General features: G+C 32.9%; 1 protein-coding gene across 1 annotated transcript; it reads left to right on the forward strand.

Annotated features, from left to right (window-relative positions):
* The first annotated feature begins 23,708 nt into the window (after window positions 1–23,708).
* On the forward strand, window positions 23,709–103,937 carry LOC123654167 (netrin receptor UNC5C-like). The gene is made up of 13 exons (XM_045590089.1): window positions 23,709–23,840; window positions 39,471–39,555; window positions 49,187–49,759; window positions 59,679–59,878; window positions 64,068–64,146; window positions 75,746–75,916; window positions 77,384–77,437; window positions 89,028–89,180; window positions 99,249–99,386; window positions 100,747–100,894; window positions 101,687–101,808; window positions 102,181–102,414; window positions 102,766–103,937. The coding sequence occupies exons 2-13, from the start codon at window positions 39,495–39,497 to the stop codon at window positions 103,935–103,937; spliced, it is 3,105 nt and encodes a 1,034-aa protein (XP_045446045.1). The 5' UTR covers window positions 23,709–23,840; window positions 39,471–39,494.
* The last annotated feature ends 40,242 nt before the right edge of the window (window positions 103,938–144,179 follow it).

Consider the following 144,179-nt stretch of genomic DNA (forward strand, 5'->3'; position numbering starts at 1 on the left):
AAGTTATGAGGTTAGTATATAAACAAGAATAAACAAACTTTAAAACCAATATATGTAATTACTTCTTAATTACCATGCAGATCGGAGTACCTCGATCAATCAATAAAATTCTCGAGTCACGATTAAAAAGTAAGAAAGGTGGTTTTTGTGTGTATAATTTACCTTTAATTTTACTTGCAACAATTAGTAAAAGTGAGGATATTTTTTGTCTGTAAGAAGATATAAAAAATGGAATGGTATTATTATTATTATTTCACTGAATGTCACTCCGCCTGCCCAATACATAATAGATACATATATTATAATAACTACTTATATAGATAATATAGTAAATTTACTTATACTTACATATATAAATATAAGCGGGTGGAGGAATACGCCCCGGCAGGGAGATTAAACGGCCGGGGGTTATTATTTTTATGTTATATTTTTTTAATTATCAAATACAAAACTTCTCACAGTTCAAGCACAATATCTGTATTAAGGCTCTGTTTTAATCTTTAATAGAGCGAAAGCGTTTTTTTTTTCAATGATCAAGTGATTCTGTAACTGAAGTGAAAAGGGTGAAAAAAAGTTAAAATGAGTATTTTTTACTTAGTTTCATCATTAATTACTCATAATTTCATAATCCTTTTTTTTTATATCAATTTAATATCTTAAAGACACGTACATACAGATATACATTTTTAAACGGTTTTATTTAGCTCACCCCGTTTGTTTTATTTTTTATTCTTGGGTCAAATTTTGTAATTCAAATTTCACCCTCTTCCTGTCAACCGATTAATCTGAAATTTTGTATACACTTTGGATTTTGGTGACAATACAATTATGTTTATTCGTTATCATTATAAATTCAAGATGGCCGCCGCTACAAAATGGCGGATAATTTATGTTTTATTAATCCCATCAATATGGGTATCAAATGAAAGGGCTCAACAAGCAGAATACAATATACTATAAAAAATTGAAGTCCAAGATGGCGGCCGCTACAAAATGGCGGATAACGTAGGTTTTATCAATCCCATCAATATGGGTATCAAATGAAAGGGCTCAACAAGCAGAATACAATATACTATAAAAAATTGAAATACAAGATGGCGGCCGCTACAAAATGGCGGATAACGTAGGTTTTATCGATCCCATCAATATGGGTATCAAATGAAAGTGCTCAACCAGTATAATCAATGTACTATATAAAATTAAAATCCAAGATGGCGGCCTCTACAAAATGGCGGATAACTTAGGTTTTATCAATCCCATCAACATGGGTATCAAATGAAAGGTCTCAATAAGTAGAATACAATTTACTATGCAAAATTGAAATCTAAGCTGGCCGCCGCTACCAAATGTCTGATAACAATTTTTTATCAATCCCACCAATATGGGTCGATGCTTCGTCGAGTCTTCACTTCGAAGATTCCGCAATGCTTGAAAACAAAAGTCTTCGAACAATGCGTCCTGCCTGTGTTAACATACGCAGCCGAGACGTGGACACTGACGAAGGGACTGGTCCACAAGTTTAGGGTCGCTCAACGTGCAATGGAACGGGCTATGCTTGGGGTTTCTCTTAAAGATAGGATTAGAAATGAGACTATCCGCAAGAGAACGAAAGTAACCGACGTAGCCTACAGAATTAGCAAGTTGAAGTGGCAGTGGGCTGGTCACTTGTGTCCCAGGACCGATGGCCGTTGGAGTAGACGGGTCCTAGAGTGGAGACCGCGTCTTGGCAAACGCAGTGTGGGACGTCCTCCGGCCCGTTGGACCGACGATATACGTAAGATTGCCGGTGTCGGCTGGATGAGGATTGCGGAAGACCGGGATGTCTGGCGCGAACTTGGGGAGGCCTATGTCCAGCAGTGGACTGCGATAGGCTGAAGTGATGATGATGATGAGTGATGACCAATATGGGTATCAAATAAAAGGGCTTGACAAGAAGAATACAGTGCACTATACAACCTCAATATTTAAGATGGGCCTTGCAATAATGAAGCACTAAATGAATTAAACAGAATGCGAAATAAAAACTAAAAACTAGAAAATAAAAATAGGTAAAAAAACTTTTTAAGTTAAACGGTTTTATGTTAAACATACATTGCAATGTTTAAGATAAATGTACTAAAAACCAAAAAATAATAAAATAGATACAGTCGTGGGAATTATAAACATATGCATAGACTAGACTAAAATAAAACCGTGGGGCACGTCAATTGTCTACAAATTATCGACTTAATGTGCGATAGAAGAATCGTTTAATTCGTCGTTAAAATAGGCAGTTGGCCCGCAGACGGTGAGGAAATTACTTACTATTTTCTTGCTCATGGAAATTCTAATAGTTATACACTCCATGTAAATAAAAGAGATGTTTCAACTAGTTTATCGTTGGACATTCACACTGCTGGCTGGCGAGGAATCGTTTCACTGCTCGTAGTTTGTCTTTAATCGACAAAACATATGATAAAAGTACTACTCGCTCACCACTATGAAACCCTAAAACTCGCTTATAATCGAGCTTGCTAGCTTGTTTCCACATTCTACCCCTACTTATCACACGTCCATCGTTGTCGGTTGAACAACTGCCTAATTATAGTGTAACATTACAAAACAAACATTTTAATCAACGATTGTAGACAATTGACGTGCCCCACGGTTTTATTTTAGTCTAGTCTATGCATATGTTTATAATTCCCACGACTGTATCTATTTTATTATTTTTTGGTTTTTAGTACATTTATCTTAAACATTGCAATGTATGTTTAACATAAAACCGTTTAACTTAAAAAGTTTTTTTACCTATTTTTATTATAGTACAACATTTCAATAACGAACGTTCAGTAGTTTATTTCACCAACAAGATGTGGGACCTCTAACCTAGAGATACATTAGACACTGATTGATGCGTCAATACGTCATCTTGATACGTGAGCCGCTAACAACGCTTGAGTTCTGAATACTGATTTAAACTGATTTTACTGTACGATCTTTAGCAGTACTTTCTCTGTTGTAGTGACTTTGTGCCTACATATATAAAAGAAATTTCTCTTAGAAAATTTCTATTGTATAATAAAACCAATAAAAGTGGATAGCTTACATTTTGCATGTCGTCCTGGATCCAGAAATATACACGTCTGTCCAATAACAAAATGCAGAAGGCCATTACATTTTTATTTTTTTATTTTTAAATGTCTATTGATTATATAAGTTAACAATTTGTTTATTAATAGCTCACTTATTGTCAACATCATATTTTTAATACATATTTAGGCTAACTAACCTTTACAAACATATAAATACGTTCCAGTAACAAAAAATGATTTTATATTGAATTTTTTTTCGATTTTACTATGTGCAAATTCGCAAATTACTACTTTTCCGCAATTAAATTAAATATTTACAATGTTAATATTATTAATAATTTTAATAAATAATTTATTAAAAATGTGGGTATGTGGAAATAATTACTGACTTAGGATTAGCATACGCAACGCAAGCTTAACTATTCATTTGGTTATGATTCATCGATCATCGAGAAAATAGTGATGTGGTAGTCTATACCTATTGTACTTATATATAGATAAATAACAGTGCTCGAAATCTGCTACTGCAAATCACTGAGACCAGAATATTTGATTGCCATTTTATTTACATAAAAATTGTGAGATAATTTAATTGTAATTTATTTTTAGGTTTGGATAATTAATCTGTTTATGTAGTTTTTTAAAGATTAGTTTGAAAAGATTAGTTCGTGCCACTTAGCTGTGATCTTCTATAAGGTTGAGGTACTGCCTTAGTCGGTTGGCTCCAAATTTTGAGCAGGATATTTCCTGCTGTACCCTGTCTCAATTAAATAGTATTATGGATATTATCCGCCAATTATAAATGGAGCAAAAGGGGCAAAAATATTGAATATATAATATTTTTAATAATTCAGATAAAGACTTAATTAGAGAAAGACTTTAGACAGATAATTATATATAACATTTATGATAACAACCGAGACCGATAGCTTAACGTACCCTCCGAGGCACGGTGGGAAGATTTTTTTTTGTAGAAATACAACTATCCATCCCGAGCGGGAATCGAACCCGCAAACCGTCGGCGTTTTAAGGCGACTACTCGGACCACTACACCAGAGCGATATTCATATTTAATAGATACTTTCTCCACATTATTTTAAATATATTTGCAAATTCAACGTTTCGAAGGGAAAAAAATCTAAAATATCGTCGAGTAAATAAATAGCATATTATTAATCAACCAAGGTAACAGAAAAGGCCATTTTCACCGGACGGTATTACTGACACCGGAGCCTTCGACGAGGGTGACGAGCACCTGGGTACGGATATCCTATTTAGTTTCTGACGTTGATACAGTTTCGTGAGCGTCGTGAGTTACGAAAAAAGAAAAATAAATATTTGTAGTTTTATGCCACAGCAAAATTACCTCTTATACTTATTAAAAAACTAGCTGCCCGGATAGACTTCATTTTGTCAAAGGTAGATTTTTATTCATATATTTTTTTTTGTATCGAAACATTCCATGAGCCTTAAGGAATATACAAAAAAAAACCGAATCGGCCATTCTCGTGTTATGCGCTTGTCAACATTCATTTTTATTTATACAGATTATATATGTATTTAATTATTTATATAAAAAATTCCCTAAAATCAAAATTTCAACGACAATATACTGAAAATATATTAGGTTTTTTTTACATATAAGTATTAACAAATAAACTGCACAAAAATAAAAATAAATCATATCGCCACGCCTTAAATGTTTCGAACAAAATTATATCCACGATAAACATTGTAATAAAAATTAAAATTACGTCCAAATAAAAACAAAGCTACCATCCAGATAGAATAGCATACGAAAATAAATAATAACAACGTCGTGAAGAGCAGAGGTGAATAAAAACTTACGATGTTCAGAAATAGATGGAGCGATAACACAAATTATATGAGTCGAAATGAACCTTGGACGAAACTTACAACCGATGTTAATAAAACTAATATTTTTTTATAGCCATTTATATATTGTGAAACCATTACAATAACTGCTATAGCAAATATATTGAAACCCATTATTTACGCAACTTATTTTAAACAAAGTTTAATTATTTTGTAATCCATATTTATATTACAAAGCTGCGGTTTTGAATGTTATAAAAATGCTAATGAAATTCACTCTAACAAATTGTTTCTTTGTAATTTGATTTCTGTCATTTTAAACGACCGTGATCTGTCAGAAAATTAATGACCTTGATTCTAGAATCAAGGTCATCATCAAAAATCAACAAAATCATCAAAAATGAGAGTGAAATAATATAAAAGTTTAAGGTATTCGACAAGTTATCGTCCATTTTTTTTTTTAATTTAGACTAATTTTTAAATAAAACACGTGACTTAAAACTTTGTACACATATTTTTTAGGTATTAGAGGTAACATAGGATATTTTTTTATTAAAAAAAAAATACAATATGAACGAAGCCGCGGGTAAGAGCTTGCACAATCATTTAATTTTTCATTCAACATTCGATACCTAATCGTGGAATTATCCAATTTAAAATATATAAAAACAATATTAAATCGAATATATTTCGAAAGCAAAACCACACAAATAAGGAATACAATAATCAGAACCTAAAAACTGCCCCCTACAAAGAATTCAGCGATTTAAAATTATAATCAAGCAGTACTTCCAAACCTCGTAGGTCTATATATGGTCGGGATGGACTCACGAATTCTTATGTATCTAACGAAACTAACATTATATGAGTTTTTGTCTTAAAAGCTGAACTCAGCAGGTATAAAGCGTCAGTGGATAGCGATAAAAATGTACCCCTTTATATGAATATTCATCCGTTCCAAGGATCGCAGCAAAGCGTAATAAGTGCTAGATGTATGGAGCTTGTCAAAGGGGAAAGTAATCATAATTTTTATTTGGGATCTCGTGTGAGTACGTATCAAAGACATTTACATGGTCTTGATGAGACTGTGAGGATAAATGAGAACGTCTTCTTAATGGCGTGGTATGAGATTTCGTAATATAAGCTCGCTAATGCATGAATATATAACAGAATTCTTTATTACGTTCGAGAAATGTCGCCGAGTATGATGTGTTCGTGATGAGAAAATAATACAGATTCATTCAGTTTTAAAATTGTAACAAACAATCGTCAAAATGAATTTTGTGTACACTATTATGTGTATTTAAATAGACTTATTCCATTTGGTATTGAGTTTTTAAAATAGGATGTAAATTGTATTTTTAATTTTCATAAAATTAGCTTCTACATTTTTTTTAGTTCAAACTGTTACAATGTCATTTAATATAAACCTAAAATTTTACATTACATTTAAAACAAAGTAAAAGCTGATAATTTTTTACTTATATTTACATCAAACTTAGAAACTAAAACCCTTAAAAAAACTTATACCCGAAACACATTAACATACTCGTATCTCCAAAGGCTTCACAAAATTACCATTACAGAACAAACTAATTTCCCAATCGATTCAATGACTATATTTACTTATTTAAACACGAATCAACTAAAACATCATCATCATTACAATACCATTCATTACCCCATTAAGACATATTCGAAATTGTTATATTTCAAAACTTAAAATTTCAAATAACTGATTTAAAACGGTCCTAAGTAGAAGTCGAAAAAGAATCGTTAATAGGCATTCGGAACGAATCACTGGTACAAAAAATATACAAACTTTTTTTTTGTTATACCCCAAGTTTACCTCGGTCGTGTTATGTGCCCACCTTTTTATTTTTAGGGACATTGATTGATTGAACCTTATGGCACGTCTATGGGAAACCTAGCATGGTATTGTTTTTTCTGTGAGTCTGTTTTTTTATTATTGTTTTTCAATCTTTAAATTTATTGTATCTTCATAGGGATAGCGTTTTAGATTTTCATCATCGCGGCGGGGTTTTAATTTGTTTTTTCTATTTCTTTAAGCAATATTTATTGGACAAAACATAAACACGTAAATGAAGATAAATCCACATGTGTCTTACTGTTTTTATTTTATTTTTATAAATAAGAGAATAAATACAAGTTAAATATAATCTTACAAAAACTATAATGTAACAATGTAAAAAATAAACGTCCAATATTAGTGATAAGCGAAAGTAAAGTAAAAAATGAATAAGATTCTCTCATTCAAAAGTTCTCAGTAGGACAAAATGTTGGGTCAGCTAGCTGCTGTAGTACTGCAACTTTCATCAAATTACAGTAGAAAACAACACGGCTTACTCCATACATACATGTTACAAATATTTCAATTAAACCTAATAAAACAAAAATACTTTATTTTAAGACTAGGCGTCCTTCACAAGCATATATTTGATATTTTTGTCAAAATGATTAATGTTTCTGTCCCATGACTAGCTCACTTTTTTCTATAAACAGGCTTTCTTAAGCAAACATAGTACTTGGACTAATAACTGACAATGATAGTAAGCAATTGACATTGATGATAACAATAAAGAAAAATCTTTTTTATGCGACCATTTTCTCGGTAGGAGCATTTTCAAATCTAATAAAAAGATTATATAAAAAATATATGTACCCCAAACACCAAACATAATAATATTACGAAGAACATGTGTTGAATGAAGAAACCACAACAAGGGCACTGCCGAGGGCGAAAAATTAACATAAGGATCCTTACCAGTTTTTGTACGGCTATAAAACTGTGGAAGTATAACTGTTGGTATGTTTTTGTATAAACACGAATTATAACCAGCATTTTATAGAATTTAGATCATTTCAAATTATATCAAAACTACTAAATATTAAATTTTACGGTTTTGCAATAGCTTGAAATCATCTTGGCCCTTGTTATATAATTGTTAATATTAAATAGTAACTGTGTGTAAATAACAATATGTATGTATCTTATCTCAGAACGTTCGACTGGGTGGCCCACTTTCGATCATTTTTTTTAATCGAAAGGTGGCGCGTGTCATGAGATTCCATTTAAATTTAATTGAGATCTGACAAGAACTTTTCGAATTACATCTTTATTAGATGTAGTAGGAAAAATAAGTTTCTTTTTTGCAATCTTTACTCCCATCGACAAAACTTTCACAAAAGACCAATCGGACTTCAGTGGAAAAGAAAGACAATTTCAGGGCACTATTAGCTCTAAGGGTCGGATATAAATCTACAACAATGAAAAATTGGTACATAACAGACGCCAAAGAATACGTGACGGTCGCCATTTACGGTGTGTCATACATTTCCGTAAGTTGGACAGACTTTTGTCCCAAGATATACGTTCATATTTAGTAATGTATCATTAACTTTGGTTAGGTTAGATTAATAAAATTATACCCCTATTTATGGCAGATTTGCTTATTTCGAAAGTAGGGAAACCTTAGATATAAACATTCTTGGAATTAAACCAATAAGAAATATCCATCTATGTTGACAGCTCTGTAACTCAACGCCAGAGTCAACGCGCAAGATATCATGTCAAATAAATAATTAATCATGGGCTAAAAAAGTCGGTTAGTAACATCTATACATCTATACAAATAAATAAAATTGGAGTGTCTGTTTGTAATATTAATAAACGCTTTTTACTAAATGCATATAGATGTATACACGGTACATTCTAAAATAACTTTTTAAAAATTTTGACTGTCTGTCTGTTTGTTTGTTCCGAATAATCTCTTAAGCGGCTGGACCGATTTTGAAGGGAATTTCACTAGCAGATAGCTGATGTAATAAGGAGTATTTTAGGCTATTTTTATTTTAGAAATTTATTTATTTTATAACTCTGCGAACTGAACAGTAACTTTTTTCTTAAATTCCACGCGAACGAAGACGCGGGCACAGCTAGTATTCTAATAAAATTATTGATGATTCGGTTGAGTACTATTTTATTAGTATTATTAATGCGACACAATGGCATTACGATTGATGAATTAATTTCCCGTGAGTTAAAATGATGTCACAAAAAAAAACATAAGCGTCAAAATTTTATTGAATATGAAAACACAAAAATCACTTTAAAAAAAATCCGAAAAACATACTACATACAGGACATAAATACTAAAGAAATTTCTGTACACATTTTTCCGCATCTTTTCCGTATATTTCACAAGTTGTAAGCATTTGTTTCCTTAGTTAAATAAATCATAATATTTCAAGTCGAGGCTTGTCCCTCGGGATTAACTCTTGATGTTTTATTTGACGTCCGAGCTATTTTTTTATTTCGTCCACAACAGGCTAAATATAAGATTGTTTATTAACCTTTCCTTTATTTTTATATCCGTTGCTTATGTCTTTTGTACTTTATAAATGTCAAAGTTTTGTAATTTTAACATGACGTCTTAGTTGGAAATGAACTTAGGAAGTTTGAAATGGAATTGGGATTTTTTTTTATTCGTTCGTTTCTCGTTAGTTTTTAATCGTATTAGTCTATTTTTATGTTTTCTGTTCTCTTTTTTTTAAGATTGTTCTAGTGGCGATGAAGAATTTTTTTTTTTTCGATATTATATATTTTTTGTGTTACAACAAATAGTCAGAAACTAATGTAGAGTACTAATATAACTATTAAATCCACAATATATTCAAAATTGATATGTATTAATACTTTTACAGTATTAAAACGTGTTTGTGTGTGTGTATGTGTGTGTATGTGTGGGTTATTTAATTTAAATTATTTTACTGTTATTTACGGCTAACCGTAATGACGTACCTTAAATTAAAATCTGTCAGATTATAAGTATTTGACAATTTGTCCATAATAACGTGACACGAAATAAGTAATATATGAATATGTTTTAGGCAAAAGTAGGTTATAATCGCGTTATAATCTACCATAATTACTATAAGCGCATTACAACACTCGGCAACGTTTCACATGTTTAAAACTGCCGCAGTAGAATATATATTTTATAAATAAAATGTAACGACCGTTATGTTATTAGTAAGTAGCGTAATATCTATTAACAATGGTTATTTTCTCGGGTCCCACTCGGTTTTTATACATTTTGTTTCAAACTTAATACTTCTAGCATTTGTACCAGCCAACCTTGGGTTGTGCAAGAAAATGATATAAAGATTTACACAAGGATATATGTACGTATTTGTGCAAATATTTCGTTCTGATCTGGATATTTGCTCTTGTGAGACTCCGGGCTATATACCTCGGTCAGTACGTAAAACCGATCTTAATACGTACCTATACATATAGGTACAAAACTTCCATTTTGTTGGAGACGTAGTCTTTGATCTGCAATGAGGCTGGCTGATGAATGAACTGGCTTTTATTTCTTTCTGATTTAGGTAGTAATTTTTATTTTATTTTCCAATTTAAAGTTAATTTTGCTACCCGTATAATTCAGTGATCGAATCAAGGAATATAGTTGATTACTGCGATCAATATTTTTAACTTCTATATTTAAAATATGTATAGATTTTAATTTATATTATAGCATCCAGAATGAAGGCTCCTCAGAATCAAGTTTCAACATTTAACCTGTAATTAATAAGTACGGTGGAATAAGCTTTTAAGTTGACTTTGATGTTAAATGAGAGCTTTGCAAACCAGTTCTTATAACACTTTATTATTTACTTCTTTTGATTTTTTTATTCGGATCGTAGTTTGTGAAATTAGTAATTCAGATAAGAGTGGTCACAGACATTATTGGTCAAGTTTTATGAACTTAAATTGAATCACACAATAATACACAATAATATCAACAACCTGCTGGAAGATTTTCATTCAACTCAGATGAGTTGATGCTCACTCATTCGTGTTGCCTATGTTTCTACCTATTCGTGTTACCATGCATAATTTTACATATTCCGCACATAAACTTGAAATTGTAAACATTAAAGGCAATACTAATTAGTAAAATGAGGATAAAATGAGGAGAAAAGTGAAAAAAAAGTTTCAATTTAATTCGATTCGTGAAATCGGACCCTGTAAGCGTATCACTGCCAGACGTAAACTTCTCATGCAGAACTACTTGAAGACACTACTTGATAATACGCATGTTTCGACACAAATTGTCACGTTCGTCTTAACAAAAAAACATAATAAGGAAAAACTTTGAAATAATTTTTTTTTCATAAAATATGAACCAAATGATCGATTCGTATTCATATTATTATGATAAAGAAAAATACTTATTATATTTGAATAATATCAAAATTTAAAAAAAAGTTGTTATCTGAATAATTTTGTAACCTGACATAATTAGTTCTAATGTCTGTTCTCATGTAAATATTTCGCCCTTATTCCCTATTCGATGTTAACAAAACCGTAAGAAACCTTGAACCCAGTAAAATATTAATATCATTAATCTCGACTCTCCATGGGCCTGTAGCTGTCCCGCCAAATGATCGTTTTACGAGTAGGTACAACATAGAAATGTACAAGGCGAAAACATATTATCACATATCCTTCGACACAGGCAAGCGATTAGCGCTTTTATTGCTTTATACATTAGAATCAAAATTGTAGCCACTATTGTTTATGAAGTGATGGTTTTATTGTTGTGCTTGTTTCCATACTCTAGGTCGAGTCTTGCACGTACCTTATAATTAGCACTTGATAACTTTGTGCACTTTGATTCTGGTATATTTTATAATAATGAAAGAGTCTGCTCCAGAATGGAGGATGGTTATTACCATGTCACTGGCACGTTATTGAAGTTTATATCAGTTTTGCCATTGAAATACCATGTCCTTAGGAAATTTATGCTGTCAATGAAAATGTTAAAATAAATACAGCTATTTTTGAAAGTTGTTTTTTTGAAGCTAAATTTCTTTTGGCGCGTTAGGGAAAAAGGATGAGAGTAAATTTTTTCAATGCGCGCGCGCACACTGTCACCAAAAACCAACACCCAGAAGTTAGCTTACAACGAATAAAAAGTTAGCTAGCCAATGAAGTGTCTTCTACGTGCGTTCACACACACTTTTTTTTCTTTTAATTAATATGGAATTTTGACAAAATAATTCTGGGTATGGGATCTGGGATCTGTTTGGGTGATTTCCTAATTCTAAATATATTATTGTGTATAAATCCAAAGTTATAATTCGTAAAATTTAAATTAAGAATTGAAAGATAAAAAATACAATTGTGATGCTTACCTTAATATACTACCATGTTGAAGTAGGCTACAATTTGTCACGCTATTGCTCAAAGCAATAGCTATAAATTTTGCTCAAGCTGACATTTTGTCTGTTAACAATAAAAAGTCTGCCTTAGAAATTACAGTGTGCCGTACATTGCATAAAAATAAACATTATTATGATAGGTAGCATATTGACGTAACCTGCAATACGTCATGTATCTACAAAATTTCACTCAATCCGACCACTATCGGAACGATTCCCATATCAAATATTTAGCTAATTATCTAAAGTAACTAAGAAACATAACTGAAGACGCTACTTTATATTTTAAATTACAAATTTAAAAAAATATAATAATAAAAATAATACTTTTAAAAAGATATACGTCTTACTAAATTATATTTGTAATTGTTTGGATCGGAGTGCTACAAATTTTTTAGTTTCAAACGGTTCGCAAATTCGACGCCTAAAGGTAGACTTGCGTGACTTACAAATATGTACAATCTGATCGTAATATAGGTCAAACAGAACGCAAAACGAATACGATAACAGCGTTGTAAACTGAAGGATAATCGCATTGTATAAGATAATCTAATTTTCCAGCTAACAAAGCTTTCAGATGATATGCAAATAGCGCGTTTCATAAACAATATTCTGGCACGTTTTTATTTTCATGACGGAAATATTATTTCGTTTTTTATCAAGGCCGTTTTTGCTATCATAAATATTTGTAAAATCTTAGGACTTTGTTTATGCTAACTTTTGTGAAGATAGCTTTACTTTTTACTTTTTTAAGATCAATTTCAATTATGAACGAAATTAGTACCAATATATTTGAGAGATTAAATACAAAAAAAAAAAATTATGTACTTATATACGCACGTAAGAAGTTATACTTCATTGGCTAGCTAACTTCACGTTGCTAACTTCTTCTTCTTTGACTAGCTAACTACAGGGTGTCGTTTCGGTGTGCGCGCGCATTCATTGGTTAGCTAACTTGACGTGGCTAACTTCTTCGTTGACTAGCTAACTTTGGGATGTCGCTTTTTTGTGATGGTGTGTTTATCGTAAAATTTAATCTCATTATTTTCCTTACGCGCCAAAAAAAGTATAATTTCAAAAATGTATTTTTTCACTAGAAGAAACAGAGAGAACCGTTATTCAAAATGACATTTTACCAAAGTATATATTTTTAGTATAGATACTATAGCTAAGAAAATTAAAAGATTTTTGGAATAAATAACGTAGGTAGGTTCTCATACTTTTAATAAAAATTGAAAAAAAACAAATAACCAGCAATAATAATTCATTTACAGAAGTTACTATTCGGCCGTCAGTAGCCGTCAGGAGAGAGCATGCAAACGTCAGTACGCTGTCGCTGGCGGAAAAATCCCGTGCTAAGGATCATTCGTTCGAAACGGTGTAATGTGGTGTAGGAGCTAGTAGGCGTGGTGGATGCAAAATTGCACGGCCCCAGGCGCTAGACAAATGGTGTTCGTGAGTCGACCGCACCGGTAGCACACGACGTGTGCCGCGGGCTCGTGTTTATTATTCAAACCTCCGACGAAATATGTCGCCCTAGTACTTTTGAAAGTTTAAAAGGAGACAACATTTGTCTTTCACGTTGTATTCTTGACTAGAGGACCCCGCTTGACTTCACTCGCTTATGTAATGAGTTGCAACGTGATTCTTTATACTATAGTTTTTATTAAAACTTTTTTGCGTCACATAAATCTGTCTAGTTCATATTTGTTCTACAATTTTCTAAATTAGCGTATTCAAATAAAAACACTTTTTGTTGTACAATGGATTGTTACCTATTCAATATTAATTGGCACCAATGAAATAATAAATTAAATGACAGTTTAATTTTTATTTTTCATACAGTTAAACCATACAATAACGTAAGAGAACAGAAATAATACTGTTGTTTTATGCTTTAAGAGCTATCAAAATATACATATCAATATAGACGCAATGTCCTTGTAGATATATAGGTCCATACATTGACTTATCGTAAAACATTCACAAACAAACGCCCGGCTACAGTTTCACCCACACAACGATATTTCGTACGTCTCAGCCATTTATTGGTTCATAAATTCTTCACAGTAACTACCATCGAGTTATTTGTAAAGTATCAATTACTAATAAAACCGGCGTCGATAATAACGTCGTCAAAAGACAGTAATCCATTTTATTAGTAACGTAAAACCACAGTACGTTCGTGTTAATTTGATTCACCCCACCCCATAGACATTGCGAATTCGATACTGTAACTAAATTGCAATGAAAATTGGTTAACGCGGTAAATTATTTCAGATATATTGCGAATCAAAACTTAATTTTACTATATCACAGTAAATACAAACTTATGATTACAAAGTTCGGTAAAGAGTGTAATATTCAATATATATATAATTAGAATTATTTTATCCACCGTCCCATATTCTAACCACAGTCCTCAAATGTTTGTCCAAAAAACGAAAGTAGTCATTCGAAAGGTGCTCATTTTTTGCTAAACTCCGACGAAGAGAAAAAAGCGTAATAAATAAACACAAAACATGACCGCTCTAAAAGATATATTTTTTTACGAATTCCACTTAGAATTCTATAATCTATTTTTAGCTTTAACATTTTTTTGCGGATATCTAAAATTTGAGTGTAAACGGAAAGCATAACCGTTACGAAAGAGTACTTTTTAACAAAGGGACGCAGAAAAAAAAACCCTTGAAGGGCCTAATGGAATCTTTAGGCGCGATATCATCAACGAAGTCACGTAAAATATTAGTTATTCCGAAATACGAAATTTTCGCTGAAATTCTAAGAGAAAGTGGGGATATTATTCGAGTTGCAAGTAATTAAGGCGAAATCGGCTGTTGACCGAGAAACTTCCACAGCCTAAACGATTTCGGATTGCTCATCTGTTTCATCAATATTACAATTTGCAGTTCAACTTGGCTGCGGGGTACAACTTACTCCGATTGACAAATTCAGTAGACAAATCAAAATATATGCAAATATTTAAACTGTAATAACTTAGTCGACGACAAATTGCGCAGTAGCCTTAGCAACTGGCTGCCAGAAAGCAATCAGTTTTCTTCGCTTTTTACAAGATTTTAGGCCAACGAGATACTTTTGTGATTGAGCGTTAACTTGTGTTCTGTCAGAATGATAAAGGTGTCGATTTTTTTTTTGTTTATACCCAATCACACATTAAAATGATCTTTGTATATTTTGACACTTAATTGATTGATTTTTATCGTGACAAATATCAAAAATAAAGCATACTTTTATTTATAAGGCTTTGTCAAGACTTATGTAAGTATTTTATGATATGGTGTATGTATAATTCTTTTCCTACAAACATAGAGATAGAGACTATAACCAGTACTGGGATTTACGGTCTAAAGTCAGAAGAGGAGGCATGTATATCTGTATCTATGTGTAAGTGCGTGCGCATGTTTGTGTGTGTGAGTGTATGAGCATGTGTGTGTGTGTGTGTGTGTGTGTCTGTGTGTGTGTGTGTGTGTGTGTGTCTGTGTGTGTGTGTGTGTGTGTGTTGAGTGTTTTCTGCGAAAAAAGTATATATGTTTTTAAGATCTAAAAATTATCATCATATAAATAATAATAAACAAAAGCCTGTAGAAGACCTATTGGCCTGAAGGAGAGTCGACGCAATTTTATAATGTCGGTGTTATTATATGCATGAATGTTGAAAGTGATGGGTGAGATTTAAGGCTGGAAATAATGAGATTCAACATAAATGATGCCATCATTATTTTTTAACGTTGTAACAGTATTAATCATGTAAACACAGTGGGGCCTGATTACTGTATTTTTATATTCGTTACGGTAAACTTGAGAGAAGTAAACGTTGGTCTTTTACAATAGTTATTTCATATTCGTTTAAATTAACCTTTTCTACAATGAACAGATTAAAAATGTTAATTATTGATATATCAGTAATAATCGTTAATAAACATTTATTAATAAAATGCAAAAACACACATACACACAGATACACACAAACACACACACGCACGAACACAGTCATACACACACAAACACACACACACACGCACGCTCGCACGCACACACACAAAAGCGACGAAATTAATAATTATCATAAAGCGACGTTTATCAAAACCTTTTTTTACATGTTTTACAGTGTTCGTATGTGTATTGTGTTTATGGACCCTAAATATCATTAATAGAAGGGTCGTTGAATGTGATTCATACATTAGTATGTATTACTAACTAAACGCCCCTACTTCGCATCTATACAGTAAATGTTTTTGTACCGATATTCTTATACAATATAAAGTACTCAATCATGTATGATAATACTTTTTATAAATATTTTTTATCATCAAATATAGATAAATGACTATGAAGAATTAACTTGTCAATTTCTTTTCAAATTTATGATTCTGACTATAATTAAACTATAAACGATGCAATATTTTTCCATCTTAAGATTAGTTTAGGTAATTTCTATCAAAACTTGATTAATAGAGGACCACCCTAAAGGTACCTGTAAAATAAAAGATTAAAATTGGTTCGAAATTGGCTTGCATCGCATAAAATACCTACGAAATCACTGAACTTGAATTTAAACACTCAAATTAAAGCAGACGGGAAACTACAAAAAAAAAATTAAAACTATAAATTAAATCCTGATTCTTTTCATTTTTTCTTGGTGTATCGGTTACACAGACTTACCTATATATTCTGAAACTGATCAGTCTGTAACGTCCCATAGCTGGGAAGAGCTTCTTCGTATGAGCGTAGGGTTATATTTATTTTTAATGTGCTTATTATAAAGGCTCTTTTGTCTTACCACAATTGTAACCATATTTCAGCGACGCTGTAGACGCCATAATCGATAGGTGACTGAAGTCTTAAGTAGGCATCAGAAGTTTCAAATCATAACTACTATGATTGTTTAAGAACTCATTTAATTATTCCATTAAAATCAATCGTCAGTATAACTAAATTAAATTACTATAAAATAATATAACATTATAAATAGGATCAATTTATAAGCAATAGGAATTCAAAGTTCAGACGCTTAATATAGAAATTACGATGTATATTAATACATTCGTGAGTCCTCCATTAAACAAACAGTATCAATTGGTTAAAGGCCTACTTACGATACGATTTTGTACGCTTTCTCGGCCCCCTAAGTTATATTTTAATTTACTATACATTCAATGGCGTTGCATCACATCCAGTCACGACTTGCTGCTTCTTGACCGTTAACTGTTTATGATTCCGCCAGATAGCTTTCAAATGAAATCATTCGCGTCCGTGTTGAAGAAAAAGTTAAAACCATTTTTTAGAGCAGCATTAGATTCAATGGTAAAAAAAAAATCGGATTATAGACGTATTTTTATTACGGTGTCTTTTAACTCGGTAGCTTAAAATATTTAAATGTGATGGATATCTTTCTAAATATTTTATGTTTCTCAAATTAAACGATTATTTAAACCATAAAATATAAACATTTTAATATTGTAATTGAAGTAATTTAAATGTTTTAATTAAAATATCAATATATTCAATATTTTAAATATGCAATAATTGATTTTAATTTGACTGAGATAAATAACAAAATTAAGTATAATAATCAGTAATAACATTAAGTTGCTTACCGTAGAAATAGACGACCTTGGGTTTTAAGATATTTATTATTTATTATAACTAATCAAATTACAAATGAATTTAAAAAAAGGTACTAACCAACAAATTGTAATAACGATTTCTTCGACAGCCAATAATTTAGTGTATGAATGAAAAGCTTTCAATGCCACTACTGCCAATAAAATTCAGCGGAACATGTCCGCAATTCTTTCAGCATGGCAAATTGGTCATAGCGCGGCACAATGCACAGAGCGTGAAGAAATTCCTGATAGCAGTGCGCCGACACGAGACGGCGGATGGGTAAAGGTAGAACACATCTTGCATAACAATAGGATAGAATCCGGCAATGACTTCATCCTGAGAACTTAAATACAATTCAGTTTTAAAATCGATTTAAACAACAATTTGTTGTGTACTAAAAATATCTCTAGACCAAAACTATTCTACAAATTTGTTACTAAATGTAATAAAGACAAAATAAATTAAAATTAGTTTAAGATCAACAGAACCAATTAGCTACGTAAAATATTTTCTCTGACTACCAAAAATACCAAAATAGATATAAAAAACCACTTCATGGAATTTCAAATCAAGTAGTGAAACATAAATGTTTTCATCAAACAAGTATTCCTATCCATAAATTATAAAGAAATAATCTATCTAATTTGTCACATCAAAATAAGCATTCGAAATCGCTGACATATTTTAAAGATAAATGCTCATTACTATATTTTTTATTACATCTTTTATCAATGACAAATGTGAAGTTGAAATATAAAGTCTTGATATGCAACTAAAGTTGTTTGTTTATAACTTTAATTTACATAGACTTGTCTCGTTAAAACGAGTAAAAGCAATCCATAGATACCATCTACCGAGCGTGGTCAGGAGTAATCAGAAGGGTGGTTAGAGCCTACAATTTGTATAGATTAATTAGCATGCCCGCTTTAAGAAAAGGAAAGCAATCACTGGAGATCCTTTTTAATTATCTCCGAATATTTTGCGGTTTTTAAAAAGAAAAACGTTCGAATGTCCAATTTAGCTTCGAAATTAGTAATTTTGATTAATTCTAATAGATAAGTCTGTAATCATGTTGTCCAGTCGTGATTGATATTTACATAATTGAGATCTGATCTAACTACTGTTTATATTGGATACATGAAAAAGGTTAGTAATAAATTTTGTTTGGGCACTTTGATTTATATATATAGAGGAATATTAATATGTCATTTGGTAGACATTTTGGGTTCCAGATATTTCGATACTAGTCGTCTTGATCAAATGTCCACTCAGTTTTGTCTCCTTGGATTAATTGGGGATGGAGTCAGCAACGCGCTTGCGATTCTTCTGATGTTGTAGACTGCAAGCTACGGTAAACGCTCACCATCAGGTGCTGAACACTTGTTTGCCGATCTAGTTATATTTAATAAATATGTTAAAAAATACAAATAAAAAATGTCTTAACTTATTAGTATTACACAAATATCAATGGCACAAAACAAAAATAACTAAGTCTTTGTCTTTTAATTATTACGTTTATCTTACAATTATATCGAAAAAAGAGAGCCTTAAAAAATGAAAACATAAATTTCGTCACATCATAACATAATGTGAACGCCATATTAAACCGACTATATGTGGACGCCATGTTAAATACAACGCCATTACAAGAAATAAGAATTTTAATTGATCAAAATATGACATATCGATTACATCAGAGATATTTGTTATCGGTCCGTGGCATCGATGACAGACGGACATCCTTTACGTTTATGGTGAATGAAACTGATGATAATTTATCTGTATAATAAAAAAGATTACATTTGACGACTTTGAAACTTGTTTTATGATATAGTAGATACAATTCAATTTTGTTTCAGTCGACTAAATTTATAACATAATTGTTTTTTTATTTATCCTATACATTGTTTTTAGTCAAGGTATGCTACGTTTTGAAGCAAAACTTCTTTACGCACACCTGACTTCCGGAGTAAGCTGGTGAATGCGTGACGAGAGCGTTACGAAATGTGTGATCAGGTGAGGCGAACAGAAGTTGAGGGTGAGATATAAGTTAGATGAAGCTAAGAAAGTTTTACTTCAGTCGTGTGGTCTAAAGCACACTCTTTTTTTTTATCCTTTGGTACCTATCGATGTACGTAGTCGTAGTAGGTATATCATAAACAATTGATACCGAATTAAGTTCTAATCTTTCCTACGAAGGCACTTTTGCCCTCCAGTAGAACGGGCTGCCTCAAATTACAGTACAAAAATACAGTTCAGACTAAAATTAAATTGATGACAAGATGTTTGACGTAAGGATTATTACCCTACTGGGGGCCGTCAACTGTAAGACAATGAAAAATCAAAAGTTTCCTATACCTATAGTACCACAGTTACGTTAGGTATAATATAATATTTATTAAATGTTGTTGAAGTAACATCCGATTTTAAACTTATTCAGTATGTGAAAGTAAAGTAATGACATTACACAATTTTTTTAATTAAATAATTACAAAATTATTAAGTTAAATATAATATGGTGACTACGGGCAAAACACATGAGTTCACGTTATTTTTGGCGTAAACTTGTGGAGGCCTATGTCCAGCAGTGGACTGTATAGGCTGGAATGATGATGAAGTTAAATATATGTGCAAAAGTATAAAAACACAATTATTTACAGATAATTGCGCTGTAAATCATGTCTGCATGGAATGGTGGAATGCCGGCAGCTCTCCTCCTTTGAATCACAACTCTGGACAAATTGTTTTGACTTACAAAATGCTTAGGCTAAGCTGTCATCGTAATTAAAGATGAACATTTTATAATTTATGTATGTAAAATATAAACAATATTAAACCAATAAGACAGAGCGGCATATACCTACCAAAAAAAAAGGAAAAAAAGAAAAAAAAAAAGTAAAAAAAAAAAGGAAAAGTAAGGAAAAAAATTACATTGCCCATATCAGTAGAGATCTTTAAGACCGAATAAAGTAAAACACACCGAGATATTTCCAAAAAAAAAAAACTGAAACTTGTAAAATCCTTATCGGTCGTAATGATGAAATTTAAATACACGAATAAAGGTGATAAATCCCTCGCGGCTACAGATTGCGATCTCGGCGGCTGCACGCATATGGCCAGCAGTTGAGAGAGAGCTGTAAAATCATAAGTAGTTAAGATTGACAAAAAAATAACACCACCCGGGGTTTATAAAAAGCGTGTCAAAGGGGTTGAGCAGTTAACATAAAATTCGCTTTCTGGTTGACGTTATTTTTTATTTTTAACTGAAATACCACATGCCATTGACATAAAAACGAGTTTAACTCTAAAAAAAGGTTTTTCGAAAATAATATTCTAGTAGAATTTAGTCATGAAGACCAATGTTGGACCCAATTGAAATCACCAATTTCAACTATCTATTTGTACCTACATCTTCTGTCTTAAGCACGTGTATAAATTACCGTGTTCATTTTTTCCTGTTTGTACCTACATTAACTACATTAAAATTTTTAGTTTTCTTTGTAATAAAAACTTCGAATTTAATTTAACGGATAAAATTTGTAAACGTCCTACTGGACGATTGTTTTATCTTCTTAACTATTTATGAAATTTTCAACTGAACATTAAATAATTACTCCAGCAATTTAGTTGGATCTAATTATCATCACTTGTGCTATAAAACATCATGATGAGACCCATGTAAGCATAACTATAATAATCTTCACCATAATTTCACGCAGGTATGTACGTAGGTAGGTAAGTTAGTTATATTATTACACTTTATTCGTTCGCAGCAAAAGTTCCAATCAATACATTCTAACAATCCGCCATCAACGTCATCGTCTTGAATATTCATACAACACTTAATAGTGACGCACACACTTTTGCGGTACCCTTTAAACATGAGTTCGTTTGTACAAGCGTACAAACAAATACCGACCGTTATCTAAATTTTAGCATTTCACACTCGAATGTCTAGATAAGTGAGCATAGGGCCATTATAGACAACGCCGCTGAGACAGCGATGACAGATGACGGGTAAACTGCGGGGCGTCGTTGAGTAATGAACGGTCGAACATTACTCATTACTAGACTACGGAGCTTTTATTTCAACTACTGTTTAATTGCGTGGTCGCTTGCTGTTCTAAATTCGAATTCAGTTTTCTTTTTAATTTTTTTTTTGGTGATCAAAGTTAGGAAACTAAGATGTAGAAAAATGAATAAAATATTTCCATATCTAAAGTCACACTAATTTATGTTCTAATTTTAAATTTTTATTCTCAATGTTTTTTTTTTTTTTTTCATTATTATTTGACGATATTAGCTTATAGAGATAATGATATCATGTTACTACTATATCGACAAAATTGTTACTACTAGGTATATCGACAAGCTTCAAGCTTGTCGATATAGTAGTAACAATTTTTTTTCTGTACCTACTGATATAATGATAGCTAATTATGTGGTTTCCTTTACGTTTTAAATTTGAATGTATGTAAGTAGTAATATTTTTTTATTAATTTTGTTTAAGTTTTTTAAGTCTAACGACAATATTGATACTAATACAATAGTTATAGTTTTATAGTTTTATATGTATGAATTTTTATATCAAGATAAAAGGCAAACATTTTTTATTTAACTCTCAGACGTCTGTTCCATATTTAAATTAGGCCAAAATTGTTTTCTAATTGATTGTATTTTTTTTTTTGATGATGAAGATAAAGAGACAAAGGTACACCGCAGACAGCGACGATGACAGATGACGGTTGAACTCCAGAGTGCCGTTGAGTAATGAACTCTTAAAAAATCGTACGCCAGCAGCTTGAGAAAATTTTCTTGTATTTTTATTAAGACTATGAAGATTATTACTAAATATGTAATCGAAATATACATATATATATAATAAATAAACTTTAATGATACTTCTTTGTTGTACACTTAGCGAGACATTCTTTTCGCGGCGTGCATTAAATAAATAAATATTAGTGTCCAGTTTTCAAATACCGCATTAGAAATTGTTACAAATATCATGAGGAAGATGTGATTGTAAGCTAGTTAACGGTCCGCCCTCAAAACATCTGTACAAAATACTTATAAAGAAATCTAAAAATATAATACATCTCGTATTACTCAAAGTGAGAGAATCAGGGAACCGATAAACGATACGTTAATAACAGAAGCCGATCCGATCTATTGTGCCCTATTGTTGAAAATAAAACACAATGCAGTTGTAAATTTTTGGGTTCTTAACTTCACAATGTTCCCGTCATTAATCTATGAATCCGTTGTAACTCGACGCGGGGTCGGGATTCCTCGTACCTGCTCGTATGCGTATGTTCCTTAGCCTTTTGTGTTACCCCTGACATGTGCGGGGCTACGACAAAAACCGTCTTGTGCAATATCTGCCCCAAGACAGCGATGATGTGAAAATAATACGAAAGAATACGACGCAATATCCCATCTCAGGCATCCAATATTCGTATGAAGAGATTTTAATCTTGGCTAAAACCTTTTTTTTGTTTCTAATATTGCCACACTTAACCAATCGATCTATATTGTTAGTTCATCTTCAACTTAATTTAAGCTATTTTTAAACATGTCATCCGCAACCTTCGCTTTACTTTTTCTAACACATCGTTTCCACTAAGCCCTTGACATGCATTAACACTTAGGGCTGACGTGCACTTTTTCTGTCGAATATCCAGATGTGAGTGTGTCATTAAAAATCTTCGGTACCAAAAAGATCAAAAGTTATCTCCTCGAGTTTTAAGTCTCCCTTTTCCCGCGTCCCTACCCCCACCGTTCCGAATTCCCCTCTGTTTGGAGCAGTTAAGTCAGTCGAAACGCGACATCGGCGAGGGTCGGACGTGCGACTTGCCGATCTGTTACGTTCTCGTAAGCGCGAATTTGTGGAAACTGTTTTCATTTGTGTGATTTGCATAGGTGAAGTGAAACTTGATTTGTTACCGGTGTGATGTGTATAGAACTGTTTACCATAACTTACTGAATACGTAGGATTCTGTGGATTATTAATTCGAAGTGCTCGCACGATTCGGATTTTTTATTTATGTTGTGAGTTATTATTTTGTTTTATTTCTATAGAAATCGATGTTGGTATTATGACTGACGTTTACTATAAAAAAACGACGACTGGCTTTTTAATTCGTCAAAGCTCGAACACGAATACATAATCTAAAATATACAGATCGTATACCAACTTAGATAAGTTTGTTCAAACAAAAAATAAAGTTGACTTACAAAGATTCATAGTCAAAACAAAAAAGCTTAATTACAAAGTAAAACTAAGTTTGTCTTTCAAAAAATGTTTTAATTAATATTAATGAGACGTCGTTTATTCAGATTCATAACAATCATATTTTTTGCTTGTACTTATTGTTTGTACGTACACCTGTTTCATTAATTACACTTTATAATTCAGTGAGCGGCTTTTGTAACAAATAACTATGTCAATTTACATTTTTAAGATTTATAGAATAGATAATATTCAAAACTTAACAATATAAAGTACAATATCACATATCGTTTTTAGATCAGGTAGGCACAGCAGGTAATATCCTGCTCAAAAACCAGAGCAGCCCGAATGAGAATGTACCTCGATTCTTCTGATCACAGCTAAATAATACAGCTTTCAACTATGGTTATCTCCCTGTGGTGAGTAAGGTGACCAGAGCTGGGGGATTGGGGGTACGGTCGGCAACGCGCTTGCAAAGCTTCTAGTGTTGCAGGCATCTATAAGCCACGGTAAGCGCTTAACATCAGGTGAACCGTACGCTTGTTTGCCGACCTAGTTGTATAATAAAAAGCTTAAAAGTTCTGGTTTCAGGGTTATAAAAATGAATATGTATCTACCTAGTTTCCAATGAAAAAAATCTACGTGAAAAATAATTTGTTTCCATGTTACGTTCTTTTGATATATGAGGCAGTTATTCGCTTTATCGACGTTTTATAGGGATAAAAATGTAGTAATAATAGTTATCTGTTAATACAAAGTAAAATTTAAGAAAGGACTAGGATTTTTTTACGGGGAACATGATCTATTACATCCCATTTGATGGAACGCACTTAGGAGTCGAACACCTTTATACGTTTGAATTCCATCTTTATGTGACATGTAAAGTAAAAATAAATAATATAAAATTCTTAAAATTCTTATATATATAAGTTTGATATGGGCTATTTGGTCATTATATAAAGCAAAAGTAATAAGTTTTACTAAATATATATGAATTTGTTAAGTATACGTAACTCAGTTCAGCATTATCACGTAACTGTGGAGTTTCTTGCCGATTCTTCTCTCACAGTAGAACCTGTACTCCGAATCGGTGATAGATTCACTTTTACTAAAATTAATGAATTTTGTACTAACACATACTTGTTGGAACGAAGTTCCTTACGGCAGGCTTGACATTTGGCTGGGCGATCGAACTGAAAAAAATGTGATACTAAAGCCGTAAGAAAAATATATAACGGAAGTGACGTAATATCAGTCACAGGACTGTATAATATGACGTTTGTAAAACTAAAATATTACTAGTAAACTTTTTTTAAATTATTTATGTAAATTTATGTAATTTTATACTGTCGACAAAAATAAATAAAGACATGTTTTATTATTTCACTTAATAGTTTGAATTATTATTATTATTATTTTGTTTGATTTATTTTATTTTAAGGTATTTGTTATTTTCTAAAATACTAAATTTCCTAAATACTTTTATGTACTTAATTAAAAACCAATCAACAAAATTAAAAAAAAAAAATCGAGAATTAGAAAATATATATAAAATTCAACATTTTTTGTTTCAAATTGTGTTGCTTCTATACTATCCAAAGTAACTTCGTTCCTACCTGGTGTCCCATAACACCACATAATTTTCAGTTTTAAGTGAAAAGGGCTTTATTGATAGATTTGGTGATTGAATTTTTTATATTTTATTATAGTAATTATACGTTTCTGACTTATCAATAGTGTTCCTCGCTTCTACATAATATACATGACGGTTTTTCTCTTATTATTAAAAGAAATTAAAATAGAAACTGTTGGAAATAAAAGAGATATATTTTAAATAAATTCGATCGAATATTTATGAAGATTTTTTATTCTAGTAAGGCGAAGCTCTGAAAGAATTTGCATTCGGAATTTTCTGTTTACTTGTCTTTTTTTTTTAAATTTCTCCCTAGCAGTCATTCTTTAGTCGTTTATTAACAAGGAATCTTCGTTACTCTTACTTTTTTTTTCGTCTGATTAAGTCCGCTTAGAGACAAATTAACATCTAAGAAGCTTATGTCTAGCGATTCGACGTTGTTAATCTGTGGTTTGATGAAATTTTAAAATTGCCATTACTGGTTGAATCTTCGTTACTAAGTTTTTTTTTTTTTTAATTTTCTATTGTTTTTTTTTTTATTATGATAAAAGTGTCCTGACAATAACAAAAAAATGTCCAATTTGGTTTTGAAGTTTTGCGAAGTAGGTATTATGACTAGTATTTATTTTTATATAAGAAGACCAGTCTACAACTATGTATATAGGTAGATATTATTTATATGTATATTAGGTGTTATTTATTTGAGATAAGACTTATAAATGTACTAACACTAAGTTTATTTTACGACTTTATTACTTGTCTACTACTATCCTACTGTAAATTTTATTAAAATTGCTTTTAGTAATGAAGCACGTCAAAGTCGACTTGAAAGATATTTGTGGATGATCTTCTATATATATATCTCAATATCGTATTCTTAGTAAGTGTTGATATATTATGAGATTTTTAGACAGTAGAATCTACAAATCCGTGTTAGCAACCCTGTCTTGTAAAGTACCTACTTTATGTTTAATATTTGTCTTGCAAGCGCAAGAAATCGTTGTAAGAAACCCGCATATTTAAAGTAACTCTGAGAAATGTATCATATCCGCCATCGCATAGTGGTGCGTCGCGACAAATAAAATTATTATTATTTTTTATTATTTTTTTTTTAGAGAAGATATATTACTCTATAGCATAGCTTTAAGGCGGATTTTATCACAAGCTCGTAGTAGGGAAACTATATAGGGATACTGATAGTAGGGGAACCTGCAGTTGGACAGCCTCATAGACCAACCTTAGATAATATTTATCTTAGAGAATGAAGATATAGATAGATAGAGAAAAGGCCTATTCCCAGCTGAGGGATGGTTAGAGATGCCTCTGTTTGGCTTTTATTGATTACATAAACTTATAAAATACTAATTACTGTTTTGAGCCTACGATTGTTAACCTGCCTGGCTTTGCGCGATTAAAAATTGTATTACAGAGATTTTTTTTTGGATATTAACCTAATGTTGAATTTATGATATAATCTAAATGGTTAATTTATCAAGTGAAACAAAAAAATAACTGGCCATGTGCGAGTCGGACTCACGTACCGAGGGTTCCGTACAAATAAAAATATTAATAATATTTTTACTACATGATGTAACTAACGATTTGTGCTTTTCGAAATTTTTCCTTTATCTGTGCTATAAATCGTTGCTTCGTACCAAATTTCAAGATGCCGTGTTTACGGGAAGTACCCTGTAGGTTTTGATTCCCTTGTAAGTGTCAAAAATTTGCAGCATAAATGGCTGTATTTTTGGATTGGATTAGTTTATAAGTTTGATTTTTTCACGGCTCCAATGGAAAGTAGAGCTGAGTATTTGATATGAATTTCAGCTTGATACCTCCTCCACGCGTTCTTGAGAAAAAGAGTCTTGACAGACAGACGGACAACAAAGTGATCATATAAGAGTTCAGTTTTACCTTGTGACGTAAGGAACCCTAAAAAAGAATTTGAGATGTTTACAGATTGATTTAGTTCAGTTTGGATTAATCATTCAAGACCACAGGACTGAAGTAAAACTTACGAAACGCAACTCTCTCTCTCTTTCTATATTCACTAACTTATATATCTGTCTCAACTTCCGTTCGCCTCGCCCGATCACACTTTTCATAACGCTCTCGTCACGCATTCACCAACTTACTCCCCAAGTCAAGTGCTACACACGCAAGCTTTTGTTAGAAGTTTTAGTTCGATAATTGTTTGCTTTTAGTGGGTAGTTGTTTTGTATTTGTTTTATATTAATTATAAAATGAATCACAAGTTATTACTCTCAATAACTCGATAACAATAAGATTTATGAACTGTCCGTGATAAGGAATTCGGTCAGAAAGTTATCACCGAGTTTGAGTACATTTTTGTGTCGGCCGTTTAGCGATAAGCCTTTCCTTACGTAATGTTTATGTTGACGTTAAAAACTGTTTGGAAGATGTTTTAAAATTAGACAACTATCTCGTATAGCGGATCTCATCTGTGTATATTTTTGTTATTTATTTTGTTGTTTTAAGTTTTGCGAAATTGCCACTCATTGAATGGTACTGGTATATTGCTTCGCTATCTCTAATATTCATATTTAGAATATGGATTATAGCAAAATGCGTCAAATGCTCCATTGTAGTAACTATGTCTCTCTCAATATATCCAATGCTCCTAGATAATTTTACTATCAGGAGAAACTATCCATGTTTGAGGTACTATCGGGATACCCAGAAGACTAGGTCTACTACAAATTTGTGCTGAAATAGCTTGTTTTAAGACTTGATGCCGCGTTGGCGCAACGGTTACAGCGCTGGTTTGTGGCTGTTGCGCTGGCGGTTGCGGGTTCGATCCCCGAACATGACAAACATTATTTGTATAGGACATATCAATTTTTGCCGTCGTCATCACTTCTACTACTGTGATTATCTAGGTTTAAAATAAAGAGCAGTTATTTGTAACTCAGTCTTGTCTAAACTATGAAAAATGATTCCAAGTCTTAGCCAGTCAGTACATAAGATTTAAAAGTATTTTTATAAATCTAAGCTAAACTAGTAGGTTGGTTTGTTGCCTTAGTCTGTCAGTCACAGCATGTTACCAAACCCTTATAATATAGATATAAATATTCATATCTTTACAACGACTTCTAGAAAACCTTTAAAATTCTTGTATAATTTCAAGAAAGCATTCATTCGGTCATTATAAATTTAACTTCGAGTCGGTTTTGTGAAGACGTAACCTCATAACGGGTTATGACGAAAGTTTCTCGAATCTGATAAAAGACATCATTACGCTTTTCGTGAAATAGGTTACGCGCCTATTATCATGCCTAGTCACGTGGTGATGGGTGCAGATAAAAAAAAACTAATAAGGTGCCTGAGATGTGTAGCGTCTACTGAGAGCGATGTAGTATTACCGTTACGTCGAAAGCTTGTTAGTCTTGTCGTTTTCGAGGGCTATCTCTTTAACGTTATCTTACACTAGCGATTACCCGTGACTTCATTCGCATTAAATAAATAAAAATATACATCTTGTGGCCATAATATGCATCATCTTCAGTAAATTAAAAGCATGTGTAGAATTCGAATACACATAACTCGAACACAACGCAACACACTTTTATAGTATATATTTATTTATATATGTATTATTTGTATGTATGTTTATAAAAAAGCAGTTATATCAGTCTGCTGTTACGTAACAAAAACAGTAAGTTGCTTACCTTAGGAACAGACGACCGTGTGTGTGTGTGTGTGTATGTTATATGATTAGATATTTATTTTATTTATTAATATCCCAGACGATTTACATGGCTGTGTAACTTATACTTGTCATGAACACATAATTATGTAACACATTCGGCAAAAATTGAACTTCTGAAAAGTAGCTTTTTTTTCACTGAGAATATAAAATACAAACTAATGTATTCGTACGGAACTGTTTGTACACGTACGATATTATAAGAGGAGTTAAGGTGCGAAATGACTTTACTTCACGAGTGCTGTTTTTAACCGACTTCCAAAAAAGGAGGAGGTTCTCAATTCGACTGTATTTTTTTTTTTTATGTATGTTACATCAGAACTTTTGACCGGGTAGACCGATTTCGACGAATTTTGTTTTAATCGAAAGGTGGTGTGTGCCAATTGGTCCCATTTAAATTTATTTGCGATCTAACAACTACTTTTCGAGTTATATCTAATAATGCGTTTTTACTTGACGCTTTTTTCGTCGACCTACGTTGTATTATACCGCATAACTTTCTACTCGATGTACCGATTTTGATAATTCTTTTTTTGTTAGAAAGGGGATATCCCTAGTTTGGTACCGTGATAAGGAAACCAGGATCTGATGATGGGATCCCAGAGAAATCGAGGGAAAATCTCGAAAATCCGTAATAACTTTTTACTGGGTGTACTTATTTTGACAATTTTTAATTAAATCGAAAGCTGATGTTTATCATGTGGTCACATATAAATTTTATCGAGATCTGATAACTACTTTTTGAGTAATCTTTGATAACGCGTAGTTGCTTGACTATTTTTTCGTCGATCTACGTTGTATTACTTGTCGATGTAATTGAAGTCGGTTTTTTTTTCGTTTGCGAGCAGACACAATTATTAACCTTCAAAAAAAGGATGAGGTTACTTAATTCGACCGTATACTTATATTTTTTTTATGTATGTTCGGGGACAACTCCGTCGTTTATGAACCGTTTTGATAATTCTTTTTTTGTTGGAAAGGAGATATCCCTAGTTTGGTACCATTATAAGGAACACAGGATCTGATGATGGGATCCTAGAGAAATCGAGGGAAACTCCCGAAAATCCGCATAACTTTTTACTGGGTGTACCGATTTTGATGATTTTTAATTTAATCGAAATCCGATGTTAATCATGTGGTCACATTTAAATTTTATCGAGATCTGATTACAACTTTTGGGTTAATCTTTGATAATGCTTATTTACTTGACTGTTTTTTTGTCTACCTACGTTGTATTACTTGTCGATGTAATTGAAGTCGGTTTTTCTTCGTTTGCCTGCAAACACAATTATTACACTGATTTATTTATGTTAATACACGTTAAATACACGCTTCAGCCCGTAATATCCCACTTCTGGGCATAGGCCTCTTTCCCCGTGTAGGGGAAGGATCAGAGCTTAATCCACCACGCTGCTCCAATGCGGGTTGGCGGATATATTCCCTACTATGAGTAACGATCGCTATCAGATGTACATGATAACGATCGGGACCGACGGCTTAATGTGCTCTCCGAGGCACGGTGGCGACCCACAAGGACTGCACAAACACCCAGACCACGGCAAATGCCTGTATGGCCACTACAAATGTTTGTCATGTGCGGGGATCGAACCCGCAACCGCCAGCGCAACAGGTACAATCCATGGCTGTAACCGTTGCGCTAATGCGGCGTCAAATACACGATGTATATGAAACGCTTAGTAGACTAAATAACATAAAAATATGTATTGAAACAAATTGAATGTACAGAGTATGTATGTATATACTCTGTACTCGTTCTCTCGTCTAAATCAACACATGTGTTTGTTTTCAGTAACGCATTTTCAAATTAATAAAATAAAATAAATAATTAAAATAAATTTATCTATCTATGTATATATTACGCGTCACGTTGTTTGTCCCCAATAGACTCTTAAACTACTTACCCGTTTTTATCAAATTTGCACACCGTTTTCGTTCACGTTCACGTCCGTATTTTTTTTTTTTTTTGTTATCGCAGGGGAACCCATTTACGGGTGATATCCAGGATGCCCGGGTAGGCAGTCCTAGACCGTATGTCGGCTTCAGCACTTGGGGGTGCAATACCGGCCAAACCCCTGCGGGAGCCTTTAGCCGCTTTATTTAGAGGGTGCCGGATCTGTAGGCAACAGGATCCCTCGAGCGACAGGCTGGCCTCGGCGAAAAGACCAGATTTCTCCTCCATGGGGACTGTCCGGCTCAACTCTGAACAATCCCGACGACGTCGTGTCTAGCAGGACCGGGTTCCCATCCCGGCCTGAGACGGGCACAGGGGTGTTACTGAAAGCGCATTAAGTAGCGCCTCCTACACACCCCCGTTCGTCGCCTGCAGACGGAGGCCTCGTCGGCAGCCCTCTCTCTCATCCGCTCGTCGTTCTCCTTCTGGGACATTACTGTCTCGCAAAAGGAGACCATCGCCTTCCAGGACTCGTCATCGCCGAGAATCGCGATGATAACGCTTGGCAGTGACAAATCCCCAAATTTGCACACCGTGTGCAGTTTGATCCAACTTGAAAGATATGCTACGAGTATATTTTATTTTGATATATGTAATTATTATTTTTAAGAAAAAATAAATAAGGCGGTAAGAAATTCACCAGGTTAGGTAGTATCTTATAAAATTTTATAATCGGAGGAAGGTAAGTCAAAAGTAAAAAGAACGTAAGTGCCTTACAAAACGCGCTTTTTTTAAGTGATCACGCAGTTTCTTAAAATTGTTTAAAAATATCGTTGTCCAAGTAAATATATAATTACTGTGACCGTTTAAGTTTAATGATGACTCAAATTTATCTCAAGTTAAATTTTAGTCATCATCAAATGGTCACAATATATATAATTTTTACTATTTCGTACTAACGAAAAGATAATTCACACGATGCTGTAATCTGCTTGTAATCGAATAAAAAAAATTGCAAAGATAGCTGGATGAGTCATTAAAAATTAAATTTAATAAAAATATTTTAACACATTGTAACTTCATATATTCATAAATTTTTTTTCCCAAACCGTTTCTTTTGAATTTTTTTATTAAAGTAAAGATGAATCTTTGAGATTACAAATGCCTATTAGTTACAGACGCTGTACCATTGTTCCAAGTCTTGTTAATAGTTGCCGAAGACTTTTGGAGCTTATGTAAGTTCTTATTTGTCATGAGCAGAGATTAATATCTCGTTATATTATTTTTATACGTTACGATTACGACACGACTGCGATACGACTTTTAATAACATCATCTTAAAGTTTTGTTACGAAAAGTTACTGTTATTAGATTTTTCAACTAATTGTACGATGCTTTAGCATAGTGGTCACTTAAGAAGCTTTTGCGCTGGGCACAGGTTCAATTACTAAGTATTTTTGCCAAACGCTATAAAGATAAAGGTCCTGACCAATGATCCAGATTATTCTGGACGACTGCTTGTGTTTCTTGACGCATGAGTAATTCATTTTCTCCGTTAAATGAATTTATCTATTCATTTGTTTCAACTATCACTTAATTTTTTATTATTCAATGAGAAATGCCTATAAACTTTAAATAAGATAAAAAAATGATTTTTAATTTATTAACTGCGGTACAAAATGATTTAAGAATGACAAAAACTCTTCATTAAATAATCTTTTACACGTATCATATAACATACCAACTAACATGAGACTATCCGCGAGAGAACGAAAGTAACTGACATAGCCCACAGAATTAGCAAGTAGAAGTGGCAGTGGGCTGGTCATCTGTGTCGCAGGACCGATGGCCGTTAGAGTAGACGGGTCCTAGAGTGGAGACCGCATCTTGGCAAACGCAGTGTGGGACGTCCTCCGGCCCGTTGGACCGACGATCTACGTAAGATTGCCGGTGTAGGCTGGATGAGGATTGCGGAAGACCGGGATGTGTGGCGCGAACTTGGGGAGGCCTATGTCCAGCAGTGGACTGCGATAGGCTAAGTGTATAACATACCAACTAGAAAAACGTCACAAAAGTCATATAAAAAAAAAACAGTTTTTATTACTCAATTAAAATGCATTGAAGGTACCTTATGAATTCTTTATAGATGACAAGCCAAAGACATTAATCCGACTTCATACTATTCATCGAAGAAATATTACTTATTAAAAATCGCATCGTATAAAACTCCTCACGCGCCAATCGTAAAACTTTTTGTTCGTATCAAATCAAACGCTTATAATAAACTACTAATTACGATTTTATGCTCAATACGAGGTTTTGCGCCGTCACGCAACTATTTCTTAACAAGCTGGATTTAAAACGGATTTCTATTGGTAATTAGTCACGGGTATAATAAGTTTATATTGTAATTTTATTAAAAGCTATCGCTATGATGGAACGCTTATTACCATTTAATGTTATTGAGAATAAAATAGGTTTTTTAAGTAAAACTTCTTCACCTACGCTTGACTTGGAGAGTAAGCTTGTGAATGCGTACTACGTAATACGAAAGTGTGATCGTACGATGCGAACGGAAGTTGAGAGGGAAATATAAGCTAGTGAAGATAGAAAGAGAGAGAATTGCGTTTTGAGATGTGATTCAAAATGAAATACTGTCGTTATTCTTGCGATAATTCCACAAGGAGATGATATACGTATATCAAAATTAACTTCAACTAATTTTATTTCATATGTTATTATAGAACATATAATGACTTTTATTTACACCGATAAGTAATAATTAGAGAAGTAATATAATTAATTGTCTAAGTATATAAGTGTTAATAAAAATTATCAACAAATCAGTACACCTAGTAAAAAATTACACAAACATTAAAAATCGGTACATCCAGTAGAAAGTTATGCGGTATAATACAACGTAGGTCGACGAAAAAAGCGTCAAGTAAAAACACATTATTAGATATAACTCGAAAAGTAGTTGTTAGATCTCAAATAAATTTAAATGGGACCAATTGGCACACACCACCTTTCGAATTAAACAAAATTTGTCGAAATCGGTCCACACGGGCAAAAGTTCTGATGTAACATACATAAAAAAAAAAAAAAAATATACAGTCGAATTGAGAACCTCCTCCTTTTTTGGAAGTCGGTTAAAAAAATGTAATCATATCGAGAACCTTCTTCTTTTTTTTTTGAATACGTTCAAAACAATTTTATTTAAAGTTTCAAATATGAAATTCTCGCCCCATCTGTTGTGTAGTAGTTATATAATGTTACAAGCAGTTTGAAGTTTTGCAGTTACAAGGTTATTATTTTACTTGTACGTCCCAGCGGCATCGAGGCATCATTAATGTCTTTTACAAACTTCACACTAATGAAGGTTCTCTTACATTGACAAAGTGTTATAATAACGCATTCTCTTAGATTGTTAGCGGATGTATTTTGAGAATAGACTGGAGTTATTTATTTTATTTATTTATTAAAGGATAACGAACAAAAAATGCATTAATGATAGTGATCACACACACACATGATCTTACAATATAATGTCAGTGTTCTTTTAATTACAAGTTATCACAACATACATTATCACCTCAAGTAATACAAAGAATTAATGAGTAAATTTATCAATAAGCAATCACTCATAAATATTTAAATTGACAATATTGTTAATGTGTATCAAGTTCGATGTGCTAATAACAATTCAGAAATACCTTATAAAATACAATGTCAAAAGCATACAAATTTAGGATGATGAAATTAAAAAAAAAATTGAAAATGAAAAACAACACGATGGAGTCAAATACAATTAACAAATTACCACGTCAGGCCAAAGCACAATGTCAAAATTATAATCGCTCGCAGTTCGCCCGCGCTGCTTACACGATTTTCGCTGTTACGTTTTCTTTTCTTAAACTATAGCTTATGCGCTCAGTGATAACTATTATGTTATAATACCTAATATTATTTTTCTATTTTGAAAACACTTCTTTATATGATCTTATAATTAGCTCAACATCTCAAAGGGACTACTAATTGACAGCCGCACTCCACATTCGATTTGTCACAGCTGTTGAGTTTTTCCATTATAATAAAATGTATCAAATACTAAAACATTCCTCTCAATAAAGATAGAAATATTGTAATCAATATTAAATCTGTATTTACATCAGTAACGACTAGAAAAATAATATATAATGTTATTGGACGTTTTTTTTTTTGTGTGTTTACAAAATAAATTGTAATTGAATACTAAAAATGTTTACAAGGGAAACATTTTGAATACGTACAAATTTACCACAGATATAGAATTTCCTAGGGGATAAACATTCGTCGTGAATTGTAAACTCAGCCTACAAAACCCCATGTAATATATTCCAAACCCATCATTTCAGAAACATAAAAACTGCATATTTAAAATTATTTTGTTGAACTTTAAATGTAATTTAGATTTTTTTTAATAACTACAATGGATTTCTAAACTAAACAGGAATCTGAATGGATTATATTGCATGATATAGCTGTAAATATTGTGGGTACGTTTGAACTAAATTAAACAAGACACTAAAATGTCATGTTTTGCACAGGGAATAGTTTCGTATATTAGAAGAATTAGAATGTAATTAATGACTCTGCTACACTCATATATCAGTGAATAATTGCATCTTCAATTATCACTATCAGATAAATATGATAATAACCGATAGTTACCCTGCTTATATCTAAGGCACAAAGGGAAGATTCATATTTAAATCTCACTTCAGCCTATCGTAGTCCACTGCTGAACATAGGTCTCCCCAAGTTCACGCCAAAAACGACGTGAACTCATGTGTTTTGCCCATAATCGCCACGCTGGGTAGGCGGGTTAGTGACCTCAGGGCTGGCTTTGTCGCACCGAAGACGCTGCTGCCCGTCTTCGGCCTGTGTATTCCAAAGCCAGCAGTTGGATGGTTATCCTGCCATCGGTCGGCTTTTTAAGTTCCAAGGTGGTAGTGGAACTGTGTTATCCCTCAGTCACCTCTTACGACACCCACCTTATTTAAACACCAGGAAAAGATAACCTATATAATATAAATAAATTAAGAGTTGAACCCGTAACTATTGGCGTTAATCGATACATCCTCCACAGCGGAAAGTTAGTGTATGTACATTTGCCGTACCATTATATCAGGCAGAGGATTCCCAAGAGACGTCTCATGTTAACACAAACAAAATTGATTCCGTCGTTTGTCGAATAACATGAAACATTAATGATGCAAAAGTAAGTAGGTTAGTTAAGAGGCTGATAAGAAGACGGAAGTGCGTTATCTTAAATAAAACAACGTTCCTCCGGGAGATGCTGATCTAATATTGAAGAATAGGCGCTAATGTACCACTTTTTAACCGTCTTCCAAAAGGAGGATGTTTCTCAATTCGACCGTATATATTTTTTTTCTAAGTGCCTTCGCGGATAACTTCGTTGCTTATGAAGCAATTTTGATTTTTTTTTTTGTTGGAAAGGAGATATCCCCAGGGTGGGACCATGATAAAGAGATCAGGATCTGATGATGGCATCCCAGAGAAATCGAAGTTAACCTTCGAAAATCGTAGTGGCAACTAGTGCGTTTCTTAATTTTGTTCGTCAACTTACGTTGTATTACTTGTCAATATAATTGAGGTCGATTTTTTTCGTTTGCTTGTAAACACAATTATTAAGATTACTGGTAATTTTACGATATAAATATGAGTTTTTTTTAATTGACAATATATTTTTTGTGTTTTGAAACACAATATAAAGCTCTTAATATATAATGAGTACAATCAAAATCTTGTTTATTATGTAGGTCTTATTTGAACTGAGCTAGATCAATAATGTGTCTCAATATCTCACGGCCGTATATAATATTTAGATTTGAATACCGAGTCCAGAAGCAAATATTCATGTCAATATCAATATCAAAAAGGAATCGAACCTCCGATTTTCATCACTACGAACTACGAATGGCCTAAGACTTAGTTATGTTGCCGTTTAGAGTAGTTCGTCGAAGTTTTTTTTTTCTTTTTTACATCTCACACGCAACGGCTTCCGCTAGGATGTGAGGCCTATATCGAGTATAACCCATGACAAATAAATGTGTAGCCTGTACAAATATTTGTCGTTAAATCGAACGCGTAAAAGCTAACGCAGCCCATTGCTCAACTGCACAAAAGCGTCGTCAAATTTATATAATTATGTTTGCAGGCAAACGAAAAAAAACTGACTTAAATATATCAACAAGTAATACAACGTAGGTAGACGAAAAATTAATCAAGTAAATACGCATTATCAAAGATTACTGCAAAAGTTGTAATCAGATCTCGATGAAATTTAAATGTGACCACATGATAAACATCGGCTTTCGATTAAATTAAAAATCATCAAAATCGGTATATCCAGTAAAAAGTTATGCGGATTTTTGAGTTTCCCTCGATTTCTCTAGGATCTAATCATCAGATCTTGGTTTCCTTATTATGGTACCACACCAGAGATATCTCCTTTCGAACAAAAAAAGAATTATCAAAATCGGTTCATAAAAGACGAAGTTATCCCCGAACATACATATAAAAAAATATATACGGTCGAATTGAGTAACCTCCTCCTTTTTTGAAGTTTATTAAAAAATTAAATTTTAGTAAAATAACGAAACAGCCCAATTAAAATTTAAATAATCCAATGACTCTCATATGATATATTAATGATGTTTACACCAGCATTAATCAGTTTAATCTCCCCCGACAGTGTTATCAAAGTCGTTATCAGCGCAGTAATTATGAAAGCCTTAACTAGGTGCTACCGTTTTATCCGATTTATCTGATGCCAGCGACACGACCGCCCACGTTTATATGCGTCACTATTTGTATAGAGATTATTTTTTAAAGGATATTGCGAAAGGATTCGTTGTAACTATATTTTATGTAATAAGTCCTCTCTTGCTAAAACAATTTTAAAATATTTACATCATATATTCTTTTACTCATAAAATAAACTAACAGTCCATTCTTACAATAATAATTGTTTAATATAAATAATAGTTGTTTCGTAATTTATCGCGTTTAATGACACATTACGAAATATTCAGTATGAATATTTCTTTGTTCAATAAGTTGTTGTTATCTTCGAATATCTTGCTCAATTTCCTCACAACATTGTCTTTAATGGCGCGAGATTAATTTTAAATCAAAAGATCACATAAACTTTCGAAAATCCATATAAAACACACTACACTTACATACATTTCAGTCTATCGCAGTCCACTTACTTAAAATTAAAGCTAAAACGTTAAAATTATAATCGCAATCATCATGTAACAATATCAAAAATCATCCACCGGCAAACAACTCAAAATGACACGCTATCTGATCAACGCCCAGACCATTCCCGTGCATTAGTTCCCGACTATATTATTTCACAATTGGGCCGATTCAAAAGCGGTTTTACCACATTTCGTGTACGAACCCACACAGTCGTTTATTTTTTACCCCAAAAGCCCCTACAGGGACCAATTAGTTACGCTTCGGTTTAGAAAAAATCTCTGTGATATTCTACTGCATTATAATAAGTACATAATCTTAACATGGAGTATATGAAGTTATTATCTAAAATTGTTTTCAAGAGGGTAAAATATTCTTGTAATCAAAATCTTTGAATCGTGTAACTTTTATCAAAAAATCTTTTTTTAAAATAAATGTAGGCTGATTTAAAATAATTCTCTTAATATGCTATTACTATCGGAATTAAGATGACGTAAAAATAATACTTTTAAACTTTTTATAGGTAATTGTTAAATTCCATTTTTCTTTTTCTGTAATATTTAGATATAACAAAGGAAAATATATATCTATATGTTTGTAAATATGTAGACTGTTCAAAATAAAATCTTAAACTGCGAAATTACACTGCTTTTATGTAGAAATAAATTTAATGATTCAATATCCGTATGCATGTATTGATTGAACACTATTTAAAAATACAAAAAAAAAAAACATATTAATATATATTATTTAAGCACTTCAAAGAATCATGTTCAAAAAATACAATGCTCCCAATATTTTACATGACATTGTAAATTCTTTATTCCAACGCTGGGTCAAAAGTAAATATATTTGATCAAATATTGGTCAGCTTTCACGTACTCAAACAAAGGTTATTGTTTTAGGTGATGAGCGCCCGTTTGTAAGTGATGGCGCGCAGGAGCGTGCTCCTCGTGCTATGTGTGGTCGCCGTCGCCGCGGATAAACATGGTGAGATTTTTACTTTTTTCTCTATTATTCAAAATCATTCGAACAACATGACATAAGATTGCTACGAGTGATTCTTACTTATAACTTTTGTATTTATTTTCATTTACTTGTTTGGCTTGACACTTACGCAATATTATCAATGTTTTAGCAAGCTTAACTTACAGAAACACTTACATGTACAAAACAGAAGAATTTGTTTGTTTAAGCTAATCTCATATCTGCTTGTCCAGTTGGATCTTTATAAGTGGGTGTTATTATGTCAGTGACCTCATTAGAGAGTCATAATTATCGTAAGAGTTGATCCGTGTGGTTTTAATTTGCTGAGTTTTAGTAATGTTTTATAAGTTATAGCATTATTTACTAACGAAGCTCTCTAATGAAATATCTTATTTAATCAAGCCAACCTCTGCATACTGTGGCCAACACATTCAAACCGATAAACATACTTTTCATACTTTTATTATGTTTCTTTTTTCACTTTGTGTATTAAAATTAATAAACATAATGAAGAAAAATCCTCTTTTTTATATTAACAATGTACCTACATTTAGTTTTAGTCGGTCAAGTAAATAAGAGGCAGGCAATTTTGTATCAGATTTTGTTAAATAATAATTCTTACATAGCGTTAAAAGGTTTTATCTTAAATGTGAAAGCGATTTTAACCAAGCGAAGACTGCTAAAATATCGACGTCTTACCCTAATTTATTAGATTACTTTTCAACGTTTAAAACGCGTAGTCTGGAGAAAAAAAATTAAATATGCCGAAATTTCACTTAAGGACTTAACACCTTATCTTAGGGAAGATAAGAGGTAGCCGGCAAAAAGTACCCACGACTTAGACGCGAGAACTTTAAAACTGAACTTTGGAGGGTTCTTTAGACTACGTAAACTTAGATTTGTATCATCATTCTTAGCAGTCGTCGTGTGAAAAAAAGTTGAATTGTCTGCCTTTGTAATATTTTACAGCGATAAAAGTGAAGTATACGCAAGGATATATAATTATCTTATATAGAAATTATAAATATTTCTAGATTTATCCAGTATAAACTAGTTTCAACTCAATTTAGTCTTTCAAAATTAATTTAAACAGACGGACATTTGAAACGCATTGTTTATGGCAATTGTTTATAACAGAAGACAGTTACTTGAAATAGCCTTATACGAAATTACAATGAAAATTCTTTGACCTTTCATTACGTTCACGGAACCGTTACCAAAAGGCAGTTCTTAGAAAGTCAAGGAAGAAGCTCTCGCAAAAAAGTCACTTAATCGTGACGACCTGCGGGCGACTTCCGAACACGACTATCGCATTAGTACCGTCTATAGAAACAAAATCTAAGAAATTCATTTTATCAAGAATAAATGGGTAATGTATGAAAATTTGAAATTTACAATTCATCACGACTTCGTTTTATACGGAGTACAATCTTACAATAAAGATAGTCGTACTATTCATAATGATAATTGTGTGAATTAAAATACAAATATTATTATAACAAAAAAAGAGCTATAGATGTATTCCCATTATTTAGATCAAAATATACAGCAAAGCATATAAATAACAGAGTAAGCTAAATTAAACACATTGCAGAATTAGAAAGAACAACGACCTTATTAAAAGACAAAAAACTCGCTAGCGACAAATATACAACAGCAACGTGTTTAGACAAAGTATACCATAAAGAACGTGCAACTAACAAAACATACCTCATTTGCACATACATTCGTTTCAACTCGTAGCCTTTTAACCTGTAACACTACATCTAGGGACAGAAACTTCAACAGCGCTTACGTTGAAATATGAAACCTTAATACATATCACAGCTGCTGTGAGTGAGACAGAAAATAATAAAAGACTCTCAGGAGACACTATTATAACTCGACTAACAAAGGGATTATCTTGTTTGGGAACCTCTTGACTGGCACTCGACTAGTCTTTGTATATATCGTGTTACATTTCCAACGTAAAAGGTGGCTATTCAAAGTTTTTGTAGGTGTGGTCGGCTTTTGTATTTTTTCTGCAATGGGGTGAGAATTTGTCGGTTCCGATGTTGAAAAGATTTTCGAAGGTAATTTCGAGATTTGGGACTACACCTTGTTGGTGCATTATGTTAATGGATACCACGGTTCCGGATTAAATAATCCCAATTTTTTTCATGAGAAAGCTTAAAAAATGTGTATAAGTGTTTCCAAATAATTCTATACAGTTTCAAACATAACTTAAATTTTGTACAAACATCAGCTTTAAAATATTTTTTTATATACATATATCCAACTTCATTTATAACCGAGTTAAACTGAAATATCGTGCACACATCCCATTGCTAGGCAAATACCTCTTCTGTATAAAAGAGCCACGCTGCTCTGATGAAGTTTAGTGGATACTTTCCCCACCAAAGAGAAGATCGTTAACAGGTGTTTATAATACGACTGTATTTTAAGACAGTAATAAACAGAACATTAAAAATAAACAGAATTTAAGCGCATCTGACATCAACCGTAATATTGAAGAAACAAATGACAAACATAAAGAGAACAAAAATTTGAATTCATTAAGTCAAACACGTCGTAATAACGCAGTCAAGTCATATCCCCTAACATTTCGTTTACTAAAATTTTATGAGCGAATCACCACCCACGGTTCCATTAAGTAGCGCATCTTTTTACGTCTGAGAGTTAAGTGCATTTACGAGTAACTGCATCAAGCAAGCGTCTTCAGGAACGGATGCGAATGTACTATCCTTGAATGTTTTATGACGTGCTCCGAGCATATATCAAATGTTGTCTTTTGATTCTTTTTGACAGTACTAATGGCTGTACTAGCACGTGTTTCATCTCAAATGCCATATAATTGAATTTATATGCTTCTTTAGAAATATTTGCACGTTAATGATTTATGATAAAGTACTGAATAACCAATGAGTAAGTAACAAAACAAAATTAACCAAATGAATACCGTATGAGTAAATATGGTAACGTGATAAAGTAGTAACGTTTTGGTGGCTTGTTATTTTGAAGCTTGAATCACACAAAAAAATACTCCAAATCCCTAAAAGGGCGTGAATCCTGCGTCGAGAATCTAGAAGCTCAATACACACAAACGTGCAGACAAGACAGACATCTGTATAGTGTATACAGACTTATCATGAGCAAGATCAATGCCCTGTCCCTAGAACAACTGTGATTTTCTGTTACCACTACAACCACCCGTAGTTAACAACGCATTCTAATGTCAAAATCTACCACTTTTATCCAAACGTCTGCTTAACTTTATAATGTTATTATAGTTTGAACTCGTCGGAAAACTATTATAAGATAAAGTTATCGGTGCACTCAAAAAACAGACGTTTGATACGGACTGGACTATACATTTTATAATAAGTAATTCAAGCACCACTCGTAACGTGTTATTGCCGGCATGTGTTATGTTCGACGATAAAATGTGTGAGTAGAACACTGAAGCATTTTTAATGACGGCCGTTACATAACTTGTAATTTAAGAAAGTACCATCGGCTGTCGCTCGATAACTGTCTTTATCAATTGGTACAAAGTTTTTATAGCTTCTCGTTTTTCGTTTCTTCTTGAATATAATAGTGTTATTGTTATTTTTGTTTGTTTGTATAAATTAAAAAATAATAATTTATTCTCGATAAGAAAGGTATTTTAAAATTATGTAATTGATAAAGATTCAATTTTTTTGCCAGTTTAGGAATTAGTTTGTGTGTTTTCTAGACCTTCAATGCAGGATTCGTAGGCTACTGAAGGTGTGTGACACGTTTGTTAATTATTAATATTCATAATTAAAATCTTAGCTGGCTTTAAAATACACAGGTCCAAGACGAGCATCAGCGTCTTCGGTGCGACAAAGCCAGCCCTGCGGTCACCAACCCGCCTGCCCAGCGTAATGACTATGGGCAACACACGAGTTCACGCCATTTTTTGGCGCGAACTTGTAGATTCCTATGTCCAGCAGTGGACTGCGATAGGCTGTAATGATGATGATGATGATAATTACAATCATTACCTTTTTTTTGCTACAGTCAAATATGTAAGAAAACAAATTCGTTTTAAGCATAGCTACATTAATTCAGTAAGACTTCATATTGCATGGTTTAAAGTAAATCTTGACTGGTGTATCGAATTCGATCTCACACTCGACCGATGCTGTACTAGATTGAAAAGACAATATTGATGAGAAATACTTAATCAACGTCCGGAAAGTATTCTTGAAGCTCGAATGCACTTCAACCGTTCGTTTTGTTCGAGCCATACGAAGAGTCGTTCGTTATAACACTATGACGAAAAGTTAAGTGTTTTATATAGGAATGAATAATCTTTGTACACTGTTTAATGAACTAAGGAGAAAGGTCTCGGTGTATCTTTCTTTTACATAGAGAAAGAGAGCTTATACGCAACAATGGGATCTTACAGGCCTATAGGAATATATGCATTTAATTTTGTATACAACTTAAATTACGAGTAATCTGCGCTAACGTTTTGATTACACTTCAGCCATAAATGGTAATGTCGTCATGATTCAAGGATCACCTACTGAACTGCCGTTTATCATTTTGCACTTTAGGTTTGTTGTACCTGATATTTGCTACAAATATGTCAGCAAACAATTGTACAGCTCATCTGATCTCTACTGACCTCTACTGAAATCTACCCCCAATCATTCCAGGGGCTCTGACCACTTTACTCACCGCAGGAACACAACACTGCTTGAAAACAGTATTGTTTAGCTGTGATCTTCTGTAAGATCAAGTACTTCTCCAGTTATGCTTCTCCAGATTATTTGCAAGATATTTCCCGCTGTACCCAATCTTAGTTTAAGTACTGTTTAGAAATTTGTTCACAATCATAATAAAACTAATCAACAATGATAAATAAAACGGTTTACATCTGTACAGATACATAGGATACAATAGGACACAAACATATATACAGACAAACTGCGGCAAGATCTCGTTGAGCCCTCGCAGATACAAAGTACGACAGATATTGAAAATAAACCTTCAATATACGCCACTGTACAGTCCAAGCCTGATTGATCAAGTTTCACTTATAATTATATATTTTTCTTCATAAAAAGAAAAATCTGTTAAAGAATGAATATTCAAACATAAAAACTTCCGCGCTTTTAAAATTCCTCTAAAACAAAAGAAGAAAATTAGAAATTGAATGCAAATGGAGAAATTCCTTATCACCGACGCGATGTGAGATATGTTCGACCTGATGAATGTTTGAATTCTTGACGCGTTAACGAGATCTAAAAACAAACACTGATCGGAGTCTTCTCAAGTTGAAAGGGACCGTCCTGTCATCTGGTCCAGAGATAATTAAGATTTAAATATATTATTAGGAAGTTGTCTGGCTCTTTTTATGATTCTTTTTTATATTCTAGCAAATTTAATATGGTTTTTATATTTTGAGACTATTCTGGTGTAGTGGTGCGTGGTGTGTGGTGTTGCACAAATATTTGTCTGACCTGGGTGTCTGTGCTGGTGGTTCTCCACGTCGTGTCTTGATGAGCACATCAAGTTGTATTAATCTTATACTATTAAACGAGCAATTGCCGTATATATATATATTCTGAATCTTGGAAACGGCTCCAACGATTTTCATGAAATTTAGTATGCAGGGAATTTCGGGAGAGATAAATAAATCTAGCTAGGATTCATTTTTAGAAAATGTCGTTTGATCCCAGTTTTTAGACAATGAAATTATTATTATCGAACTTGATAATGATTATTACTTTTGGTATGTTGCCAACCCACAGAGGAGAATTGAGATGGAAAGAACTCTAAATTACTTTACAGGAGAAGTCAATTCTATCGATGTCCCACCATTTAATGAAATGCGTTTATCGACTGTGGATCTAAACCTTTTCGTGCCATCATAGAATACAACATAGAACTCAATTAAAATCGAATGTATAGTTTACATGTAGAGCTTTGTAAATAACTAAATACATATTTCATGTAACATCAATCAACGCTGGCTTCAAGATTTAACAGCTATGGTGATTGCAGTGAGGCCGCTCCATCATACTCAAAGTGCCAGCGTTCACTTACTGTTAGAGATGAAAGATTATCTACGTATATGACTTAAATTGATTCGGATTTTAATCTTACCAAAATATTTGTTTTATCTTGAAAGTTTTGGCCATCTACTTGGATAGATATAAATATGTACCAGAAGAACAGAAGGGTACTAGAACTGTTGTAATATAGTACCTACTTGTGTAAATTGTTAGTAATTGACACTCAAGGATATATGTTTTCAGCCGCGTTGGATATTATGTTTATTGTACTGCTCTCATTTTGTACCTAAAAGAATTTAAAAAAGACTTTCTAACGGAAAACATTAAATTGGAACAGTACGTATGAAATTTGAACATTCTGACTTTTGACACCGCTTAGGATAATCGTAAAGCCTATGCACAATGCATAGACACTAATTTAAATCACTTCAGCTTATGGCAGTCCACTGCTGGACATAGGCCTCCCCAAGTTCGCGCCAGACATCCCGGTTGTCCGCAATCTTCATCCAGCCTACACAGGCAATCTTACGTAGATCGTCGGTCCAACGGTCCGGAGGACGTCCCACACTACTTTTGCCAAGACGCGGTCTCCACTCCAGGACCCGTCTACTCCAACGGCCATCGGTCCTGCGATACAGATGACCAGCCCACTGCCACTTCAACTTGCTAATTCTGTGGGCTATGTCGGTTACTTTCGTCCTCTCGCGGATAGTCTCTTTTCTAATCCTATCTTTGAGAGAAACCCCAAGCATAGCCCGTTCCATTGCACGTTGAGCGACTTTAAATTTGTGGACCAGTCCCTTCATCAGTGTCCACGTCTCGGCTCCGTATGTACTAATTTAAATGTCATTCGAAAATAACATATGAATAAGTAACTCATACATTAATTCATGAACCACAAAACAACACTTTCGGTTGTTATGTAAAATATTAATGCCATTATGATAAAACACGGTCTACATTTAAAAATATTAAATACAAATAAGGACCACACACGATCTTACTACGAGTGTATTAATCTTGTCATAAAACACTCTTAAAATTGATTTCAATATCACAGCTGGAGACTCAATACGGTTGAATGGATATTATAATTTTAATAGACAACATGGCCAGTTAAGCTTGTATTAGGATTAAAACACAATAACTACCACAAACAGGTAATAAAATATAGAGCGGATTAGAATTATTTGGATTCAATAATATAGTGTCACTCGATTTCACATGTGATAGTATTCTGTATAAGCGTTTTTATCTTCTTCTTATTCATTAATTACGTCTATTACAAAGTCTTAATGCCGACTAAATCTCCAATTAACATCATCCATTGTTAGTCTATTGGTTCTCATGTGCTGCTCCACATTGCTCGATCATCGCTTTCTTACACGCCTGGGAGGTTAAATTCCAGAGGAAATTATATCAAGGCATTTTGGAATTGATTAAAATGTTTGGTGTCCAGAATTGTTAGTATTTGCGTGTTATTACGATTATATAGTTTAGGACTATGTGATAAATACATTTAAGCTTAAATTGGGTCAAATTATGTTTTCTAAAATATAGATTCCAATTGTTCGTCTTGATAAACAAAGTTAAATAGCTGTTAATATTATTCAAAACAAACTTCGACCTAAATTAGGTAATCTTTATTTCGAAATGAAACCTCACACGATGGAATTGATTGCATTTAACGGTACTCGTTAATTAAATTACGATGCATTTAAAAATAATATGGAGTATTCGTTGATAGATATGCCGCAGGCTATAGATGGATTAGGAAACTGTAAGAGACTGATAACTTCTATTGGTAAGTTAGAGAATTAAGATATCACCCATAAATGGGTTCCCTGCGATACCAAAAAAAAAAATATACTGTTATATAAGAGGAGGTTTATGTATTTTTTTTTCATCCGATATTTATGTCTAGAACGGGGTAAAAAGGCTTAAGACACTTTCGAGTTAAATACTTTGCAATAGAACAAATAAAACCTATTACAATTTATATACATATAATATAATTGTAATGATCAATTACATCTGCTACTCGTCCTACATTATCGAAATCGAATCGAACAAATATGTCTCCCTCGATCAGATGCTTGGATGATTTAAAGGCTAATGGTATATTAAATTGACTTACCCACGTCAGAATAAGTATGTAAATGGCATTTACTTAAATGAAATATCGACGTATGCTCAGGATTATAAATAATGCTAAGTCCAGCAATAAATCTTTTGTTACGGTAATATATTTTCTGGAAACTTAGGAACAACAACGATTAAACTTCACTAAGCATTTCATTAGTAAATTTTCTTTTTTATTTATTAAGTTGAAGAAACGTTACAGTAGAAAGTAAAAAAAAACGTAGTAGTATATGAATCTCATAACATTTGCAACGTTAATACGTTATTTAGTCTCTTTTTGTATCAACAATACTTTTCGTATCAAACAGTCAATTGTTTTATTTGTATACAGCAAAAAATATAAGGCCAAAGTAAAACGAAAAAATAAAAATTTATTCCAAATCACTTTTTTTAATACATCTAATGAAATGTTGCAGAATTTAAAACAACACCATGATAGAAAAAAAAATGAATTCCGACGACTACAAGACAGGATGATTCTTAAGTGAATTGAAAATTTAATAACATTAATACAATATTAACAAAAAGACTCTCCAAAACAAATCCCATTAAGGAAAAATACAATTGAGAAGGAAATAGCGTTCGGTCCCAACGAAAACGGAATTAGAAATATACTGAACGGAAGTGAAACTAATTAAGTTATCCTCGCCTCACTCGACTTGCGGTTTATTTTCGTGCCATTCTCCGTTTCAAATAATAATAAAATCCTAGTATTTCTGTCAACGCTGTTGCAAGAGTAACGTACACTGATGTACTGATAACAACTTCTGAGCGAAATTTTGATGAGGGTGATTTAAAGTTCATTGGAAATTGAACTTTACGGTTTTCACTCTTGGTTCAATTTAGAAATGTATAACAGATTGTTTTAGTCGGTTATAGGTACTGTATCAAAATATCAGCTATGTTTTGCGTGTAAACAGGCGTGAGTGAGGCGTCAAACCAGGTGTGGACTTTTGAGAGAAATCGATGCCGCTAGTCAGGGGACGCGTTATTGTGACAGTTGTCGTTTATTTCGATTTGACACTCTATTAACAATTGCTGTAAATAACGTTAGGTCTAAAAATATGTATCAATGAAAACATTTAATAAATGTATCGGTATTTAGCACTAATCTTTGTTAGTTTAATGGTAATTTATTCGTACCTCATATATTAATATAAGCAAACAAGGTTCGCAACTTCGTCCGCTTGGACTTTTATGGTAATAAGATTCCTAACTATTCTCGTGCCTTCTCATGAAACTGGGAAATAGTTACATTAAAAAAACAATCCAGCATCGTTGTAGTGATGCGTTCCAAGATTGATAGTATTTTCGGAATTTATTCCTTCCACTTCAATTATTAATCGAATTACTGTCTGAAAAAACTGTTTTAATTAGTGTATTTAAATACGTTTACGTTATACGTTTTTTTTTTTTTAATGTATGTGTGTTATTTGTTGCAGACGAGCCCAGCTCAACAGAACCAGACCACAGCACAATTATACCAACGCCACCATTTCCACTAAGACCCGAATATGCTCACCCTGCGGGTGTTGAAGCCTTAGATCCATATAACTCAGAAAAAAATAATCCACCTCCGCATCACAGGGATTATTTAGAAGAAGATTATGATCACGAAAACCATAAAGAAGACGAACATGAAAATAGAGAAGACGCTGATGAATTACCGTCCCTATCTGGTGACCACCTACTCCAAAGTTCGACTGATGACCTACCAATGTTCCTACTAGAGCCTCAGCATGCTTATGTTGTTCGTAATAAGCCAGCAATGTTAAGGTGTCGTGCCGCTAATGCGTTACAAGTGTACTTTAAGTGTAATGACATCCGGTCAGTTGGCAGTACACAATTCGAATTCGTGGATCCTCAAAGTGGTGTTAGAATAGTTGAGGCCGAGTGTAATGTTACACGAGATCATCTAGAAGAATATTTTGGAGAAGATAAATTCTCATGTACCTGTCACGCTTGGAGCAGTCGTGGTGACATCAGAAGTCAACCGGCCATCGTTGAATTATCATGTAAGTATACAAATAATGTTATATACGAGTATTACATCCACCATTTAATTGAGTTTTAAAGAGGGCTCCCAATTTTAACAGTAGTCTCATTACATTACTCCTATTGACGGCGCTATAAACATAAAAGCTACAACCATAAAAAATGTTCGTTTATTGATTTCAAATATTGAAAAATTTCCATAAGTAAATCAATACGGTAATAAATTAGAAAGTATACATTCACATCAATATTCATATCGAAATGAAACATCTGTAGCTGTCCACATTTGCTATAGTCATATGATTTCTGTCAGCTCAAAATTTCCATATATAATATTATGTAAATTTAATTTAGGCATGACTTTTATAGCTTTCGGATCACAACAAATATGTATATTGGGAAATAAATTAAATCAATGAATATTTTGATGATGCGAAAGAATTTATACCATTTTTTACTATGAATGATTGGCTATTATAGTCGATAAATTTGTATCTATACGAGCGCTAGCGTGTTTGTATTTTATTCATAAAAGTTAAGCATATATAAATATCATGTGTTATCTATTTTGGGATGCTTGGCAGGGAAATAGAATCTGAGACATTTATTTATTTCTCATATTATAAACAACTAAATAACACCAATAAAGTTATTTTAAATATATTATTGGATAATATAAATAGGTGTAAAATTATACTTCCGTTACTAACTGAGCGTGTAAAAGTATTTCATCAAAACTCATAATTTGAGTGTTTCCGTTGGTTATTTACGTCTAACCTACATTTATCGGTCGTTTGCCGCTGTCTTAAAACTATGACGGAAGCTTTTCTCACTATGAAATATGAATGATTAAGAGTAGTAAAGAAACTCGAGGAAACTTTCCTATTTAAGTTTTTATAATTTAAGAATTAAAATTTATTGCTGAAAATAAATTGACCACTATAAATATTATACTAAGCTGGTTATTTCTAAATTCATTTTTTTTCTTTTAGGTTTTTTTTCGACATTCGGATACGAAAATCAAATATGGTCAATTTGTCAAAAGCAATTAAAATTAAGATATCGAATAAAACCCTGCAAAACTGGAAAATATGATTAACTGCATCACAAAAAAAAGTTTTAAAAAGTAAAATCAAATACTTAAAAAGGATTTGTGGCTTTACTAGCTCGTTTCAACGTTTTATAAAATACTTAAAATTGCATTTATTTAGTTTAATAATTGTGTTTGCTCGCAAACGAAAAAAAAACCGACTTCAATTACATCGACGAGTAGTACAACGTAGATCGACGAAAAAATAGTCAAGTAACTGCGCGTTATCAAAGATTACTCAAAAAGTAGTTATCAGATCTCAATAAAATTTATATGTGACTACATGACAAACATCAGCTTTCGATTAAATTAAAACTATATATATACTATAGATATATCTCAAGCTTAGTACCATGATAGATATATACTATAGATAGTTATAATTAATTTTATCGATCATATATCGTCACTATTCAGTGAGCAATATTTTTGTGTTAAGTGTATTCCAATTGAAGAAAGATATAATGATAGGAGTATGAATTATATATATAAAAAAGGCGTTGCTGTTACCGGTAAGAGAAATCGATAAAAATAAGTTTATACAGTAAATTTGTATTTCATGTTATCACTAGTAGAAGTAGGTACGTAGGTAAGTACCGGTACTATTCAACACAAACAGAATGTTTTAATCTCAACTTGTAGTTCATAATTGTGTTTGCTCGCAAACGAAAAAAAAAAGACTTCAATTACATCGACGAGTAATATAACGTAGATCGACGAAAAAATAGTCAAGTAACTGCGCGTTATCAAAGATTACTCAAAAAGTAGTTATCAGATCTCAATAAAATTTATATGTAACCACATGACAAACATCAGCTTTCGATTAAATTAAAAATTATTAAAATCGGTACACCCAGTAAAATGTTATTGCGGATTTTCGTGAAGTTCCCTCGATTTCTCTGAGATCCCATCATCAGATCCTGGTTTTCTTATCATGGTACTAAGCTTGAGATATCTCCTTTCCAACAAAAAGAAAAGAATTATCAAAATCGGTACATCCAGTAGAAAGTTATGCGGTATAATACAACGTAGGTCGACGAAAAAAGCGTCAAGTAAAAACGCATTATTAGATATAGCTCGAAAAGTAGTTGTTAGATCTCAAATAAATTTAAATGAGACCAATTGGCACACACCACCTTTCGATTAAAAGAAAATTTGTCGAAATCGCTCCACCCAGTCAAAAGTTCTGATGTAACATACATAAAAAAAAAATATAGTCGAATTGAGAACCTCCTCCTTTTTTGGAAGTCGGTTAAAAAGTGACAAAAGCGAAGAAAGAACTTTTCGAATCGATTTTACGGAAGCCATAACTAAAAATATTTTACAATAACATTAGAAACACAAATATATAATTATGAAAAAACTTTCACATTTAACACATGTATATACATGCTATAAAAATGTCGATTTCCATATAAACACGATAATTTTGGATTTATTTTGACAAGACAAATGAGTGTAACCGAAGCTATTCAGAAAGCCATCGATGTGGTGTTCAACAAAGATATATGGTTGTTCGCATAATAATAAACGTTCTTTATTTCATAAAATCCATTACAGCGAGCCTCAATTAAATTCAATCTAAAATGGAAGTAAATCTTCTGTGAATATTAAATGAATGTCGGTGGAGGTCGCTTCAGATTTATGTGAAGTATGATTAAGTGGTTATAGAAAATTTCGTAATTTCCTTTAAATAACATGACAGATTAAACTCATAACTTAAACCAAATTAGAACGTATCTAAAATATTATATTACGATTTATGTTAAAAAAAATAGGAAAAGAAAAATTAAATATATTCTCATATGAAGTGAACTATTTATTTCAGACAGTAATAAATCTCAAGTAAAAGCACATTTCATAATATAGTCATGCATAGAATTATTTGCTTGTTCCGCTATATCTATATGGTTCACTTGCTGCGAATCTTATTCAGGAAATGAAACGTAGCTGGCTGGATTTATAGCTTTGCGCGAACTCCCCGCCACCGGTGTTACCCACCACTTATCATTTACGCCCATCAGCTGAACCAGTTCTACGTTTACCATAAAGTTTTTAATGAAATGTTATTTCTTCATTCAAAATTATAAATTGTGAAATATTCTTGAAAAGTTTAATTAAACACGGAAAATTTATGTATCCTCTTTACGATATCGTTTAAAAGTTGTTACGTGTTCGAATTTTAAATTTAGGCACGCAATAGAAACATCTTAATCTTGTTTTTTTTTTCAATTAATATTCATCCTCTTAACTGCAACATATGTTACGCCATTAAACTCCATAGATACTTAGGAGATTGAGTAAAGTACGCCAGTCGCATGTAAATCTTTAACAAGAAGACTTAGCTGTGACACTTTTACATTCACTACACCGTAGGTATCATCATTAATAGCAACATGTATACCACTTGAGAGCCTATTTAAAGCTCTCACGGAACAATTAAAACTGTCGGAATTGAAATTTAGAGGCGTTTGTATTACACACGGTTGCTTCGCGCAATTAGTAGAGTGGAGATGTCTCACACGATTCAGTTTCGTTTATATTTAGACGTTTACGAGTTTCAACTGCGTATGCCCTGCGCCGCTGTCACCGAATTCGCTAAGTTTTTTTTACTAGTTGATGTTTGAAGTTGCGTTTAGTGTTGAAACTTGATGCCAAAGTATACTTAATCTTGAACATTTGGTAGCATGCCAACAGTTTGTTCGTTCGTCTCTTTGCTTTAGAATGTTTGCTGCTTTTATTAACTACCTTTTAAACCTTTGAATGTACGGAGGTAACTTTTTGAAATGGGATTTCTTAAAGTATACTAGAAAAACATAACTTAAAAACGAAATTACACTTTAAGGATTAAAAACAAACGTCTAAAACTACGAAAATTCAAATAATATAAATAAAAAAATTGTTTTCATTTATAAAAAATAGTAAAAGTTATTTTTTTTTTAATTTAAATAAATATCTTCTAACATACGCACACGAACGTCCGTCACAAATGTGATAGTAAAATGCGATGAAATAGTTGCGTCAAATTACCAAAGCTCACCCTTGTACAACTATAAAGTTTACTAATACGTAATTGAATTCTAAATAAAAATATCTGTAACGAAATTCACGAAATCTATTACGAACGTGCGAAAAATTTTAATTAATTTTATTTTAATCATAATCGAAATAAAAGAATTTATGTCGCTTTACATAAGAACAGATGCTTGTTTTTGCGAACTGTGAGTGCTCTAAAAAATAAACGATACTTAGTGGCTAATAATTTATTGTGTCGTTGATTTATCTGTTGTGACTTAAAATGCTTTTAATAAAGTCCGCTCACAATTTACAACATCTGTCTTGAATGTTGTCTCTTACAACTGGGCACAAAATTGTATATTCTCATTAAGTCTATTAATAGACCATTTGAGTAACGCATTCGGTAAGAGACGGTTGGAGAATAATTTTTTCAATCATCATCATCTGTTACAATTAATTATTAATAAATATTTAATGTAAAGAGGTTATAATTACACAATTGTAAAGAACAGAAAAAAAATAAGATTGTCTATGAATATTTAAAAGTGGAACACTACCTATGTAGCGTGTTATTGTGGAAACTGAAACGTGGACAGCACAAAAGTTAGTCTGTTTTCAATACATACAGGGTAAACAGTAGACTTTGCAAATCTCTTTTAAAACAACCGCAACACAGAGGCCGTCAGCTAAGCAAACATATCACAACGTGCATACTAGCATCGGGACGCGGGCGAGTAATGGACCGTACACTCGCCAGATTTATAGCTCCGCTTCGCTTAAAGCACTCAAGAGTTGAAACGTTCATTTTGCACCGAGTGTACGCGAACTAGAGAATATTAGTTTCGCTTGCGATCGTTTCAAAACAGTTGATATTTATGTGCCACTCCTCGGTACTGTTCTTATTCTTGGATATGTCTCCGAGCGATTTCATATTTCTCAAACTGTACAATTTTCATTATTCATCTTTTAATGAATAACTCATTCCGTCGCGTCTGTAAAATGTCATTGGTTACGAGTCACGATAACTATAGCGTTATTTACACGTTTCCCTACTGCCTTTATATTCTATGAACAGTAACAAAGCTCTCATAGTAAGTTAGTATTCGATTTGATTTATTCAGACTGTATCATTCCACTGTTGGGCATAGCCTTCTATCGCCATATAGAAGAAGTATCCGAGCTTAATCTTCCACGGTGATACCGTAGTGGGTTATAGCATAGAAAAATTAGTAAACTAAGAACTAAGTTAATGTTATTATATTAGTTGTCAATGTTCCTTCGATCTTACAAGAAGCCAATATTTTTAATTAAATATTGATAGCCTGAAACACGCCAAAATGGCGGTTAATTGTTTAATGAAGAGCAATTATCGTTTGTGGGAGGGAACTTGCGCTACATAAAGTAATAGTTGGTCTCGTTAGGCTTTTTATGAAGATTGACGTGAGAAGAGATCCTATTGAATTACGCAATCAATGAACGGAACCGAATTGAATTATCGTCTTCATTAATAAACATGATTTTAAAAAGTTTTCTAGTATAATATTTCATTTCTATTTCAAAATCATTATAATTTCATTAAATTAATACCTCAGACGCTTATTACGTCTTGTAATTGATTAATTAATGATTCAGATGCATAAATACTTTTTTATTAAAAATAATTATTGGAACGAAGTTTTGAAACGAAGTTCCTAACGGCAGGCTTGAAGCCTTGAAGGAGATAGAGATTTTGCTGAGCGACCGAACAAAAAAAAAATTATGAAACTAAAACCGTAAGAAAAATATGTAAGGGAAGTGACCTAATATCAGTCACATGACTGTATAATATGACTATGTTAGACCGAAGTCATTTAACGTTAAGAGCTATAAATATTTGGCCTTTTTTGGTAAAATAATGAATTAAAATAGCTATCGTTGGGGTGTAGTGTCTATTCGTATAGTCCATTTTTTTTTAGAAGTCTCCTAAATGTTAAATAAATATGGCGTACTTCCGACCACAGAAAAATAGAGTAATAGTGTAGCTTATTAAAGTGACACAAAGAGCAAATGAATGAACAATATTAATAAACCATAAGTGAGAGTAAAATTTTATTAATTTTATATTCAAATATTGCTGAAATTATTTCAAAACCTATATATGAAAAAAAATGTTCAGAGTGAAATTCATATTCAGAAATATTCATAATATGAAATAAAACCTTTACAATAAACACTACGATAAAAGATTTTGTAAGCTTTTTTTTCGCTCAACATAAAAAAAAATACTTAACAACTTAAAAAAAAACGCTTTACGGTAACATTGTTTTATAACTTATTAACAAATTGTAGTTCGTGAAAATTTAAAATATAGATAAAGAACACGGCCTATTTTATCGTTCATTTTGTTCATTAACTTACACTCATTGACTTCTAAAAATATAATCACCACATCCCTATTTGCCTTTTAAAAAAGATGTTGAAATTATCATTTCAAATTAAAAAAATATTAATTTATAAATAAGTAAACACGTTTATTTTCGTCTAGTTTTTAAATCTATAATACGATATTAAATATAGTAACAATGGCAAGTGAACTAAATCTATAATACGATATTAAATATAGTAAAAATGGCAAGAGAGCGATATTATAATAGTGGAAAATTAATTAGCCCAAAACAAAAACAAAAAAAAAATTAAATACGTAAGTATTACTCTATAAATATAGTTAATGTAATTATATTTAATATCGTAGGTATATACAATTACATACATGTTGTACATAATATGTATTCTACACTCTCAAACATTATTTATTTTATTTTTAATATTATAAAATTAATAATTATATTATAATGTAGAATAATTTTTAGACCCGAAAAAATTCCAAAAACTAATGCAGAGAAAGAAAAAGAAAAAGAAATCAACAATGACAATGTAAATGTTAGAAGTACAGGAGTTGTAGAATTTGTTCAACTATATATAAAATGAATAACGGGGTTGAATTTATCATAGTAATAATCTACATTTCACCAAATATTAACAATGTAAATTAACAATGTAAAACATTTTATCAATCGAGCACTGAAAGAATATACTGAAGAGGTTTCTGACTACTTGGTGAAAACTTCCACCAGCTTCCGATGATATTACCTGGTGACTTTAATCTCAATTTTTAGCCGACTTCCAAAAAAGGAGGAGGTTCTCAATTCGACCGTATATTTTTTTTTAATGTATGTTACATCAAAACTTTTGACTGGGTGGAGCGATTTCGACAAATTTTCTTTTAATCGAAAGGCGGTGTGTGCCAATTGGTCCCATTTAAATTTATTTGAGATCTAACAACTACTTTTCGAGCTATATCTAATAATGCGTTTTTACTTGACGCTTTGTTCGTCGACCTACGTTGTATAATACCGCATAACTTTCTACTGGATGTACCGATGCTAATAATTCTTTTTTTTGTTGGAAAGGAGATATCCCAAGTTTAGTACCATGATAAGGAAACCAGGATCTGATGATGGGATTCCAGAGAAATTGATGGAAATTCTTGAAAATCCGCAATAACTTTTTACTGGGTGTACCGATTTAGATAATTCTTTTTTTGTTGGAAAGAAGATTTTTCTAGTTTAGTACCATGCTAAGGAAACCAGGATCTGATGATGGTATCCCAGGGAAATCGAGGGAACTTCTTGAAAATCCGCAATAACTTTTTACTGGGTGTACCGATTTTAATAATTTTTAATTTAGTCGAAAGGTGATGTTTGTCATGTATTCACATATAAATTTTATTGAGATCTGATAACTACTTTTTAAGTAATCTTTGATAACGCGTAGTTACTTGACTATTTTTTCGTCGATCTACGTTGTATTACTCGTCGATGTAATTGAAGTCGGTTTTTTTTTTCGTTTGCGAGCAAACACAATTATGTAGATGAACAATCAGAACCACTAAAAACATTTCTTTTAGAAAATCTTGCCCTGGAGCTGCACGAGCTCATACCCCCATCTCCTTTCTTCCATCGGACTTTCAGACGTACCGCAGGCTTTCATTCCTACCTGATTGATATACCTTTCATACGTACAAAGCGCTTCGAATCATCTTTTTTAATGCGCACAGCCAAGGAATGGAATTCCCTGCCGGCATCTGTATTTCCGAGTTCATATAACCCGAACATATTTAAAGCGCGAGTGAACAGGCTTCTTCTGGGCGAACTCGCTCCATCTTCGACCTCGTCTGTGCTCTAGGGCTAGACTGAGGTCAAGAGTAAGCCCATATCGTAATAAAAAAAAAAAAAAAAAAAAGAAAAATTTAACTTACGTATTACCAATAATCCAAAAGAATCGACAACGAAATATGGTACTACTACTGATATTGTTTTTTTTTTCAATATATTTGCACAAAATAGAATCGCAACCATATATATCTTATTTTATTTAGTTACCACAAGCCAATAGTTTCAGTAATAGGATTTAGTGATGAGAATTTATTAATAAAAATTACTTATATTACTAATAAACTTTTTTTAAATTATTTATGTAATTTTATACCGTCGAAAAAAAGACGCGTTTATTATTTTACTTAATAATTTAAATTAATATTATTATTATTTTTTTTATTTTACGTTATTTGTTATTTTCTAAAATACTAAATTTCCTAAATAGTTTTGTGTACTTACATAAAAACCAATCAACGAAATTTAAAAAAAATCAAGAAGTAGTAAATATATATAAAAATAAGCAGTTTTTTGAAAATTGTGTTGCTTCTATACTATCCGAAGGAACTTCTACCTGGTGTCCTATGACACCACACGCTTTTTATTTCTACCAACATTTTAAGAACAAAAAATGTTTGTCCTAATAAAAGTAAAATTAACTTCGACCATTTTTTTTTTTTTTTTTTTTGTCGAAGCAATAACGTAATACAGAAACGGGAATCACTTAAGGTCGGTTCAAAGATAAAGATAACGTAAGCTGCCAAGTGCCAACAATAGAAGATCGTAGAATAGCAACAATTATCCAATTGCTATTCTGTTAGATATCACGTGACCTATAAAGTGATATTGACGTTTGATGTTCCTATCGAGGATAACTTTGTGCGATAAAATTTGTGACGTATGCGGGCTTCGATCTAATTACGATTATCATATTACATATGCATACAATAGCTTTAATCTTTTTTGAATGGGCTATGGACATAAATTTGTTTATAATACCGATTTATTTTCCTATTGTAGTAGTAGCTACAGTATCCTCGGTAATTTTGAAAATATCCATCTATTTTATAGCATTTCTTTTATTTTTCTGATAATATTTTGATGAATAGGCATTTGAATTAAGAAAAACGCTACAAGAAGTTTTACGTATTTTCTATACCCTAATGTAGTTCTAATTAAAAAAAGAATATTAATAATATTCATAGATATGAAATAATCGATGTTTTTTTTCTTAAATTAATATGATTAAATTGTTACGAGTTTTAGCAAAATAATTTAATTCACAATAATGCTAAAAATTATAATTACGAAACAAATCATCATTTAAATTTAGATACAATTATAACTGTAATTTAAATGCAAAACTTTTACTTCACTAAAATGAAATTAGAAAAACATTGCAACCATACTTTAAGACTATAAGTATTGAAGCTTAATAATTAATTTCCTTCCCTGATACGCTAAATTGTACAAATAATTGAAATAAATATTTCAAAATTTGTTATGTGCCAAGTAAATAAGTAAATAGTAACAAGAAAAAATGTGCATTAAATGCTACATGTTACCATAAGGTTTACTATATTTATATTTATAGTATATTTTCGAAATTTTATAAAAGTTTCTCTTCCCTATTCATAGATATCAAGAAACAATTCATCCTTTCACCATCACCGACGTCAGTGGAAGAAGGCTCTCCTGCGTCCTTACGTTGCTCGCCTCCGGCTGCCGTGCCTCCACCGAGGGTAACATGGCTGAAGAATGGATTACCATTGCAGCAGGACCATAATGTTTTGATATCTGCTGAAGGCAATCTTCTCGTAACTCGTGCAACTTTACAGGTAATCCTTTTTTACATATTTGGAACTGTTACAATTTTTTTATATAGTTGTGATAAAATTATTATCTTAAAAAAGAGGAATAAAAACAATGAGAAGGTTATTCAAAGTCGCATTCAAAATTACTGAAATTTGTGATTCATTTTAAAATACCCGTGCTAATGAAAGTCGGATACAGATTTATATTGGTAATAAATTCTGAACTAAATTGGACCCTAATTTAGCTTAGCTTAGTTTCATGATCTTTCAAATATTGGTTATACTTATAACTTTTATAGCATGCAGTAATAATACAAAAAAAAAAAAATACAGAATAATTATTTGTATGGTAACAGAATTTTGCGACAATCTTCGATTGAAATTGTTTAGGCCTTTCAAGCGTTTTCATAAGAACCATCATCACCCGCAAATAAAACATATACAGTAATATTGCGCATATGTTTTACATTTACACGGTTTTCTGGAAACATATTGAATTGCAAAACAACTTACAACGTTGCATATTGAAGTTGCTTTTCCGCTAAATACGAATTTATTTACATAAATACATTCAAATCGCACCATTCACAAGATTGATACTTTTACAATATATTTTATTGAATACTGTATATTCCATTCTTAGTTTACATTTGTATAATTTCAAAAGATAAAATTGAAAAGGGAAATTTTCATTATTTGCAAAGTCCAATAAGAGTGGGTATTCGGTAAATTTTTCGTATACGCCGATATCTAAAACAATTTCGGCATATTACACGACAATGAAATAAATCTGTGGATCTTTTTTGTCTTCTATGTTTTAAGATAATTTCTAGATATAACTAATAATTATTTATTTATTTATTTATTTAACAATTTTTTATACGTACAAGATTATACACAATATTTTGTCATGGAGACTCACGTATAATTAGTTACTACTGAATTTTTCTAACATTATCATGAAATCAATTTAACCAATTAATACTATTAATAATTGTGCTTGCTCGCAAACGAAAAGAAACCGACTTCTATTACATCGACAAGTAATATAAAAAAAAAAAAATTAACAAACGTACTGGTCGTCGGTTTCCCTCGATTTCTCTGGGATTGCATCATCAGATCCTGGTTTCCTTATCATGGCCATCACCACACTTGGGATATCTCTTTTCCAACTAAAAAAAGAATTATCAAAATCGGTTCATAAACGACGAAGTTATCCCCGAATATATTTTAATTTTTTTATTTAATTATATAATATAAAAAAATATTTGAATTTAATTTTATATATTTTACGTATATATATATATATATATATATATATATATATACATATATATATATATATATATATATATATAACGTAACGAACGTAACAAACGAACTTAATTTCACATTTATTATATAGGGATAGGTACATTGCAAAAATGTAGAATTTGCATTGATGTATTGTAGAATTTGTTATGATGATTGACATAATGACAATAGAATCACATACTCTCGACACTTTCCTATCATATCATAAATCGTAACTGTGTAAATGACAACTTCATGGCAACTGACAACATGACGACATGGCGTACGATACCTGCTGTAGCAAAAAATATTATAGATATATTTTTGGTGCAATATTCTTGTCTATGTCATTCTAAAACTCGTCCTTTATAGCCATTTTTCTTCCAAGTTTAATATAAAATGCGATTCTTGATATTCATAGCATTTTATTACGTCTCCCATTTTAATTTATTCCACGTTAGCGTGGCCCGACATTTTTATGTCTTAATAAACGCGATATACTCTGACAGATTACCTCATTAGCATTTTAATTCTTCATTAATTATGATAAAGTTTAAACTATTCATTCCCACATAGTTATATTAATCCTAAAACTATTTCTTTGTTCAATGATTTATGACACATTTAAAACGAAAAAAACTTCCATTAATTAAACCAAGAAATCAAACAATCGCTTGATGTTCGAATATTAAAAACACGTGTTTTGATTAAGCGTCGAGACTTCCATATTGTCTGAAAGTATGAGTGGAACAAAATTGTCATTAATCGTTAAGATGAGAGAGTCGCAAATCCTAATTTAAGCGTGGTCTCTACATTTGGTTATTCATGATGGTGAGTCAGTTATTCTGACACACGCTACACCCCTTCATTCAACTGCTACGGAAGTTTTAATGGCATTATTTTTACCTAAATCTAATATAAAAGTGTCAGCCGAGTTGCTACTGTTTTTATCGTTGCTTGTTTATTTTGATACGATTCCATGATTCACGGATTTAAATGTTTCGTACTGAATGGAATATGGGAGGACAAAGTTACAATTTTTCGCTTCCATTATTTTCTGCTAGACATCTTATCGGGTAAAAGCATGCAATGAATGCCTGCTATTAAACGTCGGTGCTTTCTTCACTTAAGATTCAAATCTGATAAGACCAGCAGTCCTTATTACTTTACATCCAATTCCTCGGTGTCGGTGCGGACAATCGCAGCATCTTGTCGCGAAATGTTTATTTATCTTTCCGACTGCGACTAATTAGTCGAGCGCGACAGACATTTATTAATTGCGACACGAGTCGGTGTCGCCGGTTGAAATCACCTTTTTGTCACGTTCCGCTACACTCCTTCAAAGCATACTGGACGGTGCTTGATAAAAGTCTGAGAGCTGGGGTTAATTTAATTCTACATTTCACGGGAAGGGGCATTTGTCTTCTGTAATTAATTTAATTTTATTGCGGTTGTCGGTTTTAATATATTATTCTGTTTACGAATTTCCAACATATGCGTAAAATATCGTTTTGCAACATACTTCAAGAATATGTTTATGATGATTTAGTTTTCTTTTTTTATATCTGACTCAACCTGATTATTATCATTATCAACTTGAATTATTATTTTTGCTTCATCAGTTATAGTCATAGTTAACTTTCTTCGACGCTTACGATAATCATTCCAATGAATACGTATCCAGTTATAGATGAATGTTCATAATTACAATCACGGTCCGGTGTCCACCGTAATCAACTCAACGCAGAACCATGACGACAAAATTGCAAATAACTCACACCATCTCCTGTTTCCTACACAGAGCGCTCACTAATTAGCCTTTGCGGCGAGGCATGGATTAATTGCAACCAGTGTCACTCGCTCCGTAACATTATCTCTGTAGGTGTTGGAGCTATTTTCTTGATTAAATGTAATGTTTACAGTCATGCGTTTACATCGTTCAAAGCTATCTTCATCTAATGTTTCTTTGGACTCATCGTTTTGTTTGAATATAAACACGTTAGTGTTTTTGTTACTTTCGTACTTCTTTAAAATATAATTTACCTACTGGTATATATTTCTTACGCTATATCATTTTGATTACAATTTCGTTTTTGGTATAATCCTGAACTAGTGTAAGGCATTTTTCATACAGTAAGAGTTTTGAAATTTAATCCTTCGCTACACTGTAATCAGCTGAGTAGGATATTAATTGAGATCGATAGCTATAGGTATTCTTAAAGGCACACTAGGAGGACAAAGCGAAGTTAAATACCCAGACCAGAAATAAATATTTGTTCCAATACAAATATCCACTCTGGACATAAATTGAACCCGCAGACTTCAGTTTTAATATTAATTTCTTTATTATTTCAGAATTATAATTATTTGTACGTTTCAATTTGACGACGCGTTGGCGCAACGATCACAGCACTGTGGCTGTTGCGCTGGCGGTTGCGGGCTCGATCCCCGTACATGACAAACATTTGCATTGGGCATACATATGTTTGCCGTGGTCGGGGTGTTTGTGCAGTCCTTGTGGGTGTCCTCACCGTGCTTCAGAGAGCAGGTTAAACCGTCGGTCCCGGTTGTTTTCATGTACACCTGATAGCAGTCGTATATAGGATCAGATAGCTAACCTAACCTAACCCGCATTGTAACATCGTGGTGGATTAAGATCTGATCCTTCTCCTACATAGGGAAAGATGCATAAGCATCTTCAGTCAGCTGTGGGATATTACAGACTGAAGCGCGTTTAATAACGTATATTCAAATGTGTAAATCAGAATTCAATTCAACTGCTTTAAGAACATTGTGATACAGTTAACCAAATTGATTTTCTTTTATATTTAATTCAACATTTTTCCAATTCACCAGTGTTCTAGTTCATTAATTTTTTTATAGTTTTATTTCAATTTAAATTTTTCATTTTTTCCAACAGGACATTGCCAACTACAGTTGCGTTGCCGAGAACATAGCTGCTCGAAGAGTTTCTGAGCCAGCCACGCTAACCGTTTATGGTAAGTTTATTTTATGCTAATACAATTTAAATATGGTTCAGTAATTAATATTAAGTGTTCATGTTAAACAGCAATTATAGAGCGAGTGAATGTTTAATTTACAGCGAGCGAAGTAGGTCATACGGTAACTTTTACATGTAGATACAACGAAAATTCATAGCTGAGTTATTGTTATTGTGGCACGTTGTTCCTAATTTATAGTGTGGCAGTAACACATGCAACGTTCTTGATACTTTTAAAGATTTGAAAGAATATTTTACTATAGATAGTTATGATTAATATTATCAATCAAATATCTTTACTATTCGATAAGCAATATTTTCACTATATCGATGGCAATATAGACATATATTTATTAATTATTTATTTTATTTAAATTATTTATTGTACAATAAATACACTAATACAAATGTGTACAAAAGGCGGGCTTTACGCTAAAGCAATACATATAGTTATAATTGACGAAAAATATATTAATATACAGGGTGGCCCGTTTACAGTGGTCCAAAAATTTTTTTCAGCTTGAGAACATCATGAGTGATCATTTAAAACAAACTTTAGTTAGGCGAAAACTTATGGTTTAGAAATTATGATTTTTTTAAAAAATAATCCGAAGTTTCAATATTTTTGACACAAAACCACTCTGTTATGAAAACTACTGGACCGAATTGAATGAAATTTGGTATAGGTGTAGCGTAATAACCTACCTATCGCGCTACAGGCTCATGTAGTGTAAATAATTAGACTGCATTTTTTTATTTCACTTTTTCTGTAGTTTTTTTTAACTTTTCGGCAAAACATTGACTTTCGAAAAAATCCTGTGAAAAAAAAATGTACCGCCAAGGTTTTGCTGGTACTGCTAAAAAGTACCTTAACATAGGGTTATTCTTTACACAAAAAATTATAGTTGTCCTTCGATTGTAACATCTTCAAAAACAACATCATGTACATTAACACATGAAAATCGAGAAATTACGAAATTTACCATAGTTTTAATTTAAACCTATCCGTTCGTAATTTTTCAAAAATAACATTATTTGAACTCCAAGTGGTGATACTGATGTGAATCATCTCACAAGTATTCAAAACAGTGTCATAAAAAAGCAGGTAAAGCGGGCCGGTATTGGACTACAGAGAACGTTAATTATGCCGTGCGTTTGTTAAAAAGAGATAGACGCTACCCTATTGTTATTAAGCACGTACGATCTTCAGTTGTCGTTTGTCGCTTGCGCTAACTGCAGTTATTCTATTTAGTTTGTTGTATTTTAACGTTTTGGCTTCGTTTATTGACTTGTATCTGATCGCTCATCTGACTACTTGGCTTACGTGAACTGGACTACTGATTGTGCTCTTGATTTGGACATTTTGTTGACAATGGATGGAAATCGTTCCAGACGTGCACCCTACTCACCGCGTGAATACGCGATGATGCATTATTTTTATGGTGTCGCACAAGGCGTCGCGCGAGAAGCGGCCAGGCTTTATCGGGAATTTGCTGAACGCCATCCAGGTCCGGCTGTGCAGCGGTTTCCGGACCATCGCGTTTTCGTGAGGCTGCATAATTCTTTCCTAGAAGGAGTTATCCCTGGCTTCCGTGGTCGTGAACCTGGACGCGTAAATAGAGATGATGAAGATGTTATCCTGGAGGAGTTGCGTCGTGATCCAACTACAAGCCAAAGACAACTGGCAAGGCGTACGGGTATACCCAGGATTAGAATCCATAGAACTATTCGAGCTAACCAACTTCATCCCTACCATTATCAAAAAGTTCAAGCTTTGAAACCAGAAGATTATCCTAGAAGAATGGCATTCTGTAGAGAAATGTTGAGGAGAGATCGGGAGGACCCAAATTTTTTTGATAGTGTTTTGTGGACCGATGAAAGTCGGTTTGAGCGAGTTGGATTATTTAATACGCATAACACGCATTATTATGCAGTGACCAATCCCAATTTAGTGAGAGAGTCAAATTTCCAGGAACGCTATAGCGTTAATTTGTGGAGCGGAATTGTCAATAAAGAGTTTGTGGGCCCGTTCGAGTTACCGTCAAGGTTGAATACTGACATTTATTTAAATTTCATTCAAAATGAATTACCCGGTCTGTTGAGACACCTGCCAGATAATTTAAGGGAGCGCATGTGGCTACAACACGATGGAGCTACCTGCCACTTTGCTCTGGGGGTAAGAAACTATTTAAATGCTACGTATCCGCAGAGGTGGATCGGTCGCGGTGGCACCATCCACTGGCCAGCCCGTTCACCCGACTTGAACCCCGTAGATTTTTTTATTTGGTGATATTTTAAGGAGATTGTGTACGCACGGGAGAGCATATCAGAGCGTGATGTAAGAAGAAAAATTCAAGTGGCTATAACAGCCATTAAACAAAACCGGCAGCCATTTAATAGGCTGCGAAGAAATTTTTTACGAAAAACTAAATAACAACAAAAAACTCAATAAATTGACATTACAATAAAGTTAAGTTATCTTGGCTGGCAGGTTAACATTTTATAGCCATGTGAATACTGATTTGTAACTATTTTTATCCCAATGAATGATTATTTAATTAATAATTGGCCGTTTCAAATGATTAAAATTATGGTAAATTTCGTAATTTCTCGATTTTCATGTGTTAATGTACATGATGTTGTTTTTGAAGATGTTACAATCGAAGGACAACTATAATTTTTTGTGTAAAGAATAACCCTATGTTAAGGTACTTTTTAGCAGTACCAGCAAAACCTTGGCGGTACATTTTTTTTTCACAGGATTTTTTCGAAAGTCAATGTTTTGCCGAAAAGTTAAAAAAAAACTACAGAAAAAGTGAAATAAAAAAATGCAGTCTAATTATTTACACTACATGAGCCTGTAGCGCGATAGATAGGTTATTACGCTACACCTATACCAAATTTCATTCAATTCGGTTGAGTAGTTTTCATAACAGAGTGGTTTTGTGTCAAAAATATTGAAACTTCGGATTATTTTTTAAAAAAATCATAATTTCTAAACCATAAGTTTTCGCCTAACTAAAGTTTGTTTTAAATGATCACTCATGATGTTCTCAAGCTGAAAAAAATTTTTGGACCACTGTAAACGGGCCACCCTGTATATAAAAAATAGGGTATAAAATATAGAGGAAATCGATAAAAGTAAGTTTAATCCAGAAAATTCGTATTATGTTATCCCTAGTAGAAGTAGTACTAGTTTGTATATCTGCTTATTATATAACGAACTATTTTCTTTTCACCTGCGTTAATTTGAGGAAAAAACGTACTAAAATGTTACATAGCCTATATAGCCTTCCTCGGTAAGTAGACTCAGAAAGAATGTTTTAATCTCAACATGTAGTTCATAAGATTAGCGCGTTCAAAAAATAAACAAACAAGCTTTATAATATTGGTATAGATTTTAATTTCTAATTTTTATATTAGTTTTTCCTTACCAGAAATTAATAATTTCAACCCTTCAACCGGAAACATCACGGTATCTAACTTATAAGCCTATTTGTAAATCCATTTTAATAATCCCTTCGCCGGTTCCCAGCTCCAACAGAAACGAAGTGACTAAATCCTTCACGCTTGCTACGTGTAACACGAGGTGATCGCCGTGTAACCCAGCTCGACTCATATAACGAGGCGTCTAACACGTTTTATTATTTCATATATACATAATTTATCTGACAACCGACAATTCTCGATCCTCTTTAACGCTCATTTCACCCTATCTTGTCTGTAATAACTATACTTTAGTGAGATCAAAGGGCACGCGCCGATGGCTTGCAATTATTGCAGCCCAAGCGCATGGGAGAGTCATTAGAGATGCCGCTTCGCCCACGCCATGTTGGAAATATGGCGCCTGCTTAACTGATTGCAATCAGTACATCTTACTTTACACGTCCGAAATTTAGATTATTAGCAGAGGACTATAGGATATTATCTTCAAATGACCCTTTGAGCTGATGCATCATTCAGATAGACGCAACGATGTCGAATTGTTGCATAACATTACTTTGTCTATTGAAAATACTCAGTAAATCTTAATATATTTCAGTTTAAAAACATCTAAATAAAATATTTAATTGAAATATTAACAGAAACCTCACAAAACAATTATGAAACTAAAAACAATAAACTACAAACCAACTCACTCGACAAGTCCAAAACTTACCCATCAAATTCAAACACCACAGACGAAAATATCATCTAGATTGGTCGACAAAACTAGTTAGCATACTAAAATAATTACACAGATGAGTTTAACCACAGAATTTTCATTAATTTCCCTTCAGACAAGTCAAACAGTACAGTTAGTGGGTACCTGACAGGAAGTGACCGAATCCGAGAGAAATGACTTGTTTACACTTTAAATTCCGCTTTAGAAACGAAGGTTCTAATTGGAATAGTTGTTCTTGATGTATTCGAACGTTTGTGGAAATAAATTTTTTGGCACTCAACTATAGTCCTTGTGTATTTTATCAATAAGGTATGTTATATATCAAGTTGTACAGACTGTGACCAATTAAGTTTATTAGAGGGTAAAAGCCCTTTGTTTGGTCGAGAAACGTATGTAAGTGGTCGATATTGTTATCAAATTCAGTTCCGTTGACTAGTTTTATTGTTTCCGATTATTGTTTTCATGGTTAGTTGTGTTATCTTAAATGCTTGTAAAAACTTATAAAATTAATTGTTGATTATATTCATAACTATTGGATTATAATTATGATTTTATATGGAAAATATGTGTTATTTTTAATATAAATATAGTTAAAATACGAAACTTTTAATTTTAGCTATTTAACTCTAATACTATTAAACGAACAATATTAAAAGTTGTAATAAGCTCAGGTGGGGAAGTCGGCCGGTCGGGATCGACCGAGAAGGCCACGGTTCAAAGCCCCATGTCTCCAGATCGATTAAATTTTTCCTCTTTTTTTCTAATTGCACTCATGATCTCATATTTAAATAGCCAGTTCATATTTTTTATTATTAAGTCGGTATAATCGGAAAATATTATTCATATTTTATCGATATGTAATTCGTATTTAAATATGATCTACTAAAAATACCGAGCTAAGCTCGTTCACCCAGGTACTAGATGTAAAGTGTTATTAAGAGTAAGTGTAACTACATAGAAAAAAAAAACGCAATGTTAACATAACATAATTATGAAATAAAATTACGATTAAATTGCTTTAAGCATTAAAAATATTTAATGTTGAAAAGAAATAACTTCATGTGCAAGTCAAATAGTTTTGGAACATTCAATGAATACCAAAATACAAAACCCGAGTTTTACCTTATTTTAACATTCAAAATAATTTTCATTCTATGATCGATGAAAATATTCTTTTGATTTCCACAATCCGTGCCAAAACATCGCATGACAATCAATCAAATTATAATCAAATTCGTTTTGTTCGTGTTGAAATATTAAATATTCTTAACTAAAAACCCGGCGTGTTTGTTGTAAGCCTTTTATAAGCTTGTTAATAAAACAAATACTCTGAACTTGCACTATGTTTCGTCACGCACGGCGTAATTGATGGATGGCGTACTACGGATTTTGTGAAAACATATATAAACGTTAACGGAATGTTTTTAATGAAAATTAATGATTTTTGATAATTTATTATTGTGATATTGTTGTATATAGTTATTATTTAGAGCTCTATATGATATGAGACAATGGTTGAGATCCGTAGGACCGTAATGCTTTACCCTAAAACATATCGGAGGTTTAGGCTAAAAAAAAAAAAAATGCTTTACCCATTTATCTTTTTTTTCTAATAACTTTTTTTTTATATCAGAAAGTGATACACGTTTGTAAATTAAATCAAAATTTTTACAAATGTTTAAAAAATATAATGTTACCAGTTGTTATGAAAAATTTTAACTTTATATAACAACTTTTTAATTGAAAATTCTAATACTTCTTTTCTTTATGGAAAAGTTTAATTTCAAAATGTAACAATCTTACACGTGATAAAAACCTGTTATATATTTACAAATAAATTTTGTGGTTCAAAAATGTGTACATGATTATCCTATAACAAACCACTGCTGGGCACAGACCTCTTTTTCTACATAGGAGGAGGATCGGATCCACCACGCGCATGGGTTGGCAGATAAAAAAAGTCATGTACTTTCTAAAATCTTATATTTAACTAAAACCGTTTTGTCTATCAATTTTAATTAAAAAAAATAATGATAAACCCAAAAAGATTTCATTAAGATACAAGATATGCAACGTATTTAAGCGGGTAACGTAACATTTTAACTATCACAAGCCAACCAATTATCGTCATCTAAATAAACCAAATACCACAATTAATAGTCTCAATAGATTTTCAAAAATCTCCGTTAACTTATCTTTATTTATAATACTTAATAGTAAATCTAAGATGTAATGGGTGATTAAATTTTATCGTATGCGATCAGAAATACCCCGCGGGTGGTCAACGGACCCTGGTAACGTATTATCAAATAAAAAGCTAAAAGATGTGTCAGTTAAATTATAACAATTACTATAATTTATAAAATTCGCATGCTAAGTTTTATATACTAAATATCGAAACGCCCACGTCTTGGAGTTTTAATACAACGTTTTTCAATGGTTGGGTACCATTTAAAATTTTTTAAGGGTTTATATAATACGCATTTATTTTAACTAGACGTCTGCTGTTGTTCCACTCGATATAAAGTTTATGAATACAGTTGTATTCCTACAAATTGAGAGTGATTTTTGTTGCCTTATTTAATTTATGTTACTTCTAGATAAAATAGTCTTCTGTTGAAATAAGGAATAAAATCTGTTCACAAAGTCTGTCGATTACAATAAAAAAAAAAACAATTATTTCATATTTAATATATTTTAATACTTACAAAAAATTACTAATTACTTTTAGAAAGCTTCGATAAAATCGATTAAGCCTTTTCTTAGGTTAACCGAGACTAATCGACAAGCTTTAATACGACACAAAACAGGCTTGGGCACTGCTATTTGAAAACAAGGTCGTAGATACACTTTATTCGATATTCTGTGAAATTAATTCGTGAATAAAAATTCAAAAATTATTTACATAGCACTTTTATTTACTTGCACTATTTCTAAGTTCATACATTCTATAACTGTTTATAAATGTATCAACATACATTCATTTGTCGTTTAAATATTTGTATTAAATTTATTTATCTATTTTGATATTAATACAGATAGGATTTTGTAAATATTAAAACTATTAATTAATTAAATTTGTCCTGGAACTCAAGGTTGTAAAATCAAATTAAAATCAATAATAATTGGGTAAGTTGAATTCGATAATGTTGCGTAAATTATTAAATTTAATTTGTTGATTTAATAATTAAGTTATTCGTCAATAGTTACGTTAATTCAAGTTATGCTATCCTCTATCTATACAATTTCATATAGCAACAAAGCGCGAATTTTATACCTATATATGTAAAGTTTAGTCAGCCAGACACATAACACACGTACGTATGATATCGGAAGACAAGAAATTTTTGTGACAGACGGTCGGGTAAACGGAAATTAGAAAATTAAAATGGCTTCTGTGAGCCAAGACTTCCATAAGGGTTGCCTGTTTCAAGTCACAAAGTTATTGAAGTAATATTTATATTGAAATGTATATTACAACTGAGTACTAAGTTCCTGCTAGGTTTGCACGGACCTTATTGCTAGCTTTTTCTTTTTTAAATGAAACACAATACAAGTAAAGAAAATGATATTAATGAAATGAAAAGATTTGCCACAGCGTTTTGTTATCGGATTATTGATATATGTGTATACCTATTCAATCCAGTTGTTGAAGTGTTCAAGCACTGGCTTATCCTTCTTCAAAACAATAATGTAGTTCCACTAAACTCATCCACATATACAAACATAGCACACACTGAAATTTATTGTAATAATATGTATGTATTCACAACCGTTTATAAAAATTACCATTTTTTCAAAACTGTATTAAAAATTGTGTGTAAGTTCATGTTCGTTTTGTTCGAAGAAAAAAACGGAGCCATTAATACTAATCCCCTGGCAACATGTGGCGTAGTGTGAAGTCTTACAATTTATAATCGTTAAGATAATGTAACCCCCATTACGTGTAATTTAGGGAAATATCCGCTATTATACGACGTTTTAGGGAATATCCTTCGATGGGAAAAATGTGTAAACTGTATTATATAACAAGGGCTCCTGTATAGTAGTGCGTGTAGGCGAAAAAAAGTGGCAGTCGCGGTCCGGTCTGGATGTCTGTCTTTGGATGTCTCCCCAACTTGCTTCGTAAAGGATGCTAAACTGTCTGTCCTCATTGTCTTTAAAACACCTGACAGCAATCGGTACTCACGGTAAGGAATGCACCACCCAACCTAAAAGAAGCAGCGTGATGAATTGAGGCATATGGCTGAATCAAATCTAATCGAAATATTCTATGACTACCCCGAGAACTGGCGCAGTTTGCAGAGATCCTTCTATCTGCAGGATAAGAGTCCGATTCCCGCCTCGAGTTTGAGTGTTATATAACACCCATTTGTATTATGTTATCATATGTAATTTTTTATATATTTTAAAAAATTAAGCTTAGGAACTGATTTACAGCTAAATAATACTTCTTGAAAACAGTGTTGTTTAGCTGTGATCTTCTGTAAGGTCTCTGTAGGAGCCCCAGTCGGGCTGCTCAATATTTAGAGCAGCAAATTTCCTGCTGTGCCCTACCTCAGTTAAATAGGCAAGTACTAACGCTTAGAAATCGTTGATTTGTTATATTCTTTATTGAAATATGTACGGTGTGAGATACGTTGCTTATTTACATAAGATATTAGAAAATTCAATTATATTAATTAAAAACTCTCATGCGTAAAAATAACTCTTATATTAATTAATGCAGTTGTGTTTGTATTTTTTTTAAAGTAATTTGTTACTTAAAAATATCATTTTCTATCATTTTCTAGATCGTTGTCTTTCTCTAAGATATATTACAATCATAGTTATCTCAATTGAGTATTTTGTAATTAAAATCAAATTCCTAACCAAACGATAAGTAATCAAACTTAATATCTGATAGATAAAGATAACTAAATTACCTTACGAAATAAATTAATAAACGTTAGTGAAAGTAATTTAAACGGTCATTAAAAATTGAATCATTAAAATATTTCAAATGATAAAATGTAACCAATTAAGTCGAAACAGCGTAACAAATCAAAAATTGTATGGAATGGTTTTCTTGAGCCTTAGTACGCAGTCAGGTCACCTAGCACGCGAACTAGCATGTTAGACCTAACGTGAGATCTAGAAAAAGATATGTTTTGTATGCCAGTTGCGTGTTCAGTATTTTTTTTTAATTCTATTTCTTAAGCTTGATTAAGTTCTTTACTTAATACAAATTGAGTTTTAACATTTAATTGATAGTTATATTGATTTTGATAGCGTCGCGTAGGTTGTATTAGCATAATTTCTTAAACGTTCGGTTTTAACGGTCGTTACATATTAATGTTTATTTATGTCTCGAAATTAATGAATCGATTTGCTAAGATATAATTAATGCTGACTTTCTCAAATTCGGTGTTCGAAAATGCTAAAATCGAATTTGACCATTTTCTGAGGTCGTCATGGAAAATAAAAAATAAATATAATAATTGAATTTTAAATTATGAACCCTGCAACAATTTGATTTGTTATAAATGGGGAATAATATTGTCAAATGCCAATTTTTTTTTTTTGATTTAAATTGCCACAAACCAGTTCAATGACCGTTGCGCCAACGCGTCTTATAATATATAATTAAAAGTAATATATAATGGCTATTTATAAATAATTCATTAAATAATAATAAATATATATTATTCTCTCTTTACAAAATAGGAATTACCTTTCGTGTGAATTAGAAATTAATTCCAAAGTATATAACAATATTTCTCTGTATTTTGTTTTATTCAATCGACATCAAACGCGTGACGAGATGTAATTTCGGTAAACGATTTTCTCGTCGTCATTGAGTATTATATAAAAAGGCCTATTTAATATTAATATTACGTATTTGCCGTCGAAATTGGAAAATTTCTTATACTTTATCACTTGTTTTCATCAGCTGTAGCGTTTTTGACGTTTTATTTCTTTAGAAAATGAATTATTATTTAAGATTTTATTTTTAATGGTTCGATGGAGGTTTGATACAGTTTCTTGTAGACGTCATTATTACCTACTTGGTGAAACCATAAAAACAAGATGGGAGATATGTTGAGTGGACTGTATTATTGCATAGATAGTCGGAAAGAAGAGAAGAATATAAAATAAAAGAAATTTTAACGCACTATTTCACTGGGTTTTAATTATAAGGAAAAATTTGTACAAAAATCACACACTACAGTTGACTACGATAATTCAAAAAGGTCTAGACAGCTGGAGGTATTACCAGTATAAAAATATAACTAATTAATTTTTTTATGTTGTTACCAACACTACTATAAAACACTTATTTTTTAGGTAAATTAGTTTTTGTTATTATAAAGGTATATAATGTTTAAAATAAATTAAAGTTTTAAATAAATTAAAGGTATATAATGTTTAAAATAAACTATTTTAAAACTTTATAATAAAGGTATTATAAAGTTTTAAAATAGTTTAGTTATTATAAAGAGGTAAAGTTTCTAACTTAGTTTGTTTGTAGGGGGTAATCTTCGCAAATACTGATCCGATCACAAAAATTCTTTCACTAACAGAAAGCTACACTATTCAGGAGTAACATATTTTATTGTGATTAAACAAAAAATTCAGTGAAAAATCTTATATATAAAATTCTTGTGTCACAAGTTACAATAATCCTTCGAAATGGCTGAAAAAAATCGGTATTTTCATATAATTTTGTGTGCATATCGGGTAGGTCTGAGAATCGGCCAACATATATATTTCATACAGTTAATTTATAGGGGGGGAGGAGAATTAAAGGAGGTAAATAACCGTCACCAACCCACCTGCCCAGCGTGGTGACTATGAGCAACACACATAAGTTTACGCCATTTTTGGCACGAACTTGTGAAGGCTCATGTCCAGCAGTGGACTGCGATAGGCTGAAGTGATGACTGATAAATAACATATATGGCAAAAGAACGTTTGCGGGGTCAGCTAGTATAACTATAAAATTAATCGCGAAATTTCGCTTAGTTTGTATGGTGGTCGTTAGTCGTTACTAAACAATTGAAAAACTTTCAATTATGAAAATTAGATATTTTTAAATAAGCAGTAACAACTGAGATTTACGGGTAATCAAATAGGTTTTGTTACCTATAAATTTGATAAATCGAACAGTTTCTTTTGATTTATATTCTATTCAAAAAGTTTAAATATTAATGAATAAAAAGATCCAAAACCAACCAAATAACTGAATTTTTTAAAAAATAAATAAAATAAAAATACACATAGTTACATTCGGAAAAATATCCGAAAGATTCAACTCTGTCTGACGTCAGTAGACTATTAGAATTCGAATTTCAAATTTAAAGTCGAGTTCTAAACTTAAAAGTACTTTTAAAACATTTTTGCTTTATCTATCTGTCCATGTTCTAAATACTAAAAGCTTTTAAATTGACAGTTAACGGTGGCTGGAGTTCATGGGGTTCGTGGTCGCAGTGCCGCTGCAACGGGAGGGTAGCGGGACAGCGACGCACGCGCACCTGCAACGACCCCCACCCCATAAACGGAGGGGCGCCGTGCCAAGGGCAAAGCGTCCAAAAAACATCTGACTGTGTTCTATGTCAGACTGGTGAGTTGCTGTTTGGTTTTATTAATTACTATGTTTCGTGCGTTTTCACCTGCGTTTTTTTTTACCAAATGACGCTTGTGGTTACTTGTTTGATTCGTTGAAATGCAAATTTGATAGCATAAAATCTTCATCGATCGTTGATGTTACAATGCAATACAATTACTGGTAGTTTTCAGACCGGAAACGCAATCGCATCTCCTCTTGTATTATAAATGTTCATGGTATCCACTTCACGTTTAATAGTGTCTGCTCATTTTCACCTTTTTACATAAAAATAGGCCTTACAGCGTTATGCTATGACTGATGAATGTGCATCAATAAATATATACGTCAGATAATTTATTACGTGCCGAAATTTAAACCAGGTGGAAACGCACCGGACTTCTAGTATGTATAATATTGGTAAACGAGCGCCTTGAAGATTTTTTCAAAGACTATTGGGAACTGTGACGAAATTTATTTGTATAGATTCACTGAATAAGTAATTAAAGATCTTTCTCCGTTTTACGTTTCAGAAAATCTCATTACTTTTTGTGTCAGGCTATTGCCCTTTTTACTTTTAATTGTAACGAAAGTTTGGACTTTATTTCTCGTGATAACGGGATAGTTAAAGTTATGGGCCTCTTTTTATGCCCTTGGAGTTTTTTATTTACATTTGAGGCTGTAGTAGAGACCTTAAAAATGATAAAACAAAAAATATCACCAATAAACTATAGAAAAAACAATAACTTATACTCATTAAAATATCACAGAATTTTTCAAACTCATACAAAAATATAAAGACCTGACATACACATACACCTATAACCAGCTAAAACTAATAATACGCTATCTAATAAACTATAATAAGCTGAAAACCAGCTAAAACTAGTTCAAACCAGATTTACAATAATTATCAAACACCATACAAAATCGATCTCTTACAAGCCACAAAGATACCAACATCAATACAGAACCAAGAAATTGTAATTACAAGCAATGAAAGACTCCTACAGATAGACCTGCGAGTTCTTTGATGGCACATATCGAGTATAATTAGTACGGGATGTCAGATTTACGTAGTAATAGCCGTATAAGATTAATGGATCCATACGAAATGAAGTATTTCTAATTCCCTCGGAGTTATATTAAGATCAAAGATTTTATATCTGGTGTAATGTATCATATATTATTTTTGCTTTTTTCTTACTATAGTTTATTTTTACTTTGATTTTGGCTTTTGTTTCATAGAAGTAATGGAGTTTTGCGATTTTTATTGCGTTTTGTAATAAGTTTAGTGCTTCTACTATAAATGGCAAACGTTGAAATTTGATAAATGTATGAGTGAGTAGAAATTTAAGATTACGTCAATATGTCTTTCAAAGATTGTGTATATTATTTGTTACGTATCTATTTTACTGATATGCTGAAGATATTTAAGTTACTAAATTTATTTATTTTTTTCACTTCTTAATGCTTATCCTGAAGACGGATACAACATGGAACTTCAAGTGTATGATAATACACAACAACTGTTAATAGGTAAGTTATATGGTCAGTCAATCAGTCAATTCAGCCGTCCACCGCTGGAAATAGGCATCCCTAAGTTCGCGCCGGACATACCGGTTTTCCGCAATCCTCACCCAGCTTATATAGTTATATACTATTTACATAAAATTCTAATTGTTTTCGTTGGTTATATCATCACACACATAGTATGTGTGTACGGGCAAACACAAACACACCAAATATCAATAAAAACTCTTGTTGGACAATTGTCTTATAGGGGAATAGAGAATTTGTACGTTTGCAAGTAGTTCTAGATAAGTTCTGTTATATATCGATCTGCATTAAAATTATATTAATATTTATCTCCAATCTAATCTTATCTAATCTAATGTAATTATAAATGTGAATGCAAGTTTGTTTGTTACGCTTTCACGCGAAAACTACTTAACCGATCATCATGAAACTTTATACATATCTTGAAGGTATTAGAAGTAGGATAATAGGAAATAGGATACTTTTTTATACCAATCCGAGCGAAGCTGCGGGTAAAAGCAAGCTAGAACATAAGAATGGCGATTTTCACAAATCAAATTCAATTAATTATGGTCATTTATAAAATTCGTTTAATGGAGAATTGCAATAATAGCTTCATTATATTTCACAAATGACTTTTTAAGTTTTTTTTTTTTTTTTTTTAATTCTTTAATTATTTTTTTTAGGGACTTTTGTCTACACAGACATGCCAGCCCCATCATACCCTAATTCTCACTATGTCTAAGAAATGGAGAAAGAATCATTGATGATGTAAGATCATATTAACTAGCAAATTTGCTGCATCAGACAAAGGTTCTGTTAACACAGAAAAAAAAGTACCCATATCAAATCTATTTATATTAAATCGTTTCATCAATAATTCTCTCTCCGTTTCGTATTTACAACATTCACTTAATATGTGGTGTACATCGTCTAGCAGACCGCATGTGTCACAATTAGGGGATTCAGCTTTTTTCATTAAAAAGGCAAACTTTTTGGATGGAAAATGGCCTGAACGTAATTTGAGTGCTGTAGTGATGTACTTCCTACTAATCCTTGCTTTTATAAACCAAGGTAAACGAGGGGGCTGATTTTGAATAATTTTGTACCATATACCCTTTTCTTTACTTCTTTGGTCGAAATATTCTTTAAATTTTTGATGACAATCAATTTTAAATTTAGTCAAACTTTCTGAAAAAGTAGGTAAAACATGAAGTTCCAATCCTTCATTTATAGCTATTCTTGCTAGATAGTCAGCCTTCTCGTTACCACTAAGACCTATATGCGATGGAACCCACTGCAGCTTCACATTTATATTCCTAATCCGGAGTTCGTTTAAAATGTTGACAATTGTGTAGGCTATCGATACACCTCTGCTATATCCAGAGGCGCATCGAGCCAAATGTTGTAAACTACTTTTACTATCCGTGAAAATGACAATATTTTGGTTATTCAGTGTACTGAGATATTTTAAAGCCTCTGAAACTGCAATGAGTTCTGCCGTCATTATACAAACATTTGATAAAATTTTAAATTGACCAAAAATATCCCCTTTCTGGCTACAATAAGCACATCCAAGTCCAGTTTCGCTCCTCGACCCATCTGTAAATATTTGTGTCCAACCAGAATACTTTTCGTACAATTCTTTCACGACACTAATTTTCAGAGATGCGCTTTCATAGCTTCTTTTAGATAATTTAATACAATTCAAATTCGTTTCTATGACATTACTTAAATCAATACTACTGATCCATGAATTCAATTTAAACATTTCTAATAGGTTCGAGGAGTGAATCTGGACCTGTTTACATTCACGATATACTAATAAAAGTAACGGGTTTTTAATATTTTGCCAGTATCTCTCATATCTTGAGGAACTTAAATCATCCAAAAGTTTAATTGTTGCATTATTTGACCAAGATCTACATTTCATACAATATTTATATGCTAAATACAATCTCCTAATAAACAATGGTTGAATACACAATTCACTCTCCATTACATGTATAGGAGTACTTCTAATGAATCCACCTATTATTCGAAGGGCTTGGTTTTGAACCTTGTCAATTTTATAAAGATGTGTTTTCGCACTGTTATCGTAAAAATAGCAACCATAATCAAACCTGCTTCTAATCAAAGACAAGTACAAGGATCGAATATGGCTTGGATGGATACCCCAACCAGACCCAGCCAACACTTTTAATAAATTTAAAAATTTTGTAGATTTCTCAACAATCTCATTGATATGTTTACTCCAACGCAACGATCGATCTAGCCAGAGGCCTAAATATTTAATATTTTCATTCAATAGCAAAACATCATTATTAATTTTTAACTTAACTTTTCCTCTACGGCGACTTCTACTAAATATACACACCTTAGATTTACTTCCAGATATTTGAAGGCCAATATTATCCAACATTTTAACAACCGAGTTCAAAGCTATTTGTAATTCCGTTTCACAGTGCTTTAAATCGTTATGGCAAATGTAGAAAATAAAATCATCTGCATACTGTGCAACACATACATTTCTTATTTTAGTACATATTTCAAAAGTTGCTATATTAAAAAGTAACGGAGAAATTGGGTCGCCTTGGGCTAGACCCCTATTAGTATACCTAGTTAACTGATCCATTGTACTATCTTTGATCATTAGCTGTCTGTTGCTCAGAAATGACCAGATGTAGTTGCATATTCTCTTACCAACTCCTAATTTATCCAATGTCGTAACCATTCTATCTATCGAAATATTATTGTATGCATTTTCAATATCTATGCAACACGCCACTGTTGATATTTTATTTGCAAAGCCTAAATGAATGTAAGAAACAAGACGTGACAAACAGTCTGAACAAGATTGTGTCTTTCTAAAACCACAAGTAAGAGGTGATAAAATCAACTTGTTTTCTATAAACCATTCCAACCGTTTTCCTATCATGTTATGAAATATTTTACACAAACACGATATAAGTGAGATAGGTCTTAAGTTGATTTCTGAATTTAAGCTATTATGTGATTTGAGAATGGGAACTATCAAAATTGTACGCCATTGCTTTGGCACAGTAGCCGAATTAAATATAGCATTAAATATTGTTAGAAGTGCTTTTTTACCAGCCAATGGTAAATTAAAAATCATGGAATACGTAATACCATCAGTACCAGGAGCCGTATCCTTCTTTTTTAAACAGGCCTCTAATTCTTGAATAGTGAAACTTGACTCTAGTAAAACATTATTGGATTGGACAAAAGGCTGACAGTTCGAGGCATAATCGGGGGTAAGGGATCGAAGCAACTCGCTTAGTTTCTCTTTGGGTGGTGAAATAATAGTTTTTTGATACCCTTTAAACCATCTCATTTTATTCCACATATCTGTTACGGATGTAGACTCATTAATATCCGTACAAAATTTTTTCCAACTGTTTAATTTAGCCTTGAGCAGCATTGTTCTTGCTTGCTTAGTTTTATCTTCTAATTTTCGAAGATTATCTGGAGTAGGGTTTTTTCTAAATCTACTAAGAGCTAGTCTACGCTCGGCAATCGCTTTTGATAACGTTGGTGACCAGTAATGTTTAGGTTTAAAATTTTTGATAGGACTTATAAAAATTTTACTTATAGGTATGTTTTTGTTAGCTGAAAAATTGATTTGATTGATAAAATAATCATATAAATCTTGTATACTAGTAATAGAACGGTTGAAACTATCTACCGAGACAAATGACTCAGTAAGGTCCTTTTTGTATGATTCCCAATTAGCTTTTAAAAAATTACGTTTTTCAATATAGACTATTTCGTTAGTAAAATTCAATTTAACCTTAATAATCAGATGGTCACTCCCGAGGTTCTCATTAATTACCCGCCAGTCAAAACTAACAGCTACATCAGACGACACAAATGTTATATCTGGAGATGACATCTGCAAAATGCCATTTACTAATTTAACTCTTGTTGCATCTCCATTGTTAAGTGACACAAAACCTTGCTCTAAAGAAGAATCCAGTAATTGAACACCCCTGTTATCTGTTTTGTAGGACCAATTGGAATGATGTCCGTTGAAGTCCCCCCCAATTAACGTTTTCCTAGATGCTATTGAAAAGATACTATCCCAGTCACACTGACGTGTTGTAACAGATGAAGGACAATAAATAGAAATTACATTTTCTAAGTACTTACAATTAATTATTTTAATATGAACTACCTCTATGCCAGAATTAATACTACTGCTAGAGCAAACAAACGACTTTAAAGATTTATGGATCATAACCGCTACTCCTCCATAAGAGTCATAACGATCCTTTCTATACACATTATACTCACTCAGATAGAGAGTAGTGTCCGTATTCAACCACGTCTCAGAGATAATAGCAATATGAATTTTTTCTTGATACAATAAATTTTCAAAACTAATTAATTTTGGTGTCAAACTTTGTGAGTTCCATTGCAATATATTAATGTTACAGTTCTTATCCATTGAAATAATTAAACAAATTTTCACCCATTCGCGTACCAGATATTATATTAAACACAAACAATTGAAATTCTTCACACACTACCTTCACAAACGCTGATACTTTATCTTTAAATTCATCATTAGACGTTACTATATTCTTAATTTTAATTATAAAACTCCAAATGTCAAATTTTTGCATTCTACTTCTCTCGCGTTTTTTTGTATGGGGATTTTCTATATTAGGGTTTTCTGCCACTGAGTCTGAATTGCTGTTGTCATCTTCTGAAATTTGTAATTCCATTTCGTCTTCTTGTAATTCTGTTTGTGAGTTTACATATGATTCTTTATTTTTCTTTTTAAAACTTTTTCTAAATTGTTGTGATTGATTTGTTATCTTTCTTATTTTAGACTGTTTGTTATGAGTGTCTTGTTCTTTATTCTTTTGTAGAACCGAACTATACGTTTTTCCTGAATTTAGGGAGGTTCCCGGCAAAGCTTTATGAGGTTCCTTATCGATCCAGTGCGATATAACCGGTAATAAATTTTCTTCTCCTCTTTGCTCATCCAAATAAATTTGTAAAGCTTTTTTATATGTTAAATTTTGTTCACTCATAATTAATCGGATTTTCTTTTCTTTTAAAAACCACGGACAAATCTTGTCTATAGCCATGTGTTGACCCTTACAATTTGGACAGCAAAATATTTCCACTTCACAGTTATGATGATCCTTACCGCACTTTGGGCATGTCGGTTTGTTAATGGAGCATACTTTTTTTGAATGACCGAATTTCCAACAGTTGGAACATTGTGTCACTGGGAAAACATATTTTTCTATATCCATTTTACATCCATACGCAGATACATACTGTGGTGGAGAAGAGCACTTAAAACATACCCGAACCGATTGACTATCAATCCATTTTCCATCTTCATTGATTCTTTTCAACCTCTTAATAGATACTATCTCATGTACGGAACTCAAATTATCTAATAATTCTTCATCTTTTATGTCAAAATCTACTCCCCTAATTACACCGTAAGATAAATTTCCTTCATCAGTAAATTGAGCCCTTATATCCATCTCTGAAATCTTCTGACTTTGTATGAGTTTTTCAGCTTGTTTTTTATCATCAAACTGAATAAATAATTTATACGCACTCTTATATTTTATTTTTGTAATATTAGTTATATTTTCATTTTTCAGAAATTTGGCCATAGCCATTTGTTTAGGCAAAACTTTTAATGAAAACAAACATACTTCATACTGAACAGGTCCGTTTCCATTTCCTTCTTTATTCAAATGCTGCTCCATCATATAATTACTATTACTTGTCGAATCACTACGAATCAATCTCTTGGATCTTCTCCTTGTGACAGTCGTAAATCCTTCTTCGCTACTATCTTCGGCCTCACGTAATCTTTTTTCACTTTTTTTAGCATTCTCGGTTTGCTCCGTTAGATCCAAGCTCATATCCTTCAACAAATGTTCACGCTGCTTTAAAGTTGTTGAATGACCCTCATCAGGATCATCCTCATCACTCAAAGAAAATTCATCCATATTCATTAATTATTTTTAAAGTGGGTAGATTGATAATATTTTTACAATGTAAATACAGTCGCAATCGTTACGTGCGCTCGTCGCAGACTATCGCGCGACACTGACTTTTTAAGTTATGAAAACCAAATAGTAATTTTGATTTAAATAACTTTAAAAAAAACATATTTTCTTCATAACATGTTGTCTCATTAAGGCGTAAACATGGCCATATATCAAACTTAACATGTAACAAACTTCACGATGCTATGTTGAAGCTTTCAAACTTAAAAGCTCGTCATCGTCTCAAATGAAATGACATATAAGTGCGAAGCGGACCGTCTAGAACAGACCGTTAAGTCCTACAAATATTTCAATCTATATCTGTATAGAGAGATATACATGGATTGGCATATGTAGACATATATACTATACCATACTATTGATTTAGGTTGGCGTAACGTATACATAATAATAATGACCTCAAGAAGCACTTATCTTTTTATTTTTATACTAACTGACCCCGCAAACGTTGTTTTGCCATATATGTTATTAACCCCCTTATCCCGCCCCCCGTTATAAATTAGGGGGATGAAAAATAGATGTTGTTCGATTATTTCTTATATTCTCAAACCTACCCGATATGCACACAAAATTTCATGTGAATCGGTCAAGGCGTTTCGGAGAAGTTTAACTACAAACACCGCGACATGAGAATTTTATATATTAGATAACTAAGTCAGCAAATAAGCGTACGGCTCACGTAAGCAATTACCGTAGCTTATTGACGTCTGCAACACCAGAAGCATCGTAAGCGCGTTGCTGATCCTACCCCCAATTCCCCACAGGATCTCTGGCCACCTTACTCACCAACAGGAATGCAACACTGCTTAAAATCAGTATTATTTAGCTGTGATCTTCTGTAAGGTCGAGGTACTACCCCAGTCGGGCTGCCCAATTTTTTGAGCAGAAAATTTCCTACTGTACCCTATCTCAGTCGTTAATATATAATTACATACTTATTACTAGAGTTACATTATTATTGTTTCTGAGGAGCGTAGCACTTGTGACGATTCGCTTAATTCTTTTGGTATTTCAGGATACGAGCAGCTCTGTAGTGTTAACATTATTACTATTTGTGAAAACTTGTAATTGGCCGTAACTTAATCATTGTTTTTGTTTTGTAATTTAGCTGTAAGTTTTCGAAATTTGAAAATAAAATAAAATAAAATAAATCATAAAATTAACTAGAGCTCAACAATACTAATAATCAAAGGACAAAGAGACTCGCCCCATAAAAAAAAATGTTTTTAACACGTTCATATAAAACCAACTGAGTGTTTAAAGCACTTTATTTTATTCTTTAATCATAATGAAACGATGAATTAAAACAAAAGAAACGGGAACACACTTCAAAAATCGTGTCAACAGCTTGCACGTGCCCGAATTTCTTTTCGACCTTTGTATCTGCAGCCTATTTGTATATCAGGGGTTTTTTATAATAGTGGGACATAATTATTGACTTTAAATATCAATTAATATTCACCTAACATCTGTTTATTTTATTCTATAAAACATAATTTTAAACAAAAAAATACAGTAATTTTTTTAACATTTTTTTTACATTGCTTTTTGTAAATTAATTTAATATTAAAATCTCGAAAATGTAATAACATATAAAGAGCTCTTGAAAGGTATGCTTGAACCTTTGAAGTAGTACTCGCTCTCATACAAGATCACGTCCTAAACAATATTAAAAAAGAAAAGGTATGTAACCGCTGGTAAACTATAAAATCCAGCGGTTTAACGTTAGGCATAAAACAGCGGTCGTTCACATCAAAGAGTTTAAGTGTTTCATAATGATGACTGAACTACGAGCGAGATTTAAGACATTCGATATGATACATATTGTGTATGAGATGTTAAGCTTCAAATAATTATACGAATTTTTTTTTTTTTCGTATTGTTAAATAAGAACTATTTTATGTTGATTATAGTTATGTTGATTATAGACAAGATAAATTTTTGGATTTTTTTCTTATTAATTAACTTTTGCTTTTTGAAACGAATAGAATGCCTGCCAATAAAGTTTTAATTCCTATTTTCACTCTTCAAGTTAGTATTTTCTTTTTAAAATTTAATTTAAACCAAACGGAAAGTATAAAAAAATAAATATCTACTTAAAAAAATGGGACAATAAATTTACAATTGTTTTATATAATTTAAAAAAAAACAGGAAATTCCAAATCAATTATTTGAAATCAGCAAATATAACCTTCTTTTACTACGTATATGTAAGTTTAAACGCGTATTAATACACCGTTTTGTTCGAAGTAGACCAACAGTAGCGTGTAAACAATAAAATCTAATCAAGCACGTTTATTTCAGTGACAGAGCATTGTATCTGTAATTGCTAACACATGTCCGTGGACTGGGTGAAATGATAGTTAAAATTTGTCACTTACTGCGTTTGTATTTTACGTATCTGTAAATAAAATGGTAACGTTTTTAGTTAATCCTAACTTTTTTTTAAATATTTCTTTCGTAGTATAATAACCATAAAGTTAGAGCTGTTTTGATTTTTCCGTTATTAAAATTGTGTCTATTTCTATTGGTTGTTATTATAATAGATTAATTATAAATTAAAAGATAAATAATAAATCAATTTTACCATAGACCTGGTCTGGTGATAATAGATTTCTGAGGAAAGACAAATGACTATTCTTCAACAAAATGAAATACAAACATGTATTTATGTCACATAAGTACCTCCTCCTTCACTAATACATATTTATACAACTTAAGAGCTAGCAATATTTTTTATCTTAAATAGGTACAAAATTAATGTCACATAACCATACTTTTTTCGTGTTTAAATACTTTTTCTAAACCATAAACATTCAAAATGATCCAAAAAACTTCAAAAAATTCGAAGACGTTACGGGGACATGAAAAGTTCACATTGTACTGTCTCTAACGAACCACGACTGATTTATGTATATATGTTTTAATTAATAAGAAATGTTGCACACATATGTAGTTTAATATGCATATATAACACCCACGCGGAGGGGAGTGAGTTATTGATTGGTACAAGTTACAAGAAAATTGTTTAATTGTAAATGCAGTGTTGTGAATATTCATGCTGCAAGAAAGGAGGTAAGAAATTTGGTTCATAAATAATATCTGAATAAAAACGAGAACGACGTATAGTTAACTGTTTTATATATTAAGTAATGATTTTTTTTTTTATTAATTTTGAATGCGCCCATATAACTACAGTTAAACGTAGTATATTCTCAGAAGGAATTTTATAGGCAACATTGCCTAGCCTTAAAACATTTCTTGGTCTCTCATATTTCAAAACATAATAAAATAATTTAAAAATGCATTGCTGTATAATTTAATTTTAATAAACAATATAAAATAATTAATATTAACATCACATAATTTGCGTCTACCTTCTATCAGCTATTTTCGACATAGAATTGCTTTCGCTTTTAACTTGTACCACAATCCAGGACAAATTCTCAACTCTATTATTTCTTTTGTAAAAAAACATGTGATTTATCCTCGCTGTAAGACCCTCGGGCGTCTCCAAGTACTTTAATTTCAATTTATAGGGTAATACTTTATGAGTTAACGCGTTTTGTATTATTAGATACAATTAATAACGCGACAACGATGTATGAGCATTTGAATAGTGTCTTATTTACACACACGGGTAAAATCTGTGATATTAAACAAAGTCATAATTCGCATGTGTTTGTGAACTAACTTATAAATTTTCTGTGATTTCATTATCATGAAAATTTCACTAATACAGTACAAACAATGAAAAAATGTAAGTCTAATTTACAAGAAGATCTATTTATTACTAACTGCCCGGACAGCCTTGGTCTGTCAAAAGTGAATAGTAAAAAATTAAATAAATGTAACGTTTTCCGAGTGATCACTTTATATATATTTTTTTCTTTTTTTGTATTAAAACGTTCAGTGGGCCTTAAGAAACATACAAATAAATAAATTAGCCGAATTGGTCGAGCCATTCTCGAGTTTTTTTTTATTTTATTTGTATAGATTGACTAGAAAATGAAAACAATAATTTAAAATACCAGTCTCAAAAAAACGTTCTAAATTTGACATTTCCATTCTACACTAAATACCAAAATATACTACAAAATAGGCTACAATATTCTCTCAACAATAAAAAATAAATCTAACATAGACCCAGCAACAATATAAGCTTAACGTTCACCTGTAACCGTAGTCGGGCTTGCCTATTACGAAATTGATATGTTACGTCATTTTCGTGCAATATTATTAATATGGAAAAACATGCGATCTGACCATTTGCAAATTCGATACAAAGTATTTCGGTACTCCGTTATTATGAGGACGTATCGTGACGTATCACGAAAACGTGGCTTTTTATACGGCTTATAGTCATAGATTTGTATCAAGTCTAGATTGTGAATGTGAATTCTTTTGGCAAATTTCTATAGTTTTATGTATTTGTGTATTGTTCGACTATTAGTATTTCTTATGGGATTCGAGTTATATTTGATGATTTAAATACTAATAATAGAGCAGGAGCTACATTTTCAGGAGTAATATTTGTTTGTAGTAAACCTATATTCCAAATCCTGATTCTCAATTGTACATTAGAGTTATACGTGTTATTTCAAAGCCTATAACTAAATTATCCAATTTTTACGCGAATTTTACTCATTATAATGAATCGTTTTTTTTTCACATTCTATCGCGGTTTATTACGTTTATTTAGATGAGCGAAGTTTCGGATACTTTAGACTGATTAGTCATCCTCCCATGACCATGGTTGTTGTAAAGTAAAAAAACTCAATAAACCTATATTATATCGGAAAAAAAAACGTAGCTTATTGTTAGTGAAAGAATCTTCAAATCAGTTCAATAGTTTCAAAGTTTGTCATATACATAGATTAAATTAAACTAATAATGTATTCCAAATTTACTTGCATTATGCATAAGTGCATGTTGGTCCTTGATTAGGATTATGGCATGAATATTGAAGGGGAAGTCGATTGATTAAGCCAGTTGAGCGAATTCGAATAGTTATGGCTAGTCATTATTATTAATCCAAAGCTTGACAACCACAAATATCGTATTTGTATACATTGCTGGAATTAACGCTGAAATTATATGACACGTTGAACCATATGGTGCGAAATTGAATCGCAATATAATTTTGATTGGAAAACAAGAATTTGAATATTTGGCGAAACTCGTAATTTGCTAATAATTGCAATAAGCTTCGAGATATTATCAAATATTTCATGTCTGAAATGTAAATTAAAGATGTTGTAATGTCATACAAATATATGGGAATTTTATCATGGATTCTTTTTCAAGAAGGTAGTCGGTTGTCTGAAACACATCCTTGAATTTCAGTGCAACTTTTATACGGATAAATGATATACATTTTTAATATTTGCCCAAATTTAAACTAAATTTACCTTAAAAAGAAAAGTAAAATATCTATTATCATAAATTGTATACGTACTTTTTTTCTTTACAGATTTTGATGATTTGCTTGACAAAGATAATGATTTTTTTGGTATTTTTCTTAGCGTCACCCGGCCGTTGGGGAGTATGGACGGAGTGGTCTGTCTGTGGCTCTGACTGCAGACAGTCAAGACGGCGTTCCTGCATGGGAGACGCGTGTTCTGGAGCCCAAGTCCAACATTCTGACTGTGTGGGAGACTACTGCGGCGTTCACGGAGGTAGGTGAACTGACTTATAACCAACATATGTCATCTAATTCTAACCATCCCCATTAATACTACGCGTTTTTATATTCTTTATGACTTACTTTATTTTAGAGCGGCAATAAACTGTTCTTTAAAAGGTCTTCGCTTAATGGATATTTATTACATTTATTTAAAACTTGTTAGAGAAATTCTACTCTTATTTATATTTTCATCAGCTTTATTACGCCTTTTAGACAAATATTTCTTGATGTTTTCAAAGAAACTTTCCACGGCCCATATACATAGATCAGATCGAGTAAGAGGAAGTTATCAAGGTCCATCGAAATTCTGTGATCGCCGTTTCATAAAATTAAGAACTTTATTACACCTTCATTTCCTGCAACACGCACAAAATTACGCAACCTCTCATGTTTGTTGCACGCTCCGACTAGGTATAACGTGTAAACTTTTAATAAATATCGGTTAGATGATTCGGATGTATATGATCCAATGTCGGTTGGTGTACTCCAAGTTATGTAAGCATTCCTCAAGGGACATGTTAATTAAGCTGATTCTATGAAAACCATACGGCTCTGTCCAACCAGATGCCATAAGGCTAAAAATATACACTTCCTTTTCCGCGCACGCTCATAACTATGAAATGTTACACAGACTGGTCTCCTTATAACCGGCTATCGGTTGTAACCCTAACCTACCAGCACGAGTTGAGCCGTCGTACCTTCTGCGAGTACATGAAATTTTATGAGCTAAACACGTAGATAAGGTACACAGAGGCTCCGCTTTGGGTGGCCACGTTAAAAGATTGGAGAGATACTAAAATCGGGTGCCATGACCATCTGGACCGTATCATACCGACTAAATATAGCAGAGGACCTAAAATTTTATGGTTCACTTACGTAACATTGACTTAAAAATTCATATCTTTATGTTCCACGGTTAAATTGGATAGACTGATTTCTCGTTTTCTTTTTTAAAGTAAAAACATCATATCTTATATTTATACACTTAGTGGGTGCCAACAAAACATTTATGTAATTTCGCTAGCGTTCTCTACATAATTCGAGCAATTTACGCCCAAAACCAGTTCTTTTATGACTCACGCTTTCATTTAAGTGTTTCGTGCTAATGGATCCATATTATGCTTCGTTTACTCTTTTTGATTGTCCCTTTGTAATTCATTGTCTTGATGGTAACTTTACTACACTTTGCAAAAATCTTAACCAATGAACAGTTACTGTAAAAGCGTAGGTATCAATCGTTACTGGAGCTTTTTTTATATATTTTCGGAAGTCGTAATTCCCGTGATGGGTCCAATCCAATACACCGAATTGAAAATGATCAGTCCATATTTTGTTTATAATAGTAATAAATCACTTTCGTGGCCCCCGTGACTCGTTTTCAATTTCCTATTCTGTTTATCGTACATTTTGATAAATAGCCGCGGGCAACCAATGTTTGGTTTAACATTATCCACAAGCGCCTTCTTTCACGCTAAATAAATTTGCAATCTGACGTATTTGTATATAAATAGCTTTTGTTTATCTTCCGTTTCTTATTTATTGGTCTTCCTCATCATTTATTGTGATTTCAAATTTTCCCTTTTTATTTGTATTACATTCGATTTTTATGTACACATTTTTATTTAATTTACAATTGAAATTTCTTTAGACTCGTTATGATTCAAAACTCGATGAAACGAAAATGCGTCACGATAAAGAAACTTTCACATAAATGTATAGGTGAGAATGAGACAAAATATATTACACAAAATTTTATATTCTCAGTGAAAAAAAAAACTATTTCACAGGCTACTTTTCAGAAGTTTCACTGCTGCCAAAAGCACACACGCACTTTTTTAGTTTTTAACTATTGATCCAAAGACTAAAACATTACATCAACAGATTTAAATATAAATTAATTATTAAATCAAAGTCCATTGGTATTTTTATTAATAAAATTAAAAATAAGCATACAGAGTAATAAAAAAAAATATTTAAATAAAAATCTAGAAACTCACTCATAAATTAAATATGGCTGCATTAATTAAATTTATATTCGTGAAAGGCTTAAAGCGGTCAGTAGGATCTCAACGCTGCTCTAACTAATTCAAGTAAAGCAACACTGGAGCATCAGTAAATTGCCCACATGAAAGGTGAACCGGTGAATGCGAAGACCGTGGAAAAGACTCCATTCATTTGCACTGGCGAGCGCCCTCTTCATTAGCCTAATTGCCAACATACAAAGGGGAAATGGTGAAATTTTATAGCCTCTTTTCATCTTTTGTTGCCTAAACATTAAAATAGTGGACCGTTTGTTTCACGAAGCGTTCGCTTAGGCATGCGAAGACGCTTAGATATTTGAATTGTTAATGCTCTTACTGCTTTTTAAGTGTTTTGTTAATCTGTTCTCAGTGATTTATTAAAGAATTTGTGTTCTTTATCATTAACGTCAGAGATATTTTATTGATCATTTATGTCTCGTGAGGTTTTTAAATGTAAATTTTATGCTTGTAAATCTTTTCTTTGCGCTTATTCAAGTGACAAAGCAATTAATCTTTTATCGCAGACATTTAAACATTTTAAAATTGTTTTTACATAAAAATCTTTATGTTAAACAAAACGTAGGTGTTATTGAAAGTACGTTTGCAAAATATATATCTTCATTTGTTTGGGACTGAAATAAATTGAATCGCTATTTTTTCTTTTCAATACGAACGAAATAAGTAAAGGGATGTACGATGCAATTCTCATTACTGGAGGTGGGTTCCGTAAATGATTTGTTGTGATTTCGTTGAGAGAGCTCAGCGGGTGATCGCAAACTGCATTCACATATCCTTTAAACATTACGTACGGTAATAACCATTATATCCAATGGCAATAGGACGGTATTCCGATGCGCAGCTGAGGTTGAGAATTTAATTCAGAATGGCCTCCTACCACGTTATGGCTAAGCGACAAGGGTTCGTAGATTTCGATTGGATTCAGTATCTCAAATCTCTCTGCAGTGGACTCGGATATACGGCTGGCACTGACAAATGTTTACACAGTGTACAAATTTCAACATAACCCTCAGATAGACCAGCGGGGTGCATTTTACCCCGACCGTATAATATTGACTTTATATTGACAATAATTTTTCTTTATGCGTAAACATAATAAAATTATTTGATCTCTTATAGCGCAACATAACGTGTTTTTAAACAATACTATATTTCCTGGAGTTTTAAATCAAAAATGAAAAATTAAAATTCTGTTAATGTATGTGTATGCTTGTCTATTAATCCATTTTACAAAATATAACAACGAATTGATGACACGAAGGTTTTGTTAATAATTTTAATTTTTTGATTAAATTTGGCTGTATAAATGAAAATCAGACGACAAAATATATGTGCGTTATTTTTATGGGTCATAAAGGCCTGCACGTATCCAATACCTTCGCCTGCAAAGGGTTAATCGAACGTATCACGCAAATTAATTCTAGTATCGCCAAAGTTTTACGATACTACAGTTATAGCTATACTAGTAGCGAATGGATATAATTTATAGCGATAAACGCCATAAAACTTATAGAACCACGGAACTTGTTTATATGCGAGATTTATAGATATCGAAGTGTAGACACATTGTTAATTTTATATACCATTAAACCAAACACTTTGTGAATATTTTAGATGATACAGATAGTCCTCTTGTTACACATATGTCTAGTATGAAAATATTCCAAGACTAGCAGCTGTGTCCGCGACGTCGTCCTCGTGAAAATTAATAATAATTATTGTTTGCTTCGCAGAGTTCAAAATAAATAAATTTCTAAAATAAAAATAGCCTATGTTACTCCTTATTACATCAGCTATCTGTCAGTAAAATTCCCGTCAAAATCGATCCAGGCGTTTTAGAGATTAGCCTGAACTAACGGACAGACAGAAAGACAAAAATGGTAAAAAATGTTTTGTTATGAATGTACCGTGTATATCCATATGCATTTACTGAAAAAGCGGTTATTTTAATATTACAAACAGACATTCTAATTTTATTTATTTGTATAGATTTCGAACACCAATGACGTCAAAAAGAAAAATTTAAAAATTGACTTCCAATAAAAATTGTAATTTTGCACTAAAATATTTACAAAACGTGAAAAATAGATAATCTAAAATTAAGTTACATTGTATTGTATCGAGTTTTGAAAAGATCGAATTTAATTTTTTTATTAACAATATTACTTCAAGTTTCTTAACGAGTTGAATATAACCGAAGTAGCTAAGTTGCGACAATCTTACCCTGACAGTTTGAGAAAACTTAACTCTAGACGATAGACTTACCCACAAATCTCTTAAAGCTATAGGTATATAAGATTTCAATAAATTTATAATCCTTTGTGTTCCCAACGGACTTATTGTAATAATAACAAAAAATACGACCGCTATAAATATTAATAGCACTGTTACTTCACATAATACATAACGTTTCCATTTAAGAGTGGTAGCGGACACTTATAGTAATTTTGATTGAGAGATTGTAAAATCGTGTTATTGTCAAACCAGTAATATAATTCTCATGAACAGATTTCCGATATCGAGATAAAACGAAAGACAATTACACTTTATGACTAATAAAATATATATCTAAGAAATCTTTTAAGTCAATATTATTATCATAAAAGAGTAAATTATGATACACAAGATTAAGAGACCTAGTCCTTTTAGTTTCGATACTTCAGTGGATATTATTGTTATGACGCACAAGATTAAAAGATCTAGTCCTTTTAGTTTCGATACGTCAGTGGATATTATTGATTAGTATTTTCGTTTTATTACTCATAGTGTAATGTTTTATAGGCCTTAAAATTTATCGATAAGCTAGCTTTCTAACACAATAATCATTTTTTTAAAATCGGTCAACTTAAGTTAGAGATAAGCACGTCCAATTTATATGTAATAAATACAAACTACATACGAGAGTTTTTTAATTCGTTTTTGTGAGAGGGAAAATAAAAACTTCCTAGGGACATTTTATAACGTATTAAGCTCAGTAATAATTTTTTTCAATAGTTTTTTTTTTTATAAAATCGATACACAAAAACTAAATATAAAAGCCATATACGTTTTTTAATTATCTTTGTAAGAGGACAATTAAATACTTTCCAGTGACTTACAATGTATTAGATGCAGCAATCTCTCGGCTGTTATATGTAGGTCGAACGTGTCTTGTGTGACAATTGGTGCTGTATTGGGTCTAGATAAAACTAAAGTGCCTAGACTTGTAGCGTTAATAAATAAGCCAAAGCTCGCTGCTGCCGAGCTGAGAGTAAATCTGGATTGATTTAGATCTTAACTTAACTTTATAGAAATCAAATTTGCGGTTTATGAATCATTGCTATGGTATACCTTCTGTTTTGACTAATTGTGCATAAATTATTATATTTATGTGAATCGAATTTACCTGTGAATTTAATTTTAATACCCATCGCTTTTAAAATTAAATTTTTAACAGCTTTGCTAATACTACTATAATAAATTTGGAAATATTTTAAGATCCGCTTTTTATTTATCTCGGAGTCAAATTTAAAATCTGTGGAGCTAAAGAATACATTACAACATTTTTTTTCCAGTTTTGTCAGGAACCTTATCAAGGATCAGGAGTAACTCTACTATAATTGTAACTCACTTTTGTGTAACTGTAGCTAAAAATGTAAACGCGAGCGGTAACAAGGGAAAAATGAAATCATTAGTTAATTTGAAATTTCATCATCATCATCATTACAGCCTATCACAGTCCACTGCTGGACATAGGCCTCCATAAGTTTACGCCAAAAATAGCGTGAACTCATGTGTTTTGCCCATAGTCACCACGCTGGGCAGGCGAGTTGGTGACCGCAGTGCTGGCTTTGTCGCACCGAAGACGCTTCTGCCCGTCTTCGGCCTGTGTATTTCAAAGCTAGTAGTTGGATGGTTATCCCGCCACCGGTCGGCTTTTTAAGTTCCAATGTGGTAGTGGAACTGTGTTATTTGAAATTTGTTGTGATGTATTTTAACTGAGTCGGAACACAGCAGGAAATATCCTACTTAAAATATGGAGCAGCCCGACTGGGGAAGTACCTCGATCTTACAGAAGATCACAGGCAAATAACATTGTGTTGTGTTCCTGTGGTGAGTAAGGTGACCAGAGCTCCTGGGGGGATTGGGGGTAGGGTCGGGAACGCGCTTGCGATGCTTCTGGTGTTGCAGGCGTCTCTAAGCTACGGTAATCGCTTACCATCAGGTGAACTGTACGCTTGTTTGCCAACCTTGTTATATAAAAAAAAGATATATTATCGAAAATAATGGTGCTTTTCTTAAAATCAATACTATATTAAGCATTTTTAACCAATTAAGTAAATGCAGTACTGTGTGGCTACGGTGCTAAAGAATATAGCCACCCCCTCTCTTCCCGTGGGTGTCGTAAGAGGCGACTAAGGGATAACACAGTTCCGCTACCGCTAAAAAGCCGACCGGTGGCGGGATAACCATACAACTGCTGGCTTTTAAATACACAGGCCGAAGACGGCAGCAGCGTCTTCGGTGCGACAAAGCCAGTACTGCGGTCACCAACCCGCTTTCCCAGCGTGGTGACTATGGGCAAAACACATGAGTTCACGTTATTTTTGGCGTAAACTTGTGGAGGCCTATGTCCAGCAGTGGACTGTATAGGCTGTAATGATGATGATGAAGTAAATGCATGAATACCAAAATACACCGCGATTTTTTCCACTGTTTTATATAAAAAATACAAATAATAACGTTACTCAAATTGTGTTCTTAATTTAATTATATTATTTTTATACATAAAAAAAAAAGTTTATAATAGTCAATAAACGTTCATTGCGACCGGTTCGTTAAAGCTAGCCTTTAAAATCTTTGACTCTTCAATTTTCAACGAAATCGAATTATATTCGTTTACTTTTTCAAATTTATTACATTTCGCTTGTTAAAAGTTTATTTTTTTAATACTTCCAATACAATTTTCTCTTTTAAAATATAGTCTTTATAAATAATGTAATAATAATTTGTCTGTTTCTAAGGCAGGTAAATTAATGCCTTTGTTATAGTAGGTAGGTCGATTGATATCCATATATATACATTAAATTTTTTATTTTTAGATAAATATGAATAATAAGTATTATATAAAAAACGAATGTGCTTTAGACCACATGACTGAACTAAAACTTCTGCACAATAGGCTTACACTGTGTCTTAGATAAACGAAACTGGCTATGAGGGAAAGAGAGAAAGAAAATGTGTTCTCGCACCTCTCTCTCTTGCTCCATTCGCCTCGCCCGATCACACTTTGCGTAACGCTTTCATCACGTATTTACCAGCTTACTCCCCAAGTCAAGAATGCGTCAAGAAGTTTTCCTTCAATAAAATTAACAACATCATAACAGACAAGATAGTCAATATAAAACCGCGTCAACAACGGCTTCAGTTATAATGATAACTCATATGCTTGTTAAAATTGATTCGTTATCTCGCAAAAGCTTGTTATTATAAAATTAAAATAACGTAGGCTATGTTTGATCAAAAAGTCCTAACATGATCGAAAGCAATACAGGCAAAACCACAGGATTCAACTAGCTTAACATAAATACCTTTAAATGTTCGCTTTTAATTAACCAAGCGTCAATTCTCAAGATTTTTATCAGTATCGAACGAGACCGCTTCATCGTAACTCTTGATTGTTGGAAAAGATAATTTTGGAAAGAACTCTTTCGATCTATAAATTCCGTCGCTGTAATTGTTCTAAATCGAATCGTATATTACGTTGGGTATCTTAATGTACCTTACATTCTTAACTGAATTGAAAGAGATATATTGGTATAAACGTATATGCTAAATATATAAGATACATTGTTGAATGTTCTGGTAAACGTGATTTATAGTAAATAAAAATAAAAAACAAAAGAAATTGATTAATATTCGAGTAAAAAAATCAAGTACGTATTACAAATTCGAATATTTTTAAACGTATAATATCTATACAAATAAAAAAAATTGGAGTGTCTGTTTGTAATATTAAAATAACCGCTTTTTACTTAATGCATATGGGTCTACTATATACGGTACATATACCAAAATAATATTTTATAAAAATTTTGTTTGTCTGTTTGTCTGTCTGTCTGTTTGTTCCAGCTAATATCTGAAACGGCTGGACCGATTTTGTTGGGACTTTCATGTATTAAGTAACTTAGGCTACTTTTAATGTAGAAATATATTTACTTTATTACCCTGCGAACTGAACAATAACTTTTTTGTTAAATATCACGCGGAAAAATTCACGGATACAGCTAGTATGTTAAAAATAAAATAGGTTCGCTTAACACTTAATACTATTAAAATGTTTATATATTTGTCATAACTTTCATTCGATTTTTATGTAACAAAGCTTCAAATTACTGAGAAAAGTTTGTGAAACATAATAACTTACGTGTCGCTCGAAATACAAATAAAAGCTATTTCTTTGAAATCTCTTAACAACCGCGTGAACAGCGTACATAAAAGCGACAAACCCTTTAAAGGACGAGCGACTTAAAAGCGATTCCCGCATCAATAAAATGGTTAACTAAAAACGTCCCTCAATTCTTAGTCCTTTTCACCGCACCAAATTACACAAAAAAAATATATACATACCTATATATACTCGTTAAAATGTGCCGCAACACCAATCGTAAAGTTGGAGAAGCGTTGACATAAATAATATTAAAGCCCGCTGCCAGAAACTCGATGCCTATACCATTTGAATGCAATAAAAACTCTCGACAACTTTACGTTTTTTTTTTATAAAAAATTTACCGCATCGATATTATACCTTATATTCTAGCCGCAACGACACAGCGGTGAAGCCGTGTCATTATTTTCGTCGAGCATATTTTCTCCTTTTATAGATAAACTCGTAAAGCTTTAAAAGAAGTGTCATACAGTTACGTTTATTATAGTTCGAATGTAATTTTAATATCTGGTTCTTGTTCTGTTGTACAGCGATATTTTGTCGTTATAGAACTTCGCAACGATCACGACGAAGTTTGTAATTTATGCTGCATTTTCTCGAGTTCAGAACATTTTAAGCGAGTGAAAATATTCTTGGAAACTCAATTTTCTTGAAACAAATACAAACAATAATGGATTATAGCAACGTGTTACATGTTATCGTTTATGAAATTATCTTTACTTTTTTTAAATCTATTAAAAACTTGATAGATAAAAGTTTTTATTTCTTAATTTTTTGTTTTATTTTTCTTTTTGTAATTCATTTATCAAATAAACAATATTGTACATATTTAATATAAATAGCATTAAAAACCACGCAGGTTTATGACAATGCTATTTAGTAACCAGTGAACTAAATATATATATATATATATATATATAATAATTACATAATTATCCACCCTCCTATTAGAGCAAGCTGGCAAACTCAAATAAAAAGATGCACACCACTAAATATGTCAAGTCACAATAGTATTAAGAAAGTAATTTTTAAGTTTATTTTTTAAGTTAATTGGTGTAATACTTTCAATCAATTTTGATGGTAAGTCATTTATTAGTCTAGGCACTAAATAAGCGGTAGTTCGCTAAACAAAATAAAAATTAAATTAATATTAAACATTCTCGATTTTATTTTCGGCTCATAAAATTCGCAATTCATACAGCTACATGTTATTTGTCTGTCACTTCATTTACGTATTTCATTTCAATTAAAAACTGCTCCAATAATTCATAGTCATTCAAAATTCGTTATTGACGTGTTTTCAAAAATTCTTCTAAAATAGGCTGAAGTTACTATCAGTATTATTAATTCAGGTTATTAGAAATAAAAAATTTATAAATGTAAATACAATTTTTTTTTTAAATGTAATATAGGGTTAACTATTATTAATATAAAACAATAGTTAATTTATCTATATTTTTTTATTAATTATTTTGTAATTAAGTATAAAATGCATAAAACCTTAAATAATTTAAATTATTTATTATTTTAAATTTTTCTATAATTTGAAATTTGTAAAGAAGACTATGGAATTAATTTAAAATTCCGTTGACAGTTGCGGCTCACAGCGATATACCACTTTACATCGGAATAGCGGTAGCCGTGGTCGTATTCCTGGCCGGCGCAGCTGTGGTCTACAAATTATTGCAGAGGAAGACAAGAGACCACTCCTTGTACACGATGACCAGAACTGGTGAGAATAAATATACCATTATTTCCATTTATTTTAAATATATTACAAACCATTTAAATTAATTTTAACATACACTATTTTATACATTATTTGACTTAAAAATACATAATCTAATATATAAAATTCTCGTGTCGCGGTGTTTGTAGTTAAACTCCTCCGAAACGGCTTGACCGATTCTCTTGAAATTTTGTGTGCATATCGAGTAGGTTTGAGAATCGAACAACATCTATTTTTCATACTCCTAAGTTGTAGGGGGGAGAGATTAAGGGGGTTAATAAGATATATGGCAAAACAACGTTTACGGGGTCAACTAGTAGAAATATAACATAATAATAAAGTTAATGGCAAAGGTGGACTTATCGCTGAAATAAATTTCTTCCAGTCAACCCATGGTCATGAGTAAGTGTTTCATATAGCAAGGCAAACAGTGCAAGAAGTATTTATATAACAATTAAATTATATAGTGGAACATAAAACCTCTTCCTTTTTACACTACTCTAACTTCAGTCTTTTACTTCTTTGTTATCTTAAAATCTACCGGTCTAGTTCTGAAATGGTATTGTTATTATTCTGCTTATTATTATTATTGTGCTGTGTGGCTACGGGACTAAAGAATTTAGCCACCCTCTCTCTTCCCGTGGGTGTCGTAAGAGGCGACTAAGGGATAACAAGGTTCAACAACCACCTTGGAACTTAAGAAGCCGACCGATGGCGGGATAACCATCCAACTGCTGGCTTTGAAATACACAGGCCGAAGACGGGCAGCAGCGTCTTCGGTGCGACAAAGCCCGTACTGCGGTCACCAACCCGCCTGCCCAGCGTGGTGACTATGGGCAAAACACATGAGTTCACGTTATTTTTGGCGTGAACTTGTGGAGGCCTATGTCCAGCAGTGGACTGTATAGGCTGTGGCCTGATGATGATGATGATTGTTATTATTCAGCTAATTTTGAAAATGAAGGCGATAAATAGTAAGAAAGCTATATACAGTCATGATAAATTAGCGTATAATCAGGTTGTTAAGATTTCTTTTAATTATAATAAAGTCAGGACTAGAAGAATAAATACTTAGAAAGAAATATATAAGCTGTAATCCTAAGTCGTCTAAATTATCGGTAGTATGTTCTTGACATATAATTAAATTTTAAATGTAATTTTGCGATAATAGGCGTACTATATTAACTTTATTGTGTTTTTAATTTTTTATTCTTTTATGTAATTACCTTAAAAATAATTTACATATGTACATTGTATATAATATACAAACATTAATTTAGAATTACCTATCTGAACTTTTCTTTAACATTATACTTTTGTTATCTATTTCAATCAAAATAATATTTTTATGTCATTGTCATAGATTTTCAACCCGAAATGTATCCAACCGTGGAGAAGCAGTCCTTGTCTCTAGCACCTGATCTAATGCAACATCGTCCCCCAAGATACGAGCATCCTCCACCAGATCCAAGAACTGAACATCACTATGACGTACCTCATCTTACTAATAGGTAAAATTGATATCAAAATTTTCTTTAGTTATAATTCAGGTTTCTATCAATCTATTTTTCTTCTGATGTCGTATTAAATAAACAACATTTATAATAAACAATTATTGGGAATTTAATTTTTGATTTTTTATTAAACATTATACATATTTACAGTTCACAACTTAATAACTAAATATTTACAGATAGTCCGCGTGGAATTGTGCCAAGAATGCTGGCAGCATTTCCCCGTTGAATCGCTATGCCGATTCTCTGGGCAAAAAATGCACCAGCCCTCTTGTAACCAGCGGATTTTTAATTATATAAAAAACTGTTATTTCTGTTGAGAGTTGAATTGTATTCACTATTTTATTGATACAGTAAAAACACAAAACAAAACAAAGCAAAAAATGGAATCAAAAATCCTGTGTACCGTCGGCTAAGAAAGTGATGTACCACCCCAAATGTTGAATGCCGCTTGTAATTCATAGGTGATAAAGATTAGTTTCGCTTGCAGATCGATCTGACAACTTCTACTGCCGTCTTTATCTGGTTATTGATAACGACAAGCTTTATACCTAATAGAGTTTAAAATGTCATGTGTAATAATGACGTATAAATACTTATCAATTAGGTTTACGTCATTATTACATGTCTCTTTCAGTTATGTCTTTTAATAACGAACTTTGTTGTAATTTTCGATGACCAGGAAACTAAATAAAAACTGGTACACCACTTTCTTGGCCGACCGTACCTGTTTAAATAATTTGAATAAAATATTTAAAAAAAAATCCTATTAATATCATTTGTCTATAGTTACGCATCACCAGTAGACCACCAAACAACGCCGTGTGCTTCAAGCAAAGGACCGAGTGACGAGTACGACAGCAAGCCGTACACAGAATCGGAACATTCAGCATCTAGTTGCTTCACTAGCTGTAAGTATATTAAAATAAATAATTACCCAAAACACCTTTATCGTACTGTGAGCTATCAGTCAGTTAAACTGTAGTTGATAGATTGTGGCATCTGTCTATAAAGGTGAACTAAATTTAATAATTAATAGCTAATAGATCGTTCCAATTGCTCGAAAGTATTAATGTTTAAGTGTAATAAAATTTAAAACTGTTATAATTTGTTAGAATCATTAAACAAAACTCGATATCTACAATAAAGTTTAAATAATAAAGGTTCCGAGAGGTTCTTTGAATGAAATAACAGACCAGAATATATGTAGTTGGAATACCATCGAAATAAACACAAATGAAATTCAACGACCAACAATTGTCTCATAAAAGACCTTGTTCCAGCCGGGTCTATGTACGATGCGGCAAACGAATCGGTAACATTGCAACTAGCGGAACTAGTCTCGAACTCGCCTATATCGCAATCGCTGGCTGTGTCGAGTTCTGGAGCAAGATTAGCATTACCAGCTGCAGGTGTTGCTCTTTCAATACCAGAAGGTGCTTTCCCAAGAGGACGGAGAGAACAGATTTATGTGGCTGTTGTCAAGGATGATAGATACAGATTGAAACTTGGAAAAGGTAAATTATATTCCATTTCAATTTATTAAGTAGTTAGTCTAGTAAAAAATATATATAATAAAATTGCGTAAAAAATATTAGTCTGATAAATTATTATTTTACGATTTAATACCAATGTAAGTAATCTTATTGATAATAACAGCTAAAGGCTATGTGGCCTATAGATTACTTTAGCATCTCTTATAAAACATACCTAGATAATAAGTAAAAAGTAGTCTACACAATTAAGTCTACTATGTAATTATAAAATGAAAACAAAATGCGTAATTTACGCAACGCAATATCAATCGCGCCCCGGGCGACCACGGTAAAATCGTAGAACATTTCGTTAAAACAATTTTTTGCCCGCAGGTATCACGCAACTGAGCCCAGTAGTTAAATGCGGCCCGCCTCGTCTCCAGCTTAATAAGTCGGTTATCCTTCAAATTCCTCACTGTGCTAGTCTTAAACACGGCTTCTGGAATCTCGCCCTTTATGCTATAGATCATAACGGTACAAAAACAGACGCCCAACCGCAGTGGAAGAAAGTCGTAAGTCTCGGTCAGGAGACAATTAATACGCCAGTTTTTACACAACTTGACAATGACAAAATATTCCTCGTTACGGACATGCTTTCTACATTTGTACTTGTCGGTGAAAGTTTTAACGGAAAAGCTGTTAAGACACTTCAATTAGCAATTTACGCACCTGCGTCATTGAGTGACGCTTGTACTGAATATACTATACGGCTATATGTTTTCGAAGACACGCCGTGCGCTCCATATTACTGTCAAGAGCAGGAAAAGAAATTGGGTGGAGTGCTACTTGAACGCCCGAAAACATTTTTATTCCAAGATGGAGGATCGAGTCTCTGTTTAAATTTGGAACATCTCAGTCCGGGCTGGAAAGCCAAGCCTGGAATCGGTTACCAGGAAATTCCATTCAATCACGTCTGGGGTTCGAACTACAACGCCCTACACTGCACTTTCAATCTCGAGAGGACGTACGACTGTGACAATATTGATTTTAGCATCTCAGCATGTCAGAGAACTAATCCATCATATAAGCAAACATTCCGAATATCGATCGACGATTTACGGTGCAGATCTCCGCGCGGCAGATCGCCACGAGAATCGACACGAAGTTTTAATATAACAGAAAATCTCCTAGAATCTAGGATGTGTCGGAGCGAAGAAGGAAGCGAGGGTGGCGCAAAGAGGAGCGTGACCGTCAACGAAACCGGCACGAACGAGTGTGCCGAGAGCCCGTTCAAACTGAGCGTGCGAGTCAAGAGGCAACTGTGCGCCATACTGGACCCGCCGAACGCTCGCGGTAACGACTGGCGCGCTCTCGCGGCGCGGCTGGGCGTGGACCGCTACACGACGTGGTTCGCCACTAAGAGCTCGCCCACCGAGGCCATCCTCGAGCTGTGGGAGTGCCGCGAGCGCGGGCCCGGCGCCACGGCGGCGCTGGCGGCCGCGCTCCGGCAGGTGGACCGGCACGACGCGGCCGACCTGTTGCACGGCAGGCCGGCCTGGTTATGAATCTGCGACCCCGGCTATTCGAGCGAATGTTGAAATGTGCATTTGTAACGTACGTTTGTTGGTAAATTTTGTGTAGTTTAAATGTTATTTAGAGAAAGGTTTAGTTCCGCGGAACTTCGGTCTAAATTGTAAAATCGTGGTAGTTTATTTTGTATAGAGCTATCAATGCTGTAGATAAGCGGGAGGATAAATTATATTATAGTAGCAATAATAGTGCCTAAAATCTTTTAAAGAATTTTACCGACGATTTATGGTTGGTGCGCGGTTGGTTATTTTTATTAATTTTTATAAGTGTTTGAGTGTTCATTGTAACGAAACTGTATCGCTTTTTAAACGTTTATTTCACTTACGTTATTTTTTTTTTTTTATGTATCGAGTTTTAATTATTTAAGACTACGTGCCAAATGAACGATGTCACAGCAATTTTGGCAATAATTAAACTTATACGCACTATGCTGAGCTTGAACTATCGAAATTTAGTATGTTAGAATTCTATCGTTAGACGAAATACTTTGTCCGATGCATTTATCTCACTTATACGGTCACTGCCTCGCGTGCGAGCCAAAAACTTTTCTACAATTCCGTTCAAAGATATAACTTTAAGAATTTCTTAGTAGGGTATTAAATAACCTCAATGAATTCGACGATCCAATAAAATGTGTTTACGTTTTTTTTTTTTATGACTACCCTAAAAGTTTTTGGTTCGGACGCCGTTTTAGACATAAACCACAATACAATTTTCTACTTACCGTATGTATATAACGATATAGATTGTAAATACTCGTATGTAACAAGTAGTGCTACAGAATCGAAATAGTGAAACATGATTTTGTATATGGAATCGTCACCACATTAGACTATATATATTTTTGTTAACGTGATGACTATTAAAATAAATGGATCTGTGATAATTAAAATAATATGAAATAAATTATGTTTAACTGTGAATATTGTTTTTTTTATTTACAAAATATTACTATCAGACATATTACAAATAGAACCTTTCGTTATTACCTATTTTTCATTGACGTAAAACTAATTTTTATTTTGAGACACGGGATAGTAAAAATGTTAGTAATCGTGAATATTTCTAAAACGTTTTCTTAATCACAATTTTTTTTATATATAACTAGGTAGGTAAGCTTATATACGTCTGCAACACCAGAAACATCGCAAGTGCCCTGCCCTATGGGAGCCCACAAGGACTGCACAAACACCCAGACCACGGCAAACATCTGATGGCCAATACAAATGTTTTTCATGTGCGGGGATTGAACCCGCAACCCCCAGCGCAAGAGCCACTAACCAGTGCTGTGATTGTTGCGCCAATGTGTCAATTGTAAAAGTGTACTCCCACGACGCAAATTAACGCGGTTTATGGTGTACGACACATACGTATAGATAGTTTAACTACACAGTTTATAGGTACTCATAATAGGAACTTTCTGTTTGTGTCACAAAGCAAAAGACATTCTTATTATTTATTTTGTGTGTGTAAACAATAAAGAAAAACTTACTTTTTAATATCTATATTGTTTAGATAGGAAAAAAAGAAAATCTTAGTTCTTTTTCAAAAAATTTATTAAAAATATATAAAAGCATCAAAGTTGCTGTTATCATCGATATAAGATTCCATGTGTTGTAGAAATCACTACTTTGTCGAGCGTATATCTGTTCAGTCCCATGTAGGTACGCAAAAAATGAAATCCATCACACCTTTGTACTACAAAGTTAAATATTCATAATTATTGTGGGACATCAGGCGCCCGTAATTAGACTGTTTTTAAATTATAACAGGATTGCAAAAAATTACGTGACGTTGACATATTTTGGTGATCCTTTTAATATGTTTAGATGAAAACTTATTGCTCATTTACTTAAATAAAATATTTTTTAATTAATATTCTCTTTTGTATTTTTTTTTTCTAAAATATATCGAGTACAGAAACACACATCTGTCCACCGTCATTCAGTTTACAGAACAACGAAAATTCCAAAAGAAAAATAAACAAACTCAATATGCATATTCATTTCCAAACTTAAAACCCTACATACCTAAGCTTTGAGTTAAAACTCATAGCTGTGACAAGCGAGAAAATTCTTAAATCGACCGTGACACCTCCACATTTGTAACGTTTAACATTCCGATTACAATAAGCCGTCGTGTTAAAGAGACGACAAGAAATATATTTTTGAACCAAATAAAAGTTCGTAAGCACAATAATATTTAGGGTTTTGGTAAGCGTAACTAAGCACAATGTGGAATTCCAGGAGCTGGAGTATCACCTGCGTTGCGTGGTGATTTTTAACTAACTTCCAAAAAAGGAGGAGGTTCTCAGTTCGATTGTATTTTTTTATGCATATTATTTCAGAACTTTGACTGGGTGAACCGATTTCGATAAAAAAAAATAATCGAAAGGTGGTGCGTGTCATATGGTCCGATTTAAATTTATTTGAGATGTAACAACTACTTTTTGAGTTATATCTAATAATGCGTTTTTATTTGACAATTTTTTCGTCGACCTACGTTGTATTATACCGCATAACTTTTTACTGGGTGTACCGATTTTGATGATTTTTTATTATTATGTGGTCACATTTAAATTTCATCGAGATCTAATCACAACTTTTTGACTAATCTTGGATAGCACGTATTTATTTTGACTAGTTTTTCGTCTACCTACGTTGTATTACTTGTCGATGTAATTGAAGTCGTTTTTTTTTTAGTTTGCGAGCAAACACATAAATAAATAAACACAATTATTGTTAGACTGTTTTGACGTTGACTGCGATCTCACCTCATGGTAAGTGATGATGCAGCCTAAGATGGTGCGTGCTTATCTAGCAGATGCCTATTCACTCTTGATTTAAAGATACCAAAGTTGTAGTTAGTTGATAATGAAATTATTGCATCCCAAGACACAATTTTTTCGATTCTATTACGTAACTATATAGAAGTGAATAATAAAAAGCTTTGAAATTAAATTCAACTAATATTTTGCAAGTTTTTTAGTAGTTTGTTTAAAGAATTCTTCTGAATATTAAACCAAGTTTACGTACAAACGTATTTTATGGATTTATTCTATATAATTTAAATGATTACTAGAAGTAGTAATATGTTAAAGGAACCGTAGTAAGATATTAAATAAAGCTCTAGAGGACAATTGGACTCATAGCTTAATTAACAGACTTCGTAACAACTTGGAGTGAGAAGAAATGAATTCGGTATGTGAAGTTTATTTTGTACTAGCTGCCCGGACAGGCTTAGTACTGTCAGAAGTTAATATATATTTTTTTGTATTTAAGCCTTCCGTGGACCTTAAGGAACATACAAAAAAAATGCCGAATTGGTCGAGCCATTCTCGAGTTATGTGCTTAGCAACATTCATTATATATATATATATGTAAACAAAGTGCGTGACACTTCATTTAAGTTATTAGTTTATTTTGTAATTGTTCTTTGATGGATATTTGATCTGCGAATTGGTTGCTATGGAGCTGTTTTTTTATATTAAAACGATTGTGAGAATTATATTGTAACTGTAAATATTTAAATAATAGTTATTATAAAGAACTGGTAAAGCAATAGCTTTAAATGTTGTTTCTCTTTTCAGGTTAGTTTGTAAATAATTTAATAATAAATAATATTTTGTAAATTAGTTTATATGCTAAATTAAAAAACTTCTCTTTTCAGAGCAACACAATTATTTGTTTTACTGTTCATAATATACAAAAATAAAATAAAATAAAACATTATAAAACAACATTTCTACAGCTTGTTACCAGAAAAGATGGAAAAATTAAAATTCGAATTCATAGTCAAAGCCAGTGAAGATACGAAAACAAATATTATTTGTGTAACTAGAATCACGGATTTAGATGGCCGGACTTTTGTGATCCCAGATAAGTTACAACCTGTAAAATTACATGATGGAATAGTACATACTCAAATATTTCAGAAAGTAAAGTCCACATTACAAAAACGGCATGAGAAACGACAGGTATGGATATCCATGAATCCGGAGATGAAAGCGGCTTATTGTGATGAAGATGGAAATAAACAATTTATGGGATACATACTGGAAAAACAAACAATACCACAAACTACAACAGGGTTTTCAGAAGAATCTCTAGCAAAAATCATAGAAAACTTCGCTGAAATGAAGAAAGATTCAGTAAAACCCTTTAATATGGGGAAAGTGGTAGAAAAATTTGTAATAGAAAAATTTAATAGCAAAATTACCAATGTGTCGCAGTGGATGACTAAGGTCTGTTTTTTTGGAATTGTCCTAATTGGTAAACAAATATGGCGTACTTATGACCACAGACAATTAGAGTATAGTGTAGCTTAGTGAAGTGACACAAAGAGCAAATGAATGAACAATATCAATAAGCCATAGACAAAGTAAAATTAATTTTACATCGAAATATTTAATGATACCATATTGCTAAAATTATTTCAAAACCTAATAATATATTGAATATTTTTGCTAAGAATTAGTAGAGGTACAGAATTACGAAAAAAAATATTAATCGAGCATCGAGCATAAAAGGCAACAAAGGGGACTGTCCATTTTGGCCCAAGGTGAACAGAATTCATACAAAAAAACAAATATACCAATAATTTTCATAAATTAAATCATGTTTATTCGTGAATTGCAGTTTTATCAATATAAACTGATAAAAAGTTTATTTAATAAATATTTTAATTCATTAATTATATACTTCTAGTTTATTTTCGGTTGGTGATTTGATTACAACACGTTGCCAGTCTTAAAAAAACAATTATTATTAACGAACAATCGATTTTAAAATATTTTTAAATCAATTATTTGTTAAAATCGATTAAAAGTATTGTTAAATCGAATTAATAAGAAAAAAGTCTAAAAAAAGTCTATAAAAGTGTATTTAGTAAAAAAACATTTAACTTTGGTGAAAAATAAACTATTTTAGAAACATTGTTATTGACTAAATAAAAAGCAAGCAATTAATTATATTAAATTCGATTATCGATTTTATCGATTTATTTGTTTATTGAAAATATTATTTATTATGGCAACCCTAAACTACAGACTTTTGCTTCATACATTCATTTGACTTCGATGTTGCTTTCATGGTGATATAGCAACCTACTGTAAGGTTTTCCGTCAACCGAGAATTCATCACTACTGCGACGTAAAATACACAGTAGGCATATTCATAAGTAGGAAAATATATTTTGTATTTATTTTATATGTAAACAATAAAGGTCAGGCAGAGAAGCCATAAAAAAATATTATTGCAACTGCATGGTTGGTCGACGGACAGTAGTAGGTTGTTGTGGCCATGTCATGAAATTATTTGGTTTTTGGGCTGAAAAAGGTTTCAAGATTTTATAAATCTACCTGCCTAGTTTTTAGATAACATTCTGTTAACGTACGAATCCGATTAGTAAAACAAAAATAACAAAACAATGATTTTTTATTTCAGAAACCTTCTTGTAATTATCCACAAAAAAACAAAAAATGAAACACCTGGATACAAAACTATATCATTTTTCTAATTCATACTTGTTAGTACTACTAACTTAATATATAATTATTATTCTCAGTGACTGTCCACTCGGGGCCGAAACCCCCATACAAAGTGGACAGTCCCCTATATATTTCGTTTATGTGATATGGTCGGTAAAAAAAAAGCCAAAAATAAAATTTACAACAAAATAAAGGGGCCGCCTGTGTCTAAAAAAAGTCGACCCTATTAATATTATTGTCACATTATTTATATTTACTATGAATAAAAAACCTTGCGCCGGCGGCACACTCTCTCCAACATCTAAAAAAAGGACTAATAACATTGTACTCCACGATGCTCTCATTGGGTAATCTTAAGTCTCATCCTAAAGTCTCAAAATTTTTTCCTGTGAACTACAGTAAACGTTTATGCCGTTGCTATGTGGTATACTTTAATATTATATGGGATAGCATTAAAAATGTTCAGGATGAAATTGATATTCAGAAATATTCATAATATAAAATAAAACCTTTACAATGAACACTTTACCATAAATGATTGACATTTGCAATATTTTGTAAGCATTTTTTTTGTGCGCTCAACATAAAAAAAAGAAGAAAAAAAAACAATTAATAACAAAATACAAATAAATAACAAATCGCTTTACTGTAATATTATTTAACAAGTTATAATTCGTGAAATTTTAAAATATAGTTAAAGAACATGGCCTATTTTATCGCTCATGCTGTTCATTCACTTATACTCATTCACTTCTAAAAATATTATGACCACATCCCTATTTGCCTTATAAAAAAAGATATTGAAATGTCATATTCGAAAATATTAGTTATCTGTACTCTCGGAATTCGTATTTTGTAGTTTTTATGTGTTTAAAATGATAAATTGATATTTGTTTTTAGTGAAATAAATAGTAAATGGAGTTTTACAAATGTCCGTAAGCTAATATTTTGTGAAAGTGAGTGATAAATGCGGAAAAAACGTGAATTACGATTGACAGCGGTTTGTTTACCAATTAGGACAATTCCAAAAAAACAAGATATACCTTTGAATCGGAATGTACCCGTATAGGAATAGAAGAAGATATCAAAAAAATTGAAATTTTTAGGTTATTTTTAGAAGATTCTTGTTTAGACTGGTATAGTTCCATGCTTATAAAGCATACAATAAATTCAGAATGGGCAATGTGGAAAAAGAAATTTTGTGAAACATATGCGGATAAAGGTTGGTCGCCGATCAGGTATGCAATGCTATTTAAATACAGAGAAGGCTCATTACTGGAGTATGCATTAAAGAAAGAGAGACTACTATTAGAAATAAATAAGTCCATAAATAAACTCACTATAATTGATCTGATTGCCACCGGATTACCGAACTTTATTGCAGATATGATTGATAGGAATAGTTTAAAGGAAACTGAAGACTTATTTAATAACTTAAGAAGCTTAGAGCATATGGTACAGAAAAAATTATTTCATAAAAAAATAGAAACTTCGAAAAATAAAACTATAGAGAAAAATGTGAAGCCCTTGGTTAGCCCATGTAAAATTTGTGAAAAAGAGAATAAAGGTATACGTTACCATCCTGAATCCCTATGTTGGTTTAAAAATAAAAATAACGATAATCCAAAACAAGCTCAAATAAGGAGTGTTAACAATTCTGAATTAGAGGTAGAATTAAATGAAATCGATCAAAAAAACTAATAGTGCCGCCATTAATAAAAATTAAATTACTAATTAATGACACTGTAGAAACATTAGGAATATATGATTCAGGATCTAATGTGTCTTTAATTAATTCAAGGTTATTATCTTTGAAAAAAATAAATACTTATGATAAAAATGCAGGTTTAAAAACTATTAATGGCGTAAAAAAATCAATAGGAATGGTAAATCTAAAAATTAAAATTTTTGAAATAGAAAAACATGTTAATGTTTTTGTTATAGATGAAAACAACTTCGACTATGATTTTCTTGTTGGGTTAGACTGTATACAACAATATCATTTAACTCAAAATGAGAATTTATGTATAACTCAAAATGCTATCAGCAATAATAATAAAGACTACATAAAAGATAAAGAAAAGCAACCTAATAGCACTAAAGAAATTCCTGGCAGTTCAGGTAGTGCTATAGAGAATAAAGAAGGTAAATCTTATGAAAAAAAAGGTGTAAATATTACAAAAAAATATGAAAAAGAAACTATAAATAATGAGTATAAAATAAACTTTAATGAAAATATAATAGTCGATAATTTTGATATTTCATTAAATAATTTAGACAATAAAAAAAAATATGAAATTGATAAATTGATACGCAAATATAATTCAGTATTTGCTAAAGACAAATATGATATAGGTACTGTAAAAGGCTATGAAGCCCATATTGATTTGTTAATAGATAAATACTGTAGTAAAAGACCGTATAGATGTTCTGTTGAGGATATGAAAGAAATTGAACATCAAATATCAAAACTGCTAAAACATAATTTAATTGAGGAGTCATATAGCCCTTTTGCCGCTCCGGTAACACTAGCATTTAAAAAAGAAGAAGGAAGGAGATCGAGGCTTTGTATAGATTTTCGCGAATTAAATAAAATTATAGTTCCCCAATCGCAACCATTTCCGCTAATCGAGGATCTAATGGTTAAAACAAGGAAATGTAAATTTTTTTCAACATTCGATATAAACTCAGCGTTCTGGTCAATACCTCTTAAAATTGAAGATAGACATAAAACTGCATTTGTTACTCAAGAGGCACACTTCCAATGGACTTGCTTACCTTTTGGTTTAAAAACTGCTCCCGCTATTTTTCAAAGAATATTAAGTAGCATTATAAGAAAATATAATCTGTCAAATTTTACTGTTAATTACATTGATGATATTTTAGTATTTTCTGAAACGTTCGAAAAACACATTGAGCACATATCTTTGTTATTGGAAGCAATTTTAAAAGAAGGTTTTAAATTAAAATTCACGAAATGTAATTTTGCACAGGACTCTGTAAAATATCTAGGACACATAATAAAAAACAATACTGTCACTCCATTAAAAGATAATTTGATTGCTATAAAAGAATTTCCAACTCCAAAAACACAAAAAATTTTTTGGATAAATTAATTTCTATGGAAAATATGTGCCAAATGTTTCAATTATACTGGACCCTTTACATAATTTATTAAGAAAAGGAGAAAAATTTGTTTGGTCAGATAAATGCCAAGAATCTTTTGATACTATAAAAAGATTACTTTGCTCAAAACCTATTCTAGCCATCTTTGATCCAGATTTGCCAATACATATATATACAGATGCTAGCATACAAGGTGTAGGTGCGATTTTAAAACAAATTCAACCCAATGGTGATGAAAAACCTTGTGCATTCTTTTCAAAAAAATTAAATGACTCCCAAAAAAAGAAAAAAGCAATATATCTTGAGTGCTTAGCAATAAAAGAGGCAGTAAAATACTGGCAGCACTGGCTTATGGGAAAAACATTCACGGTTTATTCAGATCACAAACCTTTAGAAAAAATGAATATTAAAGCCAGAACGGACGAAGAACTAGGAGATTTAACATATTATTTGTCGCAGTTCGATTTTAAAATAATATATTCTCCAGGCAAATATAATATAGAGGCAGATACTCTAAGCAGAAACCCAGTGTTAGAATCGTATGAAAATAAAGATAGTAGTTTAAAAATAGTAAATTTTGTAAAATTAGAAGACATACGAAATGATCAAGATGAAAATGAAAAAATAAAACAAAATATAAATAAACTTATTTTAAAAAATAATATATATTATAAAAAGATAGGAAAAAATGAAAAGATTGTATTAACTGAGGAATTTAGTAAAAATATTATAAAACATGTACATCACTACTACTGTCACATAGGCAGACAACAAATGGAAAACAAGATTAAACCATTTTATCACGCCAAAAATTTATTGGACAATATAAAAAAAGTTTGCGAAAATTGTGATGTCTGTATAAAAAATAAATCTAGAGGAAAATACAAGTTTGGATTAATGTCTCACTTAGGTCCCGCTACTTATCCGTTTGAAATAGTGTCTATAGATACCATAGGGGGATTTGGTGGTACTCGTTCAACCAAAAAATATTTACATCTTCTAGTAGATCACTTCACTCGTTACGCCTATATTTTGACATCCAAAACCCAAAGTGCGAATGATTTTATAAAACTGGTCCAAAAAGTAACAAAAGATTATAAAATTGACATGATTTTATCAGATCAATATCCAGGCATAAATTCAAAAGATTTTAAAAAGTTTTTAGAAAAAGAAAATATACCTATAGTTTTCACTGCAGTAAATGCACCATTTTCAAACGGATTAAATGAAAGGTTAAACCAAACGTTGGTTAATAAAATTCGTTGCAAGATTAATGAAAGGAAGGGCAAAATTGCTTGGACAACTATTGCTCACGAATGCACAGAAAAATATAACGAAACTGAACATGGTGTAACAAGGTTCTCTCCAAAATATTTATTGGAGGGAAAAAAATTTGACGTTCTACCAGATGAACTGAAGAAAAATACAACACATGATTGTCTTTTGCAAGACCGAAAAATTGCCTTAGAAAATAGTATAAAATCACACAATTATAATAAAAAAAGATTTGATAAAAACAGAAAACATCATGAACTAAAAGTAGGAGATTATGTATACGTTGAAAACGGAAACCAATTAAACCGAAAAAAACTTGATGAATTGAGAATAGGACCTTATGAAATTGTAGACAAAATATCCAATTCAATTTATAAAGTAGACACGGGTCACAAAAAGGCAGAATCAAACCTCTTCCATATTACAAAACTTATTCCAGTAGTAAAGAATGACACTAAAACTTTGTAATTTAGAAAAAAAAGGGGGGGGGGGAGATGTAAACAAAGTGCGTGACACTTCATTTAAGTTATTAGTTTATTTTGTAATTGTTCTTTGATGGATATTTGATCTGCGAATTGGTTGCTATGGAGCTGTTTTTTTATATTAAAACGATTGTGAGAATTATATTGTAACTGTAAATATTTAAATAATAGTTATTATAAAGAACTGGTAAAGCAATAGCTTTAAATGTTGTTTCTCTTTTCAGGTTAGTTTGTAAATAATTTAATAATAAATAATATTTTGTAAATTAGTTTATATGCTAAAATAAAAAACTTCTCTTTTCAGAGCAACACAATTATTTGTTTTACTGTTCATAATATACAAAAATAAAATAAAATAAAAAATTATATATATATATATATATATATATATATATATATATATATATATATATATATATATATTTGTTTTATATTTTTTTACATGCTCGAGCATAATTTTGTTTTCATGAATTTTATATCACAGATTTTTTTTTAATTGATAATATTATAAAAGAAAAAAGGGGGAAGGACTCTGTCTAAAATCGGTCTGTCTTGTTATCTCATCATAATAATTAAATTAAGTTCACATAATAGCGTTTGCTAAAGAAGATAATTTAACATTATTATAATATAATAATTAGCGATTGCAAATTAATTTTCGGTGACGTCAAAATTCCTAAAAGTAAACACAAACGAAAAAACATGTACATCATTATACATATTATATACTACAACAGTACACTGCGTAAAGCGCTAAAAGCGTTTAAAATCGTACGGAAGCCTCATTTATCAAGACTTGGACCACGATACTTGAAATATGTATACGTACTAAGCTGAACTGGCAAAGCGCTTTAGCCACAGTGATATATTTAGACAAAAACTGATATGCTTTATGTAGACCGAATAGAAATAAAAATACAAAGTATGTAATTAGTACAGTGTATTTTACAAATAAGTCTAAGTACGATTTTGTTGCTAAAAAAATAATCTCCCATAAGCCTTTGGTTTACACACATATTTTTTTTTTTTTTTAGGATGTCTATGGAACCAAAAAAGGTATTGGAGAAATAATAAAATGAAACAACATAATCGCCATAACTAACTTCTAATTTATCACGAATTTGTGGTTTTCAATAAAATACAATTGAATAAAAATTAATAAATACACATTAACTGAGGAAACAAAAATGTTGAATTACTATCTTTCTGATACAAACATAATTGCGCGCAAATGAAAAAAAAACCGACTTTGATAACATAGACAAGTAATATTACGTAAGTAGACAATAAAAAATAGTCAACTAAATACAATACGTGTTATTAATGATTACTCAAAAATTAGTCATCAGATATCGATCAAATTTAATTGGAACTACAAGACAAGTATCAGCTTTCGATTAAGATTCGCTTAAGATTAATTATTTAACATAATCATTATTATCGGTATAATCAAAAAATCGGTAAATCATCATTATCGGTATACCCAATTCAGTCGACTTGAGAACCTGTCCTGGAGTGGAGACTGCGTATGGGCAAACGCAGTGTGGGAAGTCCTCCGGCCCGCTGAACTGACGATAAGATTGCCGGTGTAGGCTGGTGGAGGATTGCGGAAAACCGGGATGTCTAACGCGAACTTAAGGAGGCCTATATCAAGCAGTGTACTGCAACAGGCTGAACTGACTGACTGTATGACTGAGAACTTCCTTCTTTTCTAAAAGTCGTTTAAAAATTCTATAGTCACAAATTCTATGACTTTATTTTTGTTCAATAGTAGACTACAATTTGACTACTGACAAAAATAAATAGTCCCACTTTATAATGCAAAGAGTTAGACCGGTGTTTTTGTATATTGAACAGGTGTGTCGGTCTGTTGCTTCACACGTCAGAGCAGTGACTAATTGACTATATTGTGGTATTAGTGACAGCGGTGTAAGGCTAGGGGAACAGCAACGAATTTACTTACATTTTTTTTTTTAAAAGGTCTGACATAAACACAAAAAATATTATATGCAGTAATTCCTGAAATAAAATAAAATTTATACATATTTTTTGTGGATGTTAGAGATTTTCTGACGGGATTTCATATAAGTTAGTCAGTAGAGCAACTATAATATTTAAATATCGCTATATTTTTAAACATTATTTATAATCTCGCTTGATTCAAGGTGATTCAACTTTACACTATGGACATATTCAAATATCGTCATAGCTTTAACTTTTAATTTTCATCTCAATTCATTAGTAGTTACAAAAGCGATTCATAATTCCGTCCTTAAATGGAATTCTTAATATTGTATTTTACTTTATTTATTTATTTACTCTACACTAATAAAATAACAAAAACTCAATTAGATTTTTTAAGAAGACATTATTTAGTATCATAAGTATTAAAATTTTTACATCATCTAAATTTTAACAAAAATAGACAAACATTTATATCGATAACACAATGCCATAATTTTAAATATTCCCACTGTCACAGACGTCGTGCCTTTACTTAAATTTTTTGGAATAAATTTGAATACATTATTAGCCGTAAATAGTCCATATGTCGGTAGCCATGTGCAACCGTTAGTTTTAATTAGCTTACAAATTATAAAACTTTATAGCAATGTAATTAATTCTTTAAATTCAGCACCTTTATTGGCACTTACGCCGTTATAAACTTTTATTGACTCGAAGATTTAATTTATTGAGTAATTAAGTACTCCTCGCTAACTTTAAGAGCGCTTGAGTCTTATATATATGTATACCTAAAATTTTACCATGTAACAAACGCGAAATTAAATATGTCTGAATGTTTGTTGAATTCAAGTTGATTGTGGCGTTATTTAATATGGATATAGTTGGTCTCTAGAATGATTCTAAGTGTAGGTGCAATAATTTTCTTTATTAAACAATTTGCTCAAAAGTTGAACATATTGATGTGTACAAAACGTGACTTATTTGAATACAACATACTAACCCTTATACACATAACTACTAATAAAATCTTATGTTTGTACTTTTACTGTATTCACGTAAATAAGGCTTGCAAGAAAAAAGTGCGTATGAAAATGTATCGACCTAAAAAATTTATATAAAAGAATAAATACTACATTTGTCATTGCAACCCAGATTATATTGTTTCAATTTGACCGAAACCCCTTTCAAAAGCTCTTTAACTTTAGACGCCGTACATAAATGACCTTTCTGTATGTCACAAAACAGCCTTTCATGCACACCGCAGCCGAAACCAGGGTCGCTTATGCATTATTTTGTGCGGCTTCTTCTAAGACGCCCTACAAATGAAAAGGCCTAAAATGGCAGCTAATCAATCGCAAAGGGCACGAGCCCTTATCGACAGCGACAAAGGGCTAAGAAGGGTAATTCATCAACGGAAGGTCAGGAGGGACTTCCTGCAAGCCCTTTTTGTAGGTGGCAAATTAATTACGGCGTCAATTTCGTAGTCATGTAGCGTGGTGCGTTGTGTCATTTTCTGCTATCAGGCTTTGATCGATTGCGTGAGTAATTTTTATTATGTCTCACTGAGTGATATTTGCCTTTGAGTATGTTGAACGTAAAGGATTCGTCACTCTTCGTCAAAAACGCTAGAGATGATCGAGTGCAATCGTAAACTACGTTACGTTATTGGAAATCTCAATTGGATTACAACTGATGAGGTTTCAGTAATTTGTCAGTAAATCGTCAGCGCTATTTTAGCTTTAGATTCGAATAATCACCAAAAGATAGTTAGTTATCTATATATAAACTGACCCCATTTCTAATTTTATATCTGTCTACCAATGTTCATATATTATATAAACTTTTAATGATGCTTATCCATTACACTGTTAATTTCAGCAAAGCATATTTTTTATTTGTACAAAGTGCTATTTTAAATAGTAAAGCTAATTAAACTAATTTAGTTACTAAACCTCTATTATATAATAACAAATCATTTGTCGAAAAACGTTCACACGCTATATACAAGGCAAACTTACACTTTATCCATTTTAGTTCATTTATAAAATGTAAAGACTTAATATATTGTTACGTGTTAGGGTTCGAAGGATTTGGAGAGAAAGACCTGCTGACTCTTTTCAAGACTTTATTCACTAGCACTAGGTCCAACACAAAGCACTAGGTTCAAACACTAAGCACTAAGTTCAAACACTAAGCACTCACAATGTCCTCAGTCGTAGCCAATGTCGTAGGTTTCGCTGGTACCACTCTTGATCACTAGTTTTCACTCTTGAAGTCGCCTCGAAGATCGCTCAAACTGAACTGCACTCGCTCGCCTCCCTGCGGCTATTTATATCGGCCGACACGAGGCCCAGACCATTCTGGAAAGTTCGCGCATGTGCCCGGTTTTCGAGACTATACTTCTACAAAGTTCCACAGTAGTTCCTCTAACGCCATCTAGTATTGAGTAGAGAGTTTCATGCGGTCTCTGTCTTTGTGTGGTTTCAATGGTTGCCGCTAGATGGCGCTAGTTTCTTCGAGTGTTCGTAACACTACTCCCCTCTTAGAGATGCTCGTCCCGAGCATCGTTGTTACTGCCATGGTAACGCGCCAAACGGTCTAGGTGTACCACTTTGAATGCCCCTCTTGGTTGCTTTTGAATCCTGTAAGTCACATCATTCAGTCGGGTAACCACTTTGTATGGACCGTCCCACTTGGTCTGTAACTTTGGAGATTTCCCTTTCCGGCGGGTTGGGTTATGCAGCCACACCAGTGACCCTTCCTTGAAGCCGCTCGTGTTCGATTTCCGGTCGTATCGGGTTTTCATGTTCTCACTTGACTGTAAACCATTTTCCCGAACCAAGGCGTGTATATAGCGCATTTTTTCCTTTAAATCGCTGACATAGTCTTGTACGGTATTTGATTCCTCCGGTGACCCTCCAGTCAATAGGTCTACTGGTATTCGTAATTCTCTACCGTAATTGACATACGCCGGGGTAGCTTTTATGCTCTCATGCTCGGCGGTTCGGTACGACAGAAGGAAGAGCGGTATATACTTGTCCCAATCTTTTTGTTTGTCGTCTACCAATTTCGCCAAATGCCTCTCAAGGGTCTGGTTAAATCTCTCAACCATTCCATCAGACTGTGGATGGTACGCGGTGGTCCTCGTCTTATGCATGCCCAAAATTCTGCATACTTCCTGGAATACTTGCGATTCGAAGTTCCTGCCCTGATCGGAATGGATTTCTAGAGGCACGCCAAAGCGACATATCACTTCTTCGACTAACTTAGAAGCGACTGTTGTAGCTTCTTGGTTTGGTATGGCGAACACTTCGGGCCATTTGGTGAAGTAGTCCATGACGACCATAAAGTACTTGTTTCCCGATTCCGTTACAGGAAATGGCCCCGCTACGTCAACTGCAATTCGTTCCCACGGTGCACCGACGTTATACAATCGCAGATTCCCACGGCTCCTGGTCTGTGGTCCTTTTACAGCAGCGCAAGTAGTACATTTGCGGCACCAATCCTGTACATCATCTCGACAATGCAACCAGTAGAATCGTTCTCGCACTTTTGTTAAGGTCCTCTTGACACCTAGATGACCTCCTGATACGCCATCATGTATTTCACGGAGAACATCTGGTACTCTCGTTCTTGGGACGATTATCTGAAGGTGAAACTCTCTGCCGTTAGTCTTCTCCCATTTCCGGTAGAGTATTCCGTTTTGAAGTATCAGACTGTCCCATTGAGCCCAGTACGCCTTAGTGACAGCGCCAGTGGGTGCAACCTCACTCCAGATTGGTTTTACGTTACCCTGTTTCTTCCATGTGATGATGTGCCGAAGGTCGTCATCTCTTTCTTGAGCTTCCCTCATAGCATCACTCTCCCAGATACCCAAAGGACTTGTTCTTGTTAGCTTTAATGTTACTTCATTAGATTCTTGCTTAACACAGTGTTTGCAGTCTTCCGAACACGGCCTTCGTGAGAGTGAATCGGCATTCCCATGCATCTTTCCGCTGCGGTGTTCCACCTTGAAGTCGTACTCCTGAAGCTGCTCAATCCATCGAGCTACTTGACCTTCTGGGTTCTTGAATTGCAGTAGCCACTTCAAGGCTGCGTGATCAGTTCGCAGTAAAAACTGTCTGCCGATGAGATACTTGTTGAAATGTTGTAGCGTCTTTACAACAGCCAAGAGTTCTCTTCTTGTCACACAGTAGTTTCTCTCTGGCTTGGATAAAGATTTGCTGAAATATGCAATAACTACTTCTCTTTCACCCTGTTTTTGAGATAACACCCCTCCAATGGCCGTGTTGCTTGCATCCGTGTCGACTATAAATCGACCTTCGGTTTGTGGATATCCCAGGATTGGTGTTTCACACAGATGTTTTTTCAGTTTCTGAAAAGAATCTTCACAAGTCCCATCCCAACTAAATTGTCGTTTATCTTCTGTCAGCCGATGTAATGGCCTGGCTATCTCTGAGAATCCCTTAACAAAACGCCTGTAGTATGAGCACAGTCCGAGGAATGCCCGCACTTCGGTTTTGTCCTTAGGGGTAGGCCATTTTTGGACTGCTTCCAGTTTCTCCGGGTCTGTCTGGATTCCATCACTGGAGATGACATGGCCGAGATAACTGACCTTATTCCTGAATAAACGACACTTTTTCGGGTTCAACTTTAATTTGGCCCCCTCTATTTTAGCGAAAACTCGCTCCAGGTTTTGCAAATGGTCCTCGAAGTCACGGCCGACGATGATGACGTCGTCTAAGTAGACTAAGCAAGCCTCTCCAACTAAGCCTGCCAGTACACACTCCATGAGTCGCTCGAATGTGGCAGGTGCGTTGCACAATCCAAAGGGCATGACTTTAAATTGCCATAAACCTTTACCTGTTGAGAAAGCTGTCTTCTCCTTGTCTTTCGGATGAATTTCCACCTGCCAGTATCCAGATTTTAGATCTAGGGTTGAGAACCATTTCATGCCACTCAAGGTATCCAAAGTGTCGTCGATTCGAGGTAACGGGTAACTGTCCTTCTTAGAGACATCATTGAGACGCCTATAGTCCACACAAAATCTCGTGCTACCATCTTTCTTTTTCACTAATACAACAGGTGAGCACCACGGACTTGCAGACGGTTCAATAATCTTATTCCTTCTCATGTCCTCCAAAAGGCCTTCAACTTCTTTTTCCTTTGCGATTGGTATCCGTCTTGCTCGTTGACGAATTGGTCTCTCGCTTCCGGTATCTATCCTGTGCTGGACCACCGACGTTCTTCCAAGGTCGCCTTCGTGACTGGAGAAGATATTCGCGTAGCGCTGTAAAAACTTCTTGGCTTTCATGCTCTGCGAATAAGTAAGATTACTCTTGCAGTCTTCGAGTAGCTCAGTCACTAATTCGTAGTTGTTGCTCTTTGCCAAGTCTGCGCCTGACATCGAACTACACTTTTTCATCCAGACAACTTCTTCACATTTTCCAATGACGTCACCTTTGTTCAAGCAAATCTCGCGATCATCAAGGTTCAAAACCTTGACCACAGCGTTACTGCTTCCACTAACAAGGGTTCTCGCCGTCATCAGTTTTTGCGCCGATATCTTGGTAGGTGTGTCTTCGATCAACACGCATCTGTTTGACTTTTTCTTTCCAGTTGTCGGTAGTTTCACCAACACCCGAGCTTCCGCTCTTCCAGGTATAATGACTTTCTTCACACATGCAACTTTCCCGCAAGCACCACCAAGAATGAAGATTTCATCTTCACCACACTTGAAAACTCCGTCAGTGACATTAATTCTGCAGTTGTGTTTCTTCATAAAATCCAAACCCAAGATGCAATCATCCATAATCTCAGCCACGATAACGTTATGAGAGTATGAGGACCCCCCTACATACATCATAACTGACATTTCTCCCAGGACGGGTATTGGCTGACCGGAGGCCGTAAGAAGCCGACAGTTAATTCTCCTCTTGTGTCCCCTTGCGGCTTTTACCAGCTTTGGGTTCACTATTGTTCTAGAGGCTCCTATGTCTAGAGTCATTTTGCAATCCGTCCCGTTAATAGTCCCCTGAATCGCAAGACTATTCCCGCTGCATGCCTGGGAGATAACAGTTATTGGGGCTTCCTCCGCGTCAGCCAGTACTCGCCCCTTAGTCCTGGCTTTTATTCGTTTCCCTGCTCCCGGACAGGGGACGAAGCCCCTTGTTTCTTCAGCTCCTCTATTTGTTCCTCGATCCTTTTCATCCTTGCTGTCTGGGTCTTCTTCTGCGGGCAGTTGAGCTGAAGATGGCCCCTTTCGCCGCACTTGTAGCACATGACTCCATAGCTTTTCTTCGTAGGAGCCTTGACCTCCTTAACTTCCTCAGAGACCTCGCGGATCTTATGGGTCTGCCGTATGTCATGGCGAACAGCCTCTACCTCCAAAGCATGCGCCAATGCTTCCTTTAACGAGGTATGGTGTCGAAGCCTCACTGCAGCTCTGACCTCCAGGTCTTTGATTCCGTCGACAAATGCTTGAACAATATTCGTGTCTACCATCTTGGTGTCGGCTCCTGGGTGTGCCTTCCTGACGAGTTTTTCAATTTCCAACGCCCATTGTTGTAGTCCTTCTCCTGAGCGTTGGACTCTGTCACGCAGTTGGGCACGGAACACGTGTTCCAGGTGTCGCTCCCCGTATCGGGATTCAAGTGCCTCCATCAAGCCGTGGAACCCGTTTCCTGTATGTGGCAGTGCTTCCAGAACCGACAAAGCTTGCCCTCTGAGCGCAACAGTGAGAGCGGTCAGGCATTGCTCTTCCGTCCATCCGTTGGCAGTAGCAACCGTCTGGAATTGTTGACGATAAGCGTTCCACGGAGTAGTACCGTCGTATGGAGGCACTTTCACTCTCGGTCCTTGCGCCACTCCGGTACTTCCACTAGACATCGTGGCTCCCATGGTTTCAAGGCGCACTACTTTCTTCTGTAATTCAGTGAGGCCGGTTTTCACATTTTCAACATCCAATCCTAACCCGGTAACTCGTTCTTCCACTACGTCGACATCTTTTCGAAGTTTAGTCACCGCGTCACTAACATCTTTTACAGCCCAAAGCGTTTTTTCTTGGAGCTCTTTTGATTCTTGCAATTTGAAACTTGTTTGCTCTTGTGATTCTTGCAAAGCACTACGAATTTCAGCCTTTTGTTGCTCCATTAATTTAATTAAACTTCCTAACTGAAGAGCCAATTGAGAGTCTGTAGAAGCTACGGGGTCACTGGTGGACGTGGTAAGGTGGGCGGATCCAGTGGGCGGGGCTTGAGACAAAGTGGGCGGGGCCTGAGCCTGAGTAGGCGGGGCCTGCGTCCGTGTGGGCGGGGCCTGAGCCCGAGTGGGCGGGGCCTGAGCCTGAGTGGGCGGGGCCTGGGGGGCGTGGTCAGTGGGCGGGGCATGATAGGCGGGGTCAGTGGGCGGGGCTTGGTCCGTGGTAGGCGGAGCTTGGTCCCTAGTAGGTGTGGGCTCCGCAGCTCGTTGTGCCCTTGTCCTGACGCCCTTGAAGTCCTTGGAGTCTTCTCTCGGAGTCAATGGCATCTCCAAATCTCACTTCCGACACCAGTTGTTACGTGTTAGGGTTCGAAGGATTTGGAGAGAAAGACCTGCTGACTCTTTTCAAGACTTTATTCACTAGCACTAGGTCCAACACAAAGCACTAGGTTCAAACACTAAGCACTAAGTTCAAACACTAAGCACTCACAATGTCCTCAGTCGTAGCCAATGTCGTAGGTTTCGCTGGTACCACTCTTGATCACTAGTTTTCACTCTTGAAGTCGCCTCGAAGATCGCTCAAACTGAACTGCACTCGCTCGCCTCCCTGCGGCTATTTATATCGGCCGACACGAGGCCCAGACCATTCTGGAAAGTTCGCGCATGTGCCCGGTTTTCGAGACTATACTTCTACAAAGTTCCACAGTAGTTCCTCTAACGCCATCTAGTATTGAGTAGAGAGTTTCATGCGGTCTCTGTCTTTGTGTGGTTTCAATGGTTGCCGCTAGATGGCGCTAGTTTCTTCGAGTGTTCGTAACAATATGTATACCTAATTCAAAATTATTTTTACGAATATCTGCATTTTTGAATAAATTAATTGATATAACACCAACCATTTCATTTAATTAATTTCAAATTACAATTTATATAAATATAATATTTTGTTTCATAATGTCAGGTACTGTAACGTGTAATTTTAAATTACATTGTTTATTTATTCATAATTGAATATTAGAATACTGAAAATGCAAACAATTACCAGCCGTTGCAAGATAAACTGAACCGCAATATTGCAGCTAATTTTACCATTGTTTGCTTAAATTGTTATGCCTTTAACTAATTCATTAGATGGTTTAATATTTTAGCTGAACGCAGCCAAATGCAAACTGGGGTCCGATGGCGTTCAAAGGTTCGTAAGGGGTCAATAGAAAACGGGAACGATATTATCAAATGTCGCTTTTGGCTCGGTGGCCGGTCGTGACTTACCTTACACGTTTGGTACTTGGTACATTTTATAAGATATAGCAATTTTTTTATAACTCTAACTACTAACTAGAGATCTATCGCTTAGTTATTTTTTAAAACAAATCAAAAAATAAAAATTTAATTGAGGTATTACAAAAGATCACAGCTAAATAAAACTGCTTTCAAGCAGTGTTGTGTTTCTGTGGTGAGTAAGGTGACCAGAGCTCAGGAGCACCCCCTCAGGAGAGGGGTGCTCGGCAACGCACTTGCAATGCATCTGATGTTGCAGGCGTCTATAAGCTAATCGCTTGTATCAGGTGAGCCGTACGCTTGTTTACCGACCTAGTTATATATTAAAAAATCAAAATAACATCCAAGCAAATAACAAGCCTTCATAAAAATACTTGTAGCTGAATAAAGTAACACGACGCAAAGACGAAAAATACGCTGCTCATATTAATTAATTATGTGTTTTTAAGTAAATTTTATAAATTTTGTTTCTTTGAACGTACTTATATCAAACTCATATACTCTGTGAAATATCAAGCTATGATTCAAAAAAAGAAGATGACATGAAAGACACAAACGAGCGAAGCCGGGAAAAGTTTCAGTAAAGTGATATTTTCAACTGCAAATTTTAGTTTTACTTAGCAAACTGGATTTTCAGATCAATGTTAACTCTTAACTTGCTTGCATATTCATTTTCTTTATAATCTACTTAAACATATAAAAGTGTATACAATTGTATAATATACAAATAGAACCACGTGTACTATAAAATCAATCAAAAACCAAGCTATACAATACGTTAGGTACAGGATAAGTTTTTAGTTTTGCGACATGATTTAAGATGACTATCTTTTGTCTTATTTAAATTAATTTTAGAATAAAAAACTAATGCCAATTATAAAGCAATAAAATCGCTATATCTCTATACTTACACCCGTATCCTAAATAGCTCGGACAAAAGAGTGGGCGAAGAATGATGCGAGTGGCTTTACAATTGTTAATTTAAGAGTGGATACTGTTTGTTTTGAGTTTAATGAGCTGGAGATATGGATCTTGATTGAAAATTCCCAGCGAGAACTTAGAAAATGTGGAAATGACCTAACATTTCACATTGCTGTTAAAATAACGGTAAACATTCGAGTGAGAGAATGTTATTGGTGCAGTGACAATATACAACTGGATTACAAAAAATAAAATATCGTTACTTTGATACGACTATTTTTAGTGAAAAGTATTTGTAAGTTTTTTTTTTTTTTTTTAATTAGAAGTTGGCGACGCGTTGGCGCAACGGTCACAGCACTGTTTGTGGCTGTTGCGCTGGCGGTTGCAATTTCGATCCACGCACATGACAAACATTTGTACTGGCCATACAGATATTTGCCGTGGTCTTGGTACGTGTGCAGTCCTTGTGTGTGTCCCCACTGTGCCTCGGAGAGCACGCTAAGTCGTCGGTCCCGGTAGTTATCATGTACTGTTGTTTATTTTTACTCTCTAGTCTCGGGATTTAATAACATGGTTTATTGATTAAATATTACAAAAGAAAAGAACAGTGCTATGACTCTTACAATAAGACCAGGATTCAAAAACAAGAACAATTTAGGCAAATTAACTTTTCTCAAATATTACGAATGAGAAAATAGAAACGTCTAGTGTGCGATAATTTTGTTGTATTATTCTAGATTCGTAAACGTCTACAATCAGTATCATCCACAGACTTTCTTGCGCCCCACTTCTAGAAATAAAACTTTTCCTCTGTGCATGACAAGTGTCAGAATTTAATCTTTGATTAGGTCCGCGCTGATGTTCCGTTATAAGATTTACACATAAGTTTTATTACAAGAATTTCTTGGACATCAAACACATGTATATACATTTTGTGGTCCTAAACTCCGCAGTGCTGGCCTAAACTTCAGTATGCCAAGAGAACAAACGAACAAGGTAAGTAAAAAATCGGATCGTGTTGTCTATTGGGCTACGTTTATAGACCAATCTATATAGACAACTGTTAAAACTTTTATTCGTTTTTTATATTTATCAATTCATAATTTTACATGTATAGTTTATAAAAATTAAATTAAAAAAAAACCGAATCAATAGAATTCAATTTGAAAACGAAATTAAATTGAAGTTTTTTTTTCTACTCCTATAATTTACAAGCAGAATACAATCATGTTACATTAATTCACAAACCGTCTCGTTTGCATTAAGGGTTTGTCCCTTGTGAAATCCCATTTGAATTATACGCATGAGACCACCAGAAGCAACATAGTAGTTGCAAAGTGTTCAAGACATTCTAAACTAAATATAGTGCGTAAGAGCCTAATTTCTGGAATGACCTGTCTGAATGATGTGTGTGGAATGATGTCTTTTACGACGAAAGGCAAATCAGTCGCTTAAAAAATGAATACTGCGATTTATTTCTATTTAAAATGATAGATCTTATTCAAAATCAATGACTACCATTGTTCATTACATCATATTTTATGTGAGAGAGCAAAAAAACTGTATAATATTTTTATGTCATCACTCATCATCACTTCAAACTATCGCAGTCCACTGCTGAACATAGGCCTTCACAAGTTCGCGCCAAAAATGGCGTGAACTCATGGAATGGCTATCCCGACATCGGTCGACTTTTTAAGTTCCAATGTGGTAGTGGAACTGTGCTATCCCTCAGTCGCCTCTTACGACACCCACGGGAAGAGATGGAGTGGCTATATTTTTTACTCCCGTAAACACACAGCGAGAATATTTTCATGTGTATTCACATAATAAAGTAACCTATGCCGCATTTCTTTACAAATAATATTTTGTTTCACATAATAAAGTAACTTATGCCACATTTCCTAACAAAAAATATTTTGTTTATGAAACAAAATCTATGACTAAAATTATTGTATATTCAAACATTTCCCACATCTATCCATCTCTTGAAATCGTCAAACAATCCCAGCATGTTGTTTTATCTATGAAGATACAAAGCGATCAACGCATGTTTACGATCGTCCTATCCGATGTAATAGAGATAAAATGGATGATTTTTACCACACACCGTATAATCAAACATGCCCTAATGATCGGGAACAGTGATAGCTGATAAGACGGGCCACCAACGGAGACTGCATTGTATGATTATGAGAAATATTTTTAATGTTAATACTTAAAGTATTCTTGACCTAGTAGTATTTTTACTGGGTTTTGAATGTTTCGAGAATACACGTTTCTGAAAGGAGTATATTTTATATATAAATATAGATGATTATTTATTTTACTAGCTGTAACCAGCGCGCGTTGCTACGCTTTTTATTTATTTATTTATTTATTTTTTGGTCGCACCACCTAAGAAACCTTTGTGAGCTCACGCACAACATTTTGCTGAAGATCATGAGACGGTCAAATGTATTATTTACGATTCTATAAAGGTCATACAGACAAACGTTCATTCTTATGTGTTCTTATGTATATGAATGTGGATGCTATGATACTTGCTCTTCCCTAACGACTAAAATTCGTTCTAAAATACATTTTAAACAAGCAACATTACAGCATTTTAAATTAAACGATTAAAAAACATTTCAATCGCATACCTCATCTCCAAATTAGAATTACTATTCGTCTAAGATACTCAAGTTTTCTCCCGTATTCTACGTGGAGAAAGAGGCCCAGCAGTGGGATTACAGGCTAAATTGCACTCGAGTGTTCTAAAGATATCTGTAGACAAAAGTATTTTTGGAATGAAAACTTCATATTATTTTTTTCTAGTAAGAAATTATCTAAATAAATAAAAATGAATGGTTCTAAGCGCATAACTCGAGAATGGCTTGACCTGTTTGACTAATTTATTTTGTATGTATGTTCCTTAAGGCCTTTCCTTATGGCCCACGGAACGTTTTAATAAAAAAAATGAAAAAATTCAAAACGAAAATTGAGTGGACAAATTTAATTTTTACTTTTTGTTTCATCATCGTACATTTTTCGTAATTTTACCGTTGTAATCGATGTTCTGCGTGAGTAGATTTATGCAGCAACAGAACGCAGCCTTGAAAAGCTGTTATGCGCTCACTGCCCGCTAGTTGAGATTTTTGACAAAAACTTGAGGGTAGTAGCAACTAGGTGGCACACATGATCGCACCGCAAACGCACGTCGTCTAAATCAGAACTCTACCGCCACGCGAGCTACTATGCGCATGTGTTATGGTGAAACTCTAATCGTAATACGATAAACTCTTAGCAATTGCTCTAAGACTTTGAAGTGATGTGCAGAATCTAACCAGCTGGTGTGCCCTAACGATAGTGGAAGTCATCATCGATTCTCTAGGGTACGTGGGTGCATTGTATGTTGTTGCTGCGTGCCTATTAACGTTCTGAACATCGATTACATCGGCAGATTATTCCTGGTCTGACCAAAGTGTAGTAAGAAGCCACCTATCGGTTTTCTTTGTGGAGGTGCGTTTGCTACACTTTTAACTTTTAACAGAACGAAGTCTGTCCGGGCAGCTAATAAATAATAATGTTATTTATCTAAAAGCACAAACTAATGCATATTGAGGTCTATACTTAACCTACGCACCTGCCTTTTGATATGAAACTAACTAATATACAATATAGCACGTTCAATTAAACTAAGGAGATATCTCGGCAACAATAGCTTCCAGGAAAATCAATTAGAGCTACATGAACTGTAGCGAAAAAATTAGACCTCAGAAATCCTTATCCGTAGCTCCGCGACCCACGATCGCGTGAGTCATGCTAGCATTCGTAACAATCAGAGACAATGAAATACAAAAAACATGTGGCAATGACCTCGCATTCCTATAAATTTGAGAAATGGATTTGTTTTGATGAAAACTTTAAAACGTTATTTTCCTATATTATGAATGCGAACCTTTTAACTTTATTTCCTATATTATGAATGCGAACCTTTTTTCTCGTGCATACAAAAAATAAAAAATATGAAATGATCGAAATAAAACTACTAGAAATGCATATTTTAATCCAACTCTGTCACCGAACCCGAAGTTACTCTGACAATAATAAACAATATTAACTACTACGAAATCTAAAACCTGAATAAATTAACAAAAATGTTTCATAATCAGCAATTGACATTCAGCGCTAAGATAGAATGTAAAATATTACAAAACGATACAAATTCATAACAGTGTAATGTATCAATTTTAAATACCACTAATATATTTAATCTCCACAGGTTAAAAATTGTTAAGATCTATAAGTAGTTCAAACAGACTTATCTAGAAAGACAATGACTCACCATGTTCATCTATTGTCTAAACGTGCGATATGGTGATTGGGTATTCTAATAAAATAACCAAAATAAATTGATTACAACACATCTAGAACGAATAGTATAATATAGACAAAGCAAAATCTTTAATAATTGACAGTTTTTTAGATAACTGTGGAGTTTTTTTACGAATCTTTTCAGCATATATTGCATTAAGGTTGCTGGCTCGACATTAATCTTACTTAATCTATCACTCATCAAAATCAATACAATTACAATACGAATTATGATTTAAATTCGTAGTAGTTTTATGTTGATCATTTCATTAGTAACACATAAACATTTCTTTGTAGTTTACTTTTTGTGGGTTTTCTCACCATGTCTTATAAAACATGTAAAACCATTTATTTCATTTATTATCATATTATTATATAAATAGGTAAAGTAAAAATTGATACTCTTAGTAGAAAAAAAGGTCTAAACTCATTTTCTATATTAAGAATAGATCTTGTCAGTTAATATATAAAAAATACCTACATTTCTCAGTTATCTTTCGTCATGTGAGGCGTTGGTAGCGTTGTATCACATCAAAACACATAACATTCTATTGCACCGCATAACTTAAGTAATTTTAAGTAACCGGTAGCTATTGAGCCGGTAACGATTATATAGTAATTTTGTGTTCCTGTGAGTTATATAGGATAGTACCACACACGAGTATATATGTATGTATTAGCTTAACTATATAAGACATTCCACACGGTTTCACACCTATTGACGTTTATGCTTAGTGATCTCCTTCTACACAAGATAGCGAGATATTTTATAGCCAATAAACTTAGATAAGCATACTTTCGAACACAAGAAGAATATTTAAAATCGAAGACACACATTATCCAAATAATCTTTACATATCTATACTCTATACAAATAAATAAAATTGGAGTGTCTGTTTGTAATATTAAAATAACCGCTTTTTACTGAATGTATATGGATACACGGTACATACACCAAAATATTTTTTTTATAATCGTTGTCTGTCTGTTTGTACCGGCTAACCACTGAAGCAGCAGGACCGATTTTGACGGGACTTTCAGTGGCAGATAGCTGATGTAATAAGGAGTAACTTGGCTACTTATTTTAGAAACTTAATTGTTTAATTACTCTGTTAATTGAAAAATAACTTTTTTTGTTAAATTCCACGCGGACAAAGTCGCGGGCGCAGCCAGTTTGTACTAATAACACAGATATTCTAAAACCACTATTACAAACGTATCTAAGAAGATATTAAAGACTAAGTCACAACAAACAGTATAGACATTTTCACAGTTATGAATTTCAAAGTAACGCCCATATGGTGTAAAATCGAACGTAAAAGAGATATTTATTTATTTTAACCTTTGATCGCACCAGGAAGCAAGCGGTTAACTGCTTTGTTTTCCGTTTACTAAGAGCCGTTAAAGATGTAACTACACTTGCATTATAAATGCGACATTTACGTTACAAAATGTAACATTATAGCTGCTAAATAGTGACAAAGCACAGCTTAAAAATTATTATGAACTAGAAAGTATTCTTTGTTTAAAAAATAAAAAAGACCGAACGAAACAGTTTGTAAATAATAGTGAATTGAATAGCTGAAAAAAAGAGGTCAAAAACCAAACAAATCTGAATGTCGATAAAAATAAACAAAAATTAAAAATTTACAGTCCGGTTTTCATATTTTTTTTTTATGTCACGTGATTGTCTTGTCGACTGTAACAGTAAACCAAATATGTTTTTATTTAATTTTTTTACGTGTATGTTAATAAAGAAGTAATAATGGCTTTTCGTGAAATCAACTGGCAATTTTCGTTTTTTTTTCTTATATCATCACTCATCATCATCACTTTAGCCTATCGCAGTCCACTGCTAGACATAGGCCTCCACAAGTTCGCGCCAAAAATGGCGTCAACTCATTTGTTTTGCCCATAGTCACCACACTGGCTTTGTCGCACCGAAGACGCTGCTCCCCGTCTTTGGCCTGTGTATTTCAAAGCCAGCAGTTGGATGGCTATCCCGCCATCTGTCGGCTTTTTAAATTCCAAGGTGATAGTGGAACTTTGTTATCCCTTAGTCGCCTTTTACGACACCCACGGAAGAGTGGGGGTGGCTATATTCTTTACTGCCGTAACCACACACCTTAAGAATAAGTATACATTTTGAAGAAAATGACATTCCTTTTATTTATTCCTCGATGAATAGATTTTACACTTCATAATCAAAAGTTTCTAGAGTTTTATAAACTAAAATACATCTCAAGGCACGGCATCTTATTATTTATATTTGTTTAGTTTGTTAATGCTATTGAAATACAGCAGTAACTTTAAAATTATGTTGCCGTAGGTAGCTAGTCATACATACACACTCACACACACAAAACATGCAAAACCAACCCCACACCGATGTAAAACTAAACAAAACACATCTTTATTAATTACCACCCACAATGAATTCTTGACATCGGCGTCATTCGTTTGAGTCGACGCTTTGATCCGCCCGATTTTCATTATCATTAATCGCTTACCATATATCAAGGAGTGTTGCCAGCGTCGTATTTTTTAAAACCTAAATTTTAGGGTATTTTTAAGGCAGTAATTTCACTGCAAAATTTGAACTTTATGAACTTATGAATATTGAATTATTTATGTGATAAATATTGATACAGTACCTGCTGTTTGTTTCACAATATTAAATTATTAAAAATATAAATAGCGCCAGTCTGAATTTATAATAAAAGAAGAAAAAGAAAAAAATTATACATATTTTCACTCCGATCCTTTGTGTGAAGAGACCTGTGAAGATAGGCAAATTTATTTAAATATTGTTAATTAATTGTAAATATATAATAAAACATAAAACTCATACATACCTAGTTTGATATATTTTTTTAAATTGTTGTGGTACTTTTTTCTGTAAATAACACATCATTTTTTATTCACAAATTAAATAACAATATTCATTCATTCATTCCTATGGTACAATTGTTAAAATAACATTTTTTTTTAAATAGACGGTATTCTAAAGGCTATTTTTTCAATTGACAACCCTAATCACGACGTGCTCTGAACTAGGAATGAAATTATAAAATGTTATACAAAGGCACCATGACAGTCTGATCAGATACGGTGAGAACTTTAAGAGGAAAGGGTACCGAAGAGACTTTTCAAAAATAGGTATTTGAATAAAATGTTTCTGTCGCGCTGCATGCCGCTACCGCGCCCCGCGCCATCTCCGCCCCGTTTTTTCTAAGTGTGACTGTCGTGTTGTTAGTGTGCGTGCGCCGGCTATTCAGCTATTAATTGTTGACGATATTTTAGTATTCGCATCTTTCGTTTGTGATTGACTACGAGTACATATAGCGCATAGTGCTATTTTTCTGAATTTGGCTTGTTTTATTGAATTTGTTCTGCATCGTATTGCTGTGACTCGGCTTACTATTATTGAATTTCGTAAACTACTTATTATTTATGTTTTATTATTTTGAATTGGATACTCTTTGTGACTTGATACATGTCTATATTTTTGTGGGTAATTATCGAAATACTTAGGTACTTTATTTATGAATTAGGTATGTAATAACATGGTTGAGGTGTGTGTAAGAATGGGTAATGAAATACATACATAATTATAGTGTATACATGTAGTACATAGTATAAGTGTAAGTATAGTATATATATGTAATGTAGTACATACACAGTATAAAATGTTTGCCTTAGTACCTATATAATTTGTAATGTCTCATGTTTGTCGCAGTTATTAATACATGGGTATAGGTTATATATATTAATTAACATATAATTGCGGCGATATAACAATGGTTAAAAATAATATTATAAATAAAAAAAAAAAACAAGAAAAGCCGCCTGCGTGAAGAACAACTATTAGAAAGTCAATTGAAAAAGCTGGAACAAGATAAAAATTCAATAATTACACAAAGATAGCTAAATAAATTATACCAATTTCAAAATCATGAAGGCGACTTTTTCAATTATTATTTTATTTATGTTTTTTTAGTTAGGCAAATTACGTAATCGATTGAATTTTTTTAAAGAGTGGTTGATTAACATGACATAACATAACAATACACTTTATTGAACACCAACAGAAAATAATAATACGTATCAGATTGATTTTTAACCGACTTCCAAAAAAAGGAAGAGGTTCTTAATTCGACTGTATTTTTCTTTTTTTTTTTGTATATATGTTACTTCAGAACTTTTGACTGGGTGGACCGAGTTTGACTTGTACGCAAAGGAAAAAAAGCCGACTTCAATTACATCGACATGTAATACAACAAAGGTAGACGAAAATATAGTCAAGTAAATACGCGTTATTAAAGATTACTCAAAAATTTGTTATCAGATCTCGATGAAATTTAAATATGACTACACGATAAACATCAGCTTTCGATTAAATTAAAAATCATCAAAATCGGTACACCTAGTAAAAAGTTATGCGGTATAATACAACGTAGGTCGACGAAAATAGTCAAGTAAAAACGTATTATTTATATTACTCGAAAAGTTGTTGTTAGATCTCAAATAAACTCAAGTGAGACCAAATGACACACACCGCCTTTCGATTAAAAAAAAAATTGTAGAAATCGGTCCACTCAGTCAAAAGTTCTGAAGTAACATACATATAAAATACAGTTAAATTGAGAGCTTCCTTCTTTTTTGGAAGTCGGTTAAAAATAGAAACCGATTTTACACGTCTATAGAATTCCTAAGTCGACAAGCTTGAACAGTGAAAGATTTAGTATAAAAGAAAGAGGAGTGAGAGGGAAATTCAAGAAGTAAGCTTTCCTCAGAACTAAGACTGCGTTCATTGGAATCACTAAGAAATTTAAATCGTCGTTTTAGATAAGCAGGTACAACAGGGTTAAAAAGAATAGAGTAAAGTAAGTTGAGAATATACGTATTCCCACAGTAGGGAATTGGGTGCCACTCAGGGCGTAACTACTGCCGTATCAGCCGTATCAATGATACGGGGCCCCCTATTTACACCCCCCCCCCTACCCTAAGGTGTGTAAGCAAAAATTAGTAAAATGTTATCCATAGTGTCACTTAATCTTGTGCTTCCTGGAAAAAAGAATAAAAAAACTGTCATACATACCTATAGAGTTTTCACTTCAGAAATGACTGAAGTCTGAAAAGCAATCCCCTTTTATCCGAATCAACCGTGCGCCCAATTGTTGATAACATTCGGTATCGTTTATTTCGGGATTCAGTTAATCATTATGAACAATGAATTAATCTTTTTTTATATAAGAATGGGGCACACAAGCAGACGAAGCCATCTGATTTATAACGGCTACCGTCGCCCATGGCCTTTAGAGAAAAGATGTAGCCACTAGACGCTTTAAAACCCCCAAATTTTAGCAAGGTCATTCCACACTTTGAATGTACGCGGAAACATTGCGCACGAAGCTCGCACATTGGTTGCAAACCACTGGTGGATACAATTAGCACCACTAGACTTCTTGACATCGAATTAATGCAGAACACGACAAACGACACTGCTCATAGTGCACATTACGCATCGCGTGTTCGCACCGTGGAATGCTCGGTGGTGCTTTTCCCTCATCGTCAAGAGTTGAATTCGACGCAAAAAGAGTGCAAAGAATTTCGCTTACTTTTTCGCATAATATGCCAGAGAGCCTTCAGGTTCGCGCAATGATGGAAGTGTAGACTAAAAAAAGTTACCTTCGACAGCTTTTGTAAGAAACAAAAGGCATGGGTTCCATTTGGAAAGCCCAATAGTCTCTCGCCAATTCTGCTGTGTTTGAACTTTGCCCTAGCGATTTACTACCTGTAAGACCTGGAGGCAGCGTTGAATCTCTTCTTTAGGTTATGCGCCTGTGAATCCCCCTTATAGATGCAGAAGATTCATAGGAATTCACTAATAGTATTGGCCTCACAGGCTGGAGCAAACAATCCCCCGCATCTATTGCTGCAGGTCAAGGCTAATAACTCTCCAGCTTGGAACTACAAGCTCTTTAAATTAGCTTAAAATCCGAAATTCAAAACATTCATTCCATTAAAGAACTCATGGAATTATTACTGATAAAATTCAATAGCCTTGCATCCAATTTTCCGGAGGTATTAACTTGATGTTTTTCAAAACTAAAACTGATAAAAAATTACCTAAGGATTTCGATGGAACAGGAACAGCTACAGCAGACTACACTCACTATTGTCTATTCTAGGAGGAAGTTATAACTTATAATCAATAAATATTTATTTTAATTCAATGCAAGCATTTTTTGTGAGAAATCTTTACCCATCATTTGCCTGCCTCCCCACTAATTTTGATACAGGGTCCCAAGGTTCCCGGGGTTCCAAGGAATGCTACGCTAGTGGGGCCACTTGAGTTTTTTACGCAATTCAGAAATATGATTCTATTTGCGAAGTCCAAATACGAATCGCATAGGTACATAGATTCGACCAAATTTAATAATCTGCTCCTCAGTAATGTCAAGAAAACAACTAAGCAATTTTTTACCGATGAAAAAAAAACAGAGGAGGTTCTAAAGTCGCTACGTACCTATATTTATTTATGTTTGACCATGCATAGCTTTTTACAAAGTATTCCGAAATTGATAAAAAAATATATTGGAAAGAGTAAACCCCGAAGTTGTTTTTCGCCTAGGAGGCGAGGAAGAAGCGCGGCTCGCAGCTTGCTTGGCATAGGCATGGGAAAGAGCAGTCCTAATTTTTTAAACTTTCTTATTGTATTTTTAATTAGTATTACGGTAATAATAATCATAATATACTTTTTTGAAATCCTTGTATTGAGCCCTTTTGATACCAAAAACAAACAACACAGTTAATTACCATAATTATCATTGTTATTTGTTAGCGAAACCCTTCGTTAGCCCAGATTTGCACAGTGTTACAATAAAAACCGCATATACAAATACGGTTTTATTGTAGTTATGAAAAGAGAAATTATTTAATTTTGTTAATACGAATTTTAGAAAATATCGACTAAAAATAACATCACTAGTGTATCGATATAATTGTCGACTATGAGGCATCACTTCGCTGGCGTATATACGTATTGCTTTGACCCTTCCCTCCCCCAGACCTATCCCCCAAAAAGCAAGAAAGGGACAACTGCAGCTCAGACCGTTTTAGGTATATAATTTTTGACCAAAACAGTGTTTCGTAGTCGACTGTTTTCTCCTCAAAACATGGCAATTTTTTAAAAAAATTTTTTTAGAAAATAAAAGAAGACTTCGGCTATGCCCCTATGTTTTCATTTTTTTGAAAATATGCATATATTTTTTTTAATGAGTGTCTGAAAATGTACAAAAAATTATGCAATATTTCGAGTTTTTGAAGTCTCCTAATTCCTATGATAATAAGAATATGAAAAAAATCGAAACATAGGGGCATGGTCATGGCAGCAAAGAGTTCTATGTCACAAAAATATTTGATCTAGTGTAATTATCCAGGGAGAAAACAGTCGACTACGTTTGTATGGAGAAAGACCCGGTACCCTTTCCTCTTAAAATTAAAATCAAGTCTATATTTGAAATGTTATAAATTTCTTCGTGGTTCGATAAATGGAAGGATTTTTGTGGTGTTTGTATTTATGCGTATTTTTTACGTGAAGATATTTCATAACTATGATTGAATATGCTCCTGGGGGGATTGGGGATTGGGTCGGTAACGCGCTTGCGATGCTTCTGGTGTTGCAGGCGTCTATAAGCTACGGTAATCGCTTACCATCAGGTGAGCCGTACGCTTGTTTGCCGACCTAGTGACATAAAAAAAAAGAATAGTTGAACAGTTTATCTGTTTGAATTAAAAAAGTTGTAGCAATTGTCAAATTTAGTGTTTTTTAGTTTGGTTCATTGAAAATCAAACTAAAAAATCATCAAACTGAAAATATAAACATTATCGTGCCTAAAATGCTTATGTTCAAATTATTATGGTTCAAATTATCATGGTTGCTGTAAAGTATCGGAAGTGTCGGGGGTCTGAGAGGTCTGGGGGGTGCGGTCGGGTCTAGAGGGGTTGTTTCGTTATAATTAGTCTTAGTGTTTAGCACATAATTTATTTTGTAATTTTTTTTGTTATTGATACATAATATAAAAAGCATGTGGTGTATACCTCTAACTGGTTGTGCAATTAGCGCAAATAAATCAAATATTATGCTGTAGTGTGCTTCAGCCTGTAATATCCCACTACTGGGCATAGGCCTCTTTCCCCATGTAGGAGAAGGATCAGAGCTTAATCCACCACACTACTCCAATGCGGGCATTATGCTGTAGATGTAAGTAATATTGTAACAATCGTTAGTGTACCCAATAAATAAATAAAATTTGATTCATTTATTTATAATTACTTATCAATGTACAATAAAAGTGTATGTTACAGTAAAATGTGTATACAAATACATAGGTTTGTGTGTATGTATTACTGTCATTGTCTTTATCGTCTCGGCTCATTACATTCTTTTTTGAATTTTATTGGGTCTTAGAAAGTATCTTAATTACTACTAGATACCGAGACACTGCATTATTTAAAGGCCAAGACTATTGAACAGAACAAAATTCGTGGATCTATTAAAAATCTATCGCCTAAATAGCACCACACAAACAAAAGAAAGCTTCATTGAAATCAAAATATAAAAAAAATAAATCATTTCGTTACACATATTTTAAAATTAAGTAACAATATGAACACGCCTTTACGCTGAGATCAATACTGATAAAAATTAAGACTTTTATTATGACGAGGGTTAAATTGAAATCGTATTAAGGGTTGAATTTTTAGAAGAGATTTTACCTCTCAAGTATAATTTTAAAGTCAGTTTTAATTAGTGTATTTTACAGACAAATATTATGATAGATAAGGGTTTTCTCAATTTAGCGATTTAGATGAAAATAATCCATTAAAATATTTTTGTTTTTTGGAACGAAGTTCTTTATAGGGCGTTGCGGAGGTACCCCTAGCCGGAAAAAAACGTTCGTAATGTTGAAAAAAGCGTAAGATTTTTATGTGTAGTTATGTATTATAGCTATACAGTGTCTAATGTACAGTTTTCATGATGACTGTTATTATTATTGCAGTTTGCTAATATTGTTTATTTATTTATTTATTTATTTATTTATTTCTTTATTTATTTATTTACACTTTCGCACACCAATACAAGGTTTTAACAGCATTACAAATGATATATAAAAATAGAATTTACAATAGTTGCAACAGACGGCCTTATCGCTAATACAGCGATCTCTTCCAGGCAACCTTTGGACAGAGGACTAAATATATTTATATCCTTCAATAATTATTATATATTTTTATAAGTCATTGTAAATAAAATAAAATTGTTACGATAATTTTGTTAATTGTTTTTTTTTTTATCGATAAAAAATGATAATAAAATATGTATACGCGTAAATTTAGATTTCGAAGTATGAATCAGCTATCTGCATCAAGAAATATAACACAAGCATTAAGTTGCATAGAAACAGACGACCGTGTGTGTATGTTGTAAGATATTTATTTATTATTTATAAACAAACGTACAACATCATTAAGAATAGGTCACTAAAGACTAATTGTTTTATCGTAAGCTTAATGAGCCGAAGTCTATTTACGGGTGAGAGGTTATTGACATGTTAAGTGATTTTTTACTCAGTAGACTGTGAAGAGACTATAAATGTCTTGTAATAGTATAAGTAATAAATAAACGTACTAAACTAAGGTAAATGAGGTAGGGCACAGCAGGAAATTTCCTGCTCAAAATATGTAGCAGCCCGACTGAAGTAGTACCTCGATCTTACAGAAGATCACAGCTAAATAATACTCTTTTGTGAATAAGGTGACTAGAGCTCCTAGGGGGTAATTGGGGATTGGGTCAGCAACGCACTTGCGATGCTTCTGGTGTTGCAGACGTATATAAGCTACGGTAATTGTTTACCATCAGGAGAGCCGTACGCTTATTTGCCAACCGAGTTGTATAAAAAAAAAGAAATAATGTATACTATATACACTTCAGCCTGTAATATCCCACTACTGGGCATAGGCCTCTTTCCCCATGTAGGAGAAGGATCAGAGCTTAATCCACCACGCTGCTCCAACGCGGGTTGGCGGATATATTCCCTACTATGAGTAACGATCGCTATCAGGTGTACATGATAACAACCGGGACCCTTAACGTGCTCTCCGAGGCACGGTGGAGAGACCCACAAGGACTGCACAAACACCCAGACCATGGCAACCACCTGTATGGCCAATACAAATGTTAGTCATGTGCGGGGATCGAACCCGCAACCGCCAGCGTAACAGGTACAACCCATGGGTGTAACCGTTGTGCAAACGCGGCGTCTATACTATATACAATCATGACTTATTATCATATCCTAGAACCTAGCACAATTACGCATAAATCAAAAACCAACAAATTATAATATAAACCTCATAAATTCGAAACACCGACGAAATCTATAACGTATCCATGACTCTATCATTACGCATAACTTGTTATTATAACATTTTATTGAAATACATCTACCATAAATAAAACGGAAATAATTACGGGTCTGTAATAAAATTTTATCGATTTTAATTGTTTTTTTAATGATTGAGACGTAAAGCCGATTTTATCGGTAAATCAATTTTTATTCGATGCATTAGCATATTAATGTAGTGAAGTTATTGAAATTTGTTTCTTAGTTCTGTTAATGTCGATAGTCGAGTACAGTTATAATGTACACGCTATAAGTCCCAATCTTGGATTAGGAATTATTTGTATGTAATTATAGCTATTTTTCTTATATGACCGACTTAGAATGTATGTACATCTATCTTACTAAAGATAACAGCTAAATAATTTTAAGCTAGTCCTGTAGTCAGGGGTAGGCAACGCGCTGCTTTGATGATGTCTGACGTGACAGGTGACGTGACGGACCATGTGTAAACGCTTTTACGTCAACTGGCGGATAAAAGACGAAAAAAATGTAAATAAAATAAAAAATACATATCAGAAGCTTAAGAGGTTCAACCAAGCAAGAAAAGCTGAGAAGCCCTCATAAATGAAAGAGGGGAGTAGGCAAAATTTGTATGTTCGAAAATCAAAATCAAAATCAAAAATAGCTTTATTCAAATAGATTCCAAGAGCACTTTCAAATCGTCATTTTACAAATTAAAACTTTAAAAATAAATTATTATTATTATATAATAATTTATTTCGATTCACTATATTATCATCATATATCACATATTATCGAGTCACAAAAGATATTGTTAACTTAGCTTTGCTAACGAAATGGACCTCAAGTCCTGTCATGTAGAAAGTGAAGTCATCAAATTCAAGTGTCGTGAAGTAATCGAAAAGATATTTTGACTAGATATTTAAGCAAATATACTTTTTAATACGCTCGTATACATAAGTGAAATGCTAAAATTAATAAATCCTTATTAAAGTTCAATACTTCTCGATGCTAACTATAAAGCTGGCTTACCGACCTGACCCGCACACTTGACACGTTAAAAGAAATCAATGGAACGGAAATATGTCAACGAAGCCTTTATCATTGTAAGTTTTATTGCACTGAAAATGTTCTTACAAAATACTTATTGAATTATTTCTTACATAAACGTAAAACGAATCTACATAAGGCTTTTTAAGAACTGTCGACTTCAGTCCTAGTATTTATAAAAATTGATAAAATATTTCGTAGCTTATCTGTCGATGACATTCACTAGCTTTTTCTATAATATTTAGTAACAATTAGCTGTGCGCGGAGCGCGTTGTTAGTTTTTATTTTTTATTTTCCAATTTTCCTACCAATTCAGAAACCTTTGTGGGCTCATGCACAACACTTTGCTGAAGATCATGACATGATCCAATGCATAATTTACAATTCTGTAAAGGACATACAGACATACGTTCATTTTTACATATATAGATAAAATTATATTTAAATTCTAAGGCAATAAATAATTATTAAAATTATAAATGTGTAATATCGTTATCACACTCTTATGAGTCGTGGCATGTAGTTTAAATAGCATATAGCCACAATGTCAATTTTATTGTATTTAGTGTATCCATGTTATTAGTGTAGTGTATTGTAATTTTAGTGTATTTGGTAGGGCACAGCAGGAATTTCCCGCTTAAAATATGGAGCAGCCCGACTGGGGTAGTAGTACCTCGACTTTACAGAAGACCACAGCTAAATAATACTGTTTTCAAGCAGTATTGTGTTCCTGTTGGTGAGTAAGGTGACCAGAGCTCCTGGGGGGATTGGGGATTGGGTCGGCAATGCGCTTTCGATGCTTCTGGTATTGTAGGCGTCTATAAGTTACGGTAATCTCTTACCATCAGGTGAGCCGTACGCTTGTTTGCCGACCTAGTGATATAAAAAAAAAATGTCAATGCTTCATACCCTATACTTTTCTCAGTAAACAATCTGATAAAAATATAAATAATGTCAAAGGTCAATCCTGTAAATCAAACTATACATTGGTACCTTTTTTCATAACATTTTTAACGAATGAAGACAAAGAAACCAGATGCTGGCCTTATCTAACAATAATAATAATACTTTATTTCAGACTAAATTTTAAGTTCATATTGGGTTAGTACAACAAAACAACATTAAGAATAAAAACAAAACAAAATTAAATAAAAAAAACAAGTGAAAATAAAAATAAATAAAGTAAAAGTAAAATCAAAAACCAAAAAATTCAAAATAAAAATTTAACAATTATAGGAAGAGACTGGAGACATAGATATATGGCAAGATCCTCTGAAAAGATGGATTGATTCTTCTATAACAAAAAAAACCTTGTGGATCAATCAATGTTCTATAACCAAAATAAGCAACAAAAATTAATGCATCACGAAACTTAAAATAAAGTGGCAACATGTGAGGCTCATATTTTGAAGAACAAGATGGTCGTTGAAATGACAAAACTCTGGAATATCCACCTCACAGTGGAAAGTATAATTGTTGCAGATCTCTAACCAGATGGACAAATAACTTCAATCGAGTGTCAGAGACTCGGTTTCTATTATCAGAAGGTAAAAAGTATTGAATAACTTTAAAAAATGAAAGTCGTCTTTTGTTTATTTGTTAACTTCTTGTCTATGACTTTCTTATCCCAATTGACAAGTGTAAAAAAATGTTTCTTTAGTAATATTTCTATGACTATGCATTTTCACAATTTCTTGATCAATTAAAATACAATTTCATCGTGATTGCAATCATCAATTGTAACCCTTAACGAAATAATCGATTGCACACATTGTAAACTGAGAATTTATCACCAAATTGCCTCCTTATTCCCGTTCACAATATTGTCTTCTATCTTAATAGTTAATTGCACGTGGGCGCCGAACATTGGCATCTTCGGAGTGTTTATCGAGCTCGAGGATTAAGGGCTCGTCGAAGTTAACGCGGAATGATCACATGCCGATAATGGTAAAATATTAAAATAAAATATAATGTTATAAGATGATGTAGATGATGAAGAATATGTCAATATCTATTGTTCTAGATTGTGTATGCACACACATATACACGGTCCATCGTTTTGATTTAGCGCACATATGAAGCCGTTAAATGCGAAACCCGAACCTTTGCCATCATTATGGTGTTTATCAAGCTAACAGATTAATTGTACAATTTTTAAGGGCATCACAAAATGTAGAAGCCCAGAATCAGACTTAGTTAAACTGCATCACGAAATATTAATAAGTATTAACATAGTAAAGAGTAATATTCTTTTTTTAAATATTTATAACTCCGATACCAATCCATCAGCTTAGTCTTCTATCTAATGTCTGTTCTATGTCACCGTTAGTTATGTTCAAACCGCTATTTATTTACCGCAGCTTAACCCAATCAGGGCGAACAAGCTTTTAACTGCAAACAAATCGGATTTAAACAGTTAATGAGCTCGTTATTTGTTGATCGCAGACGATGACGGTGCATTTGTATTGTTATGTAATTGTATAAACTGGCGAAATTTCGACCCCACTCAGATGCTACAAGATATTCAATGAAATGGTTACCTCCTAAATAATATTGTTAATAATAATGTTTGAACGTTTGAAGAGTGTTGACTAAGTATTTGCTTTCACAGTTGACTAAGTAATTGCATTGTAAGATTGTAGA

The sequence above is a fragment of the Melitaea cinxia genome, chromosome 6 (assembly GCF_905220565.1).
Source record: "Melitaea cinxia chromosome 6, ilMelCinx1.1, whole genome shotgun sequence".
Lineage (NCBI taxonomy): Eukaryota > Metazoa > Arthropoda > Insecta > Lepidoptera > Nymphalidae > Melitaea > Melitaea cinxia.

Bases quoted from the DNA above. Each gene is read 5' to 3' on its own strand.
- LOC123654167 (XM_045590089.1), top strand. From the start codon at position 39,495: ATGGCGCGCAGGAGCGTGCTCCTCGTGCTATGTGTGGTCGCCGTCGCC. The intron at 89,181-99,248 runs GTAGGTGAACTG...TTCCGTTGACAG, and splicing joins CTACTGCGGCGTTCACGGAG to TTGCGGCTCACAGCGATATA. The intron at 101,809-102,180 runs GTAAGTATATTA...ACCTTGTTCCAG, and splicing joins ATCTAGTTGCTTCACTAGCT to CCGGGTCTATGTACGATGCG.